The sequence below is a fragment of the Schistocerca piceifrons genome, chromosome 11, assembly GCF_021461385.2.
Source record: "Schistocerca piceifrons isolate TAMUIC-IGC-003096 chromosome 11, iqSchPice1.1, whole genome shotgun sequence".
NCBI classification, from domain to species: domain Eukaryota; kingdom Metazoa; phylum Arthropoda; class Insecta; order Orthoptera; family Acrididae; genus Schistocerca; species Schistocerca piceifrons.
Genome location: NC_060148.1, coordinates 108917260 through 109061438, shown reverse-complemented (window position 1 = coordinate 109061438; position 144179 = coordinate 108917260). Strand labels below are relative to the sequence as shown.

At 42.5% G+C, this 144179-nt stretch overlaps 1 protein-coding gene across 2 annotated transcripts; it reads left to right on the top strand.

Moving 5' to 3' along the window:
• Window positions 1-38624: 38624 nt before the first annotated feature.
• On the top strand, window positions 38625-119858 carry LOC124720203 (ankyrin-3-like). Of its 2 annotated transcripts, XM_047245526.1 has the most exons (5): window positions 38625-38753; window positions 38877-38924; window positions 88389-88968; window positions 106793-106942; window positions 119283-119858. In XM_047245526.1, exons 1-5 carry the CDS (start codon window positions 38663-38665, stop codon window positions 119767-119769), a joined length of 1356 nt encoding a protein of 451 aa, XP_047101482.1. In that variant the 5' UTR covers window positions 38625-38662; the 3' UTR covers window positions 119770-119858. The 2 variants fall into 2 exon arrangements, with proteins under 2 accessions (XP_047101482.1, XP_047101483.1); XM_047245527.1 differs by lacking the exon at window positions 38877-38924 and having other exon boundaries at window positions 38651-38753.
• Window positions 119859-144179: the final 24321 nt, after the last annotated feature.

Here is a 144179-nt window from a genome sequence, read left to right as displayed (position 1 = left end):
TGAGCTACAGGGGGCGGACATAATTTTTGGTAAAATCACATTCGATGTTATACAATACATTTCGAGAAAAGCTGTTTTCTTTATGATTCTTAGAAAAAAATAGTAACTAAGTACCGATCCACGGGAGGACAGGCAAGCGGTGGTGGTGGTAGGTTGCTATGGGACCAAACTGCTGAGGTCAATGGTCCCTAGGCTTACGCACTAACTTAACTTAACTTAAAGTAAGTTACGCTAAGAAAAACACACCCACGCCTATGAGAGGGCTCGAACCTCCGACGGGGGTAACCTCGCGAACTATAGAAACGCGCCCCTTAGACCGCGCGGCTACCCCGCGCAGCCACAACTAGGCGGTGAAACCTTGGGACCTCAAGCAGGGCTGCACTAGTATGTGCGTGGAACTCTGCGGCACAGTTTTTGTGCCCGCAGTTCGCAACAGGAGAAGAACATAACACTGAGGAACCTACACCTGAATCATACATCGCAAGAGGCTTTCAAGACGTTCTACTATAAAGAAGCTGGTTTAGCGCTGGACTGCTGAATTTCTTTTCTGTGAATACAACAAATAAACAGCTTAAGCAAAATTTGGAAGCTTTTTGGTGTGCTTGCAGGAGTGTAAAATCTAACACAGAATGAACTGAGACGCTCACGCATAAAATACAGAAAGGGATATGTGAATCGAATTTTGCCTCAGTTTTCCTTGTGTCTTCCCAATACTTCGCTATGTCACAGCTGTTGCTGAAGTCGAACAAAGATTTTTTTTAAAGGTAATGAACATTCTCAGAGCTACGACGGAGCTGCAGTTATTGTCGGTCATTTGTGTGGACACGTTTTCTAATGCAATGCTGGGTCACCGTTTCGCTCATCATCTGAATTCAGTGCTGTTGCTAGTCTTGTCAGAGGTAAGTGCAGTAATAGTTTCCTCACTTTAAATGGTCTCGTTCCTTCCATTCCACCTGAACCTAATTCACTTGAGCTCTATAGGAGAAATTAAACAAACGAATGCCTTGAGCATGAGCCGTGTGGTGCAGTACAGCATATCGTTTGGTGAAATCCTCATATCGCAGACAGTTAGCTTCACTTTTCAACGACAATGTAGCTCTAGATAAGTAGAACGATGAAGCCTGTAATTCTGCTCATGGATTTGAAATCACGATTCAAGATATTAGTTTCCCTCATGCGACATACTTTCGCAGATATTTTCCCTCTCACTAAAACCGTACTGTTATATTGTAAGGCCGAGTTTATCACACTGGCAAAAGTGTAACACCAATTTGTGCGTTCCAAGCTGTGTTGAAAACCAAATGTTGGAGAGCGTCTTTCACGGCCAGTGTACGGACGAAACAACAACTATACATCCCAGGCCTGTTGCTGCCGTAAATCTAGAAGCAAACATAGTTTTGATCAATGTAAGCAGTAATAACTGAAGCTTGTACAAAATCGCTTTAAGATTTCTTTGGACGATTTTTCTGCACTTGGTTTTATTTTTCCTTTTTTTCATTCGCTGCTGTTTAGGATCACAACGGTGGTTGCGCATATTTCCGGAGAAATGCTGGTTATTTGTTGGATTTCATTGTCAAATGGACTCCAGGCAACTTTGCTGTGCTGTGCAGTGTCTCTGGTCGCGCCTCGTCGCACTTTCCAGCTCTGAGCACAAAATGAGCAGCTACTGGTGGCGTAAGCAATAGAGACACGCTCCAGGTGAGAAGTGTGTGCTGCAGTTCGATTTCTTTACGCTGAGGGATTCCGCCTGATTTCATACGGCCCATGTAACACACCCCTCACGTGTGATGGCAAGGAGTGGCAGTCACGCAAGATCTTTGAAGCAGGATGTCCATGATTCAGGCGGTCAGGGAAGGAAGCGAATGACAGCCGACGTCCTTGTTCACTGGTTGGATAAGGCGATTCGAGAAAATCGACCTTAAGGGGCAGTCCAGAAGAAGCGAAGAGGAACCCTGCCATTGGGCAGTGACCCTCCTCATGACAATGCTCAGCAGCTCACTTCAGATGCTATAAAGCCGCTCGTGCAGTCTGAGATAGGAAGTGTTTGGTCTCCCACAATAACAGCGTCGGTTTCGCTTTATCACTGAACGGCAGTGTGAAGCTGTGTCGGATGCTTGCCTGAAGTCAAGGAAAACGTCACAAACATGGCCACCGGTGTATACACCGTAGTGGGCCTCATGGAAGAACACAGCGAGCTGAGTGTCCCAAGATCTCTATACATGGAATCCATGTTGATTTTTATACAGTAGGCTTCCGTGAGCGTAGTTCATATTCCGTAATTCTTGGTTGATGCCAACGATACAGGCGTATTATTATTTACCTCGGTCTTATGAACCTTCTTCGAAATGAAAATGACCTGCGCTTCTTTTCAGTCGCTAGCTACGCTTGGTTGCTCCATGCGACCTACGATAAACAGGTGATTCTTGTTCAGGATTCAGCGCTGTTCTTCATCTTCCCGCCATTGGAATTTTCAACAGCACGTCACTGACAGTAAGAACACTCGTTTTCTCCGTGTTATCTTCAAAAGATAACGTGAGGTGACATAACCTTCAGATTGCCATCTCTGATCCATCGAACAAAAGAAAGGACAAGAATACAACTAAAACCAGAACATGATTCACACACCCTACCAATGACAATACCGTTTGAAAAAAAAATCAAGGCTAATAGCCTCATAAAACTCGTTCATTCACATGACTATGAACGACCTAACGTGAAAGCCGGTCGGGGTGGCCGAGCGGTTCTAGGCGCTACAATCTGGAGCCGCGCGACCGCTACGGTCGCAGGTTCGAATCCTGCCTCTGGCATGGATGTGTGTGATGTCCTTAGGTTAGCTAGGTTTAAGTAGTTCTAAGTTCTAGGCGACTGATGACCTCAGATGTTAAGTCCCATAGTGCTCACAGCCATTTGAACTATTTGAACCTAACGTGAAAAATATCAACAAACACTGCACGCACCTGAGGACTGCTCGAGGAGAATAGTTCAGGCCCGGATTTGGGCGGGCTGAGGGGGCAGACAGGAGTACCTGCAAAGAGCGGCAATTTCACAGGGCGCCAAGTTCATATTCTTGAAGAAAGAAATCTTGTTTCACATGTCTCCTGAGCATCCAGTGCATGTTGTCTATCAATAATTCATATGATTTTGAAATGCATCTAAGTTGTTTTCTGGATATTTTTGAACACATTCTAAGTTGGTGTCTGAAAGAATCATAATTTGTTTTCGCATGTATACATAGTCTACGTGATATCTGTACCAGGGAATTCCGTCGTGTCTAGAAATAAAAACAGAGGACGGTGCTATACGAGCTGAGCCGAATAAACCCGAACGGGTGAATGCTATTTGCAGTTTGTTTATGTGGTTGATTGGCAGTGCGAATTATCAGCGTTATTTTATTAGTTACATTCATAAATTCAGACTATCAGAGTGGAAATAACTGGTAAGACGGGTTACATATTGTATTTCTGCGCTTATCCAATAAAAGGAAATTTTGACAGAAAATTTTTGCCAGGTCGCTACATTACCAGTTTTAAACTCCCCGGTTAGCAGTCGCATTGAGGTCTGTTCTCGGTAGAGAGCGGAAAACGAGTCGTACGAATACGTAATGACGCCTGAACGGGGAACAAACGCGCGATAATTGAACCTGTGGTGCTGGCAGGGTTACTGAAATTAACCATAGAATAAGCTTTCACAATGGAAGGAATACTTACAGAATTTTTGATGAAAAGATTCTTGTTAGAACGAGGATGGAGAGGAAACGGCGACACCACACAAATTATGTGGAAGAATATGACGACTGCAAATTTATATAAAACATTTGGTACTACTATTTTTCGATCTCATGAACGAAACGTGATACTATTTCTTAATATAAAACTTTCTGCTTATAGTAGGCCTAATAGGCATTTGATATTGATACTTCATGAATTATGCTGTCATGTTACTTACGTAAGCGACGTAAATAAAAATGATCATTTGTGCGAAAACAGTCTCACTTATTTGGTGTGTGTTACAATTGCAGCAATATTAGGAAGGGCAGTTCATTTTATCTAGCAGACAGTGGAAAAATAGACATAATCAAGTCGAAAAAGACACAAGTCTTGAGTACTACGCGTATTAACAGCTTTTACAGTATTAGAAGACGACATCTTGATTTTGCATATAGCAGACCGTTTGACGGACTTTCTTGAGGTAATAGATTCTTTCACAGGAAGGAAGGCACGCCATGGAAATCTGTAGCAAGATTAGAGACAAAAAATTTCTGGGATCCTAGGATTAAAGAGATGTGTATTGTTTTGATGGTCTCTTGTTTTTACTGTTTTTTTTTTCCTTAGGAGGAGGCAGGATGTGAAACCGAATGACTAGGGGCAGGAAAGACACTACAGGACAATTTAAATTCCACTGCCCTGAATATATGTTTGATGGCTTCCACTGCAAAATATACACGATCGAATTCCACAGAGCAAAATACAGTGACGTGTGATAGAAGAATGCTGTGTGAAGAAGCGTGGCACTCCAGTTTGGCATACTTAAGACCGAATAACTTGTCTTACAAATCCTCGAACATGTATATTTTATACATCAAACCCTCGAGAAAGATGCGCAGTACATAATGAACATATGTTTGAATAATTTAATATTTTTAAATTTTTTACGTCATATCACAAACACTCGAAGTGGTGGGGGGAGGATGGGTTCCACTACGTCCCTGCCTCGCCCGCCATGTTGCAGCTCTGCGAACTGAAACAGCCTCTCGAGTGCAGCGCGCTTTGTCGCTGTGACGCAGGGAGCCGCCGACTTAGCGAAGGCCAGGCGCCGCGTATCGCTTGTGGACCTGTGCCCTCGACCGCCAGCAGTCGCTATCAAGGTTTATTTTTTCTTTTCTGAGAAGTAATTACTCACCAGTGCAGCTGAGCAACAAACAAACTGCGAAGAAGGGCGCTGCACATGAGGAAAAAGACGTAAAGGCACTCTCTGTCTGCACATTTTATGATATGTTTAACATACAGGTTCACGTCAGATTATATCGCCGTTTTCATTATACTGGGTGTATGAAAAAGAATCATCCGATTTGGCACGTCTACAGTTTTGAAACTAACAAAGATATAGGAGGTTGGTCCATTAAGTAATGCCCCACATTTTTTCCTCAGAACGTATATATTGTTAAGACTCAGAATTTTGTGACAATATACATCAACATGTCTTGTTCATGTCCTATTTTTCTATCCTATTTTTCTACGTAGTCTCCATCACAATCTTTGGCTGTACCCCAATGTTGTGAAAGAGCATGTACTCCCCGCTGGTAAAAGCTCTTGTCCTGCGGGCGTAGCCGTGTTTTCAGTGCATAACTGACACTTTCGTCATCATCAGTGTTCCCCGTAGAGAATCTTCAAGCGGCCCAAAGAGATGGAAGTGGGGGGGGGGGGGGGGGGGGGGCAGCTCTGGACGGCAGGATGGATGCCGCAATGATGTACAACCCAGTTTGCCGATGTGTTCCCGGGTACTCACACTTATGTGCGGGCATGCATTATCGTGTAGGACCAAGATCTGGATTCTTGTCCGATCGGACATGTCGCAAACGGTTCTTTATTCAGAGTCTTCAGGTATGTCAATGAATTGATGGTTGACTCCCTTGGCATCAAATCTACCAGAATGACGCCATCACAATCCCAGAATACTGCTATCAGGACTTTTCCGGCAGAGGGGGTTGTCTTGAATTTCTTCTTTTGTAGTGAATGAGGATGATGTCACTCCATCGACAGCCTTTTTGTTTGCGGCGCAAAGTGGCGCACCCAGCGTTCGTCACCGGTAACGATCCGTGACAGAGAGGTCCCTCCGTCGGTCTCGAAACTTGAGATGAAATGGCTTTTCTTTTAATCTTGTGGTCCGCTGAGAGCATTCGTGCAACCAGTCGTGAGCACCTCTTTGCATATCCGTGAGTCCCTATCATTGCAGACGCATGTCCAATGCTGGCCGACAACTGTCGAGGCAATTGTTGAGTTGTGATGCGCCGGTCGGCACGAATAATGGCTTCCGCACGACTCAGCATGTCTGGAGCAGTGGCTGTGACCAGACGTACCGAGCATGGCTAATCATGGAGTTCTGCTTCTGAATTTGCTGAGGCTGTAACTTTCTTTACCCATCGACCAACTGTACTCCTATCAAATGCATCATCGCCATAGACTGTACGCAAAATTTTATGGATGTTCACCACAGTTCGTCTTTCCGCACACAACAATTCAATAACAGCACGCTGCTTGTAACGTTAGTCGTATGTAGACGCCATGTTGACGCTGTACTACGGCTCTGCCATCTGCCAGAACAGTTCGAAACTTCACCGGGCACATAACAAACATAAAACGTGAAGCATCAACAAGGACATTTGTCTTTGTACATTAACGCATTTTCCAAACAAAATGTGGAACATTACTTACTCAGTGACCCTCGTACAATGAATATCCTGTTTTCATTAACGGGAAACTGTAAAAGTTTCTTTTTCATATCTTTTCGTAGGTGTTCAGTATGCTTCCCTTGACATGAATGGCAAATGTCAATCCGGTATTCAAACTGTTCCTCACTGCAGCGAGCATGTCCTGAGTTACAGCCTCCACAGCTGCTGTCATGCGATGTCTCAGTTCACTCATTGTTGTTGCTAATGGAGGCAAATAAACACAGTCTTTTATAAACCCCCATAAGAAATAATCACATACAGCCAGGACCGTAGACCTGGATGCCAATAATGTAAGGGTGAATCATTTGGTCCATTGCGATCGATCCATCGTTCAGTAATCCTTTGCAAAAACAGACATAATGTCTTATCGGATAACAGCAATCAGTGATTTTATAATGTTGCTTAAAATCCGTCTTGATTGCAAAAAATTTTTTATTATTCATATGACCGGTTTCGGTTCATTCAGAACCATCTTCAGATCTGTAAAAATAATTATACTAATTTACCATTTCACGGAAGCAAATGTGTTTCATCCTATCTAATCAACATCAAATGTACCAGAACGTACCTGATATTTCAGTTACAGGAGTAACCCGTCCAAATCCAGCAACTTTCACATGCTACGTCACATAAAATTGGTTGGCAGAGTGCACGTCATTTATATTAATTATAGCACTATTACCGACAGGTGGCGTCTGGTACATTTGTTACATTCCATTTGTACATACTGTATTCAGTAGATCTTTTTATATTAAAAATATTCGGCTAAAATATGTAGATGTCAATGTTAAAATCTGTACTTGTCAGGATTAAAAAACAATAAAATTATCATTTTTATTCGATCTAAAAGCATAGGGCGATTTATATGTCTATGGTGCTGGTGTGAACTTGTTTTCCTCTACGGTCTGCTTCCGTGGTTCCCGCCATTTTGGTGTTGTGTCGTGGTGCGCTCAGTCGTCTGATGTCCATCGCCGCGGGCAAGAGGGCCGCACAGGAGGGCCCCGTCAGCGACGGCAGGCGCTGCACGCGTCTTCCGGCTTCTCCACCATGCACCATCTCTCGTCCCTCAGCCTGGATCTCCACACGCAACAGTTGTCATCTTAGTAGGTCGTCATAAATGTTAAAATATGCGTTATGACATCTACATATTTTAGCCAAATATTTTTAATATAAAAAGATCTACTGAATACAGTATGTACAAATGGAATGTAACAAATGTACCAGACGTCACCTGTCGGTAATAGTGCTATAATCAATATAAATGACGTGCACTCTGCCAACCAATTTTATGTGACGTAGCATGTGAAAGTTGCTGGATTTGGACGGGTTACTCCTGTAACTGAAATATCAGGTACGTTCTGGTACATTTGATGTTGATTAGATAGGATGAATAACATTTGCTTCCGTGAAATGGTAAATTAGTATAATTATTTTTACAGATCTGAAGATGGTTCTGAATGAACCGAAACCGGTCATATGAATAATAAAAAATTTTTTGCAATCAAGAGGGATTTTAAGCAACATTAGTTCAGTAATCCTTTGATTTAAAAATTCCCGCACTTCCAGATCCCAGTGTGGAGGTGCCCAATCCTGTTGGTAAATGAAGTCTTTCGAATCCAGTCTCCAACTGTGGGATTGGATCGCTCACAAGCATATCGAGGCTTGTGCTTCCTGTAACAGTATTCTCGGCAAAGCAAAATGGACCGTACATCTTTTACCGTCTAATTGCACAAAACACATTAAAATTTGGAGAATCCCTCTAATGTTGTACAACTTCATGTCGTTGTTCCGTACCCCATACTCTCGCAGCATTACGGTCCACCTTTCCTTTAAATCGAATGTTGCGTCGTCGCTTAACACTAAGGGTGGAAGAAAACTGTCACCCTCCATCTTGCTGACAACGAAATTACAGAACACACGTTGTTGTTTGTCACCTTCACGAAGAGCTTGCAGTGGCTGAATTTTGTACGGTTTCACGTGTAGACGTCTACGCAACACACGCCAGACGGACATCGGAGGCATGCTGAGCTGCCGGCCTGCACGGCGAACGGATTTCTGCGGCCTCCTTGTGAAACTGTGGCGGATGCGTTCGACGTTTGTGTCGGACACTCGCAGATGTCCCGGCGATTTGCCTTTACGGAAACAACCTGTTTCTCGCAATTGTTCGTGCCATCGTCTAATGTGCTGTAGCTGTGCTGTAGCAGGATCCACGCCATACCCAGTACGAAAGTCACGCTGAAAAGTTATTACCGTCCCGCACTGCACAAAACGTATCACACAAAACGCTCTCTGTTGTCTTTACTAGAACTGAAGTGGGTGCACACTACTGCTACTTGGCGAGAACCATGTAAAACTTGAGAGTTTTCTCTTTCCATCAGTACATTATTCACGCACGTAACGTAATAGTTGCATTTTTACCGGGTCATCGAATTTTACACTTAGTTGATTGCAAGCGAAAGAAGGTCAGAAAACTCGGAAAGAACAGCTGCAAGCACAAAACGAAGCATATGAGGAAGGGTTACTATTTGCTGCTGGAATCGCAGATCGATCGGAAAGCATTTTACATTATTGTTAACTTCCTTGAATTTCTAGTTTCCGAGAATTTATTTTTCAAAGGCGTTCATCTCGAAATGACTTTTCTGACATTTGCGTGCAATCTAACCCAAAAAGTACAGAACCGATCATTATGAAAATTGATAGTATGATTCTTTATAAACTTACGAAATATTTGAACCAACGTGTGAGATGATATCATGGTTTTAAGGGTATTTTTCTTTGCTTAGTTAGAGAAAATCCTGAAAATCGAAGTAAATTGTTCCAACGCCTGCAGACATTTTAATATACATTATTTTCACCTGGACTGAGCTTCATATTCTTAGAAAATAAGCTATTAATGTAAAATCTAAAACTTTTTGATTTCAGATGAAAATCGGAATGGCTGCACTGCACGCAATTGGAGAACTGTACTCACAACCTTCAGCGGACATCACAGCCTAACTTTGTTAATTTTGGCTGAAATTATTCAAACAAATTCACAAAAACTGTTCGAAATATGAATTAACTGATATAAAAATTGCTTAAAATTTTGATTAAATCTTCCCACCACAAAAGAATCTCGAAAATTCGGCGTCAAACAGCTTCCTCGCGTGGTTTCCCCCCTCAATCACAAGACTATCGACATCTTTATACACTTTCAGGCGCGAACGCCTTCTCGTCCAACAGGAAGAATATAGAAAAGGCCAAGGACTGTTTGGAACAGCGAGAGATATGTAGCAGTCGAGATCTTCTCAATTTTGTAGCTCTACAAATCTGGTCATCAGTTGTTGGGCACATCGCTGGACTGGGACCCCTGTCGTGGCTGGACATGGTGGTGACGGCAAGTGCGAGGCCCCTCCTGAGGGCGAATAGTGGTCTGTCCGGGGTGCGTATCTCGCAGAAGGAGAGAGGAAGGCCACTGAAATGAACACCTGGTGGTGGGCAAGTACGTCGCTGCCGGGGAATGCAGTGCGCCGAGGCTGGGAACGAACAGCATCTGATGTGGCCCACGTGGCTTTCTACTAGTCAGAGGCTCCAGCCACTCTGTTCCGCGATCGCTTATCTCAGTCTGTGCAGTTTGGGGCCTCGTGAGATGGTTGAAAGGAGTGACCGCATTTCGCGGTGAAACAGTTTAGAAATACCGAATGCATCACTTTCCATTACGGTGCCAGAATGGCCACTGGGCTACAGAATACGCGATATGAATTCACTTTGCGTAAGAGCAAGAATTCTTAGAGTTTCGGCTAAGATCACATGGCAGAAATATTTCGAACGTCAGACCTATCCAAGGGTTATCGTTGTCGGTGCGGAGGGGGGAGGGGGAAGGACTGGGGGAGGGAGGGGGTCTCGAGGAAAACTGCGGACAGAGTGGGTGGGAGGCGGCAGCCCAGTCCAGCACAGGAGGCGAGCCTCGCTGCCGACCACCACTGCACTGGCTGCCGCGCCGCCCGACGTGTCTGGTGAGTCTCCACGTACTCCCTCCATCAACGTACGGTAGGTGTATATACTGTGCGTGTAACTTCGCTCGATTTGGCAGTCTCCTGTTCTCAGTGTTATCCACACTTAAAAGCAGTGGCTATGAAAACGGAGGGAAAACTAAAGGAAGGCCGAGATGTTTTTCTCTTTTCCCAACTATTTTCTTCTGCCCGTAGCGTGACAGCTCTTATTATGAACTCGTGTATTGTATCATGTCAGCTATGATCTTTGGTAAATACTGATTCTTACAGCACAATGGAAATAATGATGCTACTAGCAGTAGTTATTATTGTCCCGAGTTGCATGGTTTTGAAAGTGGTTTCAGAACGAATGTTGCTTTTGATGTATACTTGTCGGATCTAAATGACAACTGAAGCAGGTGAGGCTTCCGCAATGAAGTGGGACAAGCATGTAACGGCAGTTGTGGGGAAGGCGGATAGTCGTCTTCGGTTCATTGGTAGAATTTTGGGAAGATGTGGTTCATCTGTAAACGAGACCGCTTATAAAACACTAATACGACCTATTCTTGAGTACTGTTCGAGCGTTTGGGATCCCTGTCAGGTCGGATTGAGGGAGGACATAGAAGCAATTCAGAGACGGGTTGCTATATTTGTGACTGGTGGGTTTGATCATCACGCGAGTGTTACGGAAATGCTTCAGGAACACGAGTAGGAGTCTCTAGAGGGAAGGAAGCGTTCTTTTCGTGAATCGATACTGAGGAAATTTATAGAACCAGCATTTGAGGCTGACTGCAGTACAATTTTACTGCCGCCAACTTACATTTCGCGGAAAGACCACAAAGATAACATAAGAGAGATTAGGGCTCGTACAGAGGCATATAGGCAGTCATTTTTCCCTCGTTCTGTTTGGGAGTGAATCAGGGAGAGAAGATGCTCGTTGTGGTACGAGGTACCCTCCACCACGCACCGTATGGGGGATTGCGGAGTATGTATGTAGATGTAGATGTAGAGGCTTTCACTCCGCACCAGAGTGTGCCTAAGATGAAACTTCCTGCCAGAGCACTTTCCCGCGAAAGGCAAAGTTCCCGAGTTCGAGTCTTGGTCCGGCACACAGTTTTGATCTGCCAGGACGTTTCAGGCGACAATTGCTGGAACACTTCTACAGAGTGGTAATGTACGTAAGATGTGTTTGCCAGCAGGAAGAAATTCAGATGCTCTGGGTTCATATATGTTTTTACTAAACTAAGTAACAACGTGGAGGAAAGTTGGATGTTCAATTTATGTGCAGGCTGATTCCAAAAGTTTACTCAGCAACGTTGTGCACAACAGCAGGTGTTCGAAACGACGCTAACTGGAACGCCTGCAGCCTTATCTGTGCAAGTAACTGACATACACGATGCTACATATCCCAGTCACTGGATAGAATGGGGAAACCAATTTGCATGCCTCCTGCGTTCCCCTCATCGGACGCCTCTTAATGTTTTTCATCTCTTATCATATCAGCAACATCGTCTACATGACACGGTGTCTGTAAAAGTTCAGTTTCGTTAACGCATGTTGCCGTAAAATTTACAGTCCGTCACTCAAGTTGGGTGGCGTCACTTTATTTGATGTCACACTTTTGAGAACGTGTGTTTTGGTCCTGACATTAAATAATTTGTGCAATACTTAATCAGTTTATTACTTCCCATTCGCTCAAGCAACAAGTCAGTACACACTCAAGTTTTATATCAAAGTAGTTCACTCTATTTCTCAGACGAAATATCTCTTTTATTTCGTACACAACCTCTCTTAGTGTAATGTATACCCGTGTTCTGTAATAACTATTGGTTCCTTCTCGTACTTCCCTTGTCTCCACACTTCTTCTTAATAATCTCACATCTTTTCCGTCGATACACAGCTCAAATTTGAGTTCTCGGACCTTTTCTCTTTCGTTCTGTATTCTGACTTCTCTGTCGATAATTTCGAAACGAATAGTGGTCTCGCCACACATTTCTGTATTTTAATGCGACAGCGCTGCTGTGTTACTTTCCTGGCTACTTTACCTTTTCCTTAGTATCTGCGTGCACAGACTACTTCCACTGCCGGCGTGCTACAATTCGTTTCCACGTAATGCACAGTCCGACTATTACTATATACTTTTCAGTAAAATCATTACTTTTCCTACTATTAAAACAAGACTTCCCTTCGGCCCACCTGTACACAACCACATCCCTGGTTCAGCTAACTCGCTTTCGTCTTAACAACATTTCTACATCTGCATCTACATCTATGTGATTCCTCTGCTATTCAAAATAAAGTGCCTGGCAGAGGGTTCAATGAACCACCTTCAAGCTGTCTCTCTACCGTTCCACTCTCGAACGGCACGTGGGTAAAACGAGCGCCTAAACTTTTCTGTGCGAGCCCTGGTTTCTCTTATTTTATTGTGATGATCATTTCTCCCCATGTAGGTGGGTGCCAACAGAATGTTTTCGCAATGAGAGGAGAAAACTGGTGATAGAAATTTCTTGAGAAGATCCTGTCGCAGTGAAAAACGCCTTTGTTTTAATGATTGCTACTCCAGTTCATGTATCATGTCTGTGACACTACCTCCCCTATTTCACGATAATACAAAACGAACTGCCCTTCTTTGTACTTTTTCGATGTCATCCATCAGTCCTACCTGATGTGGATCTCACACCGCACAGAAATACTCCAGAATAGGACAGACAAGCGTATTGTAAGCAGTCTCTTTGGTAGACCTGTTGCACCTAAGTGTTCTGCCAATGAATCGCAGTCTTTAGTTTGCTCTACCCACAATATTATCTATTTGATCGTTCCAATTTAGGTTATTTGTAATTGTAATCCCTAAGTATTTAGTTGAATTTACAGCCCTCAGATTCGTGTGACTTATCGCATGACCAAAATTTAGCTGATTTCTTTTAGTACTCATGTGAATAACTTCACACTTTTCTTTATTCAGGGTCAATTGCCACTTTTCACACCATACAGATATATAAATCATTTTGCAATTCATATTGGTCATCTAATTACTTTACATGACAGTAAATGACAGCATCATTTGCAAACAATCTAAGACGGCTACTCAGGTTGTCTCCTACGTCATCAATATAGGTCAGGAACAATAGAGAGCCTATAACACTTCCTTGGGGAACGCCAGATATTACTTCTGTTTAACTCGATGACATTCCATCTATTACTACGAACTGTGAACTTTCTGACAGGAAATCACGAATCCAGTCGCACAACTGTGGCGATACTCCATAGGCACGCAGTTTGGTTAGAAGATGCTTGTGAGGAACTGTGTCGAAAGCCTTGTAGAAATCTAAAAATATGGAATCAATTTGACATCCCCTGTCGATAGCACTTATTACTTCATGACTTATTACTACACCTGTGCATCTGAAAGGCACACACTAATGGTTTTTTCCAGGCGACTGTCACGCAGCTGGGCGCTCACAGTGCATTACATCAAGGTCACTTACTTTCTTACAGAAACACTTGCAACAGTGGTTTCCGCTACAGTGGCAATCTCATATAAAAAATTTCACAGGTTGAAAATTTATGTTACTAATGTGTAGAAACTAAATCCTGTAAATATAAAAGTGTCCAAACATTTCAGTTAGCATGTTGGTAGTCACAGTCATGCACCCCTCATAATAACCACAACCACACCTCGACATCACATTACATATTGTCATCGCAATAATAATATCGTAACACCTCAGTAAAATCTCAAAAACGTCGTAGATTTCTTCAATAATTTCAAAATCTCTAAAAACATGCTGTCATAGTATCACAGTGGTTTCTAAAGCAAATATGAACAGTTCACAAAAATGTAGGCAAAATCCAATTTCATAAGTGTCAAGTTATCTAGCTGTGTAATCACATAAACATGAGTCGCTGATGTAGTATAAAGAATGTTTGTCTCTCTCAGTTAAATCATCAGATAGCTGTGTAATTCTGTGTTAGAGAATTATGGTACTGATGTGTAAAACTGAATAAGCAAATACCATATTAGCTAGGGCTCCAAGTGCTTGCCACACGCTTAGTACACAAAGTAAACGTGTACCCCTGAGGGCTAGTGTAATTATAACCTCAGGTGTTACAAGTTACAGCAATGGAATGAAATGTATCACCGAAAACCTTCCTTGTATCTTTGTAATTCAAGAACCTTTGAAAAAAAAGATTTAAGTACAAAAATTAATCACTCAAATGTGTGTCCTATAGCTCTAAGCTGTGCATCTTGCTGTAGGATAATTTCTGTCATTACTTAATGGTAAAAAAGTTTCCAAGTGTCTTAGTTATCGTCATCCATAAAAAAAGTTCTACAAAAGTCAATGTACTTATCTCATTATAAACAAAAGCGAAATGCTATGCGTATAATGTCGTAGTTATTACATACATTACCATGACCAAGAAAGTATTGTACTGTAATGTATTGTTGTGCTATGGAAAAAGCTGTCTCCTTTTAGCTATACCACAAAGGTTACTATTAGAACATATTTTACTTTCCAGAAGAATGTAGAAAAACTGTGCTGATATAAAACAGATAAGGCGCAGAAGCAATAATGTAAATTGTATTACTCATTAATAGCGGCGTCATATAATCGTGTAGCTGTCAAATAAACTAACAACTGTGTCATCTCTTATCTCTCAGGGAGTACTTTAAATCCTGAATGTCTTTACAAGGAAATCAAAATTTTGCATTAAAATCTATACATGCCCTTATTATGTAAGCCTTACAGTCGTTACATAATCGTGCAACGAACAAGCAAGAATGTACACACAGTAACACTGTGTCGCCTGTTCACTACAAAAATGCATTTGTAATTACTGTCTAAATATGTTACCTAGGTCCTTGACTGGATAACTGACTTCAAAACATTTTTACATGTTAAGACTTTCTATGTGTGACAAAGCATACTAGTAACATGAAGTAGAAATCTTATAGCAATGACTAATTCAGAAAGCAAATTATCTTTCAATAAACGGTTTTACTTGTGAAATGTGATATAGTCCTTTACCTTTCCTTGTATGCAGAGTTTCAACTTCAGTGCAATAATCATGTGGTATATGCCGGATCCTGTAAGGTCCATTGTAAATAGGAAAGAATTTTGGCTCACTTGTTTTTTCTTATGTGACAGTGAATGAGCTTCAATGAGAACTTTCTGACCAATATAGAGTTTCCTTGCATTTGCTTTACCGTGTAGTTTTCTCAGCCGGCCGCGGTGGTCTAGGGTTCTGGCGCTGCAGTCCCAAACCGCAGGACTGCTACGGTCGCAGGTTCGAATCCTGCCTCGGGCATGGGTGTGTGTGATGTCCTTAGGTTAGTTAGGTTTAAGTAGTTCTAAGTTCTAGGGGACTTATGACCTAAGATGTTGAGTCCCATAGTGCTCAGAGCCATTTGAACCATTTTTGAGTTTTCTCTCTTTGCCTGCAGCAGAAGTTATATTTTTAATACCCAAATAAATTATGTCTTTGTGTCGAAGTTAACATGTATTCGAAAAAGGTACAAGCTCTCTGATTCTGTTCAGTGGTTCTTCATTCTTCAGTACAAGAATAGGTGGTACAGCAATGGAGTCATGAGGCATTTCATCGAGCACGTTTTGAAATAAGTGTAAATGTCTGTCCCAACACTGATGCCTTCTGTGACAATAAAGTCTGCAGAGCTTATTGATATCTTTCATAATCCGTTCAGAAAGGTTACAATGTGGTGAGTATAATGAAATAAAAATGGGTTTGATTTTACGATTCTGAAGCATGCGTTACAAAACCGCAGATCTGAACTGCGGTCCGTTATCTGAAATGACTTTAGCAACATATCCAACTTCACGTTGTTGTTGTTGTTGTGGTCTTCAGTCCTGAGATTGGTTTGATGCAGCTCTCCATGCAACTCTATCCTGTGCAAGCTTCTTCATCTCCCAGTAGTTACTGCAACCTATGTCCTTCTGAATCTACTTAGTGTATTCATCTCTTGGCCTCCCTCTTTGATTTTTACCCTCCACACTGCCCTCCAATGCTAAATTTATGATCCCTTGATGCCTCAGAACATGGCCTACCAATCGGTCCCTTCTTCCTGTCAAGCTGTGCCACAAACTCCTCTTCTCCCCAGTTCTATTCAATACCTGCCCACTAGTTATGTGATCTACCCATCTAATCTTCAGCATTCTTCTGTAGCACCACATTTCGAAAGCTTCTATTCTCCTCTTGTCCAATTATTTATCGTCCTTGTTTCGCTTCCATACATGGCTACACTCCATACAAATACTTTCAGAAACGACTTCCTGACACTTAAATCTATACTCAATGTTAACAAATTTCTCTTCTTCAGAAATGCTTTTCTTGCCATTGCCGGTCAACATTTTATATGCTCTCCACCTCGACTATCATCAGATATTTTGCTCCCCAAAAAGCAAAACTCCTTTACTACTTTAAGTGTCTCATTTCCTAATCTAATTCCCTCTGCATCACCCGACCTAATTCGACTACATTCCATTATCCCAGTTTTGCTTTTGTTGATGTTCATGTTATATCCTAATTTCAAGACACTGTCCATTCCATTCAACTGCTCTTCTAAGTCCTTTGCTGTCTCTGACAGAATTACAATGTCATCGGCGAACCTCAAAGTTTTTATTTCTTCTCCATAGATTTTACTACCTACTCCGAATTTTTCTTTTGTTTCCTTTACTGCTTGCTCAATATACAGATTGAATAACATCGAGGAGAGTCAACAACCCTGTCTCACTCCCTTCCCAACCGCTGCTTTCCTTTCATGTCCCTCGACTCTTATTACTGCCATCTGGTTTCTGCATAAATTGTGAATAGCCTTTCGCTCCCTGTATTTTACCCCTGCCACCTTCAGAATTTGAAAAAGAGTATTTCAGTCAACATTGTCAAAAACTTTCTCTAAGTCTCCAAATGCTAGAAACGTAGGTTTGCCTTTCCTTAATCTATTTTGTAAGTTAAGTTGCAGGGCCAGAATTGCCTCACGTGTTCCAACATTTCTACGGAATCCAAACTGATCTTCCCCATCTTGGCTTCTACTAGTTTTTCCATTCATCTGTAAAGAATTCGCGTTAGTATTTTGCAGATGTGGCTTATTAAACTGATTGTTCGGTAATTTTCATATCTGTCAACACCTGCTTTCTTTGGGATTGGAATTATTATATTCTTCTTGAAGACTGAGGGTATTTCGCCTGTCTCATACATCTTGCTCACCAGATGGTAGAGTTTTGTCAGGACCGGCTCTTCCAAGGCCGTCAGTAGTTTTAATAGAATGTTGTCTACTCCCAGGGCCTTGTTTCGACTCAGGTCTTTCAGTGCTCTGTCAAACTCTTCACGCAGTATTTTATCTCCAATTTCATCTTCATATACATTCTCTTCCATTTCCAGAATATTGTCCTCAAGTACGTCGCCCTTATATAGACCCTCTATATACTCCTTCCACCTTTCTGCTTTCCCTTCTTTGCTTAGAACTGGGTTTCCATCTGAGCTCTTGATATTCATACAAATGGTTCTCTTTTCTCCAAAGGTCTCTTTAATTTTCCTGTAGGCGGTATCTGTCTTACTCCTAGTGAGATAAGCCTCTACATCCTTACATTTGTCCTCTAGCCACCCCTGCTTAGCCATTTTGCACTTCCTGTCGATCTCATTTTTGAGACATTTGTATTTCTTTTTGCCTGCTTCATTTACTGAATTTTTATATTTTCTCCTTTCATCGATTAAATTCAATATTTCTTCTGTTACCCAAGGATTTCTACTGGCCCTTGTCTTTTTACCTACTTGATTCTCTTCTGCCTTCACTACTTCATCCCTCAGAGCAACCCATTCTTCTTCTACTGTGTTTCTCTCCCCCATTTGTGACAATTGTTCCCTTATGCTCTCCCTGAAACTATGTACAACCTCTGGTTTAATCAGTTTGTCCAGATCCCATCTCCTTAAATTCCCTTCTTTTTGCAGTTTCTTCAGTTTTAATCTGCAGCTCATAACCAATAGATTGTGGTGAGAGTCCACATCTGCTTCTAGAAATGTCTTACAATTTAATACCTGATTCCTCAATCTCTGGCTTACCATTATATTATCTATCTGATACCTTCTAGTATTTCCAGGATTCTTCCACGTGTACAACCTTCTTTTATGATTCTTGAACCAAGTGTTAGCTATGATTAAGTTATGCTCTGTGCAAAATTCTACCAGGCGGCTTTCTCTTTCATTTCTTTCCCCCAATCCATATTCACGTACTATGTTTCCTTCTCTCCCTTTTCCTAATCTCGAATTCCAGTCACCCATGACTATTAAATTTTCGTCTCCCTTCGCTACCTGAATAATTTCTATTATCTCATCATACATTGCATCAATTTCTTCATCATCTGCAGAGCTAGTTGACATATAAACTTGTACTACTGTAGTAGGCATGGGCTGCATGTCTATCTTGGCCACAATAATGCTTTCACTATGCTGTTTGTGGTAGCTTACCTGCACAGCGACTAAACGTACGAAAATCCATTCGATGTTCTGACAAGGGGTCCCAAGACATCAACAGCAGCAAATTCTTTTAATTTAGAAGGAATGATAGGAAACAACTGAACACGTTGTAAGGTGGTATATGGTTAACTTTTTGACGAAGTTTAAAAATAGACAAGATTCTTGGAATTCTCTTTTCCATATTGTTAAAATAACAAGTCGTCCGAAGAATATGATCACATTATCGTGGACCAAAATGTGCGTACCTGAAATGAATGTACCAAATGACGTTATTGACGAAATCTTCAGGAATGCAAAGTACACAGATCTAGTCATCAACAATGCTACGTTTTAAGAGTATGTTGTTTCTAACCAGATAATAATAGCGAATTTGTGTGTGTGTCTTCTCATACCATTTACTTCTGTTGCCTTTTCAAATCGGATCTTTATCTTGTTAATGAGCTATATTCTTTAAGGATGTGATGATGAAGTTCTCAAAGGCGACTTTTTGAATGTAAAGAATACTGAAATTTTTCTCCAGGTTGGCTTCTGTGTTAATTTTCTCAAGCCCAGTCGGTGCACGTGATAGTGCGTCCGCAACAATATTCTCCTTGACGGGAATCTAGACTATTGTGAAGTACAATTCTTGCAGAAACAATGCCCAACGTTTTAACCTATCTAGATTTAATTTTGAAGACATAAGAAATTGTAATGCACGATGATCACTGTATACTTTTACGTGTTTACCAGAAAGAAAGAAACGGAATTTGTAGAATGCCCAAACGATAGATAAAGCTTCTAATTCAGTAACGCAATAGTTTTTTTCCGATTTTGTTAGCACATGGCTAGCAAAAGGAATGGTTTTCTGAACGGTAGTGTAATTTTCTATGGCTTCTTGAAATAAATGGGCACCAAGACAGACTTTAGAAGAATCTGTGCTAAGGCAGAAATCTTGTGACAGACCTGGATGAGCTAGTATTGGGGGTGTTAAGTAGTGCTTCTTTCAAAGAATTGAATTCCAACTATGCCTGTTCGTCCCAGTTCCAAATAGTAGTTTTTCCAGTGAGAGAGAACAAAGTTTTGGTGTTACTAGAATTTGCATATTTAGAAAACGACGGTAGAAGTTCACGAGACCTAGAAAACTATGGACATGGTTTTTTTTGTGGATTGAACTGGAATGACTATGATTGCTTCTAACCCTTCAGGATCCGGCTGAATGCCTTCAGAAAAATAATGCGTTCCAAAAACTACACCTTTGTCCTACCGAATTCAGACTTTTCCAAGTAAACTGTAATTCCAGATTCTACAAAAATACTTAACACACTGTTGAGGATGCGATTTTGTTGTTCCCATGAAGCTTCTGCTATCAGAATATCGTCCACATATAAGGTGATGCGACGTTTTAAGAACTCAGGTAATATGGAATTTAGCCCACAAATAAATGCTGCCGAAGCAATGTTCAAACCAAAAGTAAGTTTACGAAATTGATGACAAACGCCGAAACAAAGATAATGTGTGTATTTTCTACTTTCTGGATGAAGTTCGATCTGATAAAAGCTGGATCTGAGATCAATAGAAGACAACACTTTTACACCATTAAATTTTTGAAGAAGTTCTTCCAACATCTGCGGCCTGTCTGCTTCAGGAATGATGATAGCGTTGATTTGTCTCGAATCCAAGACAAGTCAGATCGATCCATTTTTCTTCTCAGCGACATGTAATGGATTGTTGTATGAGCTTACTGCAGGCTCAATAGTGTCCTCGTCAAGCATAGATTGTATATCTGTTCTAACGCAGACCCTATAATGTGCCGAAATTACTTATGGTCTAACACAAAATTTAGTATGTTCACGAACACGAAACTGATACTGAAATGCTTTGCTGGTTCCTGTTTTGTGAGTAAAAGCTGTGGAATGTCCTTGTAAAATGTCAAGAAGGTCCTGCCTATCAGTGTCACTACATTTCTCAATTGTTTTAATTTTGTTCTGAATTAAGTCATTAGTCTCGAATACGTCGTCGATATCATCCCTTTCAATACTTGCAGAGTGATTGTTAGTGTCAAGTTCCGTCAAAATTTCCGAACTGTTGTCTATCAAGAGGTAATGCCGCTTAATTTCCTTGTCATGGTTTGAGAGCCAATCTTCAAATTTCAATGCTATTGATTTACCTTCTTTCTCTAAACGTATTTCAGCATCGTGAAAGTTTAAGATTGCTTCGTATTCATTCAAAAAGTCTACTCCCAATATAATTTCTGTCGACGATAATAGAACGATAAGAAAGTTCATAGTGAATCTGTGGCTTTGACAAAAGTATTCTATGTTGGTTTGTTGGCATTCATCTACACCTTTTCCAAAAATTGCTCCTCGTAATTTAATTTTACGTAAAGGAAGTGTGGGGCAATCGTTCGATTTGTTGCATTTGCTAAAAGCTGTTTCACTAATTACTGAAATGGGACTACCAGAGACAAGCACTGCTATAAATTTTACGTCATTTACTGTAATGTGAATCACATGATATGCAAAGTTGTTATGTTTTACGTCGTGTTCCTGGAGTAAAATGTCCCTAATGTTTTCCATTTTTACGTAATTATTAGCCACGGCAACTATGTAGTCAGCTCCATAAGTACTTTTCGTGGCTGCCAGCGGTGTGAGTCATTGTCTACTGTCTCTTTGTTGACGTGCGTCGCTATTGGAATTTGGAGATCTAGCCACTACAATTTCATCTTGTCGAGAGGGCCCTGCCCTGTTTGAATCACCCCAGTTTTGGTTAAATTCTGGTCTGTTGTTAAGACTATATCGTCTGTCATGGTGTAGGTAATTTCTATAATTTCTTTCTTGTCTCTCACGTGATGGAGAATTTCTCCCTGAATTGTAACTGTGGGGTGGGCTGTTGCATCTGAAGTTATTCTGTCTCCCTTGATAATAATTATTTTGGTTCCCATATTGCCTATGATTATCGTCATAGTCATTACTGCAGAGAGGTGATCTTTCCCTGTAATTATTATTTATCTGCCAACGGTTGTCATACGGGTTGTGTCTGTTTTGCTCACGATCTGCGTTGTGAGAATAGCATTGTCCTGTCCGGTTAATATTTCTGTCGTCACGGAGTTGTGACGGATGTGACCTGTAATTGTTGTTTTCCTGGTTTTGCGTCCCGCGATTGTCATTGCCAATTTCCACTTCTTGTAAGAGTAATTGAAAAGCTTCGATATCGTCTTTGCAACGTCCTGCCAAAATAATACGTCTTAAATGTTCAGGCAATTTGATTAAGCGTATGCGGATGAGTTCTGAGGGGCTGTATGGATTTGTCCTCAAAATATTTGACAAGACTGGAAAATTCAGATTGTTGGAAGTGTTTCATCATTATGATGCTATGTTTTACTCGGTCTTGAGTATCTTGAGACCTATATGCTGAGAGGGAGGCATGATAGGATTCTCTTTCAGTGTGACAATCGCGAATGACCAAACGGATTCTTACAGCAAGTTCATTTTCCAAATAGCCGCACATAAATTCCAATCTGTGCTCTAATGACCAGCTGGGAGGAAAACAATGAGAGAATTTATGAAGCCACGCCAGATGAATGTCATTGCCGGAATTCTTATATGTTTTGAATTTACGTGTAGTAATGAACAGCTTATAGTCAAAATCATTATGACGGCGAGTCGCATATCGCTCATTGTTACGTCGTGTCGGCGGTTCCATCTCAAATTTTGGTGCACCTTGCCACTTACTTTTACCATTTCCAAAATGCCCTGTGCTATTATTTTGTGGCTCTTCGTATTTCTAAGTCCCTCTTCCTGTGTTGGAGCGCGAGTCTCCTCTGAAACATGTAATACATGTATTACCTGTGTCCACTGGTCTTGTACCTCCCGAATTTCTCTTTCGTACTGTTTATTGATTTGATTCTGATTTTGTTTAAATTTCTTAATTTGTTCATACACTTCTGTGTTTGTAGACAAGTTACTGAACTGATCCGAAAGTTCGGCTACTTTCTCCGATAATTAACTGATTTCTTCCGTGTGTTTTCCTCAACTTAGGTTTAGTGTATCTACTGTGTTCTTTAAGTTTTCCTAAGTTTTTGCAAGTTGCGTGACCGAATCGGTACATGCAACTGAGTCAATTTTAGCCCACAAGGTTTCGTGATTTTCATGAACAATAGTTTGCAGTTGTTTTATAGCTGCTTCGTGATTCTGTAATGCATTTTCGTCCCGTGAAAAAATAGTTTGAAAATTATAACAAATTTATGTTTTTACGTCATCACAGACTTTTTGACATTTAGTTACGATGTTAAGTAACTCAGCAGTTAAATCTTCGAATGTTTGTTCAAGTGTTGTGTCTAACTATTGAAGCTGTTCCTGTGTTGGTGTCTGATTTTGTTCAATTTGTTGCTGTGACTGTTTTTGATTTTGTCCCATTTGTTGCATTAATTACAATAATAATGTATTAGTGTCTGCAACCTGTTCCTATATGCTTTTCGGCAGCGCATTTGCACCGGAAACATTCGCATTTTCAAAAGCAGAAAATCTGTCTTGACTTAACTGAGGAAAAGGTGAGGACGCAAAACCTGAATCTACGGTATTTGCAAGATTGTGTCCTGTCATTACGGATTCCTGGGGCGAGCTGTTGCCGACTGATCGATCGACAATACTACCCTGTTCACTAGCTGTTGCACTGTCTACACCCTTATTTATTACCTGGTCCGTTTCCCTATCCACAATTACCAAATTACTATTCTGAATATTTGTTAATTCATTACACGGTGGCGCTAAAACACTACTCTCGTCTTCACTGTCATTTCTCAATTTACTTTGCAGCCTAGTGTTACGTTTTTCACATGCCATAATTGGCAAAATATTTCACGCAAGAACCCAGAGAAGCCCAATTTGGAGAGCAAAATAAGAAAACACATTAAAATAACACTGAAAATAATATCCAAGGGCGACTGCGAAACACTTGGTGCAAATCTACATGCATTTCACAACTATTTTAATGTACAACAATGAAAAACTACAACTACAAAGGAGATTCACTCTACAATTGAGCGCTAGCAATAAACAATATCTACACTAATTACACAAAGTACAAGAAAAATCAGAAGGTTCCTATGAGGCATCCTCGGCTAAGGGTCGACATACGAAATTTCCCCTTTGTATGTAAAGAATGACAGTGCTGGAAAAACTCTTACGTAATTTGATTTTCAAACAGCTAAACAAAACTCAGCGTACTCAGACAGTTTTCTCTTTACTTATTCTGATCATCACTAAACTGACATATAATATTTTAGCGTAACGCAGTCTGACATTCAATAATCCCTACAAAAAAATAGCGCTGACTAACAATAACTGATACCTTTCATGAATCACTTATCTCACAATTATCTTCGTTACTCGAACTACTACAATACAGCGAGCACCAGTACTGTCAGCTAAATAAAAGATTCTAACTACTGAAGGCATTAACTACTGATAGGCATCGATAGAAAATGAACGATTCTGATAGAGAACATAGAATGTATTTACCTGAATAGTGTTCAAAACAGTTTATGACATCCTGTCTTACAAATTTCCTTTTTCTGACGGCCACACGTTCAGATCGTCAGCTCATAGTAACCTCTCAAAACTCTGGCACCTCTCTCCCCACATCCACTACTGCTGGCGACTCACCTTCAAATGCCCAACGCTACGCGCTGTTCAAGTCCAACTGCCCAGCGCTACGGTAGCGAATATTGCAACAATGAGTCCAACCAGCCACAGACTGCACACAGCACAGTTAGCGATATGCATACAGAGAACTACGTGGTGTTACCAGCATAAAAACCTAAACAGCCTACCTACACTATGTCTGGTGAGAACGAGAGCATTTTACGGTTTCCGTCTGGACAGCTAAGAAGCGTGAGGTAGTGCTGGGGTTTTCATGAATGTTATTTCATTCTCTTTAAAGATTAGATGAGGTTGGAAGCTCATCTCTTTCTATGTCTGAACTGCAGCTGCTCACATCACAGCAGTTTAGTTGGACCAGATAGCTGGCCAGTGCTGTCCAAGTTTAATGCACGGCTAAACCTGTTATCCTGCACTATCACGCAGTCTATGTGCAGGTAAACACAGCATAAAACCTATTCTTATGACCGTACTTGACTCTACTGGACACAGCTTCGGTTCAGCTCCACGTGATACCTCACTGTCCTCCAGGTGTAAACACGGCTCAGCTCGGCTCACGCTGCGCGGAACTCTGCAGCCGCGTTTTCGGCAGCCTCGCGGCCCCCTCAACGCGGCAAGTCCCCAGGCCGGAATCAGGAAACGGCGCCCTGTTGGCGGATGAGCCGGCGCCTCGGCAGGAAACTTGCGTGCGTGCCAGGCGCAGTACTGTCTCACAAAGGGGTCACTTCACAGTGATCAAACGCTAGTGCTACTCTGTCCATTCATTTCTCACTGACACTCACTTCACACTCCAAACACGCTGTACACACATTGTTTCACAGCACTACACACGCACACATCGTCAGCTGACGTCAGGAACATTTAGTGCACCGCAGCTTCGCACCTGCTAACCTGAAAAGCAGAGCCTGCAGCCCTCTATAACGAGTGGGGTGCTTAGCTCAGGTAGAGGACAGGGTCTCACTCGTATACACTGCACAGCTTTTGGAGGCGCAATACCTCCAGAAAAAAAGGAAGGAAAAAAGGGGGGGAGGTGAAACGTAGAGTGAAAAACTTACGTCAAATGTTAGGTTTTTTACTATCGTCTTTTTGTATTACATTTTCTTACCAGGCCATTCTATGCGTTATGTAAGTATTCCTTCCTGTATAGAATGTTTGGATTAACAGGTACATTTCAATTTCCTGCTTAAATAGGTTTGTTTTAGCAATTTACGTAATCTCCTTCGGAAACCTAGTGTGCAGGTTTATTCCTTGACTTAAAATTCTGCTTATTTTTTCATGCTAAAGGCAAGTTCCCTCTTTATCCTGTTCCAGCTCTTCGTGCAGTAAAAGCGCATGTCATCTTTGATGTGTACAACTGGTTTGTAAATGTACACACACGGTGCACTTAAAGCCCCAGCGTTTTGAACAGATCTTTGCAATCACCTCGAGTACTACGCTTGGTTACTGATGTTATGCCACTTTTCTGTAGTTTGAAAGTTGTGTTCGTATTTTGTACATTTGATTTCCAGAAGAGAATATCATAATTAAGAACTGAGCGTACACATGTACAGTATGAAACTAAGAGATGCTGGCCGTAATATACTGAAGAGTCGAAGAAACTGGTACACGTACCTGGCAACGTGCAGGGCTCCCGCGAGTACGCAGAAGTGCCCCAACACGACTCGACTAATGTCCGAAGTAGTGCTGGGGAGGATAGACACCACGAATCCTGGAGGGCTTTCCTTAAATCCGTCGGAGTACTAGAGGGTGGTGATCTCTTCTGAACAGCGCGTTCCAAGGCATCCCAGATATGCCCAATGATGTTCATATCTGGAATTGTCCTGCTGGAACAGCCCAAGCCCATAGGAATGCACAAGGGACATCAATCGGTGAAGATGAGCAGACAGGATTCTTACGCACATGTCACCTGTTAGTGTCGGATGTAGATATATGCGGGGTTCCATATCACTCCAACAGCACATGCCCCACACTATTACAGAGCCTGCACGGGCTATAACAGTCCCCTGCTGGAATGCGGGGTCCGCGGATTCATGAGCTTGTCTCCATACTCGTACTCGTCCGTCCGCTCGATACAATTTGAAACGAGACTAACCCGACCAGGCTACAAGTTTCCAGTCGTCGGTAATACAATTTCTGTGTTGAGAGGTCCCGGCGAGTCGTAAAGCTTTGTGTTGTGCAGTCATCAAGGGTACACAAGCGGACCTTCGGCTCCGAAAGCCCGTATCAATCACGTTTCGTTGAATGGCTCGCTCACTGACACTTGTTGATGGCCCAGCATTGAAATCTGCAGCAACTTGCGGAAGAGTTGCACTTCTGTCAAGATGAACGATTCTATTCAGTCATCATTGGTCCTATCTTCCATGATCTTATTCCGGCCGTAGTGATGTCAGAGATTTGATGTTTTACTGGTCTCCCGGTATTCATGGTAGGCTCGTGAAATTGTCCTACTGGAAAATCCCCACTTCATCGCTACCTCCGAAATGCTTAGTCCCATCCCTCGTGCGCCAACTGTAACACCACGTTCAAACTCACTTGAATCTTGATGAAGTGCCATTGTAGCATTAGTAACCGACGTAAAAACTGCGTCAGACACTTGTTGTCTTATGTGGGCGTTGACGACCACAGCTCTGTATTCTGCCTGTTTAAGTATCTCTCTATTTGAATACGCATGCCTATTCCAATTTCTTCGGTGCTTCAGTGTATAATGACGGTGGGTCTCTAAGGTCATAGCATGCTGAATACGTTACCTCGCAAGTACCTTTGGCTGTTCAACTGAGAATCAGTATTCATCCCTAGAAGTTTTCCATTTGTTATATTGCCTATAGAGGTGCCATCTACATTTAACTGAATAGGATCACTTTCACTCTTAAAACTGATATTCATGCCGTTCGTTCTCTTTATGTTCAGTGTCACTATATTGCATATTGTCCGATTGTAAAACTTCTTAAGGGCCTTGTTTTCTCCCTATATAAGGAGTTCCCTAGTTTTCTCAGAGACTACAATATTGCCGTCATCAGAAAAGATATTATTTCTCCATGACTGTCACAAGTGGAAAAGCCTGAGATGTATATCTAGAAGAGTATTATTCCCAACATGCTACCCTCCTTCACTTCTGTATTAATATGTTTTGACTCTGATAAATGCTTTACTAAGACCTTAGGCTTATTTGAGGTATGTGTTATCTGTACAATTTGTACCCTGTGTGCTAGGTGTGATCAGAACCAGTCGTTAGCTACTGCTCTTATCTAATGTTTCTAATTTATTTAGTAGAATGTTATCGTTGACAGTATCAAAACATTCGAATCATCTATAAACTGTGTGTCACTCACTCGTCTTTGTCAAGAGCATCAAGTTATGAATTACACTATGGCTAATTCTATACTCCTACTACTTCGAAAACCAAACAATTATTCACTTAAAATATTGTATTTATTCAAGTAACTCATTAATCTGTTTTTCATAAATGTTAATATTTTCCAGAGTGGTCATAACAGCGTAATGGGCCACTAATTTTCTATACTGTCTTCTTACCTCTCTTTAGTAGGGATGTGACTCTTGCCTGTTTTAAAAATTCTGGGAATTTCTCTGATGTCAAGTTTTCATCTGTCGTGTTTATTAAGGGAGGTTGTATACTCTCCATGCAGTGTTTCAGTACACACATTGTTACTTCATCTAATCCTTTAGACCTTTTATATTTTAGTTTTGCATAGTTTTACTAGCTTCTTGCTCTGTTGTTGTAGCAACAAAAGTGTACTTATGACTTTTTGCCGCAGTTAGCAATGTTTTGTAAATCTTTCGGCACCTGTGACAAAGATTTAATAATTCTGGCTCAATATGACTGTTTTTAATGCAACTGAGGCACAGAAGGATTTGGAAGGACTTCTTAACAACTGCTGTTGTCCATTTATTTTTGTGAAACATTTTTTAGTGATTTGGGTGCTTTTCAAAAGGTCTTTTGAAGATTCAATTTAAATAATGTTGAGAATATAGACGATTTTACATTTACATTCGTTTCTCATTACAATTCATCCCAGGTTTGATTTGCTGGTTCTTTTGGAAAATCTTGTATTTTGATTTCTGATAAATATATTTCAGAAGTTTGCAGTTTAGGGAATTTTCCATACCCAATTTTACTATTATTTGACAGAAACGCTCTGAGAATCCAAGATCTTGTACAGCTATTGCACACTTTTCTCTCTCCATGCTTTTGGCCACATGGTGAGTCACTGATGCCGTTGTTGTAGTAACCATTGTTGTACTACTGACCAACTGGGACATCCAAAACTCTGAAGGATATTTATGAGGATGCTACCAATTTCATTTATGGTACCTGTGTTTATGTTTATGTCTTTACACATCAATATGTATACTTTTGTACTTGAGATCTTAGGTAGTATATCTGTTAATTTAATGAGAAAAATGTCCACACTATCACCAGGAGATCGAGACAAACACATATTGATTAATTTCTTGGCGTTTTGTGTTCCTGTCCATTAAATAGCCGATGCAACAGAGAGTTTTTCTGCACTTACCGTGCTAAGGTCTTGTCTTGCTTCGAACTGTGATCTTTTTCTGAAATAAATACATGACCCTCTGCCATTTGAAGTAGTCATACAATAAGAGTCTATCCTTTCATCCAACGAAAATACTGCATGTTCTATATCTGTGACTCTACACAAATGCTCAGTGACAGAAAATATTGTACAGTTGAACGATTACACTCAAGATAAAATTTTTGTATTTTATTGTGTGTCTATTGCATGTTTATTTCATATTAACACTACCTATCTAATCTTCAACGTCCTCCTGTTGCAGCACATTTCAAAATGTACCATTATCTCCTTGTCTGAACTATTCATCCTTCACGTCTCACTTCAAATCACGGCTGCACTCGTAACAGATACCACTAACTGGCACTTAAATTGCCATCAGATCTTAATAGATCCCTCCTTTTCAGTAATTCCTTTCGTGATGTTCCAGTCCGCATTTTATATCCCATCTACACTGGGAATCAACAGCTATTTGCCAGTCCGTAGAACAAAGTTTTGCAGCTGCTTTTAGTGACTCATTTCCTAACCTAATTCTCTAGTCAACACTTCATTTAATTCGACGACATTTCAGAACTATTGTCACACTTTTATTGACGCACATTTTACACCCTATTTTCAAGACTGTATCCGTTATGTTCAACTGATCTTTCAAATCATTTGCAGTTTGTGACATAATTACAGTTTCGTCAGATAGTCTTAAATTTTACATTTCTTCTCCCTTAGTTTAGTTCTTTTCTCAGTTTGCCCTTGGTTTCTTCACAAGACGATCAACGTGTACATTCAATTACGTACGCTATATGCTTCAAAGCTACCGTCTCATGTCCTTATAATTGCAGTCCTACTTCTGTACAAGTTGTAGATAACGTTACATTACCTTTTTTTATTTCTAATACAATTTGAAATTGTAAAGAGAGAATTCCAAACCTAGGAACGCTTCGCTCCTCAAATGACGTACGGTATATTGCTGCTGGAAGAGGAGAAAATTCTTTCGCATTCTGCAAATAGGAACAGATTGATGTTCTGTCAGATCCAGTGCCTATTCCTCTGCAGAATAATTTCGGTTGTTTTTTTTTCCAATGGATATTTATTTCGATATCTGTTGTTCAGACGTTCGCTTGATGAATTAAATGAGGCACTATAGTAAGATCTTCCCGAGCGAAACAATTTTGGAAACGAATTTTAGTATGCCCGCTGTCTGTCAACCCTCGTTTCGATACCATTGCGTCACACAGTGTCGAGACATATGGCTTCAATACTTCCACTGAATTAAGTTTCAAATTTGTTGAATCATAAAGCTTATTGTCTTTTGGCCATAGTATTTGGAAATAAGTAGAATAGAATAATTTATTTTTCCAGTTATTAAGTTCTGTACTGAGAGCAGGAAACTTCGTATTTTCGTACTTCCAAAAGAATTCACGAATTGACTTACAACAAAGCTTCGGTTCGATGTTCAAAAGACATAAATCCTAAATCCTAAACTGTAAATTTTATTTGCAAATGAGTCTCCTCCATGTCTTCTGGCAGCGGTGTCTGGACGTCGCAAGGCGCTGGCTCCCCTTTACGTGTCACAGAGGTTGGTCGCACACCAGCGTTTTGATGCGCCGGCACGCAGATAAGAAATGATTTATTTCTCAAGCAATTTATAGGCTATTTAGCGGAGTATTGAGTATTGGACTGAACAATCAAAACCGTAGAGCTAATGAAGTTGACCAACACAATGCGATTGCAGTTCAATATTCATAAATATTTATTGATATTACAGAAATATCTGTGAATGTTGATCTCACTTCAGTGTGGATTCAAAGCAAAGTCATTAACAAACAGTCATAAATAAAGTGCAGAAGTACAGCGTAAACGCAGAACTTATTTCCTTTTTCTCAAAACAGTAATTATCAAAACTATGTGCAAACATTTCCAGAAATTTTCATTCTTTACTAAACACAATGCAAAACATAGTTCACTGCTCACATGCTACCATTAACATCAATTATAGCAAAGTAATCTACACTGTGACAATTACTGAACTCTCGCGTAATGATCACAACGAAAAGATCCGAGAAATTAGAGCAAATACGGAGACTTACAAGCAGTCGTTCTTCCCACGCACAATTCGTGAATGGAACAGGGAAGGGGGGATCAGATAGTGGTACAATAAGTACCCTCCGCCACACACCGTAAGGTGGCTCGCGGAGTATAGATGTAGATGTAGATGTATGAAGAAAATCGCAAATTAGTCACAAGCTGCCGGGCGTGCACTCCCTTTACTTAACACGTAAATGTCACTACAGATATTCGACTTTTGGTTATGAGACGTTCGTTATGTCTGCCATCATTGGCGATGATGTGGTGCCCACGAACAGCGAAATTCTGCACGGCCCGCTGAAGTGTCGGAACTTCGATGCTGTCGATGACCTCCTGAATGGTTGTTTTCAGTTAAGCAGTGGTCTTGGGGTTGTTGCTGTACACCTTATATTTAATATAGCCGCACAATGAGGAGTCACATGTGTTCATATACGGAGACTATGGCAGTCAATCAAGGCTGAGGCCGGGGGCCTCTGGGTACCCAACATCCCGAATGCGGTCCCCAAAGTGCTTCTTCAGGACATGAGACACTCTCCTGCTTGGATGGTGTCGAGCTCCGTCTCGCTTGAACGACATCTTGTTGATATCAGGGTGATTTTGGATGATGGGGACGACATCATTTTGGAAAACCTTCACGTAGCTTTCGGTAGTCACCGTGCCATCAAAGAATATCGCACCGATTACTACGTGACCCGTTGAGGATGGAGAGATTTCTCGATCGCGGAGTACGGATTCTCAGTCCTGCAAATGCGCTTGTTTAGCTTATCGACGAACCCATGCAAATTAAACCGGGCTTTGTCACCAAAGCAAACCAAACGCATGCGGATATTAATTCCCATCATGCCCCATGGCTAACCGCGGAGTTTTAACGTCCTAACGCAAACCGTTGACACGTTATGGCGATTTTATTTCATTCACTTCAATCATATTCACCCTGTAATTTCATTTCTGCCTTGATTCTGACTAGTACGACGCTAAAGTTACAACAAGTTCTCCAAAATAAATCATCGAAACTTTATTTAGAGTATTCCAAATCCTGCACGAAGTAAAAGTGTCACTAATTTAAATCTGTACCCACAAACAGTTCGCGTTGACTCGCCGACCAGATCACTATTCAGATCTACCTCTCGTGAGATCACCGGAACGACACTCCGAGACAGAAAGCTGCCGAAACTCGAATCACGAAACATCAAATACCGAATGAACCGAAAGACGCAAAGATCCACGCCCTTCCACATTCTCTGTGGCATCGCCCAACACTGACTCGACGTTTAACACTGAAAAATATTCATATTTAAGGCTGTCCCACATAGGTACTTTACATTTAATTCCAAATCATTAAATTCAAAATAATCTCAATGTTATCACAATCACTTTGTGGACACTCAAAACATGAGCTGTGCGGTGTTACCTAACATATTAAGAAAAATGTAAACCATATTTAGGTACGTTGTTCAGCACTCTCAAGAATTGTGCTACTTAAATATATACGATTAATGTGTGACTAATTTAAAAGGAGTGTTAATCTGCCATCTATTCATTTCTTCTTTAAAACTTCACTTGAAGTGCACATTTTACTAACGCCGATTTGCATTTATGAGTAAACCTAGTATGAAATGGTATTCAAAATTAACTATGGTATTCATCATCGATTATGATTATCTATGCAACTGAGTAACTTAAACTACCATCTTATTTCGTTCAACTGTGGCTAATTCAGAGTATTGTCACATTTACACAATCGTGCTGCTAGAAGACAGAGCAAATTACATAAATAAAATCTGACTTTTTTAGTGTTTATGACCGTCTTTAACTTTGATCTGACACCCTATATGGTACGACACCTCGAAGAGCGAGCTAGTTATTAATTATGAAAGGCCTATCACAATATTCGTAATCAAAAGCATTCCCAAATGTTGTAATAAAAATTGTAAAATTGTGATCCATGTTGCGGTGAGGTCATTTCTTCACGAATATCTCTCTCATATCCATGGTTTCATGATATCGTGTTTAGGAGATTGTCCCGTTTCGAGCCACCGTCAGTTGCCGACACTATACAGGCAGCATAAAAAATAATCATCCTATACGGCACACCCATACTTCGGAAACTAGTAAACAAATACAACTGATTTTGTTTTTTTATGAACGGGAAATTCAAAGTTTTTTTTTCATACCTTCTCATAGTTCTTCAATATGCCGGCCTTGAGAAGTACGGCAAATGTCAACGCCGTTTTCTGATTGTTCCCATACTACAGCGTGCATGTCTTGAGTTACAGCTTCCGCAGCTGCTGTTATGAGATTTCTCAGTTCGTTCACTGTTGTTGGTAATGGAGGCACGTTAACAGAGTCTTTCATAGGCCCTCGCAAGAAATAATCACATAGAGTCAGGTCTGGTGACCTTCGGAGCCAGTTATGTAAGGCTGAAACATTTGGTACAATGTGAACGATCCATCGTTCAGTAATCTACATCTACATCTACATTTATACTCCGCAAGCCACCCAACGGTGTGTGGCGGAGGGGACTTTACGTGCCATTGTCATTACCTCCCTTTCCTGTTCCAGTCGCGTATGGTTCGCGGGAAGAACGACTGTCTGAAAGCCTCCGTGCGCGCTCTAATCTCTCTAATTTTACATTCGTGATCTCCTCGGGAGGTATAAGTAGGGGGAAGCAATATATTCGATACCTCATCCAGAAACGCACCTCAATCCTTTGATTTAAAAATTGCAGATGCCAGTGTGGCGGTGCCCCAGCCTGTTGGTAAATGGAGTCGTTCGAATCAGTCTCCAATTGTGGGATGGGAACGTTCTCAAGCATATCGAGATATGTACTTCTTGTAACAGTGATTTCGGCAAAAAAAAAAAAAAAAAAAAAAAAAAAAGGAAAAAGGAGAAAATGGGCCGTACACCTTTTACCGTGAAAGTGCACAAAACACATCCAATTTTGGAGAGTCGCTCTAGGTTGTACAACTTCATGTGGTTGCCCCGTACTCCATATTCTCACATTATGGCGGTTCACCTTCCCATTGAAATGGAATCTTGCCTCGTCACTAAACACTAAGCGTGGCAGAAAACTGTCATTCTCCATCTTCCCAAGAGCGAAATTACAGAACTCCAAACGTTTATGTTTGTCACCTTTACTAAAAGCTTGTATTAGCTGACTTTTGTATTGTTTCGTGTGTAAACATCGAAGCAACACACGCCAGACGGACATCGGGGGCATGTTGAGCTATCGAGTTGCACGGCGAACTGATTTCTGACGACTTCTTGTGAAACTATGGCGAATGCGCTCGATGTCTGTGTCAGGCACTCGGGGATGGCCACCGTCTAATGCTCTGTGCTGTAGGAGGATCCACACCATACCTAGTACGAAAGTCACGTTCAACGGTTGTTACTGAACCGCACTGCGCAAAACGTAAAACACGAAACGCTTTCGGTTGTCCCGACACCATTTTTACTACAACTGAGGCGGGCGCTCACTCCTGCAAACAAGCGGGAACCATGTAAAGTTCGAGAGTTTGCTCTTTCCTTCAGTGTGTTGTTCACGCACATATCTTAAATAGCATAATAGTTATGATGTTTTTGAAATGGGATTATACTTTTTCATACAGAATTCGTTTGTTAGACAGCAGTTTCCCCCGGCACCACACTCGGAAGTACCCGCTGGCGTGGCCTTACCCGCCTAAGGCCTGTCTAGCCGGCTAACGCCACTGCTGTAGGCGAGACACGCCCACATCCTCGACCGAGCGAGATGGCGCAGTGTTCAGCACACCGGAGTCGCATTCAGGAGGAGGACGCTTCAACCCCGCGTCCGGCCATCCTGATTTAGGTTTCCCGTGATATCCCTAAACCGCTCCAGGCAAATGCCGGGATGGCTCTTTTGAAAGGACACGGCCGACTGTCTTCGCCGTCCTTCCATAATCCGATGATACCGATGACCTCGCCGTCTGGCATCCTCCATCACAACAAACCCCCAACCCCCCATCCTCCTCCCCCTCTGCACAGTAGATCACCACGTATTGACATATACACTACTGCCCATTAAAGTCACTACACAACGAAGATGACGAGCTACAGACGCGAAATTTAACCGACAGCAACAGGATGCTGTGATCTGCAAATTATTAGCTTTTCAGAGCATTCACACAAAGTTGGCGCCGGTGGCGACACCTACAACGTGCTGACATGAGGAAAGTTTCCAACCGGTTTCTCATACACAAACAGCAGTTGACCGGCGTTGCCTGGTGAAACGTTGTTGTGATGCCTCGTGTAAGGAGGAGAGATGCGTACCATCACGTTTCCGACTTCTTTTATAAAGGCCGGATTGTAGCCTATCGCGATTGAGGTTTATCATATCACGACATTTCTGCTCGCGTTGGTCGACATCCAATGACTATGGAATCGGTGGGTTCAGGAGGGTAATACGGAAGGCCGTGCTGAATCCCAACGGCCTCGTACCACTAGCAGTCAAGATGACAAGCATCTTATCCGCACGGCTGTAACGTATCGTGCAGCCATGTCTCGATCCCTGAATCAACAGATGGGTACTTTTGCAAGACAACAACTATCTGCACGAACAGTTCGACGACGTTTGCAGCAGCAGCATGGGCTCTTAGCTCGGATACCATGGCTGCGGTTACCCTTGGCGCTGCGTCACAGACAGGAGCGCCTGCGATGGTGTACTCAACGACGAACCTGGGTGCACGAATGGCAAAAAGTCATTTTTTCTGACGAATCCAGGTCTGTTTACAGCATCATGATGGCCTCATCCGTGTTTGGCGGCATCGCGGTGAACGCACATTGGAAAGGTGTATTCGTCATCGCCATACTGCCGTATCACCCGGCGTGATGGTATGGGGTGCCATTGGTTACACGTCTTGGTCACCTCTTGTTCGCACTGACGGCACTTTGAACAGTGGACGTTACATTTCAGGTGTGTTACGACCCGTGACTCTACCCTTCATTCGATCCCTGTGAAACACTACATTTCAGCAGGATAATGAACGACCGCATGTTGGAGGTAATGTACGGGCCTTTCTGGATACAGAAAATGTTCGACTGCTGCCCTGGCCAGCACATTCTCCAGATCTCTCACCAACTGGAAACGTCTGGTCAATGGTGGCCGAGCAACTGGCCCGTCACAATACGCCAGTCACTACTCTTGATGAACTGTGGTATCGTGTTGAAGCTGCATGGACAGCTGTTCCTGTGCACGCCATCCGAGCTCTGTATGACTCAATGCCCAGGCGTATCAAGGCCGTTATTACTGCCAGAGAAGGTTGTTCTGGGTACTGATTTCCCAGGATGCATGCACCAATATTGCGTGAAAATGTAATCACATGTCAGTTCTTGTATAATACATTTGTCCAATGAATACCCGTTTATCATTTGCATTTCTTCTTGGTGTGGCAATTTTAATGTCCAGTAGTGTACTATAGTTTCATTTGAAAAAGAGAAGTTGATACCCGTCTCCTGCAAAGAATACGAGTATGGCAATGGACTATACGTGGCTCATACAGCAGTCTCTCTCATTTAATCAAGTGCAAACATCATAACGATCTCTTAAATGCTGTCAATTGTTTTTGACGTAAACAGTTCAGCTGATCAGCCAGTATACAGGTTGATTTACGAGGATATGTAAGTACTTTAATATGTTTTTGTACATGTAAAACTAAATAAAAAAGTTCATATAAACAGAGATACGCAAAAGTTTAGTTACGGCTAACAAAAGATTTTGCCTAAAATTTAGCTCCTTAGCTGATATGAAGCCATTGCGAAACTGAACAAGTTTAAAATAAAGCACCGTTTCCATTCATTTTGTTGTTATTGATGTGGTGAATCTAATAAAACATTTTCCCAGGATGTCTAACTGGCGAGAAGTACTTACAGTTCCTTCAAGGAGAAATGCCCCGCTTGCTCGAAGATCTTCCACTAGCTACGCGACTGCAAATGCATTTCCAACATGACCGCGCGCCTCCATATTCTACCAACCCGTCACTATACATTTAAAAGCACATTTTTCCCAGATATAGATTGGTCGAAGTGCTACTCAGATCGACCGATTTAACACCAATGCATTTTTGTGTATGGGGATGAGTGAAGACATAGTTTATGAGGACAGAGTCCATAGACGTGAAGCATTGCTTGCTCGCGTTGTGAGTGCAACAGTCGAAATTAAGAACAACCCTGTGAAACTGAAACGAGCAACGAAATCTGTTCATACAAGTGCAGCTAAATGCATTGAATTCAGTGGAGACATTTTTGAACATTTATTGTGAATGTATTATGAAACTGTATGTACACTGTACAACTTCCTTAACACTGAGCTTTGGTTTTTCTGGTTTAAGATGAATTCACGTGTGCTATGAGACTAAAAAAAGCAGATAATCTGACACGTTCATACAGATTCAGTTAACGTTATTACCATCATTTTTTCCAAAACTAATTTCTCTGCAACTTCTGTTGAAAATTTTGGGCAGTTGTCTGAAATTTAAAAAAAAACAAAAAATGGTACAAATGGCTCTGAGCACTATGGGACTCAACTGCTGTGGTCATAAGTCCCCTAGAACTTAGAACTACTTAAACCTAACTAACCTAAGGACATCACACACATCCATGCCCGAGGCAGGATTCGAACCTGCGACCGTAGCGGTCGTGCTAAAAAAACCAAAATTGGGGAAAGTAATAAATTAAAACTGCCTATTGGCTTCTGTCTCGGGTTCTTTGGCCAACGTTCATCTAATGATTTTTCTGACGTTTCGCCAGCACGAGCGGCTGGCATTGTCAAAGCTTCACCCTCCACCACCGGCAGTGAAGGGTGAAGCTTTGACAATGCCAGCCACTCGTGCTGGCGAAACGTCAGAAAAATCATTAGATGTACGTTGGCCGAAGAACCCGAGACAGAAGCCAATAGGCAGTTTGTCAACAAGTGGCCACGAAAGCTTCAAAAATTTTGTAATAAATTAAAAATTTTATGAAACTACTTATTTGCTTCAATGGATGTTCTGGAAAACTACTGCAGATACACATGTGGGGCATGTTTTATTAGATTCACCAGACCAATAACCACAAGATAAATGGAGATCGTCATTTACTGTAACCTCGGTCAGTTTTGCGATGGCTTCATATTAGTTAAGTTGTTAAAGTTCAGGCAAAATCGTTTATTAGCCGGAACTTGGTAACCAAGCATTTGCGGATCTATGTTTACCTGAACTTTTTTCTTTAGTTTTACTTGTAGAATAACATATTAAAATATTTGCATCTCTTCGTGAATCACACTGTATTTCGAAACAACGGAGTGGTATCCACCTTGTAAAATGGTGTGATCCAAATTAATTTACTCTACTTTATTTACTAGACAGGTAGTGGCAAAAAAATGTGTTTTGTGGTCACACTTGTTCGTAAAATTTCAGGTTGTTCAGCAGACTGCAAGTTTGGTGAAGTTATTTTGAGAAAAAAGTTCCTTACTTGGCTCGACACCTGCGACCTTCCATGATGTTCTGCAGAGGCTTCAGTTGGTTCACCCGCATTTTTGTGGCGGTGGTCATATTTACTGGCTACAGTCACCCAGTTCCTGTTACAGGTAAAAAATTTACTTTGTTCGATTCATAAGAGTCTGAGTATGATAATGGATAACAATTTATTGTGAAATAATGAACAATAAGTTTAATTTTTTTACTGAAATTTTTGCTATTTTCTTTTTCAGAATCCTATACCGGAGTCACCTTGCATACTTTAACAACCGACAACTCAGGTAAGTGTTTCATCCGTTACTACTAAAAACACCTCATGGTCCACGGGGTTCATTTGGTGCTATTTTATTTAATCATGGCAGTCTTATCTGGTGGTCTGAGACGTCCACGCCGGCGCCGTGGGGCGGCAGTCATATTCAAACACAGTAGATTGCTACTTGAATATATCCAGCTTTTATTTTTGAAACAGCGATAGATGATGTAAAATAATTCTGCACTAATTTAATCTTAATAATGTGATATCTCCTTTGTTCAGAATGCTGTCTCGTCCAAGGGTCACACGAACTTGTATTCAGTACTGTTCATTGCTCCTGGATGACAGGCAATACGCACGTCCCACGCTACTGCTTTGCCAGTAGCATAACACCCGTGGTATACACCGGAGTGAACTTGTTCGGGTATCTGCTTTGTGTCACGTTGCAGACATAAGCATACTGCGAGCGAACTTCGCAACATGATTGGGTATCAGTGTATCATCGCTTTTGGTGTTCTAGAAAGCTCCAGTTCGAATGCCATTTAGTCATCACGTAGCGTATACAGGATGGTTTTTACCACCGTATACAGACTCTAGGGATTGATCGATGAGAGGATAAGGAACAAAAAGGTCTAATGAATTTATGTTTGGAAACGCGTGGTTTCCACACCAGACACAAATTATTCATACAGTGTTACGAAGACTGCGGTCTAAAACTCGCTGTACCACGCAACGACAGTTACAGTACGTAATGAAAATGGTTTCCGTCTGCCTCAACGCATGCGTGTATACGCACAGAAGCGTGCTCCGTCCCTCACGTTCAAATCGGCCAGGCTGCATACGAACAGCGTCATAGGCAGGATGGATACGCTGCTCCAGTGTCTCCACATCTGGAATGTCCTCTGCGTACACGATGCTTCTGAGGTGGCCCCATAACCAGAAATAGCACGGGTTGAGATGCAGTGAACGAGCAGGCCATGCAACTGGAGCCTCTCGTCCGATCCTTCAACCTGGGAAGACACGTTTGAGATGCATCCGGACGTTAATGGCGAAGTGGGCTGGAACACCATCATAACATAACCATTAGAATCATAAATGGCACTTCTTACAGCAAGACGGCCTTAGGAAATGCCGATAGTTCCCCTCTGTTAGGTGACGTGGAAGGAAGACCGGTCCCAAAATACGGTCGCAAATTATCCCAGCCCACCCATTCCGGCTACACCGATGCTGATGATTCGCTGTCATCGTACCACAGGGCTTCTGCATACTATCCCACAGATGACTGTTACGAAAGTTGAAGATGCCACTCCACATAAGGCTGGCCTCATCGGCGAATAGGATGGATGACACAAATCCTGCAATCATGGTTGCCTGGTGAAGCAACCGACGACAAAACTGCTGCCGATGTGGAAAGTCTGTCGCTAGTAACCCCTTCACACGCTCTAACTGATAAGGGTAGTAACAGTCGTCATGGAGAATGTCCCACACGGTCGTCTGGCTTACCCCGTACAAGCCGGTCCATTGCCTGGTACTGACAATTTTAATCACATTTTTTTCCATGTCTAGTGTCTCTTCATTTCGGGTACGTCCTTCATGATTTCCTGCATGTTTATTTATTTATTTATTTAACCTGGCAAGATTAGAGCCATCAGGCCCTCTCTTACATCTACTCAGGCATTCTACTTATTTTACATTCATACGTTTTAGTAGACATGTTAAACTACATCTAGTACAAAAAGTGAAATAAACAATTAGAAATACATACATATAGAGTTTATATTCGTAGATCATAAGTACTGTTATAATTAGACATTATTGAAGAGACAAATTTTAGATAGGAGTGCTGGCAGCAGGGAGTGTGAGGGAGACTCATGGTGAAGGGAGGAGAAGAATAGAGACACATGATGAAACATAATTACGGAAATATAAAGGAAAAGAAGACTGCGTGGCTAATAGAGATAGATGAAGAGGAAGGCATCTCAGGAACAAGATAGGAGACGCTATCTTTGCTATTTGACGGATGAGAGGATTGGCCTGGTACATTAATTTTGTGGAGAACATTATGAAGATGATAGTAGGAAATCCTTCAACTTCTCCTTAAAAGCAGCAAGAGATTGAATTTTGCGCAAGGTAAGGGGCAGTTTGTTCCAGAGGCGGACAGCGGCAACTGAGAAGGAGTTTGCAAAAGTTTTTGTTTTGTGAGTGACCACAGTTGGGATACCAAATAAACGTGACCTCGTGTTTCGATTATGATGGCATGACAGGTTTTTAATGTCTGAAGCAAGGTACTGGGGTGCTTGCGCGACGAGGAGTCTGTGAAGTAGACATAGAGTGTGGTAGTCACGCAATTTGTCCGGCCGCAGCCACCCTAGCTCGGAGTATGAAGCACTTACATGATCATATCGGCGAATGTTGCAGGTGTAACGCACACAGGCATTCATGGTTAGCTCTAGCCGCCTTTTGTTTTCACTACTCGTGCCTTGCCGAATCGCGTCACAATAGTGGAGGTTCGGTAGAACGAGTGCTTGCACGGGCTGGCGTTTCAAGTCCTGTGGAAATATGTTCCGAAACTTTTTGAGAGCATAGAGACAAGCAGATGTCTTTCGGCACACTGCGACTGTATTCCCCGCCCAGTTGAGATGCTCATCCAAAGTTACACCCAAGTTCTTCACTGTTTTCTGATATGGTATTGGAGTATCGTCGAGCAGAATAGGAGGTAGCCGTTCGCGGAAATCTGAACTTATTAATTTCTGGTGGGCTATTAAGATTACTTGCGTCTTTAGGTAATGACGTGCGAGAAACAGTACGACCCTCTAGGAGGAAAAAATGCATTCTATAAGTATGGCTGCGTGGTATTGCACTGCAGCTTCTGTAACAAAGTATGATTGAATAAATGGTCTCTGTCATGGGAACCATGCGTTTCTGGACATCATTAGAACATTTTTGTTCCTTATCATCTCACTGGTCAACCCCTAGTGTTTGTACATCGTAGAAAAAAATCACCTAGTATCTTCCATAGACGCTTACAGTGATAAAAGCAATCTGTCTACGGAACGTAATAGTAAAATTTTCAAAGAGGGTTACCAACGCGCCTTTAGTTGCATTATGCTGCACACTGTACGTCTTTTTTTTTTTAGAGACGTACTGATGTTGCAGAGTTCATCTTTGACACGCAAGTGCCAAATGTGACACGAAACCAGCAAAATGGAGAATCCGGCAGTTCCCTTGGCTACTTACTCATAATTTCGTATGCAAGCCAACTTCCGCTATTTCCTTCGTGTCCGAGTAAAACCAGATGTGTCAGATAAATTCGGCTCTAAAAGTCACGTCTTAACACTTCATATCAATTTTAAACAAGTTATTCGTGTTAACTGTATCAAAATCCGTGTTTGTGTCGCACTATATTCCGTATTTTCGGACGCTGTGTGCCATGAGAAACGAATTTTGTGCTATAGCATCCGTTACGAGCAGCATTTATCTATAAAAATTCCGGAGTAGCAATCTCATTCAGTGATACGTTTATCCCATCATTCATTGTATATCAACGTGAATAAATATAAATTTTTGAGAAATTTAATAAGTTACCAGTGATGAGAATTACGTATCTCGTAGAAATCTGTGTTTTTGTAGCGCTTGTTGTAAGTTGCATGTCGTGTTCCATTGTCTGCATTCACCGCAAAGTAATTATTATCTTCATTTTGTTTTCGACTACAGCCTCTAAAAAAATTCAGGAGATTAGTAGCGTTTATAGAAGGTGATACTGAGGCTGTAAAGGAAACATCGATTTGAGTGCGGACTGCTTCAGATATTAACGGTAACTAGTCATACTTGGAGCTTAACTGGTCCAGAGTATAAAAATGAATCTCTAGGCTTAACTTAATGACACTTGTTTACTATTCTGTAAGACATTACACCAGCCACACTGCAGCCCTACTATGAACACTCTCCTCGAACGTGGGAAGATAAGCGGACGTTCATAAGCTAAGATCAGCGGCCTGCAAGCTATTGTGCGTGGGTGTTTCGGGAGAGTTACCAACAGTCTTGTATCCGATATACCACAGGTACCTCACACTATCATATCGTGCTGTCGCTTCTACACGAGGTACATGATCTGTCACCGCTCATGCACTTGGCTGTGACCGGTCTGCTAGTGGTAGTACTAGGCTGCATGGACGGTGGAGGCAGGGACCGGGGAGCAGTCAGCACGTGGTACTCATCACCATAACCAACAAGTATGAGGTGCAGTCTTCCACTGAAATCGAAACTGAGTCAGTGAGACTGACTTCAGCTGTTGAGTAACATGGTATGTGCTGTGTCGAGAAGGGGCAAACATAAAAGGATAGGATCTATTAACAGGAGGAAGTTCAAATGTACGGCAAGTTAATGTATTCCTTAGGGAAATGCAAAAAGCGATGTGAGGGAACACTAACTGCACTCAGTATGTATGGCTGGGAGCCTTATTCAGCACGCTACAGAGGCACTTCAGTCAGCCGCTGAGAGAGCAGGGCGCTACCAGCTGCTGACTGTGCTCTGTGGCCACATTTGGATCATTCAAATGGCAGAGAAGGTTGACAAAGCCGGCCTCATCTAATTTCAGTGAGACTCACAATTTGCTGCAGTGCAAAACTGGTCGTGCATCCCACGTTCTGAATCGAATGGAATGACTGACTCAGAGTTGGAAGGTTCTGTGACAAAGCAGCCTGAAAATTCTTGGACTTGCATCAAGGGGTTGAATGCTCTATGGACACCCTAAATGGGTCAGGTGTGTGGTACACATCAGAGGCTGCTGCTCAGGTAGCTGTTTGGGTGCGGAGTGTACACAACGGCTTTTAGATTAGACTACTCTTCGTCCATTCCAGATAACGATAGGGATCTGAAAGTGTCAGTAATAGTTCCAAAGAAGTGTCACATACTTGCGAGAGTATTACTGTTCAAGTGATTAACTTCCAAAGCACTGATATCAACGTGCCAGGGTTTGAAGCTGCCCCAGTACAGCTGGTGAAAACGTGGCATTGACAGCAGTGAGACACTGATAAAACTTTCAACCTGCATTGAAAATATACACTGAGATAGTGTGGCATTTGCCGCAGGTCACAAACAAATTGTACCAACCAAAACAGAAACATAAACTCCGTGTGAGGCTTTCTGGGAAAGACTCAGTATCATGGGTGGGCATTAATTTGGAATCAGGTCCCTCTGTCAACTTCTAGACCTACTCCAGATGGAACCAAAAATTATGCAGAAAGCACTGTTATATAAGTTTCCAAGTCACTCTCTGATTGATGAAATAGATGTTAATTGGGCAACAATCTATTGGTTAAATGACAGTTCAGTAAGGGGTGGGGGAGACAAAACATCTGGTGAAACATTTCTAAATGAGTTGTCTGATGATTACCTAAAACAGTCTGTTTGGGAGCCCACTCATGATGTTGCACCTGATAGTTTCAAAATGAACATACCTCTTTGAGGAAGCTCACACAGAAACTAGTATCAATGACCATGATTTACAACATGCAAATGGCCACTAAAACAAGTAGCAGAATACATATATGTTCAGCAAACAAGATAAAGAAGCAATTGTGACCTATTTGAATACAAAACTCGAAATATTTAGCTCTTGAGAACAACATGTAGAAAAATTGTGGTTGAGGTTTACAAGAACAGTCAGCTGTGCACTTGGTACGTATGTAAAGCAGTTCATGATAAGAGGGACACTCCACGGTCTGCATTCATCTGAAAGAAACATCTAAAGAAAAAGAGACAACTGGCCAATGAATTCTAGGCAAAACGTAGCCCTACATGTAGGAAGATGCTAAATGTATTTGGCTGATGAGAGAAAGTTCCGTCCAACCTACTAAGCCTACTGAGTCACAGTTAGGCACAACAAAAAGACTCTCATAATTAAAGAAACACTGTCTTTCGTCGTGGAATGACCGTTATGTAGTGCTGGAATGGAAGCAGGGAAGGGGATGGATGAGTGAAGACAATGACTAACAAAGGTTCCCACAACCTGCCTGGTGTCCTCCTTTGTTAGTCACTGCCCTCACCAAACCAGCAAGGTGCCCTGTTCCCATTCCAACACTACCCAGCCATCATGCCACCACCACCCCAGTCTTTTTATTTCTCTACTTTTCTGACACTTCCCCTCCCTCCACACCCTTCTGCTGCCCTCTGTCTAACCTGTAGCACTTCACTGTCCACCACCCCACCATCCTGCCGCTCCTCCTCTCCCCACACCCAGTCGCCACTCCCACCATGCACTCGTGCTGCTGGTCACAATGTGGTTTCAGTTGCCTGAGACTGCAGTCGTGTGTGTGAGTTGCGTGCGTGCGTTCTTGTGTGTGTGTGTGTGTGTGTGTGTGTGTGTGTGTGTGTGTGTGTGAGTGAGGGGAGTGTACGTGTATGCATGTCTGTCGTCTATTGTTGACAAAGGCCTTATTGGCCAAAAGCTTTAATTCTGGGAGTTTTTTGTTGTGCCTATCTGCAACTCAGCATTTCCGCTCTATGGTGAGTTGCAAATTTCCTTTTCGTAATATTGTCACATTCCATCCTGGATGTTTCATAATTTGATTCCTACTAAGACTATTGTAATAGAATAGGAAGGATCTCTCACAAAACCAAGGAAATTCCGGTTCTATGTAAAGCTGGTACCAAAGTTAGTGCTCAGACACTCGTAGACTGGGTAATGACAGAAATTAAGAATAGAAAATAAAAATCAGAAACTGAATTAGTTTTCCGAAATGTTTGTTTAGAGATGGTACTGTGGGGTATTGCTCCAATTTGTGACAATGACAGATATAGATGTAGTATTAGTGTCACTAGTGTTGAGAAACAGCTGAAATTTAACAAGGCTCCAGAACCTGATGGAATCTCTATCAGATCCTACACCGAATTTGCGACTAAGTTAACCCCCCTCTTAACCAAAATCCTTGTACAAATAACACAATAATAAATTGTAAATATCTATCACAAATAACAATGTCCAGTAGTTGGGAGAATTCCGAGGAAACACCCATCAAGTAGAGGAGCAGCAGGAGTCATTCACAAAACTACCATATAATAAATATCCTTGCCATCCATTTGTTATAGGATTCTTGAACATATTCTGAGCTCAAACGTAATGAGATTCCTTGAATAGAAGGAGCTCATTGCCAATCAGTATGGATTTCAAAAATAGTGACATTTCTTTCATGATATCCTTAAAGCCATAATCAAGACAGTAGGATAAATGCAGTAATTTCGGATTTTCGATAAAATCATTTCACTCAGTACCATAACCACACTTATTACCAAAAGTAAGATCATATGGCGTATGATGCGAAATTTGTGGCTTAACTGAGGATTTATTTGGTAGGGAGGACTCAGCGTGTTACCTTCAATGCAGAGAAATTGGTGTGGACAGTGTAAGTGTATTGGGACTCGCAGGTTCTGTTATATATTAATCGTCTTGCAGCAATTTAATAGTTTTAGAATTTTCGTGGATGATGCAGTTATCTATAATGAGGTACTATCTGAAGAATTCTGCACAAATATTGAGTAGGATCTTGATATAAAAATGTTATAGTCACCAATGAAAGAGTACAGCTGGTACCAGTTAATTCATACAAATCTCTGGGCATTACAATTTGGGACATCAAACGGAACGATGATGCGCTCTCAGTTGGAGATAAGACGGGTGGAAGGCTTCGGTTCATTGGTAGAATACTAGGGTGATGTAATCAGTCCACAGAGATGATTGTTTACAATTGTCTCATGTGACGATACCGAGAATATTGCTCTAGTGTGTAGGAGCCGTATCAAATAGGACTGGCAGCAGGTATTGTAAACACGTAGAGAAGAGCAACACGAACATTGAATGCTTCTTTGATCCATGAAGAAACTGAACTGGCACACTTTGAAGATAGACGGAAACTATTCCGATAAAGCCCACTCTGAAAGTTTCAAGAAGCTGCTTTACACCTCGAATCTAGCAATATACTACAACCCACCACTTATCGCTCTCACAGGTGTCGTGAGGATGAAATTAGCAGACTTACAGGACGCACAGAGGTAATTTAAACAATCATGCCCAAGCTCCACATGTGACTGGAATGTGAAGAAGCCCTGATAACTGATACATTACGAGGTATCCTCTGCCATGCATTTCAAAGTGGTTTGCAGAGTATGGATGCAGATGTATACGTAGATGAACAGAGTTGATAGGGTTATCGAACAGAAAATGTAAGATTTGTGTTTGAGAAATAACTTCCCTTTTTCTTAAGCGTCTAAATTCAGTGGAGAGTGGGTTAAAATCAAGAGCTATTAGTTTCTAATATCTCCGTTAATCAATGGCCGATTTTTCAGTCCATTGTCGATGCCACTATTCTGGATTACGAGAAAATTTGCTGTCACGCATACTTGAGAACCCTACACGACAGTTTCAAGCGAGCTCTCGTAGCGATCACTTTTTGATGTGCTCCCGTGCGTTGACTGTGTTGCGAGTTTGACGATTCGCACTCTACACGTTCTTATAAGTCTTTTGGTACTTGTAGCGTCGTTATCGTAGAGAAGGAGCGTATAGTGTGAGGTCCGCCAGAGTTATACACGTCAGCCTAGCAACACCTTCACAATCGTAGTCATCGTCAGTTAATCACAGATCGCCGATCCCTCTGACACTGTCCTGGTGATACCGCCACCCAAACAGGTTCATTCTTGACACCAGTGCAGCAGGCCATTAGCAGCAGAAGAGCAGGCCATATTACTAAAATGCTCTGTGCCGACTCTCTAATACTGTCCCAGACTGTGAGGTACCGGGTTCAGATCCCCTTCTGCTGTTGGCACAGTGCTGAAATACAGAGAACACTCTCGGGGTCATCCCCCGACCCCTCGTTCCCCCACCTCCCCACGACACATTTTCGCGGTCGAGTGTCTACAGTGTGAGTCGCTAACTACTGCCACCAAGAATAACTTGAAAAGTGTGATAGAACGTGAAACGTTTGTGGGACAAAGGGTGCATGGGACGATGGGGGTGATAATATGCCGTTGGTTTTTTGTTGCTTGGTGGAGTCGTGTCAGAGATATGAAGGTCAATTTTGTTTTTTTAAATAACATGCTGCAGTTTGGTACTTATTTTATGAAAGCGGCTATCGAGACGAATCCAATGATGTGTAAGTTCTTTGAAGGTCAACAGGGTCACAAAGGTAGCATGAACGTCAATTTACAGAAGGTGTTCGAATGGCTCCAACCTTCTTATCATGGACTGAGTGGTATTCGTCATCACATCAGCACTTATCAAAGCACCAGCTCTGACATTTCTCTCTTGAATATCTTCGGTGTAGTAGGAACGTCTTTATAAATAATGTCTTTTACGAATCCACACAAGAAAAAAATCCAGAGGTGTCAGGTCTGGCGAATGAATCCCTAACGACACATATCCTACGCATCCAATCCAACAATTTGGGAATTGTCCCTGCAGCTCATTTTTAGCCATCATCGAAAAAGGTGCTGGACACCCATCGTGTTGATACCACATTCTGTTCCTCGTTCCCAAAGGTACTTCTTCCAATAACAGACCTAATGTTCCTTGCAGGAAGGTGGTGTACTTCCTACCATTAAGATTTCCTTGTATGAGTAGGGGCCTATAATTCTGTCCTCCAGCATCCCACACTATAGATTCACCAATCACGGTTTTTGGTCTGCAACTTGCCACTGCCAACACGGATTTCCAGTTGCTCAATAATGCATGTTATTCAGATTAAAATTTCCATGAATGTAGCCTCGCCAGTAAATAAAATCAAATTAATATATCTGTCATCCCTCGGAATGTGAAGTTGAGCCCGTCGGCAGAATTCGACGCATACAATCGGTAGCAGTTAATTCTTGGTGGAGATGGTTATGCTAAGGATGATATTTATGTAGATACGTACCAAGTGCACAGCTGACTGTTCTTGTAAACCTCAATCACAATTTTTCTACATGTTGTTCTCAAGAGCTAAATATTTCGAGTTTTGTATTCAAATGGGTCACAATTGCTTCTTTATCTTGTTTGCTGAACATATATGTATTCCGCTACTTGTTTTAGTTGCCATTTGCATGTTGTAAATCACGGTCATTGATACTAGTTTCTGTGTGAGCTTCCTCAAAGAGGTATGTTCATTTTGAAACTATCAGGTGCAACATCATGAGTGGGCTCCCAAACAGACTGTTTTAGGTAATCATCAGACAACTCATTTAGAAATGTGTCACCAGATGTCTTGTCTCCCCCACCCCTTACTGAACTGTCATTTAACCAGTAGATTGTTGCCCAATTAACATCTATTTCATCAATTAGAGAGTGACTTGGAAACTTATATAACAGTGCTTTAGTCTTCTGCATAATTTTTGGTTGCATATGGAGTAGGTCTAGAAGTTGACAGAGGGACCTGATTCCAAATTAATGCCCATCATGAAAGCGAGTCTTTCCCAGAAAGCCTCACACGCAATTTATGTTTCTGTTTTGGTTGGTACATTTCGTTTGTGACCTGTGGCAAATGCCATATTATTTCAGTGTATATTTTCGATACAGGTTGCAAGTTTTAACAGTGTCTCACTGCTGTCAATTCCGCGTTTTCACCAGCTTTCTGTACTGGGTATTATGTGAGCTGTACTGGGGCAGCTTCAAACCCTGGCCAGATTCCCTTGTGATTTGACGTGAACTGACACAAGGATCTCGAACCACAGTGGCAAGAGTACCAAGTTCCGTTTCCTCGTTAGTAACTTTCCTTCGGCTGATATGCTTCCGATACGTTCAATATCCAGTTGTTCTCAATTTATCATACACATATTTAAATGTACGTCGTATAGGGTGAGTCCATTGAGGATATCTTTCAGCATATAAGTCTCTAGCTCTCACTGAATTTCGTTGGCACTCCCCGTAAATGAGAAGCATATCGACTTGTTCTTCGAAGGAATACGTCATACACATTCTCTTGATTCGACAATATTAGTGCTCTATTGCGAAACCGTCGAATGGTGTTTACATGTGAAAGGCACGTTAGATGGATATACTATATTCGGCGAATATTTACTATTTACACGATATACGAGAGAGAGTTGTCAGAGTATGTGCTTCTCTAAGTGGTGATGTGGTAAAGAATACCAATCAATCCATGATAAGAAGATTGCAGTAATGCATTGATACCGATGGTCATCACTTGGAACACCTTCTGTAAATGGACGTTCATGCCACCTTTGGACATTCGTTGACCTTCAAAGACCTTACTGTTACACATCATTGCATTCGTCTCGATAGTCGTTATCAGAAAACAAATACCAAACGATAGCATCCCATTTACGAGAAAAAACAAAGTTGACCTTCATATCTCTGACACGACCCTATCTAGCAACAAAAAACCAACGTCATATTGTAGCCCCCATTGACCCATGGAACATTTGTCCCACAAACTGTTTAGTTACTGTCATACTTCCGGAGTTACTTTAGGTGGCATCAGTTAGTGACTCTCCCTGTACAAATGGTACAGTTGATCTGATGCATGCCCATAGTTCCTCCTCGTAGAGAACTTCGATAAGTAGAATGGTAAACTCAGTAACATTTTTCTGGGTTTGTGACTGCATTGTCAGATGTAAAACTGGTGACGTTTCGGTCTCTGTTGCATATGTCCTTCTTCAGGGTGTTTTTGCTTACAAAACATTAAACCAAAACACACTGCAGAAGGTCACTTGCAACAGTGACAGAAACATCGGTGGTTTTACAATGCAGTCAGAAACCCAGAAAAATTTTACTGGCTGTGACAATGGCTGCGGAAGACTACAGTTATATTTAACATTGTTAAACTCTATCTGGAGTTACTGGCCAAGCTGTTGCATGCCTGTAGCTCTCATTTAAGGCACGACATTATCAACATTAGTCTGCCAGGCAGAAACAGAGTTAATATGAGGCTGAAGTCCGGAGTGGCTGCCAGTAGAGTCCTCCGTTCTCAAAGCTCGCTGTATGTATCGCCACCTTCCTGCTTCATACATAGCGCATTATTCGCCATGTTGGTGTTAATTCGACAGACGAGCAGATAGGCGACGAAATGCAGAGCCAGTACCATATCGCAAGCACCAAATGCTAAGTCAACAAACATCATTTAAATCCGAAATTAAATGTACTGCTTCCAGTCTGCGTGGTAATTTTTCGATCACAAACTACCCTCACATGTTGCTGTCTTGAGGACCGACCATTCTGTCGAATCTGTATCACTATTACAGATATTGTCTGTATTTGTCTTGCGTCTTATGTAACTTCTTTGCTCGTTTCTACTTAATACGGCTTCTGTATGCCATGCTCTTTAATGTAACAATGACCCAGCATTGAAATCACTCGAAAACAACTTAAAAATGAGCAGCGGATGCATTCATAAACCTGAGAGAATGGCAACTGAAAATCAATTGGAGAGACGAGATTATAGGAGAGGTGGTGCGCATATGTGGCTTTTCATCCAAGTAGCGTTCCATACCCGAAAACGGCGGTTCAGCCTTATGCAACCTGACTAATGCACATTTTCGTCAACTGTGTCGGTGGAACATTTTACAAAAACAAGAAAACGCCACACAAGGACTGTGTAAATGTGAAAACCCAGTTTGTTTTTGCTGTATAAAAGAAATGTATATTTCTCTTTCAACTCTAAAAATTAGCCAAAGCTAATTCATAATGTTTTAGCAATGAATGTAATATTCTGAAACACAAAAACTAAATACGTTAAAAATAAAAAAAAAACATTTTCTGCTTGCACAACAACTCATTAAGTTTTCAAGATGTGTGGGTAATGTGCAAACGCCTTAAAATTGTGGGAAACTGACTACTTCAAACGAAAACTATTCAAAATATTTATTTTATATTGAATTTAAATTAGACAAAAACATTTTTAAACGAAACAGTAATAGAAAAATGCTTCATATGCGAAGTTCACTTGCAAAATTCGCATATGTTAATATCTCCTTCATTTTCGGCACGCAAAGAGTGACTCCATTCCTCACACACTACACATTTAATCTACAGTTCTCCCCGAACGTCTTTGAAAAATGCGCCTCCACAAAAAACACAAATGGCATCTTCTTCAGTAGGTTTTTTCCCCCAACTGGGAGATCCAAATCTGACGCCAGAAGAGACATTTGGTGCATTGGGCTCTTCAACTGAATCCTCAGATAACTTAAGCCGTTTTCTGCATGGTTTTCTAGGAGGAGCTTCACGTTTTTTCTTGCTTTTGGCAGGTGCCTTAGGAAGCTTCTGTTTACCCTTCATTGAGGGGTCTTCAGGGCGTGTTTTATAAGGCGAAGATGTCAAAATAGCTCTGTTGTAACCTTCCTCTTTAGAGGAGGGATTGGCGTGAAGTCTTGTGCAGACACACCCATGTTTGATGAGGTATTTGACAACGATGTTGACCTTCTGCTTTCTCTTTGGCCAGCTTCACTTGGGCTGTCAGTTGTCACAGGTCTGAATTCGTTTTGAGTGTTTTCTCGTCTGAGGTTATTACTTCCACCTGGAGATGCTGGATTCTCATCACGTCATCTCACACTTCTGGCCACATCTAAAGCCGACGTTACAGCTATAAAGTCGATTTATGCAAAAACAGTCCCGTCACATGGGAAAATTCCAGTCTCCAAAAATCATTTTGCAGCAGTAGAGCCAGTCTGGCACTTTAGGTAGGCTTTCCCAAACAACACAGATATGCCATATGGTCCTAAGGGCCGGCTACTGTGCCGCAACCATTGAAGAACAAAGCGTAATACGTTTTTAGAGTGCCCATAAAGGTCTTATCAAGCGGTTGAATTTTATGAGAGGTGTGAGGCGGGATGCTTACGATTGTAACATGGTTCTCCCTCGCACGTTTTATAATTTGAAGGTTTCTGGCGTGACTGTTATGCCCATCAAGAATTAACAACACAGAAGATTCTTTTGAGGGATGTGCCTTAGAGCCGGCCGCTGTGGCCGTGCGGTTCTAGGCGCTTCAGTCTCGAACCACGTGACCGCTACGGTCACAGGATCGAATCCTGCCTTGGGCATGGATGTGTGTGCGTGATGTCCTTAGGTTAGTTAGGTTTAAGTAGTTCTAAGTTCTAGGGGACTGATGACCACAGATGTTAAGTCCCAAAGTGCTCAGGGCCATTTGAACCATTTTTTTTTTGTGCCTTAGAAATGAAGTTGTCAAACCACTCTGAGAAGAGCTCAGTTTGAATCCACCCTGAAGGATGGCATTTACCAATTACCCTTAAGGCTATTATAGTCTTAATCATGTTTTCAGCATCCCAATTCTTCACAATAACTCTTGGTTTCCCATCAGTTAGCTTTCGTGGCATCTAGAATCAGACGCAAAACGTATTAGAAGTAATGTATTTGATGTTGGTATTGCGGAAACGTTTCCACAAAGCCATCCTATGTATGCTTCCACATTACCTACACAATGGCCATTTTCAATTTCGGTAGATCACATTAAGCATCTATCCATTTAAGGTTGACAAAGGACTGCTAAATCCCTCTACGCACCTCCCTTTATAAGCTATCAGTAAGGAAAGATAACTACAAAGTATGTAGATAAATATAATACCACAGCTTCCCTCGAAAAAGGTTTAGAAAATGCGCGAACGTAAATTGCATCACTGTCACAGCGCCTGTTGCTCAGCTGACTGCTAACCCTCTACCATGACAAACAGTAACTATTGCCACAATTTCTGGCTGCCCTACTAGAGTACAACACTCTGCACGCCAGGTACTAGACGTTTCCACATTACCCACACGCTTCCACATTTGCACACCTACCTCTATATATGAACGTTTCTTTATTTGTCCCTCCTTCGATTTTATACCATTCGATTATTTGCAATTAAACTTTGCTGATCTCCTGTGTGTCAACAAACGGAGGCTTTTGAATTGTATTAAAGTTGTTTAAGGAAAATCTAGAAACTGTAAGTGTCGAGAATAGAACACGCCAAGAAGAAACAAGAGCAATTACTGATAAAAGTGAAGCAAACATTTTAGCAGCAGTAACACACAATGCAAATGTAACTGAGAGGCATCTCGGAAGTTGCCAGCTTTCAACTGAATGCAGGTGGCGGCAGGCGAAAACGCTATCCGTCTGTGCAGGTGCGCCAACATTGAGGCGTCACCATAGACGTCTACTCATATTTTATTTTCGAATATGTGGTGCGCTGTCCTTTCAACATATTTGTGTGTGTCACATTGTTCAGCGGCAGTTCTTGCATTCCCGTATGTATGACGTATGTGAAATGAGTTAAACATAGATATAGATATTTCAGTTCGTGTCTGACGTAACAAGTGGTGTTAATTATAAACTTCAAACTGCAACTCGGCATAACACAACTGACTCCATTTTCTCTTCTTTTTACAAACTAATTGTAATAGTTTCCGCGAAGCAATACTTTCACTATCAAGCGAACCGGATGGTGCAGTCGTTACCAAAGTGGTTCCTTATTAGGGAAGACGAAGGTTTCGAATCTGTGTCTGAGCATCCAGATTTAGGTTTTCGTGATTACCTAAGTCGCTCCTGGCAAATACTGGAGTGGTTTCTTTAAAAGGGAACTGCCGGATTCGTTCCCCGTCATTGAAACATTCCGACCGTGTGTTCCGCCTCTAATGACCTTGATCTCGACGGGACTTTGAGCCCCAATTTCCTCCCTTCCTCCCTTCAAATCAGATTTTTACAAAGAGCTATTGGTCAATCTAGACCTCTAGCACGGAAGAAAAAAGGCATCACGAACCGCAGAAACAACGAGCAACGTGAAGTAAGAATGGAAAGCAATCGACTACGCGCTTTTCGATTCAGACGAACACTGCATACCGATCTATATCTTGGTGGATTGGACTGTGGTGCTAATTATGATTTGAGGCATCACACAGGTGGGGTTATCGTAAAAACTGATAATTGTAACTTGTAGTGCCATCTAAAGTGAAACACCAGCAATGCTCTGAGCAGGTGGATAAGAGAAACAGACGAAATTACATTCATCACCCTCAACATTATCATTGTTGGTGACAGGTGACATAACCCTATCGAACATTTGTTTGCACAAATGACCACTCAGGTTATTTTAACATATTCACACGCAGACATTCATGGGATGAAGTAAAGGAACTTAGGTTCACTGGGGGGGGGGGGGGGTCATCACCTGAATGTCATAATATTTTCTGCGCCTGACATTAACCAAACACAGAAGTTCTGAATAATTTTCATTGCCGATCATCATGTGTATGGAGAGACACGCTTCTGGATGTATTCCGTTGAACGGCAAAGTAGAGGAGTGTCACAGGCATACAGTTCTATTTTATTGACCACAAAATCCAGGCAACTTCACACTGATCAACAGAAGCACACATACCCGAAGTCGACAGTGACCCATACTTAATGGAAGTCTTCAACAAAAACATGATTTGTAGTCCATATGACTTCTGCAACAGCGATTATCCCAGCATGCCTGTCGGGAAATGCCGGAAAACTAAGAAAAGATGACTGTCGGCGAGAGTACACCTGGCAATGATACCAGTTTTGTCGTCGACCATTGACTGAAGATACCGAAAGATCGATCACTTTAAAACTATGTAACAATGATACTGAAGTAGTTAATCATTACGATATACCACATTCACCGTCGTCCTCGAAAACGTGCAAGTCTCACACCAACAGCGAGTAGTGGAATTTGGCAATTTGGAAAAATGTTAAATCCAGCCTAGTCTCGGATCGCTAGGCAATACTCAGACAAATCGTATTCGTGAGTTTTATTACGAAAGGAAAAGATAACAAAAGTTTGTCAATTAGACACATGTGTCTCAAGCAAAGGGCGACATGAAAAATACGCAATGATCTTCAGTATAAACGCCGGCCGCTGTGGCCGAGTGGTTCTAGGCGCCTCAGTCCGGAACCGCGCTGCTGCTACGGTCGTAGGTTCGAATCCTGCCTCGGGCATGGATGTGTGCGATGTCCTTAGGTTAGTTAGGTTTAAGTAGTTCTAAGTCGAGGGACTTACCTGAGATGTTAAGTCCCATAGTTCTCAGAGCCATCTGAACCATTTTTTTTCCAGTATAAACAATCCTAAGTCGCTGATATACTAGTGCCTAATCTCGAATCTGCTGTAGAACTCGCTGACCTTGAAGCTACCACTCAGTTGGGCCGCGACCAGTCGGGCGCGGAGCTAATGTCGTCTTGGCGTAGGTGCCGCCGCTGTAGCGTTGTCATCCTGGAGAAGCGTCGGCCAGCGTGCGATTCTCACAGCCATCTCCTCTGTATCGTTCACGACTGATATACCGGCGCCTGACTTTACGCTGTAGCAGAAAACATCGGCGAACAAGTTGCAACGCCGCCAACAACGTAGAGCAGTTCCAGGTCGTCCTAGTTTGTAGTCGTCCGACGGGTTAGGCCGCTTGTATACTGGTCACCCAAACAGTGCAGAATGCTTTTGTTTACGATTCAGAATAACGATGTCAGTGAACCGATTTATGTTCCTGTTGTCTGCTTTGAGATTTCAATATATGAATTCTAGGGAAGAAAGAAGAACTAATGGACGCGCTACTCTCACTCAGAAATATTTGGAAATTTCATTCTGAACTGTCTTGAAAAAAAAAAAATAGCTGCTCAGAATATTTGACAGTTGATGAACTGCTTTGCCCTTTTAGAGGGAAATGTTTTTTCAGGGTTTATATGCACTCGATGCCTGCTAAATATGGCATCAAGATTAAGTCCCTTAGCGACGCTAAAACACACTGTTTATACAATGCTTTTATCTATACAGGCAAAGCAATTACTAATAAAATAAGCCAACTTTCAGTTCCAACACAGAATGTACTGCAGCTTTCAGAACCTTTATTTGGAACAAATAGAAATATAACTGCCGATAATGGGTTTTCTACTGTGGAGCTCGTTGACAGACTGATTGAAAATGGTTGGACCTTAATTGGAACGATGAACAAAATTAAAAGGGAAATACCACCAGAATTTTTAGCCAATAAACAAGGGGTAGTAGGATCTACGTTATTTGGTTTCATGAAGGATAAAACATTGGCATCTTATGTCCCTAAGAAGGATCGAAGCGCAGTTGTGACCTCATCAATGCACCGTGACAATTCTGTCAATGAAAGTAGTGGAAGACCTGAGAAAATTGAATTTTACAACAGAACGAAAGGTGGTGTTGATACATTACATCAGAAATTCACCAATTATTCAGTCTTTACAAGAACATTGAATGTTGCGAGTGCAAATGGATTTGTATTATGGAAGGCATCAAATGGTGGAAAACGTATGAAAAGTATTAATTACAGAAAAGAAATTGGACTAAATTTGATAAGGCCCTTTATCACAGAAAGAAAGTTTCTTCATGTTCAGTAGATTTGAGAGTAGGATAGATAATTTTCTAGGGGCAGCTGATAAACCACAAAATGACCAATGACCAGAAAATTCGCCTTGTAATCAATGTGGATCACGAAAAAGAGGAAAACGTTATTTATGTGGTCCTAAAACTGACAGCAAACAATCACAAAAATGCGACACTTGTTTTAAATTAATCTGTAAACGGCATTCAGGAAAAGAAGTGTGTGCGCCAAGTGCCGTTCTTCGTTAAGGTACTGATACAGATAACATTTGGACACTTCCTTTTTTCATTTTCATTATTTTTGCTTCTGACTGATGGCATGTAGAGTCGTTATTTATGTTAAGCGGAAGTTATGAGAAACCCCACAGTATATCTGGGTTTTTTATGTAAGCAGTCATGAAGCATTCCAAAGTAAAATGCTAAAAATTCTTATAAAATATAAAACATAGGACTTAAAGTTAAACAAATAACACGATATAAAATTTTTCGTCAATAAAAGTTTATTTATATTTAAAATAAAATTTATTTTAATACAATCATTACGCATTTACATATGAATTATATCTTTTATGGGCATTGTGTTGAATTTTTATTCAAGGGTCCATTTGGACCCGCGATTTTAGTTACGGTCGTTAAAATATCGCTTCCAGTTAAGGGTTAACATCGATGCATTCTAATAATCAAAATCCGAACATTCGATTCACGCCAGACCTCTATAACGAGGTACTGGTTTCGATGGACGACATATGCTCATCAGTCCCTAACAAACTATTGGGAATGGCTGCCCCGAATCTGCCTCAAACAACGTTTTCGTTCACAATAAGCAGCGGGAAACACTCTATGACGTTGACTAATTGGGCACATCTGTTCAAACGAATCTTCTGGGATTGGTTCCAGAACAACATATAGGCTATGATACAACCATGCGTACAATTACAAGTCAATGTCGTTGATAGTATATCCTACATGCCCCAGGAGGCAAAATCAGAACGTTGTCCGTTTCATTTATTTTGAAAAACATATGGTCGGAATAAAGTAGTACCCTTGCAGCTGCGTCATCTGGAACTGCAGCAACTGTTTTCGATAGTGGCCAAACATCGCTTTCAGCAACAAAATTACTGTCGACTGTTCAATCAGTGCGATAGCTCCATCAAGTATCCACAAAACTATTGTAATGGGTACAGAACTCCAATCACGTCAGCTCATTATGAGGGACGAATGCACTACAGAGCATAAAAGACTTCATCGTACTCTCAGAGTTGAGCCACTTTGGTGGCGCATTTGTCTTCTTGTCTGCTGCTTCTGGACAAAGCTCTATAAGTTGTACCTAATCGAGAAGCCACTGATGAAGTGAAAGCACTTCTAAAATTATCGGTATTATAGAAATATGTGCAGAACTGACTTTGGAGACGAATATCAATGAGAAACAGCTACATGATGCATTTGCTGAACGTTATGTAGCACAGATGTTCTACACTCCTGGAAATTGAAATAAGAACGCCGTGAATTCATTGTCCCAGGAAGGGGAAACTTTATTGACACATTCCTGGGGTCAGATACATCACATGATCACACTGACAGAACCACAGGCACATAGACACAGGCAACAGAGCATGCACAATGTCGGCACTAGTACAGTGTATATCCACCTTTCGCAGCAATGCAGGCTGCTATTCTCCCATGGAGACGATCGTAGAGATGCTGGATGTAGTCCTGTGGAATGGCTTGCCATGCCATTTCTACCTGGCGCCTCAGTTGGACCAGCGTTCGTGCTGGACGTGCAGACCGCGTGAGACGACGCTTCATCCAGTCCCAAACATGCTCAATGGGGGACAGATCCGGAGATCTTGCTGGCCAGGGTAGTTGACTTACACCATCTAGAGCACGTTGGATGGCACGGGGTACATGCGGACGTGCATTGTCCTGTTGGAACAGCAAGTTCCCTTGCCGGCCTAGGAATGGTAGAACGATGGTTTCGATGACGGTTTAGATGTACCGTGCACTATTCAGTGTCCCCTCAACGATCACCAGTGGTGTACGGCCAGTGTAGGAGATCGCTCCCCACACCATGATGCCGGGTGTTGGCCCTGTGTGCCTCGGTCGTATGCAGTCCTGATTGTGGCGCTCACCTGCACGGCGCCAAACACGCATACAACCGTCATTGGCACCAAGGCAGAAGCGACTCTCATCGCTGAAGACGACACGTCTCCATTCGTCCCTCCATTCACGCCTGTCGCGACACCACTGGAGGCGGGCTGCACGATGTTGGAGCGTGAGCGGAAGACGGCCTAACGGTGTGCGGGACCGTAGCCCAGCTTCATGGAGACGGTTGCGAATGGTCCTCGCCGATACCCCAGGAACAACAGTGTCCCTAATTTGCTGGGAAGTGGCGGTGCGGTCCCCTACGGCACTGCGTAGGATCCTACGGTCTTGGCGTGCATCCGTGCGTCGCTGCGGTCCGGTCCCAGGTCGACGGGCACGTGCACCTTCCGCCGACCACTGGCGACAACATCGATGTACTGTGGAGACCTCACGCCCCACGTGTTGAGCAATTCGGCGGTACGTCCACCCGGCCTCCCGCATGCCCACTATACGCCCTCGCTCAAAGTCCGTCAACTGCACATACGGTTCACGTCCACGCTGTCGCGGCATGCTACCAGTGTTAAAGACTGCGATGGAGCTCCGTATGCCACGGCAAACTGGCTGACACTGACGGCGGCGGTGCACAAATGCTGCGCAGCTAGCGCCATTCGACGGCCAACACCACGGTTCCTGGTGTGTCCGCTATGCCGTGCGTGTGATCATTGCTTGTACAGCCCTCTCGCAGTGTCCGGAGCAAGTATGGTGGGTCTGACACACCGGTGTCAATGTGTTCTTTTTTCCATTTCCAGGAGTGTATAATACCACAGCTTCCCTCGAAAAAGGTTTAGAAAATGCGCGAACGTAAATTGCATCACTGTCACAGCGTCTGTTGCTCAGCTGACTGCTAACCCTCTACCGTGACAAACAGGAACTATTGCCACAATTTCTGGCTGCCCTACTGGAGTACAACACTCTGCACGCCAGGTACTAGACGTTCCCACATTACCCACACGCTTCCACATTTGCACCCCTACCTCTATATATGAACGTTTCTTTATTTGTCCCTCCTTCGATTCTATACCATTCGATTATTTGCAATTAAACTTTGCTGATCTGTTGTGTGTCAACAAACGGAGGCTTTTGAGTTGTATTGAAGTTGCTTAAGGAAGATCTAGAAATTGTAAGTGTCGAGAATAGAACACGCCAAGAAGAAACAAGAGCAATTATTGATAAAAGTGAAGCAAACATTTTAGCAGCAGTAACACAGCAGTAACTGAGAGCCATCTCGGAAGTTGCCAGCTTTCAACTGAATACAAGTGGCGGCAGGCGAAAACGCTATCCGTCTGTGCAGGTGCGCCAACATTGAGGCGTTACCATAGACGTCTACTCATATTTTATTTTCGAATGTGTGGTGCGCTGTCCTTTCAACATATTTGTGTGTGTCACATTGTTCAGCGGCAGTTCTTGCATTCCCGTATGTATGACGTATGTGAAATGAGATAAACATAGATATAGATATTTCAGTTCGTGTCTGACGTAACAAGTGGTGTTAATTATAAACTTCAAACTGCAACTCGGCATAACACAACTGACTCCATTTTTTCTTCTTTTTACAAACTAATTGTAATAGTTTCCGCGAAGCAATACTTTCACTATCAAGCGAACCGGATGGTGCAGTCGTTACGAAATTGGTTCCTTATTAGGGAAGACGAAGGTTTCGAATCTGTGTCTGAGCATCCAGATTTAGGTTTTCGTGATTACCTTAAGTCGCTCCTGGCAATTACTGGAGTGGTTTCTTTGAAAGGGAACTGCCGGATTCGTTCCCCGTCATTGAAACATTCCGACCGTGTGCTCCGCCTCTAATGACCTAGATCTCGACGGGACCTTGAGCCCCAATTTCCTCCCTTCCTCCCTTCAAATCAGATTTTTACAAAGCGCTATTGGTCAATGTAAACCCCTAGCACGGAAGAAAAAGGCATCACGAACCGCAGAAACAAACGAGCAATGTGAAGTAAGAATGGAAAGCAATCGACTACGCACTTTTCGATTCAGACGAACACTGCATACCGATCTATATCTTGGTGCATTGGACTGTGGTGCTAATTATGATTTGAGGCATCACACAGGTGGGGTTATCGTAAAAACTGATAATTGTAACTTGTAGTGCCATCTAAAGTGAAACACCAGCAATGCTCTGAGCAGGTGGATAAGAGAAACAGACGAAATTACATTCATCACCCTCAACATTATCATTGTTGGTGACAGGTGACATAACCCTATCGAACATTTGTTTGCACAAATGACCACTCAGGTTATTTTAACATATTCACACGCAGACATTCATGGGATGAAGTAAAGGAACTTAGGTTCACTGGGGGGGGGGGGGGGGGTCATCACCTGAATGTCATAATATTTTCTGCGCCTGACATTAACCAAACACAGAAGTTCTGAATAATTTTCATTGCCGATCATCATGTGTATGGAGAGACACGCTTCTGGATGTATTCCGTTGAACGGCAAAGTAGAGGAGTGTCACAGGCATACAGTTCTATTTTATTGACCACAAAATCCAGGCAACTTCACACTGATCAACAGAAGCACACATACCCGAAGTCGACAGTGACCCATACTTAATGGAAGTCTTCAACAAAAACATGATTTGTAGTCCATATGACTTCTGCAACAGCGATTATCCCAGCATGCCTGTCGGGAAATGCCGGAAAACTAAGAAAAGATGACTGTCGGCGAGAGTACACCTGGCAATGATACCAGTTTTGTCGTCGACCATTGACTGAAGATACCGAAAGATCGATCACTTTAAAACTATGTAACAATGATACTGAAGTAGTTAATCATTACGATATACCACATTCACCGTCGTCCTCGAAAACGTGCAAGTCTCACACCAACAGCGAGTAGTGGAATTTGGCAATTTGGAAAAATGTTAAATCCAGCCTAGTCTCGGATCGCTAGGCAATACTCAGACAAATCGTATTCGTGAGTTTTATTACGAAAGGAAAAGATAACAAAAGTTTGTCAATTAGACACATGTGTCTCAAGCAAAGGGCGACATGAAAAATACGCAATGATCTTCAGTATAAACGCCGGCCGCTGTGGCCGAGTGGTTCTAGGCGCCTCAGTCCGGAACCGCGCTGCTGCTACGGTCGTAGGTTCGAATCCTGCCTCGGGCATGGATGTGTGCGATGTCCTTAGGTTAGTTAGGTTTAAGTAGTTCTAAGTCGAGGGACTTACCTGAGATGTTAAGTCCCATAGTTCTCAGAGCCATCTGAACCATTTTTTTTCCAGTATAAACAATCCTAAGTCGCTGATATACTAGTGCCTAATCTCGAATCTGCTGTAGAACTCGCTGACCTTGAAGCTACCACTCAGTTGGGCCGCGACCAGTCGGGCGCGGAGCTAATGTCGTCTTGGCGTAGGTGCCGCCGCTGTAGCGTTGTCATCCTGGAGAAGCGTCGGCCAGCGTGCGATTCTCACAGCCATCTCCTCTGTATCGTTCACGACTGATATACCGGCGCCTGACTTTACGCTGTAGCAGAAAACATCGGCGAACAAGTTGCAACGCCGCCAACAACGTAGAGCAGTTCCAGGTCGTCCTAGTTTGTAGTCGTCCGACGGGTTAGGCCGCTTGTATACTGGTCACCCAAACAGTGCAGAATGCTTTTGTTTACGATTCAGAATAACGATGTCAGTGAACCGATTTATGTTCCTGTTGTCTGCTTTGAGATTTCAATATATGAATTCTAGGGAAGAAAGAAGAACTAATGGACGCGCTACTCTCACTCAGAAATATTTGGAAATTTCATTCTGAACTGTCTTGAAAAAAAAAAAAATAGCTGCTCAGAATATTTGACAGTTGATGAACTGCTTTGCCCTTTTAGAGGGAAATGTTTTTTCAGGGTTTATATGCACTCGATGCCTGCTAAATATGGCATCAAGATTAAGTCCCTTAGCGACGCTAAAACACACTGTTTATACAATGCTTTTATCTATACAGGCAAAGCAATTACTAATAAAATAAGCCAACTTTCAGTTCCAACACAGAATGTACTGCAGCTTTCAGAACCTTTATTTGGAACAAATAGAAATATAACTGCCGATAATGGGTTTTCTACTGTGGAGCTCGTTGACAGACTGATTGAAAATGGTTGGACCTTAATTGGAACGATGAACAAAATTAAAAGGGAAATACCACCAGAATTTTTAGCCAATAAACAAGGGGTAGTAGGATCTACGTTATTTGGTTTCATGAAGGATAAAACATTGGCATCTTATGTCCCTAAGAAGGATCGAAGCGCAGTTGTGACCTCATCAATGCACCGTGACAATTCTGTCAATGAAAGTAGTGGAAGACCTGAGAAAATTGAATTTTACAACAGAACGAAAGGTGGTGTTGATACATTACATCAGAAATTCACCAATTATTCAGTCTTTACAAGAACATTGAATGTTGCGAGTGCAAATGGATTTGTATTATGGAAGGCATCAAATGGTGGAAAACGTATGAAAAGTATTAATTACAGAAAAGAAATTGGACTAAATTTGATAAGGCCCTTTATCACAGAAAGAAAGTTTCTTCATGTTCAGTAGATTTGAGAGTAGGATAGATAATTTTCTAGGGGCAGCTGATAAACCACAAAATGACCAATGACCAGAAAATTCGCCTTGTAATCAATGTGGATCACGAAAAAGAGGAAAACGTTATTTATGTGGTCCTAAAACTGACAGCAAACAATCACAAAAATGCGACACTTGTTTTAAATTAATCTGTAAACGGCATGCAGGAAAAGAAGTGTGTGCGCCAAGTGCCGTTCTTCGTTAAGGTACTGATACAGATAACATTTGGACACTTCCTTTTTTCATTTTCATTATTTTTGCTTCTGACTGATGGCATGTAGAGTCGTTATTTATGTTAAGCGGAAGTTATGAGAAACCCCACAGCATTTCTGGGTTTTTTATGTAAGCAGTCATGAAGCATTCCAAAGTAAAATGCTAAAAATTCTTATAAAATATAAAACATAGGACTTAAAGTTAAACAAATAACACGATATAAAATTTTTCGTCAATAAAAGTTTATTTATATTTGAAATAAAATTTATTTTAATACAATCATTACGCATTTACATATGAATTATATCTTTTATGGGCATTGTGTTGAATTTTTATTCAAGAGTCCATTTGGACCCGCGATTTTAGTTACGTTCGTTAAAATATCGCTTCCAGTTAAGGGTTAACATCGATGCATTCTAATAATCAAAATCCGAACATTCGATTCACGCCAGACCTCTATAACGAGGTACTGGTTTCGATGGACGACATATGCTCATCAGTCCCTAACAAACTATTGGGAATGGCTGCCCCGAATCTGCCTCAAACAACGTTTTCGTTCACAATAAGCAGCGGGAAACACTCTATGACGTTGACTAATTGGGCACATCTGTTCAAACGAATCTTCTGGGATTGGTTCCAGAACAACATATAGGCTATGATACAACCATGCGTACAATTACAAGTCAATGTCGTTGATAGTATATCCTACATGCCCCAGGAGGCAAAATCAGAACGTTGTCCGTTTCATTTATTTTGAAAAACATATGGTCGGAATAAAGTAGTACCCTTGCAGCTGCGTCATCTGGAACTGCAGCAACTGTTTTCGATAGTGGCCAAACATCGCTTTCAGCAACAAAATTACTGTCGACTGTTCAATCAGTGCGATAGCTCCATCAAGTATCCACAAAACTATTGTAATGGGTACAGAACTCCAATCACGTCAGCTCATTATGAGGGACGAATGCACTACAGAGCATAAAAGACTTCATCGTACTCTCAGAGTTGAGCCACTTTGGTGGCGCATTTGTCTTCTTGTCTGCTGCTTCTGGACAAAGCTCTATAAGTTGTACCTAATCGAGAAGCCACTGATGAAGTGAAAGCACTTCTAAAATTATCGGTATTATAGAAATATGTGCAGAACTGACTTTGGAGACGAATATCAATGAGAAACAGCTACATGATGCATTTGCTGAACGTTATGTAGCACAGATGTTCTACACTCCTGGAAATTGAAATAAGAACGCCGTGAATTCATTGTCCCAGGAAGGGGAAACTTTATTGACACATTCCTGGGGTCAGATACATCACATGATCACACTGACAGAACCACAGGCACATAGACACAGGCAACAGAGCATGCACAATGTCGACACTAGTACAGTGTACTTCCACTTTTCGCAGCAATGCAGGCTGCTATTCTCCCATGGAGACGATCGTAGAGATGCTGGATGTAGTCCTGTGGAATGGCTTGCCATGCCATTTCCACCTGGCGCCTCAGTTGGACCAGCGTTCGTGCTGGACGTGCAGACCGCGTGAGACGACGCTTCATCCAGTCCCAAACATGCTCAATGGGGGACAGATCCGGAGATCTTGCTGGCCAGGGTAGTTGACTTACACCTTCTAGAGCACGTTGGGTGGCACGGGATACATGCGGACGTGCATTGTCCTGTTGGAACAGCAAGTTCCCTTGCCGGTCTAGGAATGGTAGAACGATGGGTTCGATGACGGTTTGGATGTACCGTGCACTATTCAGTGTCCCCTCGACGATCACCAGTGGTGTACGGCCAGTGTAGGAGATCACTCCCCACACCATGATGCCGGGTGTTGGCCCTGTGTGCCTCGGTCGTATGCAGTCCTGATTGTGGCGCTCACCTGCACGGCGCCAAACACGCATATGACCATCATTGGCCCCAAGGCAGAAGCGACTCTCATCGCTGAAGACGACACGTCTCCATTCGTCCCTCCATTCACGCCTGTCGCGACACCACTGGAGGCGGGCTGCACGATGTTGGGGCGTGAGCGGAAGACGGCCTAACGGTGTGCGGGACCGTAGCCCAGCTTCATGGAGACGGTTGCGAATGGTCCTCGCCGATACCCCAGGAGCAACAGTGTCTGTAATTTGCTGGGAAGTGGCAGTGCGGTCCCCTACGGCACTGCGTAGGATCCTACGGTCTTGGCGTGCATCCGTGCGTCGCTGCGGTCCGGTCCCAGGTCGACGGGCACGTGCACCTTCCGCCGACCATTGGCGACAACATCGATGTACTGTGGAGACCTCACGCCCCACGTGTTGAGCAATTCGGCGGTACGTCCACCCGGCCTCCTGCATGCCCACTATACGCCCTCGCTCAAAGTCCGTCAACTGCACATACGGTTCACGTCCACGCTGTTCGGCATGCTACCAGTGTTAAAGACTGCGATGGAGCTCCGTATGCCACGGCAAACTGGCTGACACTGACGGCGGCGGTGCACAAAAGCTGCGCAGCTAGCGCCATTCGACGGCCAACACCGCGGTTCCTGGTGTGTCCGCTGTGCCGTGCGTGTGATCATTGCTTGTACAGCCCTCTCGCAGTGTCCGGAGCAAGTATGGTGGGTCTGACACACCGGTGTCAATGTGTTCTTTTTTCCATTTCCAGGAGTGTATATTTGGAATGGAAGAGTGACAACCGATGAATCAACACAATGCATCACATTGGCAACGAACTTCCGCAAAGCGACAGCAATCAGATACAAAGTTATGCTCAAATTTTTCAAAATATCCCACAGAATTACAAAAATTGTGAGATGGGCGATCCAGTCCTTTGTACACAACTACTCCTTTAGAGATATTTCTTCTTATTGAATTAGTTGGATGAACCAGTTGAAACGAGCAAAAAACAAGAGCAGTAATAAAAACCCACAAACTAATAATTAGAAAACTGTGTTCAGATGTGTGTGAAGGCCTAAGGGACCAAACTAAGGTCATCGGTCTCTAAGACTTATACACTACTTAAACTAACTTATGCTATGAACAACACACACACCCATGCCCGAGTGAGGACCTGAACCTCCGGCGGTAGGGTCTGTGCAGTCCGTGGAATGGCGCCTAAACCGCGCAGCCACTCCGCACGGCAATAATTAGAAAGTCATATTTAATAATTTCATTGCCTGCAAGACTGAATACAATGATGATGCTTGTGGGTACGCCAGGAGCCTCACCTGTGTGTGTCCAACAACTTGTTGCATGGCTTTTCAGGTGAAGTCAATTCAGCGCCTACGTGTCGATTGGGTGAAATGATGTTGAAGTCAACGCAATACCCAGTCCCTGGGTGGAGAAAATGTCAGCTATGCCTCATTGACCATTTTTTTAACCATATTTCTCACATTCTTGACTATAAATAGGCATACAAAGAAAAGAAGAAGTTAGTACCATTGCCACTCTTATCCTAAACTTAATAAGAAGCCCCCCCCCCCTGAAAAAAAATCTCCTCAACTTCATGTGTAGCCCCAGTTAATATGACACCATTAACGTTTACCAGAGGGGAAAGGAGGATACAGCGAAATTCTTTTTTAATTGTGTTTTTAAGCCATCTCCGCTGCACCAGCACTTCCCCATGAAGACTGATGATAGCCTGCAGCATCATCGAGAGAAAATCTGGGTGGTAGGGATGCGTTAGCAAATCACTGACGCATAGCTTTTCACAAGTGTGTATGAATAACTGTTCAGGGGATCGATTCTGTAAAATGGAGGAAAGGAAGGTATGTCGCTGTTCCTAGCTTGTATGATCCAGCTGTGAAGGTGGTTACAGAAAGCACCCTTGAGAATGTCCGATAAATATTGTTGGTTCTTAGAGTTCTTGACAACTGCACAATGACAGTCATTAAGGTACTGCCACAAATCGACCACCACCAAACAGGTACTAGGCAGCATGTCCGCTAATCCGAGCCTCTGATTGAGTCTTAGTCCACAGGAAACAGTCCATAGCTGGGAAGAGAAGCTTTTGGGCTGTGATAATGTCAGGAGTCGTTTGAAATAAATGCCGACATCTGCTGGACCAAAGGCTAAACATTACTCGCCTGGCCTTCACAGCCATCGTTGTAGGCCACATGTGGTATATAATGGCGATGCTACGAGGTGTATCCTGGATAGAAGCGACTCCAATACCTGCTTCCCAATAACCATCATGTATGAGGTGGACTGGACATCTGACGCAATACAGCATTCCACGCAACAAGGGGTTGTTTCTCCTCAATCACATTCAGCAGAAGCTACGATTGCAAGTGAGGCATAATCTTGGCCATCGGTAGATGTGGAGGAAGAAGCGGGGTCCAGATGTAGTTGTATTCATGAAAGAAATAGCTCTAGCAGGGAATGGACATTGGGACATTTGTCAGCAGCATTGGGGCAATGACAGCGACTGGTCAATAAGCTGATCAGACAAGTCAAAATACGTTGCCACATCTTGACATCCAAGAATTTAAAGACGACAATTGCTTGATGCTGGAGATGACAAAGACTGAGGCCTCCTTTGCCCTTCACAAGGGTGGGGGACTCATAGCTCACCTTAACACATGCCAGTGTGGATAACTTGTGTCTATCCATTGACGGCAGGACGGGAAAAGTCTGGGCCATGTGCAGGATTTGCGATGCAACATAAATGTTTGCATACTGTGTCCATTGTAGATGTGCAGGGTTCAGATTCAGTGGTAAAGGAGCTCTGCCCGGATCCAGCATAAAAAGCGCCTATTGTTAAGGGCGACAAAACACCCCAAGTTGACTGTAAAAATTAGTGCGTAGACATGTTATCACGTCACGGACCTGCAGCAGAGTAACGCATTCAGCAGGCAGTCCACGTCTTATAGGCAATGAGCGAGCTTTGCAAATGTTAATGACACTGTCTGAAGCAATTCCCTAGTACCCCACCCACTTCAGTGTTGCTTGAACATAGTTTCTGTTGCGCAGGACAAGGACAAGGTCGCTCACAGACTCACTGAGGAGTTGGCGGAGGCTGCAAAGTAACGGTTTCATGGCGAGAAAGTACAGGACCTTGGAGGAGCATCTGCCACACCAATCCGTGTACCAGCATGGATGGCATAAGTCGACGATCATATAGGATCCAAGATGTTGCGCAGCAGAGCTGTCTGGGAATCCCATATTCTGCATCACTACTGCCAGATAAGAGTGATGAACCCTTTCGAATGCCTAGCTGAAATCAAGGGAGGCCAAGACTCCCATCAGACACAGTGTCTGCATAAGCACAGTATGTTACAGTACTGACATAAGGCAGTGCAGATGGTGTGACTGCCTCCTAACGACGCCTGATTGTGGGAGACCATAAAGCAGGGAACCCTTCTCAGCTGTGGTGGAGAAAGTCAAGTGAAGATCTTCATGTCAGAGTTCTGGAGCAACAGGGATCAATAGACACTGATGCTTCCACTCTTCAAGGAATCCAATACGGTGCCGGATTTCCATATTGCCTCCATGAGCTTGAGAGATGCCATGTATGTGGATGGGAATTGCTGGTATGGTGTGTGAAACCCTCCCTATCGCCATGTACTTATTCCCACGTGTCAACAAGTCGAAAGTCCGCCCCCGGTAGCTAAGTGGTCAGTGCGACAGAATGCCAATCCTAACTGCCTGGATTCGATTGCCGGCTGGGTCAGAGATTTTCTCCTCTCAGAGACTGTTGTCCTCATGATCATCATTTCATCCCCATCGACCCGCAAGTCGTGAAGTGGCGTCAAATCAAAAGACTTGCACCCGGTGAATGGTCTACCTGACGGGAGGCGCTAGTCACACGACATTTACATTTGAATGAATCGTGGAGAGGGCTTCATATGTTGTGTAGTTGGCAGATGGTGTAGATGTTTACAGTTCTGATGCCATGGAGAGTGAGCACCGTGTCGCTTCTGTCAGGCAATCAAGCCTTCACAGAGAAGGACGTCATGATACTGCCAATGGCAGATGCGTGGAAAACGAGTGGTGTATCTGAAAGAGTTGACGAAATGCATCACATCTCCTGGAGGAGGGCTATGCCTGCACCTGCTGTATTCTGTGAACCTTGTAACATCGTCAGTTTATGGCGCGCATTGATGTTACTGACATTGAGCATGGCCTGTCAGTATTATTTAGTCCCCATGCCCACCTGGAAAGTTACATGCCCTCTGTCAGTGGCTCTCCATGGTACACCAGCTGTGGCATCTGTAGCATTGTCAGTCACTGTGTTGTTGCTCTGCCCCATACCACCATCTGGATACTCCCTTCGGTAACACAAGGCGGTAGTGCGGTGTCATCGTCTACCTCATATTCCCAGAAGCTCATTACTATAGATGTTGTGTCGTCTGCTGTGTGCACAAGCGGAGTCGGTACCAAAAGGGTTATGCCACCTGGGATGCACGCAAGAAAGGGTTGGCATGACTGTGTCACTATGACATTAAGCAATCATGAGACAAAGTGTCAGAGGACTTGGCGTCATCAGACATTTGGTCATCATCAGGCATCATTTGTTAAAGGTAGTCATCCAATGGTCACAGTGCCATTTCTGGCGCTTCCATTGAGGCTTTTGTTTGCAAACATGCTATCCAGAGTTGTGGTAACAATTGCCCATTGGTTCAATGGCTGGCAGAAGGAAGACAGAAGTCGGTACAGCACTTGGAGCCATTTCTGTGTTGTTGTCATCGGTGCTAGGCAGGAGAGTGTCTCCTCCAGTTAACAGCTCTGGTTCCAGCGATGTGACAAGTGCCAGATCAGTCTCTGCGATGGCAGTCATCGTTTGTAATGGATCACGTGAGTAGTGCTGAAGACCAGCAGTTTGTGCAGTGCCCACAGCATAGGTGACAGGATGGACAATGGACGTCGCAATGGGGGCAGCGTCGTTGAGTGGTGTGTCTCCAAGCCAGCGCCAGAGGCAGTTTTGGCGGAATGTCCTTCCTAGTTGCAGCAACTACAGGTACGGGGCTGCATGTCATATGTGATGATGGCCCTGCATGCTCCTATAAACAGGTATAACGGCACATGCTTCACTAATTCATATTTCAGTTGACGGACACTGTTGAGAACAGGATAGGTATCGAGGGTTTCCACCTGTCGGCCTGGTGACTGCATACATTGCCATATGGCTTGGAAGACGACATGATGATGTCTGGTGGGACCTCTATCGGGAGTTCAAAGACCCTAATCGAATGGAGGCCCCTCCATGTCTGTCAGGGTCATTAAACTTGAGGTTTGGCACGTGGTGGATCTCAATGTCGGCACACAATTCTTCGGTGCGCATACTGACACCTTCAACGTTACCAGTAATGGAAAAGTGAATGCCAGTTACATCCTGTGGGTCCAGGGGAAGATCATCCCGTACAACTCAATTTCAAAAGGTCGTAGCCGTGCATATTCAATTTGAAAAGTGATCCTGGTCGCTACCCGGCGTTCAGTGTGCGCCACGGCTCGCTCGTAACAGGAGCAGTGCACGGAGCCGTGGTGAGCAGTAAAGAAAGAAATCGAGCTCGTGCACTCCACGACGGGCAGGACGCGAGCAGACATCGGTGCGACATACTATGCGAGACGAACTATGACTCAGACCTTTAAAAACAAATCAGACTTCATATTACTATGATTTTTTTTTTCATGCAGTCTTTCTGACACAATTGGCTGAGCGTTTTCAGTTTTATCCAAAGTATTTAGTTGGGAACCCACGAAGTGGGAAGCACTAAGGATGAAAGTATTCTCCTTGTCACCAAAGCGATTATCTGCTATCTAATTTTCCATCTGACAAGATCTATAAATAGGAAAAACTCGCTCTTATTAATTATTTCGCAAAAATTAAGTCTTAACATGAGAAGGAAATATTTAGATACAGGTACTGTAGACTGAGGTGAACTAAGCCAACTAACGGAATGGCTTCTCTCCTCTATCCTACGCAGTTCGCACAGTTCGGAACTGGATGCTGAACTTAAGTAAGAGGACATGTAAAGGGACATCCTCCTCTAGAACTACTTTTCCATAACAGTACTTGTCGATACCAGTATTATTTTCCGAATCTTGGACAGGTCAATATTATCTCAGCTGCGTTTATGAAAACTTATATATAATTTTATATGTGGTATGTAATATTACGAGCTAAAATTTATGAAATGCAATTACTTTATGACATATTTTAGTTCATATGTTATAATCGATAAGTGCTAGTTCTGAATGTATAGTTAAAATAATTTTTTTAGAAACATTTGAAATTACGAGTTCTGTCACACTTAAAATTTCTGTAATTAATTACACAATCTTATACTGTTTACTATGTTGATTTCTGGATTCATTTGTGAGACTATAATCGAAATTAATTATGTAAACAAATGTAGTAAGAATTGATTTGTTAACCAAAATTGTAAACCCTTTGGAATATTGCTACTTCTGTAGAGTGAGAGAGTCGTAAGCATGTCTGTGATCGGACGAATTTTTGTGCGAACACTTTAATTTCGGCTTTGTTAATACGAAAAATGAAAATGCTGTTGGTATAGTACAAAATGAGAAAATATATTTATGTGAAAAACTTGCTGCAACCACAATCTTCCAATGTATTTGGTTTAAACCAAGGGCGAGGGGCTGATGTGACATTTATATCTTCAAAGAATCAGACCTCTAGAAAAGAAGAACTGCAGACAACTAAAAATGACAAGCTAAGTAATCTAGAAAGTTATCTATAATCTTCGCTCCTCTCAAATCAACATAAAATCTTTTGCCTTATGTGGACAACAGATGGAAGTAGGAAGGAGGGGTGAGATTACAAACTGACCGCAGTCCGTACAGTCCACCACTAGGAGGTCAGAACGAAGGACATTTACTTCCTGGGAATCGGCTGTACTCAGTATCAAGGGAGGAGAAATTTGTTACACGGATTCTAACTACCAATATGTAGGGGAAACGAACTACATTTTACTAAGAGAAAGGCCACTTGAAACAGTTCCTTTCTCAGAATAGTTCATTTCAACTAATTCGTTCATGAACTACACATCCTTAAACATACTTATTCATCTGCATGTAAAACAAAGTATCGGGCGAAGCGACTGTATATCTATGCACTGATGCTGCAATGAATCAGAATGAAGTTCTTAAAAATTCAGCCATATTCCTAAATTCACTTCAGGCCTTCCGCTGCACGGTTTAATAATGGAAATTTGCTTGGATGTCATCCTTCTTCGAATCATAAAGCCGCCACGATTTTCCAACGGTACCACTTTTTTGGGAAAAAAATTTGACAATATCATTAATACCACACGTTTCAATGGGAACATTGCAGGAGAAGATATACTGTTGCTTCACAACTCAATGATTCCAGCAGACATGCCACTCGAGTTGAAACGTTTGCTGTTTCCGGTTGCGACGCACATTTTCAGAAACCAGCAGCAAAGCACAGGAAATTTCGCTGCAAGTGTGATTACTAAATTAGGCAAACACATATTTCTCACATGCTGCATGTGGCCTGATGACAAGTTGGAAAACCTTCTGATTTATTCGTGTCCGCGCGAGATGGAGAAATAAAAAATACTGTGCATTCAAAAATATTTCACTACACAGAACTTACATACAGACACTTCGTTTGTTTGAATGGCAATGGAAAGCATGCACAGTACTCGACACTACTCGAAAATCGAACCTTAAGTACTTAACGTGGCTGAAATAAAAGTAGTGCATTGGTCTGCGTATATCCAACAATAATTGTGAAAGGAAGACAATTGACTGTGAACAGTGCTTTTAAAGAAGTACGTGTGCGTTCACGGAAGACATACGACAAGAGCATTTAATGATTAAGACTGGTAAGTTACGTCTCGATATATGTACAAACATACATAAGCACGGAAATGTTTTCCGTGTTGTTACAAATGTATGAAAGGAAAAGTCAACAGGCAATACGCAAAGAACGTGTATGTCTGTGTATACAGTGAGATTTGTGGTGAGTCATCTACACTGGAGTGCCAAAGAAACTGGTATAGGCCTGTGTATTCAAATACGGAGGTATGTAAACAGGCAGAACACGGCGCTGCGGTCGGCAAGGCTTGTATACGACAACATGTGTCTGGGGTAGTTGTTAGATCGGTTATGCTGCTACAATGGCAGGTTATCAAGACGTAAGTAAGTGGGTTTCAGCGTGGAGTTATAGTCGGTGCGGTTGCGATGGGACACAGCATCTCCGATGTCCTGATGAAGTGGACAATTTCCCGTACCACCATTTTGTTCAACTTAACAGAAGTTCAACCATTCTGCAAATTGCTGTAGATTTTAATTCTGGGCCGTCAACAAGAATCAGGCTGCAAAACCAGACAAGGAAAAATCATCGATAACGGACTTCGGAGCTGAGGGCCAAGTCTTCACGCCTCCCTGGACCAGTCAACAACGACATTGGACTGTAGATGACTCTAAACGTATTGCCTGGTTGGGCGTACCTAGTTTCAAATTGTATCGAGTGGATGGAAGTATGGAGACAACCTCAGGAATCCATGGACCCTGTATGTCAGCAGGAGATTGTTCAACTTGGTCGATGCTCTGTAGTGGTGTGGGGCGCGTGCTGTTGGACACGACTCGACACGGCTCTGACAGGTGACACGTACATAAGCTTCCTGTCTGATCAGCTGCGTCCATTCGTGTCCACTGTACATTCCGACAGACTTGGGCAATTCCAGAAGGGCAATATAACACCACACACGTCCAGAATTGCTACAGAATGGCTCCAGGAACACTCTTCTGAGTTTAGACACTTCCACTGGTCACCATACTCCCCAGAAATGAACATTATTGATCATAAGTGAGATTCCTTGCAACGTGCTGCTCAGAAGAAATCTCCAGCCCTTCGTACTCCTACGGAATTATGGACAACCGGACAGGCCTGCAGGATTCATGGTGTCAGTTCCCTCCCGCACTACTTCAGACATTAGTCGAGTCCACGCCACGTCGTGTTGCGGCACTTCTGCGGGCTCGCGGCGCCCTACACGAAATTTCTTTGGTTCTTCAGTGTATATAACATTCAAATGCTTAGTGTGTGTAGTTAGTTATAAGTACAGATCGTTCACCTTCCTACATGTAGACATACATTGTGTAATGGGTATAACTGCAGATATTTCTACTGGTGACTGATAAACAGTGTACTAAACAATATTATATCAGTACTTGCGCCATTTGCAGACTAATAATTATGGCTGTTAGTGGCCGTACGTTTTAGATGGATTATTATTTGCAAGTACACATGGCACAAGCAAGCCATTGAAAGTGTACTTTTCTAAGGGCAGCAGATCAGGTATTGAAGGGTGCATGCGTAGAGGCAAAATGAAAGTCTATAGCGACAGGCGTAGTCCATTTTTACTTACAATTACGACGGTGAAGCACATAAGATATATACACTCCTGGAAATTGAAATAAGAACACCGTGAATTCATTGTCCCAGGAAGGGGAAACTTTATTGACACATTCCTGGGGTCAGATACATCACATGATCACACTGACAGAACCAAAGGCACATAGACACAGGCAACAGAGCATGCACAATGTCGGCACTAGTACAATGTATATCCACCTTTCGCAGCAATGCAGGTTGCTATTATCCCATGGAGACGATCGTAGAGATGCTGGATGCTGGATGTAGTCCTGTGGAACGGCTTGCCTTGCCATCTCCACCTGGCGCCTCAGTTGGATCAGCGTTCGTGCTGGACGTGCAGACCGCGTCAGACGACGCTTCATCCAGTCCCAAACATGCTCAATGGGGGACAGATCCGGAGATCTTGCTCGCCAGGGTAGTTGACTTACACCTTCTAGAACACGTTGGGTGGCACGGGATACATGCGGACGTGCATTGTCCTGTTGGAACAGCAAGTTCCCTTGCCGGTCTAGGAATGGTAGAACGATGGGTTCGATGACGGTTTGGATGTACCGTGCACTATTCAGTGTCCCCTCGACGATCACCAGTGGTGTACGGCCAGTGTAGGAGATCGCTCCCCACACCATGATGCCGGGTGTTGGCCCTGTGTGCCTCGGTCGTATGCAGTCCTGTTGTGGCGCTCACCTGCACGGCGCCAAACACGCATATGACCATCATTGGCCCCAAGGCAGAAGCGACTCTCATCGCTGAAGACGACACGTCTCCATTCGTCCCTCCATTCACGCCTGTCGCGACACCACTGGAGGCGGGCTGCACGATGTTGGGGCGTGAGCGGAAGACGGCCTAACGGTGTGCGGGACCGTAGCCCAGCTTCATGGAGACGGTTGCGAATGGTCCTCGCCGATACCCCAGGAGCAACAGTGTCCCTAATTTGCTGGGAAGTGGCGGTGCGGTCCCCTACGGCACTGCGTAGGATCCTACGGTCTTCGCTTGCATCCGTGCGTCGCTGCGGTCCGGTCCCAGGTGGACGGGCACGTGCACCTTCCGCCGACCACTGGCGACAACATCGATGTACTGTGGAGACCTCACGCCCCACGTGTTGAGCAATTCGGCGGTACGTCCACCCGGCCTCCCGCATGCCCACTATACGCCCTCGCTCAAAGTCCGTCAACTGCACATACGGTTCACGTCCACGCTGTCGCGGCATGCTACCAGTGTTAAAGACTGCGATGGAGCTCCGTATGCCACGGCAAACTGGCTGACACTGACGGCGGCGGTGCACAAATGCTGCGCAGCTAGCGCCATTCGACGGCCAACACCGCGGTTCCTGGTGTGTCCGCTGTGCCGTGCGTGTGATCATTGCTTGTACAGCCCTCTCGCAGTGTCCGGAGCAAGTATGGTGGGTCTGACACACCGGTGTCAATATGTTCTTTTTTCCATTTCCAGGAGTGTATATATAAAATCTGAAAAATTATGTATGGTTGCAAACTACTTAAGTGCCTATACAATTTAAGTTAATCATATTAATCTTTAATTTGTGTCTCAGAAATCTTTAATTTTTGTGTCAGAAAAATCTGGTAGCAAACAGATGTAAAATGCATACAGGAGAGACGTCTGAAGTGAGACCAGACATTATAGATAAATCCTAGTGAATTAACAAAATACACACAACAGTATAATGTTCACTGACGAAAGAAAGATACTGAAGCAATGGCCTGTTCTCTGTTGACCACACAGGGGCAGAAACGAAAGTAAGAGAAGAATTGTGAAAACATCACCGAGTTTTTGAGCATCGAGGAATATTGTATGTAGTCTTGCATTTAGAGCAAAACATCTTTCCAACCCTGATTCCTTGGCGACCAAGTTGTTTTGGCGTGGAATACGACGACCACGGTGAGGTACAGCTCTCTGTGCTCGGCAAGGAGCAGCTTCAACGACAACATTTAATGAGTAAACACTGTAAGTTGTGTGTGGATATACGTACAAAGAGACACAACCATCGAAATACTTGCCAAAGAGAATATATAAACGTTGTCCGTGTGGTTGCAAATGTGTGAAAGAAAAAGCCAACACACAATGCACAAAAGTTCCATATGTGTGGGTATGCAGTGATTCTGTAAACGTGTTCACCCCAGAAGTGCCGAGGTGTATGCTGGTGTGAGTCAGCAGCTTAAATACCCAAACGCCACCTTTATTAACCGTTTAGCTAGAGGCAGAAGAGGGACCTTTTTTCGTCCAAGCAACCCCTTTCCATGGTCTTAGACTTGGCGCACGGCTCAGCTCCAGAAACAGTTGTTCCTCCTGCGGCAGTGCGGCCAATCACAGGCACTGAGGACAGTTGACAGTGATAATGGACAGCGACAGATCATACTTAAAGCACACCAGTGGCGAGACGCAATCAATACCTTCACCGCGCGATAACAACGGTGAAGTCACTGATGACAGTGCCACTAAAGCAGAGTTATTAAACAGGTTTTCTGAAACTAATTCACCAAAGAAGACGAAAAAAATATTTCGGAATTCCGATAAAGAACAACTGCCTAGATGAGAAACATAGAAGTAGACATCCATGGTGTAGCAAAGCAGGTTAAATCACGTAATAAAGGCAAGACCTCCGGTCCAGATTGTACCCCACTCAGGTTCACTTCCGATTATGCTGATGCTACAGCTCCATATTTAAGAATTATACACAACCGCCTGCTCACAGAAAGTTCCGTACCTAAATTCTGGAAAGTTGCTCAAGTCTCACCAATACCCAAGAAGGAAAGTAGGAGTAATCCACTGAATTACAGGCCCACAGCACTAACGTCGATTTGCAGTAGGATTTTGGAACATATACTGTGTTCGAACATTATGAATTACCTCGAAGAAAACGATTTATTGACACATAGATATGTTGTCGTTGTTGTGGTCTTCAGTCCTGAGACTGGTTTGATGCAGCTCCCCATGCTAATCTATCCTGTGCAAGCTCCTTCATCTCCCAGTACCTACTGCAACCTACATCCTTCTGAATCTGCTTAGTGTAATCATCTCTTGGTCTCCCTCTACGATTTTTACCCTCCACACTGCCCTCCAATGCTAAATTTGTGATCCCTTGATGCCTCAGGACATGTCCTACCAACCGGTCCCTTCTTCTAGTCAAGTTGTGCCACAAACTTCTCTTCTCCCCAATCCTATTCAATACCTCTTCATTAGTTACGTGATCTACCCACCTAATCTTCAACATTCTTCTGTAGCACCACATTCCGAAAGCTGCTATTCTCTTCTTGTCCTAACTATTTACCGTCCATGTTTCACTTCCATACGTGGCTACACTCCATACTTCCTGACACTATACTCGACGTTAACAAATTTCTCTTCTTCCGAAACGCTTTCCTTGCCATTGCCAGTCTACATTTTATATCCTCTCTACTTCGACAATCATCAGTTATTTTGCTCCCCAAATAGCAAAACTCCTTTACTACTTTAAGTGTCTCATTTCCTAATCTAATTCCCTCAGCATCACCCGACTTAATTCGACTATATTCCATTATCCTCGTTTTGCTTTTCTTGATGTTCATCTTATATCCTCCTTTCAGGAAACTGTCCATTCCGTTCAACTGCTCTTCCAAGTCCTTTGCTGTCTCTGACAGAATTACAATGTCATCGGCAAACCTCAAAGTTTTTATTTCTTCTCCACGGATTTTAATACCTACTCCAAATTTTTCTTTTGTTTCCTCTACTGCTTGCACAATATACAGATTGAATAACATCGGGGAGAGGCTACAACCCTGTCTCACTTCCTTCCCAACCACTGCTTCCCTTTCATGCCCCTCGACTCTTATAACTGCCATCTGGTGTCTGTACAAATTGTAAATAGCCTTTCGCTCCCTGTATTTTACCCCTGCCACCTTTAGAATTTGAAAGAGAGTATTCCAGTCAACATTGTCAAAAGCTTTCTCGAAGTCTACAAATGCTAGAAACGTAGGTTTGCCTTTCCTTAATCTTTCTTCTAAGATAAGTCGTAAGTCCAGTATTGCCTCACGGATGCAAAACACATCGTTGTTGTAAAACACAACTACCTCTTTATACTCATCAAGTGATGAATGCTATCGACAGGGGATGTCAAACTTATTCCAAATTTTTAGATTTCCAGAAGACTTTCGACACCGTTCCTCACATGCGTCTTCTGACCAAACTGCATGAATATGGAAAATCGCCTCAGTTGTGCGACTGGCTTCGTGATTTCCTCTCAGTAAGATCACAGTCCGTAGTAATAGACGGAAGGTCATCGAGTAAAACAGAAGCAATATCCTGCGTTCCCCAAGGAAGTGTTATAGGCCATCTGTTGTGTCCGAGCGGGGTAGCCGCGCGGTCTGTGGCGTCCTGTCACGCTCCGTGTGACTCCCCCCGTCGGAGGTTCGAGTCCTCCATCGGGCATGGGTCTGTGTGTCGTCCTTAGCGTAAGTTAGTTTATGTTAGATTAAATAGCGTGTAAGCTTAGCGACGGATGACCTTAGCAGTTTGGTCCCATAAGACCTTACCACAAATTTCCATATTTTTCCCTCTATTGTTCCTGAACAATATTAACGACATAGGAGACAATCTGAGTAGCCCTCTCAGATTGTTTGCAAATGATGCTGTTATTTACCGTCTTGTTAAGTCATCAGATGACCAAAACGAACAGCAAAATGATTTAGATAAGATGTCTGTATGGTGCGAAAAGTGGCAATTGAAGCTGAATAAAGAAAAGAGTGAAGTTATTTACATGAGTGCTAAATGAAATCCAAAGAAATTTTGATTACGCGATAAGTCACACTTAATATTAAGGCTGTAAATCCAACTAAATACTTGGGGATTACAATTACAAGTAACCTAATTTGGAACGATCACATAGATAATTTTTTGCTTAGAGCAAACCAAAGACTGCAGTTCATTGGCAGAACGCTTAAAAGCTGCACCAGCTTTACTAAAGAGACTGCTTACACCAGGCTTGTCCGTCCTATTCTGGAGTATTGCTGTGCGGTGTGGGATCGCCATCGGGAGGGACTGATGGACGACATAACAGTACTCCGCTCGTTTTTCATTCATAATTGACGTCTTCCAAAGCTGAAAAAAATGTATTTGCCTAAGGTGAAAGACGTAAGAGCAATACACTGGCGTATGTTTACGATTATTTGGTTTATTAAGGAAAGGCATTTGTAGACTTAGAGAAAGCTTCTGACAATGATGACTGGAATACCTGGAATACTCTCTTTCAAATTCTGAAGGCGACAGGGGTCAAATACAGCGAGTGATGGCTATTTACAATTTGTACAGAAACCAGATGGCAGTTATAACAGCCGAGGGGCATGAAAGGAAAACAGTGGTTGAGAATGGAGTGAGACATGGTTGTAGCCCATCCCCAACGTCATTCAGTCTATGTACTGAGCAAGCAGTAAAGAAAACAAAAGAAAAGTACTGGAATTCTTTCAGAGAGAGCAAAGGACCTGGAAGAGCAGTCGAAGGGAACGGACAGTGTCTTCAAAGGAGGATAAAAGATGAACTTAAACAAAAGCGAAACGATGATAATGGGAAGTAGTCGAATTAAATCACGTGAGGCTGAGGGGATTATATTAGCAAACGAGGCACTTAAAGTAGTAGATGACTTTTGCTACACTCCTGGAAATTGAAATAAGAACACCGTGAATTCATTGTCCCAGGAAGGGGAAACTTTATTGACACATTCCTGGGGTCAGATACATCACATGATCACACTGACAGAACCAAAGGCACATAGACACAGGCAACAGAGCATGCACAATGTCGGCACTAGTACAGTGTATATCCACCTTTCGCAGCAATGCAGGCTGCTATTCTCCCATGGAGACGATCGTAGAGATGCTGGATGTAGTCCTGTGGAACGGCTTGCCATGCCATTTCCACCTGGCGCCTCAGTTGGACCAGCATTCGTGCTAGACGTGCAGACCGCGTGAGACGACGCTTCATCCAGTCCCAAACATGCTCAATGGGGGACAGATCCGGAGATCTTGCTCGCCAGGGTAGTTGACTTACACCTTCTAGAGCACGTTGGGTGGCACGGGATACATGCGGATGTGCATTGTCCTGTTGGAACAGCAAGTTCCCTTCCCGGTCTAGGAATGGTAGAACGATGGGTTCGATGACGGTTTGGATGTACCATGCACTGTTCAGTGTACCCTCGACGATCACCAATGGTGTACGGCCAGTGTAGGAGATCGCTCCCCACACCATGATGCCGGGTGTTGGCCCTGTGTGCCTCGGTCGTATGCAGTCCTGATTGTGGTGCTCACCTGCACGGCGCCAAACACGCATATGACCATCATTGGCACCAAGGCAGAAGCGACTCTCATCGCTGAAGACGACACGTCTCCATTCGTCCCTTCATTCACGCCTGTCGCGACACCACTGGAGGCGGGCTGCACGATGTTGGGGCGTGAGCGGAAGACGGCCTAACGGTGTGCGGAACCGTAGCCCAGCTTCATGGAGACGGTTGCGAATGGTCCTCGCCGACACCCCAGGAGCAACAGTGTCCCTAATATGCTGGGAAGGGGCGGTGCGGTCCCCTACGGCACTGCGTAGTATCCTACGGTCTTGGCGTGCATCCGTGCGTCGCTGCGGTCCGGTCCCAGGTCGACGGGCACGTGCACCTTCCGGCGACCACTGGCGACAACATCGATGTACTGTGGAGACCTCACGCCCCACGTGTTGAGCAATTCGGCGGTACGTCCACCCGGCCTCCCGCATGCCCACTATACGCCCTCGCTCAAAGTCCGTCAACTGCACATACGGTTCACGTCCACGCTGTCGCGGCATGCTACCAGTGTTAAAGACTGCGATGGAGCTCCGTATGCCACGGCAAACTGGCTGACACTGACGGCGGCGGTGCACAAATGCTGCGCAGCTAGCGCCATTCGACGGCCAACACCGCGGTTCCTGGTGTGTCCGCTGTGCCGTGCGTGTGATCATTGCTTGTACAGCCCTCTCGCAGTGTCCGGAGCAAGTATGGTGGGTCTGACACACCGGTGTCAATGTGTTCTTTTTTCCATTTCCAGGAGTGTATTTGGGGAGCAAATTATCTGATGATGGTGGAAGTAGAAAGGATGTAAGATGTAGACTGGCAATGACAAGGAAAGCGTTTCAAAAGAAGAGAAATTTGCTAACATCGAGTATAGTTTTAAATGTCAGGAAGTCGTTTCTGAAAGTATTTTTATGGTGTGTAGCTATGTATGGATGTGAAACATGGACGATAAATAGTTTATACAAGAAGAGAATAGAATCTTTCGAAATGTTGTGCTACAGAAGGATGCTGAAGATTAAATGGGTATACTACGTAACTAATCTGGAGGTACTGAGTAGAATTGGGGAGAAGAGAAATTTGTGGCACAAATTGATTAGAAGAAGGGATCTCTTGGTCTGCCTTTTCTTGAGGCATCAAGGTATCACCAGTTCAGTATTGGAGAGCAGCGTGGAGGGAGACCAAGATATGAATACATTAAGTAGATAGCCGTAGGTACTTTGAGATGAACGAGCTTACACAGAATAGAGCAGAATCAAACCAGTCTCTGAACTGAAGACCAAAACAACAACAACAACAACATGTTTACGATAGAAATCAGGAAGGAAAGTTATTCATACAGGGTGACACTTCGAGATTGAAATTTTCACACTGCAGCAGAGTGCGCGCTGATATGAAACTTCCTGGCATATTAAAAAGGTGTGCCGTACCGAGACAAGAACTAAAGACCTTTGCCTTTTGAGGGCAAGTGCTCTACCATCTGAGCTACCCAAGCAGGACTCACGTCCCCTCCTATGGGCTTCAGTTCTACCAGTACCTCGTCTCCTACCTTCCAAACTTCACATAAGGTCTTCTGCGAATCTTGCAAGGCTAGCACTCCAAAAAAGAAAGGATATTGCGGTGACATAGCTTAGGCACAGCCTGGGGTATGTTTGCAGACTGAAATTTTCACTCTGCAGCGGAGTGTACGCTGATATGAAACTTCCTGGCAGGAGTGCTTGTGAAGTTTGGTAGGTAGGAGACGAGGTACTGGCAGAACTGAAGCCCAGAGGACGGGACGTGAGTCGTGGTTGGGTAGCCCAGTCGACAGAGCAGTTACCCACGAAAGGCAAAGGTCCTGAGTTCGGATCTCGATCCGGCACACAGTTTTAATCTGCCAGGAAGTTTGAGGGTGACAATTATTGACCTACATGAAATGAAATCTTCATAGCTTCAGAACAGTTTCCTTTATGGCGTTCAAATTGCAATGTTGGCTGTGGGGGATGATGAGAGTTTGCGTATGCACGTGCGCCTTGTTGTTGTCGGCTATGTGCACGAGAAAACGTCACGGTACAGCGTACCTGCACATATACCACTTGTGAAGGCCTACTACACGAGCAATAACAGCCCAAATGCGGCTCAAAGGAAGTGGTGCGACCGAGATCAGGATGAAGACATCCGGTCCGTGTGTGCTAAAAATCAAGAATATAATTCGCAAGTTTGAGAGAACGGGTAGCTTTCGTGCTGACAGTGTTCGCAAGGTCGGTGGACCAAAACGGATGGAAACGCCTGAAAACATCACGATGACAAGCGCTGTGTTTCAAACCAGCCCCAGGAAATCCATCAGACGAGCTGCACAAGAGCTGGGAATCAACTGGGAGGCACTGCGACGTACAGTTGTTGAAGACCTGCATCTTTTCCCATATAAAATTCAAACTCCTCAGCCATTAAGCACGAGGGCCATGGAACAGCAGTTTTGTTTCGCCTACACTCTTGTCTCCAGAATTGACGAACAGGACTTTGATGTGAATATGGTTTCGTTTCGCCCCTAAGCCCACATCTATTTGGATGGGTTCGTCAATAAGCGAAGTTGGCGCATTTGGTGGACTGAGACTGCGCATTCGGTGATCGAGAAGTCTCTTCACCCTCAACGGGTGACTGTGTGGTGTGCAGTGTCCAGTCACGGAATAATCAGTGCAATATTCTTTTGGTTTTGGAAGATGATATAATCACGATTATCCAAAGTTACCCTCATTTCGATAAGATGTGATTCATGCAAGATAGTGCTCGACCCCTTCGAAGCAGGGAACTGTTTGATGTCCTGGGGGAGCATTTTGGGGACCGCATTCTGGCTCTGGTGTACCCAGGAGGCACGGGCATGGACCTCGATTGGCCTCCATATTCTCTGGATCTGAATACATCTTCTTTCGGTGGGGCTATATTAAGGCCAAAGTGTACAGCAATAGCCCAGGGACTGTTGCTGAGCTGAAAACAGACATTCAGGAGGTCATCGCCAGCATCGATTTTCCGACACTTCAGCGGGTCACGTAGAATTTCGCTATTCATCTGCGCCACCTCATCGCCAATGACGGCAGGCACATCGAAGATGTCATAACCTTAATCCGAATATATGTAGTGACGTTTACGTTTTGAATAAATTGTAACACGCCGAACTTTGTAACTAATTAATATTTTTTTCTTCTTCTTTATATACAGTCAGCCAGAAAAATGTATGCACACCATAAGAAACGAAAACTATTACTTATGTGTTTATTTTACAATTAATAATTCATCACATATGTTGTACAACTTTCAGCTTAGCATAGGGTTACTTTAAGCGTTAAAATGTTTACAGTCGGCGGCTATACACATAGCAGAATGACGAGCGATCGTTAAAATTCTCTAAGCACTATGGTACTTAACATCTGATGGCATTACTCCCTTAGACTTAGAACTACTTAAACCTAACTAACCTAAGGACATCCCACACATCCATGCCGGAGGCAGGATTCGAACCTGCGACTGTAGCATCAGCGCGATTCCGGACTGAAGCGCCTAGAACCGCTCGGCCACAGCTTCCGGCTCGTCGCAACTATGTCAGTCACTGCTACAGTGTAGATCGTTGCACATGTCGCTGTAATCTCCTGGAGAAGTTCCTCCAGCGTGGGAAGTTCCTCCAGTTCCCCACAAGTAAAAGTCCGTAGGTGTTAGATCTGGCGACCGTGGAGGGAACTCAACGGGTCTTCTTCATCCAGTCCAATGCCCCAGCCGCGGGACACGATGGGAATTAGAATGCCCATCGAACACCCCATGTTGTTCTCGGCCACTTTTATTTGTATGGATTCGTTAGTAAGTGAAGTTGGCACGGTTGGGTGCTGAGAGTCAGTATTTGGCGATCGAGATGTCACTTTACCCTCAATGGGAGACTGTGTGGTGTGCAATGTCCACTCATGGATTATCCAAATTCACCTTGGAGGTGCACTTTTGGGACCATTCTGGTTCTGATACACACAGAGGCCACTAGCATGGGCCTAGACTGTATTCACTTTCAGATACAACAGCTATGCCATGCATACCTGCTCTATTCTCCTGTATTACTACATGTAACACTTCTCCCCCTCCTAAGTACCTGTTCGTTGAATAGATTAAAGATAATTGTTTATAGTACACCACCCTGCCGGACTCATTTGTGAACATGCGTAGAACCTGTGTAGAGTGCACTCCAATGGAACTCTTCTCTTTTATTATACAGCTTCCACATAATATATCACTCTCTATGCATATTCCTACACTCTCCTGTACCTCAAACTTTATTTGGTCATTTTACATCATGTGACGTTTCCTGTAGACCTACCAAAGCTATGTATTTACAATTTCAAATTAAGTTTAATGATATTACTCCTTCTTGGATTCTTCGTTTTTTCCCGAATCCAAACTGACTTTCTGATAATCCTGTCTCAATTGTTCGAAGACAGTGGAAGCTTTTATTTGATAAGGCATTCTCAACTAAGCTAAGGCTTCGGTAATTTTCGTATTTTAAGACATTCCTCCTTTAAGGACAAATATCGTATAATGTTTTTCTAGAATCTGAGGGCAAATTCCCCAGTTTCTATATGTTATGCTAGGGAGTATTTAACAGATTTCTAATTCCAATTCTTCCACGTTCGACATAGTCAGCTAGAATGTTGTCTTTCCCAGGACTTTTTTGTTTCTCGGATTTTCAGAGCTAGCTGATAGAAAACAAGTGCAATAAATAATAGTAATTTAAAAAGTCATTTAAAGGATCAACCTGATCATCTAACTTAGTAACTGGAACTGTGACTATTTTCAGCGCTAATAACAGCTTATAATGAAGAACTTACACCAACAAAGGTCAGTTATCAGTACCATCTGCAACAATTTGGTAGGGTGTCATGAATTATCAAATGATAGAAAAAATGTGTGTTGAAAATATAGCATATTCTCTATGACTGGCCCTGACATATCCCCCTACAGTAATGGCTCCCAACTTTTCTGAGACCATTATCCCAGAGTGCAAACAGACACTAGCTAGAGCTCCACCTCCCCCGCCCCACCCCCCTACCCACCCAAACACACACACTAAGTCATCATATTTAGCAATTAACTAAACTCCACTTAGAAGAATATTTCCTTCGAAAATTTTTTTTTTGAAAGTGATGAAAGATAAATGATACTTAGCTTTGTAGACGTTTTATTAATCCTCAGACTAATGTGTCAATTATACAATTGGTACTTCTGATTTGTAATGATGTAGCCTTTCTCATTGCGTCTAAGACTACTCAAAAATGGAAGTTAACTAACTGTCTGCAGTGAAGTTATGCACTTGTTACAAAACTTGTTTCCTCTACACCACTTCTCTCTCTATTGACACTTGTGTCACCCTCACCCTGCACCTTTACTTAAAATCAATCAAGTGAAAATTCGTGCACTCTACTTACTGTTTCTGAATCACTTGATTGCTGGACTCCTTACTTCTGCAGTGTCAGAAATTGAAAGATTTTAACTTGCCAACGCTTTGTGTGTGACTAGGTGCCACAAATAATAATAAAAAAAGTGCTGTACACATCTTACACTACAATAATAGCCACTACATAGCCACTACATAGTAAGTGTTGAGCTGAAATTAATATTCTTTCATTTACTATTATGAACTGAGTGATGACGAAATTTCTGGTCATTTGCTAGAAATTTTTATGAGATATTGAAGCATATGTGATCTATATGTCTCAATTTCTCCATCATGGTACAAAGTGAAAACTATTGCGTGCAGCAGGAGGATAATGTGTGGAATATGAAGTTCATACATTCGTTTGACCAGCTGTAGCATACACCACATTGTGTCATTCATTACTTCTATTATTTGAAAATAAAAATTAATTAATGTTAACTTATGTAATAACTATTACATTGTTGTGAAATATTAATGATAAACATGATCTTTTAGAAATAATTTAGTATTGTGAGCGAAACACAGTTGGACACAGTTGTTTGTACCCCACATAAAATTTAATTTTATCCACTGGGGGAGGGGGCCGTTACGCCACTACCCTACAAAATATTGGGTGTTGTCATGTTGGAATATGTGAGAAATTGCCATCAAGCTATGCCCACCATCTCTATATCATGTTTCTAGAAAAGTCATTCCAGATGTGACAGCAGTTAGTTGATCCCCTGTATCAGTTCCTGGAGGGAAACATGCTGGGCTAGCGGTTAAGGGCAGAGGGGTACAGATTTCAGACATAAAATATCATTGTTTCCTTAAATAAGTGCAGAAATTGGGACTGTGTGTTGAATAAAATATGCTCTTAGTTTTGTGCTAGATCACCATTTTGATACTTTGAGCAAGTAATTGTACAAAGAGACAAATGATAGGAGGCCTGTATTCCTTCCGTGGCATTTTTTACAAGCAAATAGGGAAGTTTTAAGAGGAGATGTAATAGATTTTCAAAAGTATTATTTCCTTCATCTACACACTTTAATCTATGTTGTGTGTGAATTTTATCCTGATGGCAGCTTTTTAAATGCCTTTAAATTGATAAAATAATTAACTCTGCACTGGCAGCCACTCCCATCTGTCCCTTGGGAAACTGTGTTCCAGAATCCCTCACAGTGGGACGAGTTCAGCAGGCTGAGGAGGCCACGGCCGTGGATCTGGGTGCTCTGCTGGACGCCGGGGACGGCGCTGTGGTTACTCTGCTGGCCGGGGACAATACGCGGCTTGTGGCTCACAGGGCTGTCTTGGCCGCCAGGAGTCGCGTGTTTGCGGACATGTTCCGTCGCGTCACTGTAGAGGGCAGCAGCAGCCAGCTCGTACTCTCGGACACAGAGGGTCCTGTGCTCCGCCAGGTTCTGGCATACCTCTACACCCAGCAGGTGCCCCAGCTGCCCAGCATGGCCCCACAGCTGCTGGTCGCCGCCGACGTATACGGCCTCTCGGCACTGAAAGCGCACTGTGAGCAACAGGTGGTCGCCCAGCTGTCTGTCGAGACTGCGGCAGCTGCAGGTGTTATCGCGATTAGGCATTCCGCCAACAGGCTGAAGCAGGCCGCCGTCGCCTTCATAAAGGCGCACTTGCTCCGTGTGATGGCGACGCAGGGCTGGGCTGAGGCTGTAGTTAACGACCCACAAACTATTGTGGAGTTGACTCACCTGATTGCAGAGACACCGACAGACACCAGGTAAGCGTGAGACAAGTTACAATTCTACATTACACAACGATAACTGTGTGTACTGCCAGGCCTACAATGTCCACCACAAAGTTTAATTAGATGTGCATGCGCAGTAAAATACACTACTACTGATATCAATTGTCTTGTATACAATATGTGATCAAATGTATCCAGACATCTGGCTGAATATGAGTTACAAATTCAATGAAGCCCTCCATCAGTAATGCTGGAATTCAGTCTGGTGTTGGTCCACCCTTAGCCTTGATCTTCCACTCTCGCAGCCATACGTTCAATCCGGTGCTGGATTGTATGTTGGGGAATGGCAGCTCATTCTACATGGAGTGCTGCACTGAAGAGAGGTATCGATGTTGCTCGGTGAGACCTGGCACGAAGCTGGCTTTCCAATATATCCCAGATGTGTTCTGTAGCGTTCAGGTCAGGACTCTGTGCGGGCCAATCCTTCACAAAGACGTTACTGTCATGCAACCACTCAGGCACAGCCCATGCATTATGAAAAGATGCTCTTTCATGTCGAAAAATGTAATCGCCATCCCCGAACTGCTCTTGAACAGTTGGAAACAAGAAGGCGCTTAAAACATGAATGTAGAACTGTGCTGTGATAGTGCCACGCAAAACAACAAGGGGTGCAAGCACCTTCCATGACAAATACGGCCATATCATAAAACCGCCGCCTTCGAATTTTACTGTTGCCACTACACATGCTGGCAGAGAGAGTTCACAGGGCATTCGCCATACCCACACCTTTCCATCCGATTGGTACATTGTGTACCATGATTAGTCACTCCACACAACGTTTTTCCACCGTTCAATCGTCCAATGCTTACGCTTCTTACACAAGGCGAGGCGTCATTTGACATTTACCATCGTGATGTGTGGCTTAAGAGCAGCCGCTCGACCATGAAATCCTAGTATTGTCACCTCCCGTCTGACTGTCATTGTACTTGTAGCGGATACCGACGCAGTTTCGATTTCCCATGTGATGTTCTGGATAGATGTGTGCCTATTACAGATTACGACCCTCTTCAACTGTCGGCAGTCTCTGTTATTCAACGGACGAGGTCGGCCTGTACGCTTTTGTGCTGTATGTGTCCCTTCACGTTTCCACTTCGCTATCACATCGGACCTATGCATGTTTAGGAGTGTGGAAATCTCGCGTACAGACGTATGACAAGTGAGACATCAATCACCTGACCACATTCGAAGTCCGTCAGTTCCGCGGAGTACCCCATTCTGCTGTCTCACGGTGTGTAATGTCCACTGAGGCGGCAATATGGAGTACCTGGCAGTAGGTATCAACACAATGCACCTAATATGAAAAACGAACGTTTCTGGGGGTGTCCAGATACCTTTGGTCACATAATGTGTGTCATACAAATACCGGCGTGGTCTGCATTGGATTGTCACACACTAACTGAATAGCTTCTCTAAATGCTCTCAAGGAACATGCATGCTCGAAGTAAGGAAACATAAAGACATTGTACTTCGCAACTAAGCAGGTTGAATGCCACAAACAAGTGCCGATGTCGAACATTTCAAATACGGTATCTCGTAAACGACTCGTACTTGAATCCTGCAACAAACACCACTGACATTCTGAACTACGCTACTCTTCGTTTGTTAATGTCAATAGGAGTAGGTCTATTTAGAAAAGTGTATCTTGTCACAACAAATACACCTCCTACGTATTAGTACAATCTATGGATTGGCTAACAATACGAGCTCCAGACTACCAATCCACTGTATGAAAACAGCAGATGAATAGCACTTTCAATACCCGCAATATTTCTGGAGTAAGCATTAGGTGATTTACCCTATATGTTGGCAAAATAGTAAAGTTTCTTACATACTGACACTCTAACCTGGATCCTGGAAGTTGTTAAGGCCACTGCTCGCATAAAGTGGGAAATCCAGGTTCGGGTCCCAGTCTGGCACAAATCTTCTAGTGTCACCAGTAAATTGTAGCGTGAGAATCTCATCGTATTTTAAACTGCAAACATATTTCTTCTGCGAAATACAGGTGTGATCTGCAGCAGGGTCTGTTCCTTCAGACATGCGTCCTTGTCTGAAGGACATGCCATAGGAGGTTTTTAAACACAGGCACTGTAAGTAGTATTCATATGCCCAGGCAAAGGTCGTGACAACAATAAGTAAGTTTCTTCCTGTGTGAGTTACAGTGATTGTTCTACAGCACGACATGGAAACTCACGGTGATATGTGGAGTTTTAGGTCGGTCATTGAAGCATGCTCGCATAGACGAAGTTGTTCGGCGATCATACTTGCACATTGGGAAATTCAGATTCCAGTCCAGGTCTGACATCAAGCTTTTTACATCACCAGTAAACTGTACAGTTGGGGTCTCATTGTATTCACGATTGTGAATACGTCTCTTGTACTTCACGCAGCTGTAGCTCACAGCAGTACTTGTTTCTTCAAACATGCATGGATGTCTGAAGACCATTGCACAGTAGAGCCATAAACACACACACACTGGAAATAGAAATAGCACTTTCTGATGGCTCACAATGCTTTCGTTGAATTCTAATAACATTTTCATCAAATATTTTGTTGGCAGATAAGTTAGCAAGAAGAGAATCATGCAATAGCCAAGATTTCCATAGCTACGTGGATTATTTAGGTCTTATTTGCAGTCAACATTTCTATTGAATTGCATGTGTACAACAAGGTGTTATTTACGTTAGCTCCTGAAATGTATGAAGAAAAAAGAAAATTAGCTGTGGCCACTGCAGGTTCCGTTCTAGTGATGGACACAATGATGGACTGCTCAGATCACAGACAGAGACCACAGTGACATGTGCTGTTGGCAGCTAGGGAAAGCCCGCTCTGTTCTCTGTGCTGTACATGCTACCCTAAACCTCTTCCTTCAAAGTACCCTCTGTTCTCGTTTGTTGTCTCCCCTGCTTCTGGGAATGAGATACCTATAAATGGCGTTATACTGTGTAAAGTGATGGTGAAGAAGCGGAGCAAATCTGTCGCTCCTTACCAGGACCAGGGAAACATCTACACTATGTGGTGAAAAGTATCCGGACTCCCCATAAAACATATGCTTTTCATATTAGGTGCATTGCGCTACCACCTACTGCCAGGTACTCCATATCAGTGACCTCAGTAGTCATTATACATCGTGAGAGAGCACAATGGGGCGCTTCGCGGAACTCATGGACTCCGAACGTGGTCAGGTGATTGGGTGTCACTTGTGTCATACGTGGGTACGCGAGATTTCCATACTCCTACACATCCCTAGGTCACTGTTTCCGATGTGATAGTGAAGTGGGAACGTGACGGGACACGTACAGCACTGAAGCATACAGGCCGACCTCGTCTGTTGACCGAAAGAGACCGCAGACAGTTGAAGAGGGTCTTAATGTGTGATAGGCAGACATCTATCCATATGATCACATAGGAATTCCAAACTGCATCACGATCCACTGCAAGTAGTATGGCAGTTAGGTGGGAGGTGACAGAACTCGGATTTCATGGTCGTGTGGCTGCTAATAGGCCACACATCATACCAGTAAATGCAAACAATGTCTCGCTTGGTTTAAGGAGAGTAAACATTGTACGACAGAACCGTGGAAAAACGTTGTGTGGAGTGACGAATCACGGTACACAATGTTGCCATCCGATGGCAGGGAGTGGGTGTGACGAATGCTTAGTGAACGTCATCTACCAGTGTGTGTAGTGCCAACAGTAAACTTCGGAGGCAGTTATGATGAAGAGCAATTCGTGGGTGGTGATTGCATCTTACAACCCGATCAAACACCTGTTCTGAATGCACGGCTTGGGGCGGAGTGGTTACACCTCAGTAATATTCCTGTAATGGACTGGCCTGCACAGAGTGCTGACCTGAATCCTACAGAACTTCTCGTGATGTTTTGGAACACCAACATCGTGCCAGGCCTTGCCGACTGACAAAGATACCTCTCCTCAGTGCACCACTCCATGAAGTATGGGCTGGCATTCCCCAAGAAACCTTCCAGCACCTGATTCAACGTATGCCTGCGAGAGTAGGAGCTGTCATCAAGGCCGACACCATATTGTATTCTAGCATTACCTATAGAGGGCGCCACAAACTTGTAATTCAATATCAGCCAGGTGTTTGGATACTTTTGATCACATAGTGTATCTTAGAATGCTGCAGCACAGTTCAAGGTATTTTAAATTCCCCATTCGTGATGTTTCCATTCTGTAAAACATGAAATCTTCGTTGTAGTGGTCAGTCACATTAGTCGCTACACCCATATCAGTACAACAGTTTTGTGTGTTGTGTATCTCCCTTTTACTTTCTAGGTATATATGTGGGATTCGCTGACAATTTCTGTAACAAAATTCATTAACTCTAAAAAACTATTCGAGGGGAATTAGAAAAAACTTTTTTGAAGTTTACTAATCTCTAAGGAATATGTTGTCATTCTCAATCGGAGCATATTTGGAACATCTCCCTTGAAGAAGATGATATGAAAACATAATTCCTAAACACCACATGACCACCTCACAAGAAAGGCGACTGGCTTTCATAACAGCTCTGCCGCTTGAGGCAGTTCCACATAATGCTCTGTCTTCCTTCACATTTGCTTCCCGCTTTTCGTCTGTTCTTTCCCATGATATTGCCATACTTCAGTGCACTCCCTTGTGCGACACACAAAGGAAGGCGCTTTTTCGTGTGAAAACTCCGTACTTGGCTCTTAGAGGAGGGTCTGTCAAATATCTACTGACCAGTCTTTGCTTAATTTTCCCTGTGGTTTTTGTAAATATTAGTCCTGCAGTGTTTTCTTCTGGTAGAACTTAGTATTTTCCTTTTCTGACCTGTTCCAGTTATTGGGCCATCCCCAACCACGTCAAAATGAAGGAGATCTTTAGATACTACTGTTCTTTTTTATGAACATATCACATTATAAATACTCACTACAATGCTAGTGACTAGTAATTATCATAAATTACTTTTATTTTTAGATATATCTGAATATTTATGCACCACTTACTGAGCGGCTTCGAAAACTGGAATTCATATCCTTCACATAATAATCCTTACACTCAATGATTCATTTCTCAATTATTTTTATTGTTACAGAAGTGTATTCCATAATTTTAAACGAAAATCAATGTTTGAATGAAAATGCTTATCGACACAGCCATGTTTTCAAGATGCCTATTATTTACACATTAACTTTAAATATATAATTCTATCTGAATTATTTAGAAGTAAAGTTGGGAAATCCACTTCTTAACTCAAATAGCGTGCATGTCACGAGACCCAACCAGTATCTTCTTCATTGCCTCAAGCTATGTACACTACTGCATTGTACCTATTCATCTGCTTACCATGACAACCAGTTCACACACAAGTATCCATCCACGTTACGTGCATGTACATGAAGCCTCTCTTCTTATGTCAATCGTAAATTCATCGCCCTGTTTCTTCGTGAGAAATTACAAACGTTAACCAACACACACACACACTCACAACTACAAGTGACAAAAGTAGAAGCTGCCACATCTTCAGTAAGATAGTTCTCATTTGATACACGTATCTCCAAACAGTTACTGCCATTGAACACCGCTGCTACATGTAGCATTGTTTGCAAAGCTCTGGAAATGCTTGTCTTTTTCCATGACAACACTTGCTTCATAAGCACCACTTGTAAATTGCACGTCGTCCAGACACCAGCCACAACTTTTTCACTCGTTATCACACTGTATACAAATTTCCATCAACTGGCATATGTAGCATAGTTCCTTTGTCTGTGCATTGCACTTATATTTAAATTATTATGCACTAATATAAAATACACACACACACACACACACACACATACACACAAACACACACACACACACACACGCACACGCACACACACACACACACACACACACACGCAAACACTTCAGTAACTATCTTGCAGTCTCCAGATATTTGCCTGTATCTTCTTCTAACTTGAAGAAGGCACAATGGACTTTCTCTACTTTCTATGTGAAAGCATGATTTCACGAATCTTTACTGAGATATATTTGGTGCATTGCCTTATGTAACCTATTTCTCATGGTTTTCAATCATACTCAATCATTCTTGTATCCATGACATATACTAATGCAGTATCATTACACTGAGCCCAGTAACCAAACCAAATTCTTGATTTCAGTGAGAGACAACCTGTAATCAGCCCTTGGGCGTATATATATATATATATATATATATATATATATATATATATATATATAAAAATTAATGTGTCTGCTTATTTTGCTGATCATACTCATAGACTCGTTCAGCCTCCCAGTCAGGTACTATTCAACGTTCACCTGTTTCATGTGAGTGCTCAGTGGCCAGTGTGAATCAAATAAAACTATTGGCCGAAGTTTCAATTCTGTGATAAAGGTTTTAATGGAAGTGAAAATTTTACTGCAGTAGCTTCGTAATATGACAAATAGTGTGCTCCATTTTTCTCTGAATTTCCTTCCCCAGTCATTTCAGAAGTATCTGTCACCATATTTACTGTATGTTCCCCCTACCGCCCAGTCTATAGCATATTACCTACAAACACCATCTGATGGACACAGTAGCAAATTAAGTAAATTTAAACGTTTTGCCAATCTAATTTCTGAGTGATTGTAACTTGGTATGTTAAACTGCTAGTATGAGGAACTCATGAGAGGCAGTGTGTAAACTGATTGTCTCACTAGGTAAGTTATTTATCTTAGTGGATTAGTCGACCCACTGTCGCCTTTGGCTGTATTGGTCCCATTACCTGTAGATGGACAGCTGCCCAGTGGTCTCTGTCTCACTACATGTATCGGAACCGTCTACCTCTGCACTGTGGGCCAGCCACTGGACACAGCAGGACCAACCCCCAATATACAGCCACACAGTGAGCACAGCGGCTGTGGCCGGACCCTCATCACAGCTGTGCAGATCACAGGTCCCCACTCAGCCCCCGTCTGTGGCATGTCGTGAGTTCTGTCGCTACATAAGCATATCTTTAAACAAATTAGAGGAGGGTGGTGTTAGCGAAGTGTTATGGCGAAAAAATCGAATTTTAGTTTCTAAAAAGCAGAGATGGCAATGGTTAACAGTAAACTTATTGTTTTAATCGATGTCAACATCTTTCTTTGCATTATGTTCATTCAGTGTGATAGTATGGGGATTGTTTCCTAAGCTAAAATTCTTTTCCAAAGTTTCTGTATTTATTAATGTAGTGGATGGAGTTTCTAGTTTCATTGTTGGTTATATATCTCCCAAATTAATCTTGAAGGGAATGGATGTGGAAGTAGGTTGCTGGTGCATTGCTATATGAGAGGAACATAAATTTATGGACTTTACCAGCTGCAAAAGTGGAAGGTAGAGTCTACAGAAAGTGAAGCATGTGAGACTGGAAAGATAACCTCCACATAAGACTATGAACATCACTTCATGTGGAATTTATGTTTAAATATACATTACATCAACAAGAACTGAAGTATCTGGAAGGGCTAACGAAACTAAATGATACTTCACAGGTTGAGACAGTATGTGACATTATATCAATTGAAAAATTCAATCAAATTTACACAGAACTTCGTGGCATGAACCGATTTATAATTTGGCATTGCAACCACACTTACCTGGACACATGCGTTGGTCCTGTTGGGAAGAACATCCTAAAGTCATTATACCCTCTCTTGAGGCAAAGTGGCCCATAACCATTGCAATTCGTCCTTGATATCGCAGTTACTACGACTGCAATGGATTGACACCTGACATGATCCTACTTGTTAGATCTGGATGTCTTTCGGGACATGGGGGTATTTCAACGTCATGCAGACAATTCATGCAGATACATCCCATGTGTGGGTCAGCATTTTCCTGCTGATTGTTGATGTCACAACACTGTTGCAAGAGAGGCAGCAAATAGGGACACGGGATGTCAGTGGCGTACCATTGTGCTGACAGTGTCCTCAGTCAGTATGAGTCTTGAGCTGAGGTCATAGCCAGTGGTTCCACACACCATGACACCAGAAGTAACACTGTTGCTCGTCTCCAGGAAACAGGAAGAATGCGACCTCTACCAAGGTCGCCGCCATAGTGCCTGACGATGCTCATCTGGGCCAGTACAAGATGTGATTCATTGCTATAATGCCAGTAGCCTATGCATTATATTCACAGCACCATCCCAGTAGTAGCCTTTTCTGTGTTGGTAGTAATGACAGCCACACATGGCTCAATAATTCCATAGTCCATCTGCTAGTAGTCTCTGACACCAATGCAGCGAAGAGGAAGACATGCTCATGGCCTTAGGGACTGTGAACAAAACAATACATTACTGCGACTGGCTGGTCCAATAACAAAAGTGTTAAGGGAGGTGACCACGAGTGTATCTAAGAAGATTAGAAAAATGAGTGAAATATAAGTGATACACTTTGATCGGTTGCAATGCTGTCTTGAGGCAGTAAAATATTGCCGGACATGATAGCTTGGCCAATCTGGCTGCAAACCTAGTGAGACCTTAGATACTTCTGTTAGTACAGGGTGGAGCAAATTAAAGTGGCCTGGGAGGTTGGATAGGTTTGCACTTGAATATATGCATATAGCCACACCCTGTGACATGCACGCCATGTGATCCACCACGTGATCCACATCAGTTCACATTGTAGTGCGGGCTGTGCCAGTGTGAGAGGAGCAGAGCAAAGGGGGCGATGGTACTCTCATTGGAGCATCAGGCGTTCGTCGTGAAAAGTTATGTGAGAACGAAGTCATGGAAACGGTGTGGTCAGTTGTTTTCTGCCAAATTTAGTGGTGTTAAAGTGTGAGCTTAATCCGAAAGTGCTGTCAAACAGGATCTGTTTTGAACCAGTAAAAAAAGATGCCTAAACTCTCCTGTACACCACAAATCATGGCTGCAGTGCGCCAGAAAATGTTTCAGATACCTACCAAATCAATCCAACACCTGTCACAAGAGACCATGATATCACACTGATTATGCAGACCTGCATATTCAGGGTGGTCCATTCACTGACTGGGCCAAATATCTCACAAAATAAGCGTCCATTGACAAAATTTGTCTAGCTTGATGGGGGAAACCAGATGGCGCTATGGTTAGTCCGCTAGATGGCTCTGCCTTAGGTCAAACGGATATCAACTGCGTTTTTTAAAATAGGAACCCACATTTTTTATTACATATTCGTGTAGTACGTAAAGCAATATGAACATTTTAGTTTGGCCACTTTTCTCGCTTTGTAATAGATGGCGCTGTAATGGTCACAGACATATGGCTCACAATTTTAGACGAACAGTTCCCAACAGGTAGTATTTTAAATTAAAATACAGAACGTAAGTACGTTTAAACATTTTATTGCGGTTGCTCCAATGCGATACATATACGTTTGTGAACTTATCATTTCTGAAAACGTATGCTGTTACAGCATGATTACCTGTAAATACCACACTAATGCAATAAATGCTCAAAATGATTTCCGTCAACCTCAATGCATTTGACAATACGTGTAACGACATTCCTCTCAACAGCGAGTAGTTCGCCTTCCATAATGTTTGCACATGCATTGACAATGCGCTGACGCATGTTGTCAGGCGTTCTCGGTGGATCAAGATGGCAAATATCCATCAACTTTCCCCACAAAGAAATTCGGGGACGTCAGATCCGGTGAACGTGCGGGCCATGGTATGGTGCTTCGACGATCAATCCACCTGTCATGAAATATGCTATTCAATACCGCTTCAACCGAACGCGAGCTATGTGCCGGACATTCATAATGTTGGAAGTACATCGCCATTCTGTCATGCAGTGAAACATCTTGTAGTATCGTCCCGTAATTTCTCTTGTGCCCAATGGCAGAACTATACACGACGTTCAAAGTCGTCGCCATGCAATTCCTGGTGGACAGAAATATGGAACGGGTGCAATCGATGTTGATGTAGCATTCTCAACACCGACGTTTTTGAGATTCCCGATTCCCGCGCAATTGGCCTGCTACTGATTTGCGGATAAGCCGCGACAGCAGCTAAAACACCTACTTGGGCATCATCATTTGTTGCAGGTCGTGGTTGACGTTTCACATGTGGCTGAACACTTTCCTTAAATAACATAGGCTAACTATCCGGCGAACGATCCGGACACTTGGATAATTTCGTCCAGGATACCGAGCGGCATTCATAGCACACGCCCATTTGGCATTTTTATCACAATAGCCATATGTCAACAAGATATCGACCATTTCCACAATTCGTAAACGGTCCATTTTAACATGGGTAATGCATGACGAAGCAAATACCGTCCGCACTGGCGAAATGTTACGTGATACCACGTACTTGTACATTTGTGACTATTACAGCGCCGTCAATCACAAAACGAAAAAAGTGGTCCACCTAAAACATTGATATTTCTTCACATACTAGACTAATATATCATAAAAAATGTGGGTTCCTGTTTAACGGGCCAACCATAGCGCCATCTGGTTTTCCCAGTTCAAGCTAGACGAGTGTCTCTCTTTGTAGTGTTTTCGTTTGATGCTTATTTCGTGAGATATTTGGCCTGGTCACTATCAATGGACCACCCCGTATATCCCTATCTCATGTCTGTTGGTCATGCATTAAAACCACCAGATGTTCCTAAGCACCTCCACATTTGTGAATGTCCATTCACTGAGATAACAATGAATGGCTTGGACATGGATCTTTTCTTTATGTCTGATGGAGATTAATTTCAGCTGAGTTGTTACGTCAAGTAACAGAATCACAGGCCTTGGGTAGCAGAGAGTCAGCAGAACTTCCACGAAACACCTTTGCACGATCATAAGGTTGGATTTTGGTGTGCAATGCCTGCACACAGCATTACTGGTTTCACCTTCTTCAATCAGCTGCCAACATTTGGGAGCTATTTGTGGCAACATTAATGGAGGAGGGAAAGGCGATCAGATGTTCCAAGAAGATGGAGCAACTGGTCATACAGCAAGCCGAACCTTTGATCACAGATGCACAGTTTCATGATTCACAGTTGTTAGCCTAGGTCAGCCTGGTTGGGGCCCTAGCTGGCCATCTTTGTCACCTGATCCGTCAGTGTGTTATTACACTGCACGAGAGACCTCAAGAGCAGAGACCATCACAACAACCCTCACAGTCATCAAGAACTGCAGCAGAACACTCCAGATGAGACTGCAGCAGTTCAAGCATCCAACCTTCGATCCGCCTTCAGCAACCTACCGACCAGGGCCTAAAAGCATCAAGAGATGAGTGGTGCTCATTTTCAACAGCTGTTATAGTCATCTTAGTGCTGCATTTACTTTCCTCTGTTGTATTGCTTTGTACTATAGAACTCTAATCTCTGGCTGCTTTTATTTGATCCCACCTTCTAATAAATTGCGTGTGTATGTGCGTCCACCTTAGACTACTGTATATGGAAAGAGCAAAGCTATACAAGGCAGTAAGATAGTAACCTTTCTCTCTGAGTCAGAAAATATAATGCAGTACAAGTATTTGTATTAGTGTTAATTAGTTAATTAGTAACAACTGTCAGAGGTAACGTAGGTAACAGTAGTAGTTGTAGCTTCTAGAGGAAATTCATGGTGATGTAGTATTAATAGAGGCTTTCAATAGCTGTAAGAGTTATATTGTTTATTACTGCAATTACAGTATCAGTTCTCATTGTAGTGTTAATAGTAATATGTAAAATGAAATAGTAAAATTAGGCAAGATGATTTGAAATAACGAATGCCACTATGTAGAGCACCACATCGATATCCATATAAATGTTGGAGCATACTAGTAGACAGAAGTAAGGACAGTGAAAATCTTATATTTTACGCATACCATATTATAATGTTCAAAATAAGAAAGAAATAAGAGAAAAACAAGCTTGACATATTTGAGGTACATAGTAGTTTCCCGAGAGCACGGCAGAGGATGTCTTGAGGTGATATTGTGTACCAAAACCAGTAACCAGTAGGCTAAATGAAAACTGCTACTAAGGACTAAAACATAAACACTCATCAGCCAGAACATTATAATCACCTATGTAATACCTGATATGTCCACCTTAGCAATGGATAGCAGCAGTGACATATCATGGTCTGGAAGGGAATTGGCACCACACTGCCCACACAAGGCACTTAATTCCCAATAATTCCTCACCGGGAGAATGAGCTCTTATGCCACATTGAGGCACATCCCAGATGTGTTCGATCGCATTCCCATCTGGTGAGTTGTGGGACCAGCACATTAATTGAAACTCGCCACTCTGTTCCTCGAAATACTCCATCACCTCCATTCCTTGTGATATGGTGCATTACCTTGTTGAAAAACGCCACTGCTATCGTGAAACATGATCCTCATGAAGAGGAGTATGTGGCCTGAAACAAGTGTATATTACTTGTTGGCCATCATGGTGCCTTGAACAATCTCTACTGGACCTATGAATGTCAAGGTGAATTTCTCTAGAGCACAATGGAACCAGCGCCAGTTTGTCTCTGTCCCACAGCATAGGTGCCCAGGAGCTGCTAATGTGCCCATTTCAGTTATAGTTGCTGATGTCATGGTGTTAACATTGACAAATGAATGGGTTGTCAGCTGCAGGGGCACACTGTTAGGAGTCTTGAGGGCACTGTGTGTTCAGACACACTTGTAGCCTGCATCGTCTGTCGCGTTCTACCAGTCTGCAGAGCCTACAACATTCGAGATATGTAATGAGGGACGGCCACCCAACCCCATGACGTCTGGACATAGTTTCACCTTGGTTTCGCCACATGTCGAAGGCACTCACGATAGCGCTCCTCGAACACTCAACAAGTCGTGCATTCCGAAATGCTCGTGATGAGCGTTCAGGTCATCACAAAATTGCCTCCTTCCCCATCTACAGATGGACAGCACATTTGCTGATCCTACATCGACTGCGCATGCGTCTGACTAGCAGTCATTCCTCGTGAAGTGACGCTGCTATTGCCAGTACACGTTTAATCGATGATAGGCAGGTGATCATAATGTTCTGGCTAATGAGTCGGTCATTTATAAATTGCAATGATCGCTGTTCCACCCGAGAGGGTATTGAGAAAATCACATAAATAAATAAATATACTAATAAATGAATCTCTGAACCAAATTGCAGGGTAACACATTGCTGATAAAAGACCATTATTTGGTCTCAGATGGTAGGCATAGTTGTAAAGGGGTCACTGTGAGCCCAGTATGCAATATGGCATTCTTCCCTTGTCTTGACCAGACGTGATAGACTGTAACCTTGACAACGATAATGCCTGCCCTCGTGGTCATGTGCAACTCAACACTGCTACATTGTAACATCTAAATGCCCCAAAATCTTATTGCTGCACAATTAGACCAGCCACGCAACTGGAGATCAAGAGTGGAGCAGCTTCCAAATTATGTCAGCTGCAGATAACGCATGCGTAGAAAGTGTCTCTGTATCCTTCACAAGTATCACACAACGTCTGACACTGACACAGGCATTATATAAACGTGCTGTGGTGTCCGGTCTACCAGTCATGGAGAACTGAAACCCTGATCAGTTACACTGCAGCTGATGGCGTGTTTGTGTAAGAAGCCAGAATGACATCTCACCGCATTATGCATTCATTACCGCTTATCCGGTATGATTCAATTTATCTATTTCTTTCTATTCACCATGAGAGGGCAAAATTCACTTAAACATCTGAAAATTCGGTAACTGTCTTCTATCGTACCTCATTAAAACAGTGTACACAGACATGCAGGTCGACCCCAGTTTTCGGCGCGGCATTCGCCTCACCCAGTGGTGACCCCCGGTGCAGCCGCCAGGCTGTCTGCCGTTCACCCAGGGGGCGACGCGACGCCTGGGGCGGCTGGCCACTGAGGCTGTCGTCATCGTGGCCCCAGGGCGGAACTGGAGCCATTCCCCATATGCTATCGCGTCACGAGAGCGTTGCGTTCCCTGTGTTGTTTTGGGCCATCAATAATGTTCGGAAGCGACATCCCACAAACTAACAACCTTGCACAACATCATATCACTGGCTTAATTCATCCCCTTCTTGATTTATATCCCATTTCTTCGTGTTCTGGGTTTATTTTCGCATCATTATGACAGTCAACAGCGACGAAAGAGCCCAAAGAGATTTTTAGATACCTGTCTCCAGTTTCTTCCCCCTATAGTCCAATTCCTGTCTCCTAAGCGGAAGGATGTCAAAAATTTAAAAAAAAAATCGACTTTTCGAAAATGTGTCTGTTTTGTAGAGTACATCTTTCTGAATAGTTTGATGTATAAAACATATATATTTCAGTGATTTTAAGGCACTCTATTTGGTCCTACGTGTACCAGGATGAGGCGCCAGACCACAGACGTCTGCTGTCATACATACGTGTATTTCGCTGTGTAGAATTCGAATGTTTATATTTGCGTCAGAGATGGTCATACGTGTAACAAAGGACTATTGACACAGAAGATATGTCTTGATGGCGGCACTCTAACGCCAATGAAACCTTTAATGAATGTGCATGGAAAATATTGCCAAAAACCAATTTTTGTGTGGAAGAGATGCACTTGCTGTTGATGTTTATGATGCAGTTACATGTTTTAATGATGGTGTGCAAAGCCGGATATATATTTTAAAGAAAATTGGAACTAAGGGCAAAGTGAACTGCATCAAAGCTTTGTATGCGATAAACAGAGAGCGTGTAGTGAAAGCACGTAAATCGTTTTTGGAAGTGATAAATTCGGAAAGAGTGAATGATAAGAATGTGGAAAAGACGAAAACTGATTTACAAAATGGAAAAAAAAACTCTTTATGGTGCTGGACAGTTCTAAAAGATGCCAAATGCAGCCAGAAACTTTAATGGCCATTTTCTGCAAAACACAAATTTCTGTTCTCAGGTACATGTAACATCCAAAATAAATATCCCATTCCTTTTCCAACGTGGTATCATTAAAGACAAACTCCTTAATGCAAAACTCTAGAATTTTCCATCTCTATTAAAAACTGTGGTAATGTTTGAGATAATTAACTACAAAATTTGAGTTTTTTCTAAACATTAAGTTTAAAATGTAACAGGTCATTCATTTTCTTGAAAATTAAATAAATTCTAGAATTTCATACACCTTTATGTATGGATTGTATGCTGTGCAAAATTCATCGAAGAATCTCTCTTACTTATAAAGAAAAGTGTACCTATAGCAAAAAATGCAGCCAATAGTAAGTGAAAAAATTATAAAATTTCACATGTAAAAAAAATTATTTCGTTATGTTTTTGAACTTCCACTGCTATGATTGTGAATCCTGGTCATGCTGACAAAAATTCTCTGAATTTATTTGTAAAAATATAGACAGTAGAATTTAGTATCTTGTGGTGCCTCTTCTGCTCCAAGTCAGTCCGTTTGACGTCCAACCCCCTTAACATACGAGCTACAAACACCATCTCATGATGGTAGTACCACATTAAGTGCATTTAAGGGTTACTGTCATTCAAATTACTTTATGATTTACGTTGTTGTCTATTGAAATTATGTTGACCAATCGGTGTTGTAACCACAGTTATTGAACTTTGTACACATCTTATATTTATACTTTATTTTGTACCAAATAGTGTGTAATATGCTAGGCTACAGGTATGAGAAAATGAGGAGAAGTAAGATGTATGAATACCTGAATGCTTTCATTCATCTTACGTGGGCCACTACTGTCGTTGGCAGTGTGTGTTCTATTATCTGTGTGTGGACAGTACCTCAACAGTACTGTCTATGGTAATCTGCCCACTGGACTCGACGTGGAAACCCTTTTGGAAGCAGTGTTCCTTCTGTGCAGCACGCCAAGCGCTGGAGAGAGCAGGACCGGCCCCTCCTCGCAGCCGCACAGTGGCCACAGCGACGACGGCCAGAGGCCAGCCACAGCTGCGCCCCCCACCACTCCCCAGACGACTCCCCAGTCTCATGACGTCGCCATCTCTCTCCTGCAGTGAGTTCAGCCACTTAACGTGTAGACTGTCCACAATCACAGCGCGCCATGTTGGGCAGTTAGCCAAGTGATAAAGTCAAGAAATCGAATGACGCTATTTTACGTTTTTGACGAAGCAGAAGTTGTAGGTCTCGTATAAAGTTTTTCCTTTCATTAACTGTTACGTTCGATGAGGCAAAGATATAAGGGGATCTCTATACCATTCTACAAGTTTTTAGCATGACTTGTTTTCAGTTCCTGACACAGCTCACTTGTGTAAGTTAACACTGAAGACTAAAACATAAACACTCATCAGCCAGAACATTACAATCACCTATGTAACAGCTGATACGTCCACCTTTGGAATGGACAGCAGCAGTGACATGTCAGAGTCTGGAAGGGAATTGGCACCACACTGCCCACACAAGGCACCTAATTCCGAATAATTCCTGCCCGGGGAATGAGCTCTTACGACAAGTCGAGGCACAACCCAGAATTGTTTCATCGCATTCCCATTTGGTGAGTTGTGGGGCGAGCACATTACTTGAAACTCGCCACTCTGTTCCTCGAAATACTCCTTCACTTTCATTCCTTGTGATATGGCGCATTACCTTGTTGAAAAATGTCACTGCCATCTTGAAACATGATCCTCATGAAGGGGAGTATGTGGTCTGGAACCAGTGTACAATACTTGTTGGCCATCATGATGCCCTGCACAATCTGTACTGGACCTATGAATGTCAACGTGAATTTCCCTAGAGCACAATGGAACCAGCGCCAGTTTGTCTCTGTCGCACAGCATAGGTGCCCAGGAGCTGCTAATGGTCAAGTGCCCATTTCAGTCATAGTTACTGATGTCATGGTGTTATTCGAGATATGTAATGAGGGACGGCCAGCCAACCACATGACGTCTGGACATAGTTTCACCTTGGTTTCGCCACATGATGAAGGCACTCACCACAGCACTCCTCGAACACTCAACAAGCCATGCATTCCGAAATGCTCGTGATGAGCGTTCAGGTCATCACAGACTTCCCAATTCAGTCAGACATACAGCATACCTTCTCCGTATATAAGTAGACAGCACATTCACTGATTCTACATCGACTGTACATGCGTCTAACTAGCAGTCATTCCTCGTGAAGTGACGCTGCTATTGCCAGTATACGTTTAATCGATGATATTTCATACTCCTTTAAGTATGGATTGTATGCTGTGCAAAATTTAACGAGGAATCTCTCTTAATTATGAAGAAAAGTGTACCTATAGCAAAAAATGCAGCCAATAGTAACTGAAATAATTATGAAATTTCACATGTAAAAAAATTTATTTCGTTTTTTTTTTTAAACTTCCATTGCTATGAATTGTGAATCCTGGTCATGCTGACAAAATTCTATGAATTTATTTGTAAAAATATAGGCAGTAGAATTTAGTATCTTGTGGTGCCTCTTCTGCTCCAAGTCGGCCCGTTTTACGTCCAACCCCCCTTAACACACGAGCTACAAACACCATCCCATGACGGCAGTACCACAAGTGCATTGATGGGGTACTCTCTTTCAAATTTCTCTGTGATTATGCTGTTGTCTAATGAAACTATGTTGACCAATGGTTGTTGTAAGCACAATTGTTGAGCTTTGTACGAATCTTATATTTATACTTTATTTTGTACCAAATATTGTGTAATATGCTAGGCTACAGCTATGAGAAAATGAGGAGAAGGAAGATGTATGATTACCTGAATGCTGTCATTCATCTTACGTGGGCCACTACTGTCGTTGGCAGTGTGTGTTTTATTATCTGTGTGTGGACAGTACCTCAGCCATACAGTCTGTGGTAATCTGACCACTGGATTTGATGTGAAAACTATTTTTGAGGCAGTGTTCCTTCTGTGCAGCACGCCAAGCGCTGGAGAGAGCAGGACCGTCCCCTCCTCGCAGCCGCACAGTGGCCACAGCGACGACGGCCGGAGCCCAGCCACAGCTGTGCCTCCCACCTCTCCCCAGACGACTCCCCAGCCTGATGACGTCGCCATCTCTCTCCTGCGGTGAGTTGAGTCACTTTACGTGTAGCCTGCCCACAATCACAGACATGTTGGGCAGTTAGCCAAGTCATAAAGTCAAGAAATCGAATGTCGCTATTTTACGTTTTTGACGAAGCAGAAGTTGTAGGTCTCGTATAAAGTTTTTTCTTTCATTAATTGTGACGTTTGACGAGGCTAGGATATAAGGGGATCTATACACCCTTCTACAGGTTTGTTGCATGACTCGTTTTCAGCTCCTAACACAGCTGACTTGTGTAAGATAACCCTAAATATTTCCCCAAAAATAACGACTATGCTGGTGTGTTGGGAGCAATTTCAGTTTTCAGCGAAAACTCTGTCTAGTAATCTCGCAGAAATCCTTAAGATATTCTGGTAATACATTAAGCACACTAGTGGAAAGAAGCAGTCAATAACCTTCACTGTGTCATAACGATGGTGAAGTCATTGGTGACAGTGCCACTAAAGCAGAGTTATTATACATAGTTTTCCGAAACGCCTTGACCAAATAAGAAGAAATAATTATTCCTGAATTCCTATCAAGAATAACTTCAAAGTGAGAAACATGGAAGCAGATATCCTCGGTGTAGCATAGTAGCTTAAATCACTTAATAAAGGCAGGGCCTCCGATCCAGATTGTATGTCTGTCAGGTTCCTATCAGAATATGCTGTCACAAACGTTCCATGTTTAGCAATTACATACATCAGCTCGCTCACAGAAAGATCCGCACCTAAAGTCTGGAATATTGTTCTTTTCACACCAATACACAAAAAGGGAAATACGAGTAATCCGCTGAATTACACCCGACAACCCAAGATAAATTATTGTTGTTGAATAAGAGACAAGACATGGAAATTGAAAAATATTTCTGCATAAAAAGACTAATATAAAAAGAGGAGACAGCTTGCTTAAAAGCGACAGAGAAACATCAGCATGAGGAAATAAACTATTAAGAGCAGGAAATGAAACGTATTAAGACAATACTCGATAACTGAGTGAAAAGTTTGTTGAGAGTGAGTTAAGAAAACCAGCCTGGAGAGCAGATCGTGTGTAACATGGTAGTAATGTGAATAACAATGTACGGCGCGAAAAGAGCCAAGGCTTCCATTTTTCTTCGGCATCAGACGGCTGTGGTGACTAGTAAGAGGTCCTACATAAATATAGGCTTTGGAAGACTAAAGGCGAGAACAGCTTTAAACAAAAATAGTTTACAGTCATAAATACACAGATTTAAAAGAATCACAAAACCAAAAACTTGTTAATATAGAACAGTGAAACGTCGGGAATACATTTGCCAGGGTAACATATTTAACTGATTAACATTGCAGGATCGCAAGTTAATATAAGTGCGAGATAAGCCACTAGAAACGTGAAATGCTGGTGCACTGGCAAAAGGTCGAATGCAGGCATGCAAAAATGTATGGATTGTGTTGCTCAAGTATCAGATATCAGTATTTGAAATGGAGTTCGATGCCTGATGCAGCTGGTTGGTCAGTACAGGGACGGTTAATGCTGTTGGTGAATGATGCTGGAGTTACTGTATGATGATGTCCCATATCTGCTCGACTGGAAACAGACCTGATAACTGAGAATGCCAAGAGACTTATCAACACTCTATAGAGCATGTTGGGTTACAAGAGCGGTAAGTGAGCGAGCGTTATCCTGTTGAAAAACTCCCCCTGGAATGCTGTTCGTTAATGGCAGCAGAACGGGTCGAATCACCAGATTGAAACAGACAAGGTGTGTGGGATAACCATGAGAATGTTCCTGCTGTCATACGAAATCGCACCACAGACCATAACTCCAGGTGCAGGTCCAGTGTGTTAACACACAGAAAGGCTGGTTGTAGGCCCCCAACTGGCCTAATCAAAACATGGCCAATACCGGCAGCGAGGCTGGTGGTTTGGGATCAGTGAAACGCATGCTACAGGGCATCTGGTTCGGAGCTGTCTTTAAAGTAACCGATGTGTAATACTTCATTGTGTTACTTGGTGACACCTGCTGCTCAAACTGCTGCTGGAGATGTATTGCAATGCGCCAGAGTAATACGCAGAACACGATGGTATTCCCTCTCAGTAGTTCCACGTGGCGGTATAGAACCCAGTCTTCTTGCTACTTTACTCTGAAATATTTCTGCATCACGGAAGGAACAACCAGCATCTCGTAGCCCCATTACAGACTTCGTTTAATCCCTATGAGATGTTGATAAATGCGTCTTTGTCCTCTCAAAGACATTTTTGTTCTACATCAACTCACTGCGTCCAATTTCAAAATGTAAGTAACGCTCGAGCCCGTTACAGTGTATAATTAAAGCAGGATTCATTTGCTCCCTCACTGTGGTGCTACTAGCGCCACTCTTAAGCGACGTGACTGCCGCGAAAAGTCATCATCATTCAGATGTAGAAACACGCCTACCAACTTTCGTTTATGTCGCACTGCTTCTTCTTGGTGCTGCAATCCTTCATTGTACTTACGATTTCGAAAGTAAAAGACGTTGTTAACAATGATACCAAAATCTCAAAAAGTTCTTGAACGACTTACTTCAAATTTTAAACGATACTCTAATAAACGTTGGGATAGTGTTTGCTTTTATATACCAATGGCTTAGGAGTGCGTCATTGACTAGTGATCAAAATTTTTTGTGTCCTAGTTTTTAACACAGGCACTGCTTAACCTCTGAACAAAAATTAACAGCAGTGTCAGCAGAAGACGTCCAGCATAAGAAGTCGCCATTTTCCTGACAAAGGCTTTGTCAAATAGGGTGGAGGAACGACAGAGCTTCAGGGCATTCCCTTGCCCTTGGGGTGGGAAACTGACCTTAAAAGGGAGAAGAGTCAGTAATGATCAATGACGAGAGGATGCAGAAGGAAATGGAATCGAATAAATTAAAACCACATTACGTGTATCCATAGGACATACGTCGTTAACAGGGAAACTGTCTTGAAGAAATCTGCACTGAGAAAAGATTCCGGACAAGTTACCCTTTTGGATCTCTGGGAGTGGACTACCAATGTCGAAGTGACCATGAAAACGAGACGGAATAATTTACAAAGGGATAACCTTCTACGACTTGGAGCTTTGAATTCAGAGGTTTGATGGTAATTGGAAAGCTAGGGGGTCTAAATACGGAGGTGCAAAGGCCCCAGTCTAGATACGGTGGGGGTCATTGATGTGAAACAGAAGAAGGCTAAGGATTTGTCATAAGACACATTGGGGTAATATCAACAGTAATAGAAAATTGTGTCACGGGTGTAGGAATCGTTATGTATAAGAAGTAGGAGAGAGAGAGTGGGCTACTGGGAACAGCTCTATGCCAAATTTTTTTCTCACCAGATTCGAAATCAAACGAACGCCGACAACGATAGTCAGATACACATGGCAACGACACAAGCAAAAGGAGAAAAGAGAGAAAATATGGAACTGAAATGCAGTTGCAGGGGAAAGAAAAGAAGAAAGGGTCATGGGGTATACAGGCTTGGCATAGGGATGAGACAGGTGAAAATCTAATTGATTTCTGCAATCAAATTCAGATGATAATAATGAATACTCTGTTCAGCAATCATGTGAGGGAAAAAGAAACTTGGAAATGACCCAGAGACACTGGAAGATTCCAGCTGGATTACATCATAGTCAGACAGAGATTCCGAAATCAGATATTGGAATGTAAGGCGTTCCCAGATGTAAACATAGATTTAATAATTATGAAGAGCAGAGTGAGGTTTAAGAGAGCCGACCAGAAGAATCAGTGTAGAAGGATGTAGCATACTGCAGTACTGAGAAATGAAACTTAAAGTTTACCAACGATGTGGATATTGCGGTAAGGAATATCACAGTGGGCTGTTCAGTTGAAGAGGAGAGGACATCTCTAGAAAGTAAAATCACAGACGGTGGACAGACGAACACAGATAGGGAAGCTAACTTCGAAGAAATATTCAGTAATAAAATAAAATACAACTGATCGATGAAAGAAGAAAGTATAAAAATGTTCAGGGAAAGACAGGAAGACAGCTACATTGACTGAGGTGGCAAGAGTCGTGGGATACCTGCTGATATCATGTCAGACCTCCTTGTGCCCAGCCTACTGCGACAACTCGACGTGGCGGCGAACCAAGAAGTTGTTGGAAGTGCCCTGTACAAATAATATGCCATGCTGCCCCTATAGCCACCCACAACTGCTAAAGTGTTGCTGGTCCAGGATTTTGTACAGGAACTGACCTGTCGATTATATCCCACAAATGATCGATGAAATTCATATTGAACGATCCAGGTGGCCAAATCATTTACTCGAGTGGTCTACAATCTTCCCCAGGCGAGTGGTGAACAGTTTTGGCCCACTTACATGATGTCGTTATTCGAGAGCATGAAGTCCACAAATGGTTGAAAATGGTCTCCAAGTAGCTAAACATAACTGTCTGCATTCAATGATAGGCTCAGTTGTACCAGAGGACCCTGCCCATTCCATGTTAACAAAGCCCACGCCGTTATGGAGCCAACACCATTTTGCACAGTGCCTTGTTGGCAACTTGGGTCTGTAGCTTCGTGCGGTCATCGCCACACTCTAACACTACCATCAGCTCTCACCAACTCAGTCCGAGACTTACCTCACCAAGCCACGCTTTTTCACTCGTGTAGGATTCAACCAATATGGTCATGAGACCAGGAGCTGCAGGTGACAACATACTGTTAGTAAATGCTCTTGCATTGGTCATCTTTTGCCGCAGCCTACTGACGCCAAATTTAGCCGCACTTCCGAACAGATACGCTGGTAGTACATTCTACATTGATATCTGCGGTTATTTGACGCAGTGTTGCTTGTCTCTTGCACTGACCAACCTATGTACAAGCCGCTGCATTAGGTCGCTATCTGAAGGCTGTCAGCCACAGCATTGACCGTGGTGACAGGTAATGCCTGAAATTTTGTATTCTCGGCACACTCTTGACACTGAATTCCCTAACGATTTTCGAAATGTAATGTCTCATGCGTCTAGCTTCAACTACCTTTCGGTGTGAAAAATCTGTTAATTCTCGCTGTGTAGGCATATGGCCACAATCACGTCGGAAACTTTTTACATGAATCACCTGATTACATACGATAGCTCCGCCAATGCACTGCCCTTTCATATCTTGTGTACACGATACTACCGCAATCTTCGTATGTGCACATCACTTTTGCACAACTTGTCACCTCGATGTAAGTCATTTAGGAATAACATAAGTACCATGTTCTAGGTATCCAAGGCTAAATAACTGCAGAAAACTTAAGACAAAACTTTAAACAAACAGTCGTAAGAAGGACTGACACAGAATATAGAAAAGTCAAAACAATAATTACCATGAGAATTCCATTCCCAACGTCAGCAGAGAGAGCAGATAAATGGAAAGATTACATTGACAGCCTCTATGCAGGAGGAACTTTTCTGATGACATGGAAGAGGAAGCAATCTGTGTTGGCGTGGAAGATATAGAGGATGTACTGTTAGAGGCAATATTTAAAAGAACTCTGGTCGATTTGATAACAAATAAAGCTAAAAGGATACATAAAATTTAATCATGACTGCTGAGTTCATAGGGGAAAGTGGCACCCAATGACTATCCAAGTTAGAGTGTAGAATCAATGAGACTGGCAATGTACCGTCACACTTTCAGAACAAAATCATCACGTATTTCCAAAGGTAATAAGGGCAGATAATTGTGAAAACAACAGCACATTCGTCTTTGGAACTCATACATCCGAGCTGCTGATGAGAATGATATAAATACGAATGGAACAGAAAATTGAGAAACTGTCAGATGACGGTCAGTTTGTCTTTAGGAGAGGTAAAGGTGCCAGAGAGGCAGTTCGAAAGTTGTACTTGATAATGGAAGCAAGTCTGACGAAAAGTCAAAATACAGTCAAAAGTTTTTTTACCTAGATAAAGCGTTCGACAATATAAAATTCTGCAGAATCTTCCAAAGTCTTACATAAATATAAGTATGTTACAGGGAAAGACAGGTAGGTTACAATATGTACAAGAACCAAGAGGGAAGAATACGGGAAAATAAAGAACAAAGTGCTCAGATTAAAAGTGTGTAAGACAGGGTGCAGTCGTTTCCCCTACTATTCAATCTAATTATCGAAGAAGGTATGAAGGAAATATAATAAAGGTTGAAGTGTGGGATTCAGATTAACAGTGAAAGGATGTCAAAGAAAAAATTTGTTGATGACATTGCTGTTCTCAGAGAAAGTGAAGAATTACGGGATCTGTTGAATTGAATGGAGAGTCTGATGAGTAAGGAATATTAATTGAGAATGAACTACGGAAATAAATTACTAATGTGAAGTAGCAGATATTGGAATTTTTTACATTTAAATTGGTGGTCATGATGTAGACGATATTAAGGAATTCTGGAAGCAAAATAACCCCTGATACACAAAACAAGAAGGACATAAAAAGCATACTAGCAAAGGCAAAATTGGTACAACTAGCCAACATAATTCTGCTACTATGAAACAAAGGTCATAATTTGAGGAAGAAATTTATGAGAATCTATGTTTAGAGAACTACTTTGTATGATACTGAATCGTAGACAGTGGCAAAACACCATGACTGAGGAGACTACGAGTGTCTGCGATGTGGTGCTAGAGAAAAGTGTTGAAAATTAGGTGGACATGTTGGATATGGAAAGAGGGGATACTTTGCAGAATTAGTGACATGGGGAAAGACTGACAAGACGAGGGAGATATAAAAACTGAAGAGAAAGACAGATTGGCCTACATCCAGCAATTAATTGAGCATGTAGTGTGTAACTGCTATTTTGAGATGAAGGTTGGTGGAAGAGAGGAATTCATGGCAGGCCACATCAAACCAATTACATAACTACTGGCTAAAACAATTTCATTTGACAGATTAATAGAATTTATTTGTACTTAATTGTCTTCAGTTCACAAAGAAAGTTTTACATGTTATTCCTGAGGCTGCAACACACAGTTTGTAACATCAAAATGTAGGTGTTGCTGTCAAATGCAAATAACATGGCCCGTTTCTCAGTAGACATTCAGTTACATCGACAGTTTCTCGACACTCATTAGTGAACATTAATAAGGGATGTGTCAAAGTTTCATCCCTATGATGGCTTTGACTCTGCTGAGGAAACTTTCAGTAATGGATCTGAACTTCAGTGGAAAAATGAGAACCTATTCTTCCTCAACGTTGGACTCTTCAATCTGCAGCGAAGTCAGCTTGTAACTCATCCCAAAGCAGTTACATTGGATTCAGCTCGGAATTCATGGCAGAATAGTACATTCATGGAATGTTGCTGTCCACAAACTCTCACGTGACAGATAATGATTTATTACAAGGAGCACTGTCTTGCTAATACAAACAATGATACTGTATTGTATGCAGTACATAAAGCTGGAAAACGTGATTCATATGCTGTCGAATTTAGTGTTCTCTTAAGCTCAATAGGGGAATAATAACATAACCAGCCTCCTTTTATACTGGCGGATCGTCCTTTCATTACATTTGTTGGTCAGTCACACATTAGATAGAGGTGTTTAGATAGTTTTGATCCTATTGTGTAGCTTGCCCCCAATGTTATTCAATCTGTATATTGAGCAAGCGGTAAAGGAAACAAAAGAAATATTTGGAGTAAGAATTAAAAGAAATGCAAAGATTGACGTTTGCTGATGACATTGTAATTCTGTCAGGGACGGAAAAGAACCTACAAGAGCAGTTGAACAGAATGGACAGTGCCTTGAAAAGAGGATATAAGATGAACATCAACAAAAGCAAAACGAGGATAATGGAATATAGTCAAGCTAAATTAGGTGATGCTGAGGGAATTAGATTACGAAATGAAACACTTAAAGTAGTAAATGAGTTTTGCTATATGGGGAGCAAAATAACTAATGATGGTCGAAACATGTATGATATAAACTGTAGACTGGCAATCGCAAGGAAAGCGTTTCTGAAGAAGAGAAATCTGGTAACAGCGAGTATAGATTTAAGTGTCAGTAAGTCGTTTCTGACAGTGTTTGTATGCAGTGTAGCCATGAATGGAAGTGAACAGAAGGGAATAGAAGCTTTCGAAATGTGGTGCTACAGAATAATGCAGAGGATTAGGTGGGTATATAATATAACTGATGAGAAGGTACCGAACAGAATTGGGGAGAAGAGGAATTTGTGACACAACTTGAAGCAGGGATCGGTTGCTAGGACATGTTCTGAGGCATCAAGGGATAACAAATTTAGTACTGGAGGGCAGTGTGGAGGCTAAAAATCGTAATCAGAGACCAAGAAATGAATACACAAAACAGATTCAAAAGGATGTAGATTGCAGTAGGTACTGGGAGATGAAGAAGCTTGCACAGGATAGAGTAGCAGGGAGAGCTGCATCAAAGCTGTCTCTGGACTGAAGACTGCAAGAACCTCAACAGTGTATGTAAATGCTGTCAGGTCTTTAGTGTATTCACGCAGCCAAGATCCAGATTGCCTAGAAATTTGAATGGTATGAAAAGCGCATGAAATTCGATGTACACTGGTGTCCAAAATTAAAGCAACAAACAGAAATTTTGTGAGGTTGCCTTTATTTTGCCATAAAATAGTACAAACAGGTGATAGTGAAGTAGGAACAATGTTAAGAACGAATAACATAAACAACTACAATATGCATAAAGGTAGAAAAAAATGTTCTTCGTTTTTTCCAACTTAACAGATTTGCACACAATCCAACAACTGGATAATGTGCTCAGCATGGGCCATGACCACCTCTGGCTCATACAACCCTGACATCGACAGGGCAAGCTGTCTCATGTGGAGGCAATAACATCATTCCTCCTGCAGAGCTACTCTCAAGTCTTATGGAATTGTTGGTGGATGCTTGTGTGATGCAACCCATCTCACTACTACATATAGTTCATATACGTATTACAAACAGTTTACAATAAATTCACACATTATAGAATAATTTGTCCTCTATGAAATTTACAATATTACAATGCTAATTTATAAAATAAAATTCATGGATAACTATATACAGTATAATAAAAGTTTTTACAGTCTTTGTTTCACATGTCATTCTTCCAGAAGTCCACATATGCCCTCGCTACTTTGCTGCACGCCATCAGGTCTTGGGCCATGCACGCTCTTGGATGGTTTACTAACGGACATTGAAGCAGATGGTTCATCGCCTGGATTCCCACATGGACACAAAGCACTTTCACTAATTCCCCACTTGTACAGATTTCTGTTACATCTGTCCATTCCTGAATATAGCCTGTTCAGGGTTTTCCATCTCTCCCACCTAAGTTCCGCACCTGATGGCAGCACTTCCTCAGAATCGTGTGCATATTCTTGTTGTTCCTGCCACAGTCTTTTTCTAGAAGTTTTTGGTGAACCTGTGACCGGTTTGGTTGAGTGGAGAAAACTACTTCTTGACATAAGGCGTTTTGGTACCATTTGGTACCCATGGAGCAGATGATGTTGATTTTGAACCTGTTTTGCTCGTTCAATTCTGCTCTGTATTGAACATCGGACATTTGGCAGAGCAATTCCTGACAAGCAGTATAGGTGTTCTATTCTTGTTGGCTTAAGACATCCAGTAATATGTCTACACATCTGGTTCAGGACAGTGTCCAGCTTGCAAACTCAGCAGCAGAATAACAGAGTGCCATTGTGGTGGTGCATGATTAGGTCGACATCTGGATGTTGTTAGCTTGCCAAGTAAGTTATTCTGTGATTGGATTTCTGCCCTGCTCTTCTCAATGTGCCACTTGAATGACAGTGTCCTATCAAGAGTAACTCCCAGGTACACTGGGAGAGGGCAGTGTGTTAATCTTGTGCCATTCCACCAAACATTCAGTTCTTGTTTCGCCTGTCTGTTGTTAAGATGGAATAGGGAAGTCTGGGTCCTACTTGGATTGGGTTTCAACTGATTTTCATTGTAATACATGATGAGATTTTCCAGGTTCTCAGCTAGTATTTCCTCAATATCCTTGTAGTTTTATGCCTAGCTGCTATTGCCCTATCATCAGCATAAATGAAAGATCTTGACCAGGGACTAATAGGCTGGTCATTTGTATAATTATTGAATTACATGGGGGCAAGAAAACTGCCCTGGGGAAGCCCATCTTTTTGTAGTCTCCATCTGCTCTTGTTACCTTGGAACTCAACAAAATACCGTCTGTTGAACTGATTTGAGTACAGCAGTCAATTGAGGGCTTTTTGTTGTTTTTTGCACTTTTGCAATGAGATTTCTGTGGTTGATGGTATCATATGCTTCCATAAAATCTATAAACACCATCCCCATAATAAGTCTTTTCTCAAACCCATCTCCAATATAGTGGGTTAGGCTGAGAGCTTGACTGGTACAAGATTTGCCAGGCCGAAATCCTGCTTGCTCTTTTATTAGGGTGCCTTCAGTAAGCTCTTTGAATCTGCTTAGTATCAAACAGTTTGTGTTGTGCACAACAGAGAGATTGGCCGATAACTCTTAGGATCTTCTGGGTCCTTACCAGGCTTAAGAATTGCAGTTATTTTTGCCTGTCTCTAGATTTCAGGAATTCGTCCAGTTGCCCAACAGCAGTTCATAAACTCCAACAGCCACAATTTAGAGCGAACACCAAGACGTATAATCTGTTCATTTTCAATATCATCTACGCTTGTGGCCTTACCAGTCTTTAAACTTTTGATTGCTTCTTTCAATTCTGATATTGTAAATGTACGATCGAGTTTATCATTATTTTCGTCTTGGACAGCATTAAGTCTACTCGTATGCCCTTTCTTCAGTCTGTGTTTCGCTTTAGTGGTTTTCAGGAGTTGGGAGGCTATTTGGTCTGCTGTACCGCCAGCAAAGCCTGGTGTACCTGCAGGTATACCATCTAATTTTTGAGCAGTCTCTACGCTTTCCAACTACTGTGAGTCATGTTAATGCTTTCTACAGTGTGTTACCACTTCTGTCTTCTATTTTCAATCATTGTTGATATGACTTCTTCGCCCACCTCCATTTTTTATGGGAAGAATGTGTTGGCGTCATAAAGACCACAATACATTTCTTATTTCTCTTGTGTCTCTTCCCTGTAGCCTTGCATGTACGATTTTCTACGTCCTCTCGTGTACTCTGCCGTGCACAGTATTTTAAAGCTTTAACAAACTCACTGAAGTTTTCTGGTAGAGGTGTGTATCCCTGATATGCTCTATGGGATTCAAATTGGGAGATCGAGGTTACCATTCCAGGTGTGCAATATCTTCCATATCCAAGAAAACTTCAATCAGCTGATCTCTATGGGGCATACCTTTATCGTCCATCAATACGAAGTGGTAGGCCACAGTACCTCGCACCGACGGCATATGAGGTTCAAAATCTCGTCACGATACCTGACAGGAGCTAAGCCTTGCCAATTCACCCATACAATGTCATGTGTTCAGGTAGTCCACGTAATCGCTGAGGACACCATTAAAGAACCTCCCTGATATCAGTCTCTTTTGCACGATATTTGGGTCACGAAATCCTGTTCCACGTTCCCACCATATGAAAATCCGTCGAGAATCACTCTCCAGACCATTTTTGGACTCATGTGTGAAGATAACATTGGCCCACTGTTCGGCCATTCGGTGGGATGTTGACGACTTCACTCTACACATTTCTTTCTGTGAAGTGTCAGACGTACATAAACCACGGGCCCCTGACAATAAGTGGCACTCTGGTGAGATCTTCTGTATAACGTTTGCCTCGATACAACACATCCAGTGCATCCTCCGAGGTGAGGTGCCAGTTGCTGTGCAATAGTAAGGCAGTACCGTATGCCCTTTTAACCAAATAACGGTCCTCCCTTTCTCGTATCACACGTGGTCTGCCCTCGTCTTCGAGATACAGTTTCTGTCTCTACGAGCAGTCGCCACATCTGAGAAACAACAGTGCGATTCACATTAACCCATCGGGCCACATCAGGTTGTGACTGTCCTCCTCCCATTTCTCCTATGGCCCTCCACTGCGGAGAGCCTGGTATGCGTCTTCTCTGTACCATACGGCACCATCTGTGACTGTCTACAATGATTGCGGATGTGGGAGTACCCAGCAAACACTACCCCATTGCTAGCCGCGCTGACTTCGTCGTGGGCGTGGTTGTCCGTTGACTGGAATGCTAACTTGCGTGTAGAACACGGTTGTGCAGACATCTGTTGACAGTTTGCATGATTACATCGTAAATCGGACACAGGACGGAAAATCGCAGTTAGAAGCTTCAATGTGGGACACCAGTGCATTGCGGTAACCTTCATGACTTTTACGGACTCATCACAGTTCTGCTTCTGCCTCGGGCGCGTGTGTTTGGAGCAATTTGTAAGTATTCTCCTTTTGTTGCAGGGATCTTTCTGGAGAAGAGAAGGGCAAGATGCTGATTGCGGCAGCTAAGGAGGGGTCAGTGAGCAAGGTGCGAACGTTGCTGACAGTGGGGGCGGATGTGGAGGCGAAGGACGAGAACCAGCTGAACGCACTGCACTTTGCAGCAGCCAGGGGACACGTGGAGGTGGCGAGGCGTCTACTGGAGGATGGAGCTGATGTCAACGCCAGGGACCGCTGGCGGAATACGCCTCTGCATCAGGCTGCATGGAATGGCAATCCGGCTGTGGTGCGGCTGCTGGCGGCATCCTCTGCCGACTGCAACGCCAGGGATCACACTGGGAACACGCCACTGCACGATGCCGCACGGCGTGGCCACCCAGACACGGCGACTGCACTACTGGAGGCAGGGGCCGACAGAGAAGTGAGGAATGACGATGGGGATACGCCCCTGGACCTAGCCAAGCAGAACAACCACCAGCAGCTCATAGACATCCTAGGATCAAGCTAAATATAGTGCAAACGACTCTGGAGTAAAATAAAAAAAAGCCTTCTATGTGACCTTTGTTACTTATAAAATAAATAATACAGAAAAGCTTATCCCGCAGCCTTGGTTTGCACCCATATTTACATAGTACATACAACAACTCAAGCACCATTACACGAAGAGTGCTTATAGACTACTATAAGTTCAAAGAGGGACTCTCCTTTTACTGAAAATTCAAAACAAACTGAATAATACTCGATTACTAAGGAACACTAGTTTTCTACAATATTTTTTTACTGAAAAATACATTTTAGGTGCATGTTTGGTGCTATGTGGAACTTATATAAAACTTTTATATATTTCCTTGTATCCAGATTGCTGACACATAAGCTCTATACTTAAAATACATCTTCATTTGAGATCTTTCACTGAATTTACTTCTGTACCTAATGAGCTGACAGTCCAGCAACTTGAGTCGGCAGTTAAAAATTGGTGTTATTACCAGTACTTACAACACATTAGTTCCGATTCCAGACTGAATTTTGTTGCATCCTGTCTAGTTGTTGAGTATGGGGTGCCTATGAAATCTCCTTCTCGGATCGCTAGACAACAGTTCAAGCAAATCGTATTAGAGAGTTTTATTACGAAATGAATCAATGACAATACTTAACTCTGACAATAACACAGAAGTGCTGCAAACAAAGGGCGACATGCAAGAAAGAAATCTCTTCAGTATAAACAATTCCTAAGTCACTGGTCTTGATGTGACTAATGTCTGCTGTAGAAGTGGCCGCAACAAGTTGTGAGTGGCGCTCATGTTTTCTTCCGCTGAAGGCCGCAGCTGTCACGTTGTGGTCCTAGACAGAGGTCGCTCAGCGTGCTATTGGGTGACGTCTTCTCTACAGCCCTGTCTGCTCTATCATTCCCGATCAGCGTGCCGGTGCTCGACTTTACGCCATAACATTCCTCCCCCCAAAACGACGGACCGTCGTCGTATAAGGAGCGCGACAACGGCAGGGAAGGCAAGAGCGTGGATGCAACGGTGGACTGGAAACTGTGGTTGCAGCGGACGTCAGGCTTCCAGTTGTAGCCCGCCATCTGACCTGCACTCAGGTGCAAACGTCACCCGGAAAACGCACAGAAGGGCACGCATCCAACTCCTGAGACCCATAACCAGATGGAGAAGCCGCAAGCTGCTGCAGCGTTGGCGGGTCCAGCTCCTTGGGTAAGACGAGAGGAGGAGGCGACGCCTCCGTCTCCACGGGGTCGTCCTGTGGTGTCGTGACGACACTCTTTGACAGCTGTTGTGGCCACACGTCCTCGGGATCTGTGAATCTGGGCGAAGAGATACACAAGTATCACTGTGCACATTACAGTGGCGAATTTGATCCTGATGTCGGTACTGCAATCCGTCTGGGCCTGAAATGAGATTCACGCAAGCACCAAGTCGACGAACGATCTCGCCTCGCACCCACCGTCTGCGTCCATACTTCGACGCCGGATATTGAGGATGGCAGAGCTGGTGGAGCAGTGTCCGCCAGCGATGGTCCATCTTGTGGATGCGAACGATAGGAGGTGAGAAACCGTTGCTATAAGCGTATACCACAAGCAACCAAAAAGCTCCCACAAAATCTATGTGCACACGTTGCCATGGTGATTGCGACTTAGGCCAAGAAGAGAATTTTTATGGTGGAGCGGACCGAATTTCCCCAGATGCGTGACGCTGTTCTATTTGGCTGTCCATACCCTCCCAAGTACAGTCTCGACGCGCTGTTTCGTAATTATCCCCCAGTGTCAGCCCACTATCATTTTGAACAAGAATCACCCCTCGCTTTATAGCGAGGCTATGCCGACGTGCAAAGTATTGGCGCGCTACGGAGTTCTTAGTGCTATACTATGAGCGAGGCAAAATTGTGCGAATGTAGTTTAGCAGAATCTCGAAATCTGAATCAGCTTCCGTGACCTGTGCAATTTTCCTGTTGTTCAGAGGCAAAGGTTGAAGCAATTCAGAATCCTGACCATCGATGTGACAACAAAATGCTGCAGAAGCGTCAAAGTCTGTATCAGGGTCAATCGTAAGACATGAAAGTACGTCCGCATTACCATGTTGATCTGTCATATGATTTACAATCTCGTACTGATATTGAGACAACAACTGAGACCATCTTTGCAATTTTTGGCCAGTAGGTACAACGACTGCAAAGGCTTGTGATACGTTACTGAGTAGAATTTCATGCCATACAAATAGAGGTGGAATTTGGTGACACCATGCACAATAGCCGGTGCCCCTCTCTCTATTCGTGAATAATTACACTGAGCTTTGGAAAACACTTTTGATGCGAATGCAACAGGCCTGTCTTTATCACCAAATCTATGTGAAAGAACTGCACCGAGTCCATAAGAGGAAGCGTCAACTGGCAATACAGTTTATTTGTCAGGATCAAAGCCAACTAAGCATCGATCACTGAGCAACGCATCTTAAAGTTCTCGAAAAGCTACTTGGCACTTATCTGTTCAAACAAAGGGGACATTCTTGCGACGCAAGCGGTCGAATAGAGATCCAATTTCTGCAGCATTCGGTATTAACCGAGAATAATAGTTCATTTTCCCTAAAACTGACTGCAATTCTGTGACATGGCGAGGAACTGGCAGGTCTCGTATGACTAACAAATGCTACTGAAGAGGATGTAAACCTTGACTGTTTATGACATGACCAACATACTGTAACTCATATTTAAAAAGGAATCACACTTGTCCAGTCTACACTTTAGTCCTGCATCAGGTAACACACAAAGCACGCAAACTTGCAGTGAGTTCTTCAGGTGTACGACCTGCTACAACAATATCGTCTAAGTAGTTTGAACAGTTTGGCACTTGAGCAGTCAGCTCTTCCTAATAACATTGGAAAACATCATGTGTGGAAGCACTACCATTAGGCAAACGCAAATATTTAAATAAGCCCAAATGAGTATTCACTATACACAGTTTTCGAGATTATTCATCGAGCGTTATTTGAAGACGCGCATCACACAATTCAAATTAATTTTTGAAGAGTAGCGACCAGCGCCTAATCTATCAAAGAGATCCTCTGAGCGATGTAAGGAGTAAGTATGAATCACAGTTTGTGGGTTGACCATGCACTTGAAGTCGAAGCAGAGGCGAATGCGACCTGAAAGTTTGGAAGAAAAACCAATGGAAACAATAGCTCCGCTAGCTTGCAATTCTTTATTTCCAGCGGCTATTTCGTCCAGTAATGCAATAGGAACAGTTCTAGCCTGGTAAAATTTCGGTTCCATAGATATTCATAGTAGACCAATATGAGGAACAAAACTGTTAGTGTCATGCGGCTGCAAATGCATGCAGTGCACAACACCAATAAGGACTGCCGACTGCAGTGAACTGTGTGCATTAGCTGCCTCAGGACTGATTGAAAATGCAGGAGAAGCGACCATTAACAGCTGTCCATTGTAGTGGACGCTATGCGCCACGGGGTTAAAGCAAGTTAACACACCCTTCCAAAGAAAAGCCAACGCAAAATTACAGCGCCAGTAAAATAGAAAACGAAATCCTTGGTCTTCAGGGACTGAGTTCCTCTTAATACTCATCGCCAATGTTGTATCATGCCTAGATGCCCAATATATTGTGCCTGGGGAACCTCCTTCTCGGATCGCTAGACAGCAATTCAAGCAAATAGTATTAAAGTGTTTTATTGCTAAATGAACCAACGGCAATACTTAACTTTGACAATAACACAGATGTATTGCAAGGAAAGGGCGACACGCAAACAAAAAAATCTCTTCGGTATATACAATTCCTAAGTCGGTGGTCTTGAAGTGCCTAATCTTGACGCTGTGGCAGCGACCTGTCGGGACCTACCCTTAAGTTCTCTTCACCCAGATGCCGCTGCTGTCGCGTTGTCGTCTTAGAGAGGTGTCAGTCAGCGTTCTTCTGCACAGCCCTCCCTGCTCTCACGTTCCCGACTGGCGAGCCTGCACTTGAATTAACACTGGAACTAATTGACTGATGTATGTGCGTAACAGATAGCTCAGTAATTAATTTGTATAACTGCAGTGTGCCATCTGTAGCAATAATCAAACGAAGTTATGTGCTAATCATTTGAAAAGTGTAGCAGTTTATTTTAATGAAGAAATAATTGTAGAATGACATATAATCACAAATAGAACACACAGCAGTAGTACTCTGCTTTGGAGATGTATTAGCACGATCATGTAACACTGATCTCCACTATCACATTACAGAAAGTTACAGAAATTTTTCCGTTTTTCCACATTTTCCTTCTGCCCATCTTCAGTGCATTTTCCTCTGTCAGGCATTACATCTACAACGCGTCTGCAGGGGCCGCCCTGCTACCAGCTGCACAGCAGCCCTGGCGAGACAGCCACCCCTGCCGACAGCGTCTCCATTGCCTCAGGCATCGGTCTGCCCAACTACTGCTTGCAGGAAATGTACAAGTGAATGAGGAGTTTGTGTAGGCGATTGTGTCAGAAAATTTAACATGTCAGACAGTGTGTGAATGCCACTCCACTCTTAAGGGGTAAAATCTGAAATCGCTCATAATATTTAAAAAAACAGACAGTAGAAGATTACATTCAGCAGACTCAGTTCTCAAACAGAGGACTGCCAGAGACTGCCAGGTAGTAGCTAACAAGCTTCGATATAATGGCCATGTAATACAATACTCTTTCAGACTATCGGGAACCAAGTCATATTCAATTAAATAAGAACAACAGATCAATTTGATTTAGAGTAAGGAAAGATGAAGGAGTGCCCAGATGCACTAATACAGTCATGAATGAATGATGACGTATGCGCAAAATAAAAGGAGTATTTTCTTGATATTGTCCTGTCTCTTTTGTGCCACCAATTTACAACTGTCAAGAGAACTGAAGTGGCACTTCTGACAGAAGGCAGACTGCCAACTATGAACACAAAACAGCAACGCATAGTCCACAACGCTGGACACACACATCTGCCAGAAGGGTGCAATTACGGTTGTAATTGAAGTAATTGAAATAAAATTCTATAGTTTGGCCTATAAATCAAGTACATAATTCAAATGAATTTATTGTTTCATTAATTAATTGAAAGGTCAATACATTTATTAATCACAGTTATAGACTTGACCTGCTAAAGCAGAATATTTCTTCTAATTTTTGGTGTAAAGTATGGTGTCAAATGCAGCTCCAAGCAAAATCAGCAGCAGACAATGAGTTCCTCATACTTTAGTATCTAGATCGTGTATAACTTATGTCTTCCATATAATCACCTGTCCCACATTCAACAGTGAATAAGGAGATTTCATAGCAAACATATTTCAGAGTTATCTGCAGATAATTCAGGTTTTGTATATATATGTGCTGTTGGAATGTCGCTAGGACTGCTAATATAGATTTATCTTGGTATAATGTACTAATCGGCTGAGTATCTCTAAACATCTGACCTCATCCATGCCAATCCGTACAAACCTTGAAAACATTGATCATACAAATTCCAACTTACAGTTTCCTCGCAAGTTCAGTTATCCCAGATGGGGGCGATTACATCATCCAAGATGGGGACGATGGCGTCATCCAAGATGGCGGGTTTTAGCAGGAAGTTTGAATTTTGGTGCGAAAGTGCCAAGCCCCCCCTCCCCCAGAAAAATGGCGGGAAGTTCAAATTCCAACATGGAGTAGTCGCCTTCCCTCCTAAGGACACCTTGCGACAAAATAGCGCAATAGGGCTAAAGTCTAAGCAGAGTGCATGATCGGAAATCATGTGACTGGAAGAGCAATCATCTCGGATTTGTAGGGTATAAAAGCATGCATGACATCCGCATCTAATGAGTCTTCTGTGGTAGTTGAAAAGTGTCCACATGGATTCCTCCAAAGTGCTTAACATGCCTCAAGTATTAGGGAGGAGGACGAGACCAACTGACGAACGCTTTGGTTTATGGTTACTACTGGGGAACCTCGACAATCTGGTTTCTGACATTGGTAACATACATTAAACCGATAATGGTACGTTCCTTAGCAAGAAGAATTTAAATGTGCTTACTCCTATTACAGAACCCTTTTGCGATAATATTGTGGTAGTTAAAATCTGTGATCTAGAGAACTATCAGGAGCAGTTAGAGAAGGGACGATCTGTAATGTTAAAATAGAAGATGTGTGGCTCATTTAACTATTATCCACGTAGTAAATTCTCCAAGTTCGTCAGTTCAAGCCATGGTGTCAAGGCGAAGCTACCATTTCTCCTACATGGAAGCGACAGTGTGATACCAAGAGGAATTTTTGACAAAATCGGCAAGGAAGCACTGGAGACGATTTCGAACAAATATGAAAATCTTGGGGCTGTACCATATAAAGTGGAATTAGCGGACGTTAAATTGGATGTTCTAATGGAGGGGTTGCCCAGAATGTTGTAGCAGCTACTTGTGGACGATTATTACCTTTTGGATTTAGACATAACGCTAGACTTTGCCGGAATTTTTAATGAAATGGAGATGTGCGAGTACCTAATATCAACCCACGACTTCTGCATGGAAGAAGACCATCAGGGAAGCAGCAATGTGATTGTGGACAACTATATAACAGCTGGAAGAGACTGTTCAACGTGGATGAGGTCCAATTGAAGGGTAAAAGTATATAACAAATTTATATGTCAAATCACAAGTCGAGGAGTAAAAAAAGTTATAAGTGACCATCTTATAGATGTTACAGTGTCCAGACACACGACGTCAGGAAAATTTTACGTCTTCCTTGTCTAAGGAGCATGGCATTACCAGGCTGGAGGCCACAATATACAACTACAGGGTGGATCGTGTGTTCGACCCAGTGCTAAGTTGTTTAAATGTATTGGACACCATCAAGCAGTATTTATGATGTACCCCACTTTATTCTATGCCAATTGCATCTATGTGGTGTCAGCTAACTAATAATTTACAGAACAGTAGCTATGTGATGTTTAACAACGTTCTACAATTTGTCTACTGGGGTAATAAAAACACTCGAAAATTGACGGGTGTGCAAGGAAGTCTGCCGGACCCTCAAGACCGAGAAAAACTTATAAATTTGCTCTGTCTGCATACAGTTTTAATTATCTACCTGTAAACTACGTGGAGATTCTTAACTTTGACTCCAACAAAGACAATATACAACTACGCAGAAGTGTTATGTTAGTGCTGGAGAAACTTTTTTTTTCAGTCTAGAACCCTGTTCTCCACAGTACCGTCCTAAATAGATATCACTGAATTGGGAATGGTTCCTACTGATAATGTTATACCCCACGTCTTAAGAAAAAGGACCAATGTATCAAACAGACAAACCATTCCCCATTAAATGAATTACTCCATTAAGTGCAGTTAATGTATTAAGTGAACAGAAACGAAAACTGGAAATGGAAGAACTCGACGTAAACAAAAAGAGACTGGCGTGTATGGAGAAGACAACTGCTATAAAGCAGGGGTATAAGCTACAATTGGAAAAGAAAGAAGCTATTGCCGATGTGTAGACCATATTTACGTATGGATTTAAACATTCTGTATGGAAAAATCTGACTACGAAAGGGAATACAAAATATTGGCATTTATAGTAAACAGCCATAGAAACTGGTCACTTGTTGTAATACTGGCCGAAATCGGTGGAATCGAGAACGTTTACTATATTAACGGATGCACGAAAAATGTGTTTGTTAATCTCTATTCCCATTTGGATCTCCTTAAAAAGGGTGGTTATATTCTAGGTGTGGCGAGCTGAATGTTGTCTACCAAGCAACAGAACAGCCATATGCCAAGTTTAAAACTGATGGAATAATTACATTTAATGGCCACACGTTTGAAAAAATAGCAAACTTAAAGTTCTATACAGAAATCCCGCAAGAATGTGGAGCAGAAGAGTTGCCGACATACACACAGGAGGACGTGGAACGCTTTAACAGCAGCGTCATGGAGGATATACGAGGAAAAATTAAAATCCCCGAATGCTCTCGCCTAGAAGAACTGCAGGAAGCAACAGAGCTAGTAGTTAAAGCCATAAAACAGATATTTTACAGGAAGAAAATTAGATATGTATTAGAATTTGAGAATACATCTTCTCTATATTTGTCAAGTTAGTGGATGGAGATAGAAATAGATGATTCAGATGTGGATTTAAGCTATAAGTTAAAAATTAAATTGTACATTATTAAAGCTACACCTAACAAAAATAATGATAGAGATGTTTTCTGTGTGTAAATGAATATGCAAAAGTTAATAAAAATTTTGTAAGAGGATATTTACGTGTCTTACTCACTAACCTACCAAAAAATCATATGACATTTCCTACGTACATCGATCTATGTGCTAGTATTTCGGATGTGAAAGTGAGTGGTTGGATGACCTTGAAAAGTAGTTGAAGCATATTGAACCCTTTTTCTTGCCTATATGAATATTTCGGCAGTTTGTGCATGCACATGAGCATGTGCTGGGTATGATATGCATCCTGGCTCCATCCCTCTGCATTTCAGAAATCTGCTGAACAGAATTCTTATACTTATTCCTCCTATACTCCTCCATTATCATACTCTTCCATACGTGACGTAGTGAACTGAGGTTACAGGCCTCCCTCGAATGTCTGCATGGAATGCAGCTATTGAAAGGTGCTCTATCATTCACATTCATCTCGGTGTTCGAACACAGGACAATGGTTTGACAACGACGGCTCAGCAAAGACTGAATGTGCACCACCAGTTCCAGTCATCTGAGTGGAGAAAAAAAAATTGTCGCCATATTGGATAACGGTACTCGCGTCATCAGCTGACGTCAAGACAGCGTCCTCTGTGTACCAAGCCAAGTGGCGGATACACTGGGTGCAGCCATCTTGAATAACGGTACTTGCGTCATGATCTGACATGACGGTGGTGTTCTCTGATGGCGACGATATGAACTAAGTCAGTTGGAGTCCAGACCTAGTGGCGAACACACATGCTTGAAATTGGTTACATAATAAAGACAAGTCCATTTTTCCCGCCATTTTCCTAGATGTGATGCATTATCATGTTGGAATTTGAACTTTCCACTTTTTTGGGGAAGGGGGTTGTGGCACATTCCTGTAAAATTCAAACTTCCCACCAAAATCCGCCTTCTTGGATGACGTCATCGCTACCATTTGGATTACGTCATCGCCCCCATCTCGGATAACGGTACTTTGTCCCAGTACCACGGTTGTTCCAATACCCATCGGTGTTGACGTAGAAGTGTTGAGCTACCCAGCAGAGCAATGTATGGTAAATGGTAGACTGGTGTAACGTTATCAGACATGAACGACCTAAATTTGCTAGATAATTTAAGCAAAAGGCTTCAAAAATATATTTGTCTAAGCTTTAAATACAGTAAATAGGCACTACTTTCTAAAGCCGCTGCTTGGACTCCCTGCTCCGCCGATCTTTCGTCTGCAGCTGCTCTTTCTCACTATATTTTAATTTCATCTGCTTATAAATTATTAAGGCTATAGTGCTGACAAATATGAAACAAATTGTTCAGAACCGTTTTGTAAATATCCTTAACTGTGTTTTCACACACTTGGAGGTTCCTTAAACTTCCTTTGTAAATCTCATCGTTGTTGTTGTTATGGTCTTCAGTCCTGAGACTGGTTTGATGCAGCTCTCCATGCTACTCTATCCTGTGCAAGCTTCTTCATCTCCCAGTACCTACTGCAACCTACATCCTTCTGAATCTGCTTAGTGTATTCATCTCTTGGTCTCCCCCTACGATTTTTACCCTCCACGCTGCCCTCCAATACTAAATTGGTGATCCCTTGATGCCTCAGAACATGTCCTACCAACCGATCCCTTCTTCTGGTCAAGTTGTGCCACAAACTTCTGTTCTCCCCAATCCTATTCAATACTTCCTCATTAGTTATGTGATCTACCCATCTAATTTTCAGCATTCTTCTGTAGCACCACATTTCGAAAGCTTCTATTCTCTTCTTGTCCAAACTATTTATCGTCCATGTTTCACTTCCATACATGGCTACACTCCATACAAATACTTTCAGAAATGACTTCCTGACACTTAAATCTATACTCGATGTTAACAAATTTCTCTTCTTCAAAAACGCTTTCCTTGCCATTGCCAGTCTACATTTTATATCCTCTCTACTTCGACCATCATCAGTTATTTTGCTCCCCAAATAGCAAAACTCCTTTACTACTTTAAGTGTCTCATTTCCTAATCTAATTCCCTCAGCATCATCCAACTTAATTTGACTACATTCCATTATCCTCGTTTTGCTTTTGTTGATGTTCATCTTATATCCTCCCTTCAAGACACCATCCATTCCGTTCAACTGCTCTTCCAAGTCCTTTGCTGTCTCTGACAGAATTACAATGTCATCGGCGAACCTCAACGTTTTTATTTCTTCTCCATGGATTTTAATACCTACTCCGAATTTTTCTTTTGTTTCCTTTACTGCTTGCTCAATATACAGATTGAATAACATTGGGGAGAGGCTACAACCCTGTCTTACTCCCGTCTTAACCACTGCTTCCCTTTCATATCCCTCGACTCTTATAACTGCCATCTGGTTTCTGTACAAATTGTAAATAGCCTTAAGCTCCCTGTACTTTACCCCTGCCACCTTTAGAATTTGAAAGAGAGTATTCCAGTCAACATTGTCAAAAGCTTTCTCTAAGTCTACAAATGCTAGAAACGTAGGTTTGCCTTTCCTTAATCTTTCTTCTAAGATAAGTCGTAAGGTCAGTATTGCCTCACGTGTTCCAGTATTTCTACGGAATCCAAATTGATCTTCCCCGAGGTCAGCTTCTACCAGTTTTTCCATTCATCTGTAAAAAATTCGTGTTAGTATTTTGTAGCTGTGGCTTATTAAACTGCTTGTTCGGTCACTGTCAACACCTGCTTTCTTTGGGATTGGAATTATTATATTCTTCTTGAAGTCTGAGGGTATTTCGCCAGTTTCATACATCTTGCTCACCAGATGGTAGAGTTTTGTCAGGACTGGCTCTCCCAAGGCCGCCAGTAGTTCCAATGGAATGTTGTCTACTCTGGGGGCCTTGTTTCGACTCAGGTCTTTCAGTGCTCTGTCAAACTCTTCACGCAGTATCGTATCTTTCATTTCATCTTCATCTACATCCTCTTCCATTTCCATAATATTGTCCTCAAGTTCATCGCCCTTGTATAGACCCTCTATACACTCCTTCCACCTTTCTGCTTTCCCTTCTTTGCTTAGAACTGGGTTTCCATCTGAGCTCTTGATGTTCATACAAGTGGTTCTCTTATCTCCAAAGGTCTCTATAATTTTCCTGTAGGCAGTATCTATCTTACCCCTTGTGAGATAAGCCTCTACATCCTTACATTTGCCCTCTAGCCATCCCTGCTTAGCCATTTTGCACTTCCTGTCGATCTCATATTTGAGACGTTTGTATTCCTTTTTGCCTGCTTCACTTACTGCGTTTTTATATTTTCTCCTTTCGTCAATTAAATTCAATATTTCTTCTGTTACCCAAGGATTTCTACTAGCCCTCGTCTTTTTACCTACTTGATCCTATGCTGCCTTCACTACTTCATCCCTCAAAGCTACCCATTCTTCTTCTACTGTATTTCTTTCCCCCATTCCTGTCAATTGTTCCCTTATGCACACCCTGAAACTCTCTACAACCTCTGGTTCTTTCAGTTTATCCAGGTCCCATCTCCTTAAATTCCCACCTTCTTGCAGTTTCTTCAGTTTTAATCTACAGGTCATAACCAATAGATTGTGGTCAGAGTCCACATCTGCCCCTGGAAATGTCTTACAATTTAAAACCTGGTTCCTAAATCTCTGTCTTACCATTATATAATCTATCTGATACCTTTTAGTATCTCCAGGGTTCTTCCATGTATACAACCTTCTATCATGATTCTTAAACCAAGTGTTAGCTATAATTAAGTTGTGCTCTGTGCAAAATTCTACCAGGCGGCTCCCTCTTTCATTTCTTAGCGCCAATCCATATTCACCTACTACGTTTCCTTCTCTCCCTTTTCCTACACTCGAATTCCAGTCACCCATGACTATTAAATTTTCGTCTCCCTTCACTATCTGAATAATTTCTTTTATTTCATCATACATTTCTTCAATTTCTTCGTCATCTGCAGAGCTAGTTGGCATATAACTTGTACTACTGTAGTAGGTGTGGGCTTCGTATCTATCTTGGCCACAATATTGCGTTCACTATGCTGTTTGTAGTAGCTTACCCGCACTCCTATTTTCCTATTCATTATTAAACCTACTCCTGCATTACCCCTATTTGACCTTGTGTCTATAAACCTGTAGTCACCTGACCAGAAGTCTTGTTCCTCCTGCCATCGAACTTCACTAATTCCCACTATATCTAACTTTAACCTACCATTTCCCTTTTTAAATTTTCTAACCTACCTGCCCGATTAAGGGATCTGACATTCCACGCTCCGATCCATAGAACGCCAGTTTTCTTTCTCCTGATAACGACATCCTCTTGAGTAGTCCACGCCCGGAGATCCGAATGGGGGAGTATTTTGCCTCCGGAATATTTTACCCAAGAGGACGCCATCATCATTTAATCATACAGTAAAGCTGCATGCCCTCGGGAAAATTTACGGCCGTAGTTTCCCCTTGCTTTCAGCCGTATACGAAAAAAAAGCTTTAGGTTATAGTTCTATAGTTATGTTTTTGGTATTGTTGCCATTTGCTTGTAGTAATACATAACAGCCTTTTAAGCTTTCGTATGGTAAAATGGCAGACAGACAGAAGACGTAGATTTTAAAGCAAATTTAAATATGTTAGTTCAATGTATGAATCACCCAGAGTTTTTTTCGGGAAGGCTTCTCAAAGATGGCTGCTACTAAAGTTGTGGTTCTTTAATGGAAACAGACTCTTATATCTCACGTGCTGACACTTGGAATAGAAAGCGCCGATATTTAGGAACACATAGCTGGTACTGACATTTACTCTGACATTTGCATGTTAAAATGTCAGCAACTAATCTAAGATCCCTGAAAATTTTTCTTGTATTTCTGAAACAAGAACAGCTGTTCATCTTTCCTCCTGTCCTGATACACAGCTCTAGTTTGTTCCCTTAGTCTGCAGTGTGGCGAGCACGTTACACAATGGCCCGTTCTGCACAACAAATTCTCTCAGAGACAATAAGCTCAATCTTGCTACTAAGGTAGGAGGCATATTTCCCCACTCTGATCGGCAATTCAAAAGTAATGTCCACAGCTCGTGGTCTAGTGGCTAGCATTGCTCTCTCTGGATCATGGGGTCCCTGGTTCGATTCCCAGCCCAGTTGTGATGTCCTCATCATTTTATCATCATCATCATTCGTGACAGTGGCTAGACTGGACTTCGAAAAAAAAGAACTGGACTGTGTAAAAATTGGGAATTTGTATGGGCGCCCCCAAAACCAAACATCAACACCGAAAGTAATTTTGGCAGCATTGTCAGCGAAAATCAGTCCAGGCAAACTTCACGCTCTAGCAGGTCCAGCTGTCAGGCTATTACTGTGCTGGACTAGGTGGGCAGCAGCTCACTGCTCTCCCCTCACCAGATGGCCTCTGGCCGTGGGCCACTCCCTGATGCTGCTGTGGGCTTCAGTCCGAGCTCCAGTCTGATGCTGTCCTCCACACTACTCTACCCTCTGTAGGTCCCTCCATTTCTGCATAGCTCTGAAACCTTCATCGATTCGAGCCTGTTTCCTGTAGCCAAGCCCTGGTCTCCCACTGCAGTATCCATCACATCCCCCAGACCACCATAACTTTCCTCCATTACCAAACTGAAGGTTCTTGATCCTGATCCAATTTAGTACTTCCTCAATAGACACTATAATAGTACTACAGTAATTGTTTATATATCTGGAACAGCTTTAAGGATTATTGTCATTCTGATGGGTATTCTACTTGTATAGACTTAATTTTCCTAAATGGATTCTTTACCAGTTCCATTTTCTATGACATTTCATAAATACTTCTTAGGTATACGTCTGCAAAGAATTTACCCAAGAGGACCATTCTGAAAAGTGTCCAAAACAATAGCTTTCGGCCATGTCCAAAACTATTGCTTTTTATCACCCTAATTTGATTATTGTGTTCTGCAGATCCACAGTCGATGAGCAACGAAGCTTTGTTGCTCAAGTGGCGCAGTTTGTGTGGCTGACATTTCAGTTGTTTCGTAATGGCGGTTCTAAGAGACGGTTTGTCTGATGAACAAATTTTAAAATGTTTGATCTGAATGTCAGATGGTGAATACGAAGGAGAAGATCCTCATTGTGTTTGTGAGGCTGGTGAATTATGAGAAGACGACGCTGCAAGCGCTGTTGATGGTGAGGAATATATTCCTCCCATCAATGAAATCAGTGACTCTTGAGACAGCGCTGTTGCCACTACCGGAGGAGAGGAAGCCGAGAATCTGCAAACCAGGGTTGCTTTACCTTCAGCAGGTACGTTTATATAGCCGTTGTACTATAATTTCATATTTTATCGCAACTGATATTTCAGCAAGTGTTATAAATGTGTTCTATTTTTCTGTATTAAAATTTGAAATTCACGGTTTTTGTAATGACCGAATTATTCTATTATATACTGTATGTTTAGGTACATCAAATAACACAGCGCGCTTACCTCCAGCTAACAGCACTAGACACGTTCGTGGCAGAGTGAAAGAAAAAATTCAGATGGACTGTTACACATACGAAAGCTGTTCCTGGAAGACGTCCACAGTAGAACAACTTGAAGATAGCACCGAGACCTACAGGCTATGCGAAGAAGATTGTCAGGAATGGTGTATATTGTAGTGCAGGGAGACTGCTAATTGATGACAGGGTGTTCCAAAATATAAAGAAATGTAAAGATAATAGAGCAAACCAAGAGCTACATGATGATAATCACACCATTAGCGTCGATTCAACAGAAGCCGCAATGTCACTTATGTATTTATAAGGCGTATATACATATAGAAAAAAACTTTCTGTTGAAGCTGTTATGGTCGAATATATGGGGGCAAGCATTTTTTCTGAACGCAAAGATCAGAAATAAGTTCACCGAAATATTTCGGTTTATGCGATTTGACGAAAAGAGCACACGTCACATAGACTAAAGACGGATGGTTTTGCACCTGCTACCCCTGCGTGGAATCCTTTCATTGCCAATTCCTTGGTGTGTTATATTCCAGGTGAAAATATCACTTTGGATGAGCAACTGTTTCCATGCAAGACTAGATGTTCTTTCATTCAATACATAGGCAATAAAACAGACCCATTAAGAATATGATTTTGGCTAGCAGTTGTTACGAACTCTAAGTATCTGGTGAATGGGTTTCCTCACCTCGGCAAAGAAGAGAAGCGTCCCACAGGTGTTCCCCTTGCACGGCATGTTGCAACGTGTCTTATGCAGCCCTGTGTTTCCACACGAAGAAACATAGCCTGCGACACTCTTTTTACAGCGAAATGCCTTGCAGAAATTTAGAAACGTAAGAGTACAAGCATTGTAGGCACAGTGAAGAAATCTATAAGGGAAATACCTCGATCAGCAAAATCTTGGTGTGGCAACTTTGCACACAACTATTCTCTGTTAGTCAGGTGACATAACTCTAACATGGTATCAGGAGAAACAGAACAAATATTTGCTTATTTTGACTTCAATGTATGACACAGTAACTATCGATGAACGACATCTAAAAAACAGTCAGTGGTCTATTGCATTAGCACTAAGTATGGCGTTGACGTAATCGATCAAATGGCTCGGCTTTGCACGGTGAAGCATGGATGCCGCCGATGGCCGATGCACGTTTTGTTCAATTCCTTGGGCTTAGCAGCTATAAATGCTTGGGTACTCTGTAAGGAAGTAACAGGAGAAAAATTAAGCAGACGTTAGTTTATATACAATTTGGAGAAGGGTTGGCTTCAGGATATAAGGACACAAGGGTACAAAATACTCTTCTTCATACAGCATCACAACATCGCAGCATTCGGAAGACTGGTCAAATTGGAGGGTGTAGAGGCAACAATAGAAGCAATCATTTGTGTATAATGTGTGACAAGTATGTTTGTGGACCATGTTTAGGCAATGCTGAATACACCTGTGTCAGGTGCCCAACGCAGCAAGTGGTTCTGAATGAGTAAAAGCAGTGTTATAAATGTTTCCTCTACAATACAAGGGGTCCATTGATCGTGATCGGGCCAAATATGTCACGAAATAAGCGTCAAACGAAAAACCTACTTGTCTAGCTTGAAGGGGAAAACCAGATGGCGCTATGGTTGGCCCGCTAGATGGCGTTGCCATAGGTCAAACGGATATCAACTGCGTTTTTTTAAAAATAGGAACCCCCATTTTTTATTACATATTCGTGTAGTACGTAAAGAAATATGAGTGTTTTTAGTTGGACCACATTTTTCGCTTTGTGATAGATGGCGCTGTAGTAGTCACAAACATATGGCTCACAATTTTAGACGAACAGTTGGTAACAGGTAGGATTTTTAAATTAAGATACAGAGCGTAGGTACGTTTGAGCATTTTATTTCGGTTGTTCCAATGTGAAACATGTATCTTTTTGAACTTATCATTTCGGAGTACGCATGCTGTTGCAGCGTGATTACCTGTAAATACCACATTAATGCAATAAACCTCAATGCATTTGGCAATACGTGTAACGACATTCCTCTCAACAGCGAGTAGTTCGCCTTCAGTAATGTTCGCACATGCATTGACAATGCACTGACGCAAGTTGTCAGGTGTTGTCGGTGGATCACGATAGCAAATATCCTTCAACTTCCCCCACGGAAAGAAATCCGGGGACGTCAGATTCGGTTAACGTGCTGTCCATGGTATGGTGCTTCGACGACCAATCCACATGTCATGAAATAAGCTATTCAATGCCGCTTCAACCGCACGCGAGCTTTGTGGTGGACATCCATCATGTTGGAAGTACATCGCCAATCTGTCATGCAGTGAAACATCTTGTAGTAACATCGGTAGAACATCACGTAAGAAATCAGCATACATTGCACCATTTTGATTGCTATCGATAAAATGGGGACCAATTATCCATCCTCCCATAATGCCGCACCATACATTAACCCGCCAAGGTCGCTGATGTTCCACTTGTAGCAGCCATCATGGATTTTCCGTTGCCCAATAGTACATATTATGCCGCTCTACGTTACCGCTGTTGGTGAATGACGCTTCGTCGCTAAATAGAACGAGTGCAAAAAATCTGTCATTGTCCGGTAATTTCTCTAGTGCCCAGTGGCAGAACTGTATACGACGTTCAAAATCGTCGCCATGCAATTCCTTGTGCATAGAAATATGGTACGGGTGCAACAGATGATGATGTAGCATTCTCAACACCGACGTTTTTGAGATTCCCGATTCTCGTGCAATTTGTCTGCTGCTGATGTGCGGATTAGCCGCGGCAGCAGCTAAAACACCTTCTTGGGCATCATCATTTGTTGCAGGTCGTGGTTGACGTTTCACATGTGGCTCAACACTTCCTGTTTCCTTAAATAACGTAACTATCCGGCGATCGGTCCGGACACTTGGATGATGTCGTCCAGGATACCGAGCAGCATACGTAGCACACGCCCGTTGGGCATTTTAATCACAATAGCCATACATCAAAACGATATCGACCTTTCCGCAATTGATAAATGGTCTATTTTAACACTATTAATGTATCACGAAGTAAATACCGTCCGCACTGACTGAGTGTTACGAGATACCACGTATATATACGTTTCTTACTATTACAGCGCCATATATCACAAAGCGAATAGAGTGGTCCAACTAACACATTCGTATTTCTTTACGTACTACACGAATATGTAATAAAATGGGGGTTCCTATTTTAAAAAACCCAGATGATATCCGTTTGACCTATGGCAGTGCCATCTAGCGGTCTAGCCATAGCGCCATCTGATTTCCCCCTTCAAGCTACAGGAGTTTCGTTCTTTGTAGTTTTTTCGTTTGATGCTTATTTCGTGAGATATTTGGCCTGGTCACTATCAATGGACCACCCTGTATATTGTCCTTTTCAGACATTTGTGATAAAACACATGGTTTTCTTTTCTACAGAAAGTTATTCATTCCCCATTTTGTTACATAATATTTTGATTAATTTTAGGTTAAAAATTTTCATTGTACCATGTGATTCTACAGAACAATCTAAAATTGTATCGTGGTAAACTGAGTAACTTGTCTGAAATACATTGTCTTCTATTAGTGTAAACGTTTATTTCATTTAGTGGTTGGGACAGAGTTCAGCATCTTGCAGTTCAGTCTTCTGTCTCAGATGGTTCAAATGGCTCTGAGCACTATGGGACTTAACTGCTGAGGTCATCAGTCCCCTAGAACTTAGAACTACTTAAACCTAACTAACCTAAGCACATCACACACCACCATGCCCAAGGCAGGATTCGAAACTGCCACCATAGCGGTCGCGCGGTTCTAGACTGTCGCGCGTAGAAGTGGTCGGCCACTCCGGCCGGCAGTTCTGTCTCACATTGATTGGTTGGTGGCTGTAGTAATTGTCATTCAACTAATTAGTGTTTATTAATAAATGAAACAACTTCAGTGAACTTTCTAGAGTCTCTATTAGTTTACACTACGAGTTGCCAACATCATCAGGTCACATAAATATTTACATAAAATGATTCAAGATAAGCGTTAGTTATCAAGTGAAATGAACAATACAGATTAATTTTGGGTTATCTCACTATGTAGTCTGACGACCATTTATTAATCTCTTGTTGTAATCAGTGAGACAGTTGTGAATTGCACATTGTCGAAATGGTGTAACTCATGCTTCTAATTCAACTACACAGCCTTATATCATGACCTACAAGATTCGCATTTTAGATCAAAGTATTCATACAATACTCGGCTGTAGTTGTAATCCCGGACAACTGAGCAGAGTCAGTGATAACCATTGGCAGCGAGTGCTTAATACTGTGCCTCCAGTTCAGTAACTAGACTCTGGAATGCATAAAGCATTTCACATAATTTATAATATTCTGTATGGCACCAGAAATATTAAGAAGTCTTAAATTCAATGTACCTGCTGCCACTCAGCGTCAGAAAGAATTTGGCTGAAGGCTATAAGATATGTCTTTGTCATTATTAAGATACGTGTGACACTACAATCTTTAACTGCACTGGATATATGCTTTTAACATTTACGATATTCTACTAGTGGCAATCGTGGTGTTCAAGGTTGGATTTCACTTATTCCCTGGATTTACTGGAAATGTGCTCCCCATTTAGGTCAGTTTTAAGGAAAAATCAAAGGTCAAAAACCCCAAGCGAATTGAAACATCTCACCAAAGTTATCATTTTCTGTGTCATGACGAGATATTGCTGTGATAATGACTTCTGATCGGCTATTATAACTTTAAGACGGACACTATCAATTGTATACTTTATTTCATTTTTCTTGATTTTTGCGATGACTGCATCAGTTGTACTTTTATTAGAATGTAGGCAAAGCAGTAGACCATTCCTACAGTTAATCAGTCTTCTTCTCCTCTGCGGATGGAAATACTTGACTCTTCAAATCACTACATCACTGTAACATCGGCGATATTGTCCGTTGGGTAATTTTTGAGATCGTTTGTTGAACATTCAGAAGAGCCATACTGGATCCTCAGCTATGGATGTACGCCATTTTGTGACCGCAACACTCCCAGGGATGGACAACACAACTCTAAAAGGTGCCATGCCTGACATGATGCTGTATTACATCAATATTTTAAGATGAGTACAAGCAAAAACTCATGTTAGTGCCCCTTGAAAAGGAATCGATTAATACATCGCACTGGTGTTTCCCCAAACAATTTAACTTTGAAACACTGTCTTTACAGGATTTATGTTAAGAGCAGTTATTTACATGAATTGATAGTTTTGGAATACTGATCATAAAACTGTCCGATTCTGGCAACATGCCATCCACTGTGACCGAGCGGTTCTAGGCGCTTCAGTCCGGAACTGCGCTGCTGCTGAGGTTGAAGGTTCGAATCCTGCCTCGGGCATGGATGTGTGTGATGTCCTTAGGTTAGTTAGGTTTAAGTAGTTCTAAATCTAGGGGACTGATGACCTCCCATAGTGCTTAGAGCCATTTGAATCTTTTCAGGCATCATGTTGAGATTGCCACGCCAGTTACTTTCCCTCTTGACTATTTTTCGACCGTGACTGTCTCAACACAAATGTAAAAGTTTTTTTAAAAAAAATTACCGCTACCAGTCCCAATCTTTTTCAACTATTGTATTACTTATTTATTTAGCGACATGTTTGGAGGGTTAAACCTCATCTTCAGGCTAAATGGCACTACAGCAACAACAATAAGGTCATACTGATATTACATAGTCTTTTCATAATTGCTGTGGTAATCCTGTGGAAGAAGAGAAAACTTAGAGAGAGGCAATGTCACTTTGGAAGCCGGACTGATGTTAGAAAGAAAATGTTGTGTAACGGTCACCCACTTTCTTCTTCTGGCGTGGCAGTCTCATTGTGATGTGTTGCGGTGTATCCATTTCCGTGAATTTTTCCTCACTGTTTACAAAATGTCACTAATATAAAATAAAATAAAAACCTTACGTACTTTCCTTCTGCTCGATATTCAGTTTTAGTTTTGTGCATTTAGAGTACAGACATAAGTGTCTTACCAAGCAACACATCAGAGGTGACTTAGAAAGTTTTCAAATGAGCCACACTCACATTCCTCTTCTGTTGCCACAGCAAAGTTCCATATGAGGTGATTCTCGAGAAGCAAGGTAGACACACACAGCATCAGCTTGTAAGCAGTCAGTGAGAACTTCACATTTTTATTCCCATGACGCTGCCCATAATATGTTCATCATTGATACATCAGTCCGCGATACGTGATTTCAGAACTGTACTACGTGAGATCCCCTCCAGCAGTTCTACACATCTCATTGTTCCTCATCAGTTAAAAACAGTAGTTAATTTAGACAACCCCCAAACCACTTATGAACTCCGTTAGTTGAATATACCATAAGTGCAGTCATGTTTTCCAAAATTCCTTTACAGATATGCCTATTATTTCAGTATCATCTTCAACATCTGCATATGGCAACGTCTTTGTACCACACACTTGACAGCCTGTCAGGCAAATGAGCGTAGTTGTTTGGCTACAGGAATGGCATCTACAGAGTGCTATCTTTTTTCTGTACTCACTCCTATGACATATCATACTTGTATTAAGGTCATCAATTCAGATCCAAGTCAGATCGCCTAGCATGAAAAAGTTCTTCACATCTGTTTACAAATAACAGAATACAAGATAGGCAAAACTGCCTAGCTAGACAAGATTCTACGTGATTAGTATCTTCAAAATCCAGGTAAACTCTCTAAACTCTCTCTCTCTCTCTGTAGTACGAAACAAGGGAACAAAAAATTCCTGTTACTGTCTACCATCACTAAATCACTACTCTCAATGGTCACCATGTCTCTGTGTTAGTCTCCACAAGATATGCTCCGTGTGACCGCCAGCCATTTCAATGCATCCTTCCATCCAACATCAGATGGAATCATACATTTGTTGGTACACTTCCGATAGCTGCCAGATTGTGTCACAGACATTGAACAAGCATCCTCTTTATGTATCGACATCATTTATGGCACTGTATATGGCAAGGTCCTTACAGATCTTCAAAGCCAAAAGCCCACAACATTAAGGTCAAGAAGCCAGGCAGGCAAAGATATTGGTTCTTCCCCACCAATCCATCACTCCTCAAAGATTCACATTAGATATCACCTCACCTAATGCATGTACCAACATTCTCCAGCACCGCATGTAATTGGTTCCAAAGAAAGTGACGATTCCTAGGACAATTCAGTGTATGGTGTATAACGTAAGGACATAGCACTATGCCCCAGTGGATGTCTGCCTAAATGTTGATACTAAATGTGTGGTGGTGTCACATCTCTTCAAGCCCACATGGGTTGGTATTGGCCTACATGTGTGTGTATTAGGGCAATTTATGATACCATCTCTTCTGTAGCCCAGTCTATTAGTTAACAACACTTCTGCTGTGAACTACAGTATATGAGTGCACCTTCGTAAAAACCAATGGTAAAATGGCCGCAAATCCAGAACTCACTGTACTTGGTAGGGATGGAACAACTCTTCATGGACGATTGTCCAGATAACACACTTTGCAGCCATTCTTCAGACACTCGTTCCAACATTATTCTCCATCGTTCCAGCATTATTTTACACACGTTCTAATATCCATTGCTCCAAATCAGGTTTGGGTTGTTGGCGGTGTACCACTATCCTGATGCAAAGGATCACATTTTCGACTGGCACTGGAACTGGGTAATAAGCATATGAAGTTGGTACAGATACCATTGGTGATCTTGCAGCTCTCAAAGATTGAAATTATAATGAAATCCAGACGTTTAGCTGCTTACAGGCGTTGATAAATATCAATGTGGACAGTTGGAAAATGTGTGCCCCAACCAGGATTTGAACCCAGGACCTCCTGATTGCATGACAGACACTCTTACTGACTGAGCTACAAAGGACCGAGTAGTGTGTGGACAATAAGTTGGGAATGTGGGTCTCACGGGGAGCATGCCAGAGATAAGTCACTGCAGTCCCACCGTCCTCTGTGTCCTGCGTGGCTCAGTCGGTTAGAGCATTGGCCATGTAAGCAGGAAGTCCCAGCTTTGAATCCCAGTCTAGGGCGCACATTTTTTATCTGTCCCATTGATATTTATCAATGCCAATAAGCAGCTGAAGGTTTGGATTTCATTATAATTTCATGGTAATAAACATATATACAAATGGTATACCATGTCATACATATCTGGTAACATAAAGGTTACATGCCCATAAGCTCTTTCCATCTGCCTGCCAGAAGGAGAAGACCATATGTGCCATCTCCTACGCAGAGTAGTAGGCCAGGCCTCCTTTGGATACTGTACATACGGTGACAGAATTGCAAACAAATTACAGGAATGTACTGCCCTGTCACAGCAAACAATCCACCATACGAGCCCTATGGATACACCAGATGAAAATAACATACCTGATCAATACATTACATACTGTGGTATGCTGCAGAATTCTGTAAATGTCCTTGGGTTTGGGTGGATGCTTGATACGAATGCAAACACACTGTGCTGCAAAAATGTTTAGTACGTATGCTGTTTCCTCATTTTTATTGTGTAAAAGTATATGGTGGGCAAGATATGCTCTTCGTAAACACACACAGGCCATGACGCTAAAGATAAATGTTTCGGCGAACATTGCCTCTTTTCTTGGTGCACACTACACCCTCTGCAAATATTTGAACCTCTTTTCTGATCGCCCTTTATATACACATACTGAAAGTTAAGTTCTGATACTTCTATTAGTGGCTGGGTATGATGTACTGAACCCATTACATCAGTATTTACATCATTTGCTGACTAACAATTATAGCAATTACAAATTGTATGTTTTTAGGTTGGGTAGTAACTCCAAGTACTGTCACCGTCAGACACCACACTTGCTAGGTGGTAGCGTTTAAATGGGCCGCGGTCCGTTAGTATACGTTGGACCCACATGTCGCCACTATCAGTGATTGCAGACCGAGCGCCACCACACGGCAGGTCTAGCGAGACTTCCTAGCACTCGCCCCAGTTGTACAACCGACTTTGCTAGCGATGGTTCACTGACAAATACGCTCTCATTTCTAAAGTCTAATTTCCTTGTCCTGTTCCAGACCTCACGCCAGCCTGCGTGAGCTAAAACACGTGCATTTCGGGCTCCCCTAGTAACACCGTGTTGACTCTCCTACCAACCACAACATTTGCGACGAGGCGAAACCGCGTTCTTATCGATATTGCCCTGATTTACTTGTGTAATGGCTTCGCCACCATCTCCAGATATACTGTCCGAATTTTATCGCTTACAGAATCAGCAGACGCAGGCCTTACTGGATGTCCTTGGACAGCTCGTCCAGGGTCAACGTGCAATGCAGAACGACGTGGCAGCCGCAGCTCCACCGCTAACGCAGCCACAACACGCTGTTGCACCAATTTTTCGTCCTTTTGATGCTACACTGGAAAGGTGGACGGAGTGGTCACGCCAATTTGGATTCCATCTCGCGGCTTACAGAATTCAAGGTAACGAGCGGCAGCCATTTTTGCTGTCTTTGGTCGGCGTACAAACGTACCATGTGATAGTCAAATTATTTCTCCGACGCGACGTAGCAACTCTGTCCTACGACGAAATTTTGTCTGCATTAGAAGCATATTTCAAAGACTCAGTCAATGTAGTGGCCAAACGGTATACTTCTTTCGTACAAAACGTACGGCAGGTCAGACAAATCGGGAGTGGGTTGCTACCTTGCAAGGCCTTACTAGGGATTGTGCTTTTGAGTGTCAATGTGGACTCCCTTATTCAGATGCTATGGTACGTGATGCAATT

Bases quoted from the DNA above. Each gene is read 5' to 3' on its own strand.
- LOC124720203 (XM_047245526.1), top strand. From the start codon at position 38,663: ATGATGTTCTGCAGAGGCTTCAGTTGGTTCACCCGCATTTTTGTGGCG. The intron at 38,754-38,876 runs GTAAAAAATTTA...TTTCTTTTTCAG, and splicing joins TCACCCAGTTCCTGTTACAG to AATCCTATACCGGAGTCACC. The intron at 88,969-106,792 runs GTAAGCGTGAGA...CCTTCTGTGCAG, and splicing joins GAGACACCGACAGACACCAG to CACGCCAAGCGCTGGAGAGA.